At 44.0% G+C, this 144,179-nt stretch overlaps 1 non-coding gene across 1 annotated transcript; it reads right to left on the bottom strand.

Annotated features, from left to right (window-relative positions):
* Window positions 1-126,969: 126,969 nt before the first annotated feature.
* Window positions 126,970-127,088, bottom strand: LOC144793800 (5S ribosomal RNA). The gene has a single exon (XR_013603264.1). It is a non-coding gene; the product is annotated as a 5S ribosomal RNA (ribosomal RNA).
* Between the last annotated feature and the right edge of the window lie 17,091 nt (window positions 127,089-144,179).

The following is a 144,179-nucleotide window of genomic DNA, read 5'->3' as shown; positions in this document are numbered from 1 at the left end:
CGGAACCAGGGTATAGACTTTATATAGGAAAACAGCGGTTCCAGTAGAATAATATATTCAATTTGTATAATAACATTAGAGCATAATAGAAATAAAAACAAGGGTTAACTGGGATGTCAAAGAGAGGAAAGGACGCTCACAGAGAAAAAAGTTTTTGAAAATGCAGTTGAATTTATATAGATACATAAATCAAGGTATATACATTTACATAATTCTTTCAGTGCAAAAAGTGTCCCCAGTGTATATATAAAGAGAACCAAACGAACATTTGGGAGGTTATTGGTGACTGTATTTACAAGGTTTCTGTGCAATTCTTCTATTAAGGAAAGCGACAATTCTGAATATGTACAAGATAGATATACAGACACTCTACACAATCGTAAGTGCTGTTTGCAAGGTTCGTTTTCCTTTATATCGGAAACGCGGAACGCGGAAATCATTTCCCGAGCAGGCGGATTCATTCAGACTGCCATCGTGCCATCATAGCAAATACTTGAGGCATCATCCTCGACAAACGATCGCCCCATTTGGGCCACATCGAGCCTTGTGGATTAATTTCCCCTTGAGGCATCATCATGCTCCATCCTTACTGCGACTCACCCTTGACTACATTCAGTGACAAGTCAACTGTACCAGTGAACCCGGCCGGGTTCACTGTGAGTACATTTACTTCACTTCCATGCACAGGGTTCACACCGGACACCGCACCTGACCTTAATTGTTTAAACCAGATGTCCCTTTCCTATTGGTCCTGATGAGACCCTCCATTCACCACAGGGTCGAAACGCCATCGACGATAAAAAGGAAAATGAACCTTGCAAACAGCACTTGCGATTGTGTAAAGTGTCTGTATATCTATCTTGTACATATTCAGAATGGTCGCTTTCCTTAATAGAAGAATTGCACAGAAACCTTGTAAATACAGTCACCAATAACCACCCAAATGTTCGTTTGGTTCTCTTTATATATAAACTGGGGACACTTTTTGCACTGAAAGAATTATGTAAATGTATATACCTTGATTTATGTATCTACATAAATTCAACTGCATTTTCAAAAACTTTTTTCTCTGTGAGCGTCCTTTTTAACCCTGGGCGTAGTGGGGCTACGCGAAGCTACGCAAAGTGGGCGAGAAACTACGCCCACCTATGCACTTCACGTAGCCCCACTACGTGCCGCCTGCCCCCTCCCCTACATACCTAATTTTTGTAAATGCTCAAAGAAAAGTAAATAAAAGGCACTTACCTTGTCCGCTGCGTCCCGGGGCTCCCTCTTCTCGTTCGCGCCGCCGTCTTGGATACCAATGCGCATGCACGGCCGCCCGCGCATGCGCATTTCTCGCGAGCGAACAAGAAGAGGGAGCCCCGGGACGCAGCAGAAAAGGTAAGTGCCTTTTATTTACTTTTCTTTGAGCATTTACAAAAATTAGGTATGTAGGAGAGGGCGGGAGGGAGGCGGGTGACGGGCAACTTCGCGACGCCCACGGAGTGGGCGTAGTGTTGCCTGCAACGCCTACTTTGCAAAGGGCGAAGTAGGCAACACTCCGCCCACTCCGTGGGCGTAGCGAAGTCCTTCGCCCAGGGTTAGTCCTTTTCTCTCTTTGACATCCCAGTTAACCCTTGTTTTTATTGCTATTATGCTCTAATGTTATTATACAAATTGAATATATTATTCCACTGGAACCGCTTTTTCCTATATAAAATCCAAGATAAGTGTAGCATCCAGTTTTCATGGCCTAAATGTCCTTGTGCAAAATTCTTAGATCAACCGTATGATTGTTGCAGCCGATGTCCCTGCAGGTAGCAGCGGTGGGACCGTGTAAGGGGGGATTCCGAGTGACGATGCAGAGGGAAAATTAATTACTTATTTAATTTTCCCTCGGAATCCCTCCTTACACAGCCCCACCGCCCAACCTTTGTTACCTGCATGGACCGCAGCTGGATTGTTGACCAACAGAATGAAAACTTGTACTTTAAAATACTGTCTGATATGTTCAGGGTAGTAGCATGAACACATTCAAACAACATGGGTAATACCTTTTAACTTGTGGATTTAGTGTAAGATTGTTGTGTTATCAAGTGTTCTTCTTAAATATATTATAATTCAACAATATCAATTTAAAGAATATTATCATTGCATAAATGAGAAAGAAACTAGAGCTAAGCAATCATCGCTTTCCCATTAAGTTAAATAGGAATGCTTACTTTTATGTAGAAAAATGTCTTGCCAGTCAGCTTGTAATAACCACATGCACTAGATTGAGTCACATTACATATGTGATTTTTAAAAATCCTTATTGGTGTCCTATGTTGATCGTGATCCATCTGTCTGCTTTTGAGAATTAGTATCTTGGCGTTTTAATAGTAGAGGTAACAATTTCCATAAAGAATAAATTAATTCACATGTGTAATGAGACATGCAGGACCCTGCATGCAGTAGGATGGATGTTGATCTTGGATGAACATGGCCATATGCGGGCAAAGCCAAATATAGTTCTAGGGAGTAGAGCTGGCATGACTACTAGCAAGATGTGCTGTTTCCTGTAAATTGCCATTTAAACATTGTTTCTTTATAGTCCTTGTTGGGCTTGTTTTGTATTACAAACAGATGGTTCTGGAAAGAGCTGTCTCTGATCTTAAACAGTAATTGATTTTGAACTGCCTTAATTAAAAGGTAAACTATTTATAATGCTCCTCAAAAAATGTCATTTTGGCTGTGGAAAGCTTGGTATCCCTTGGGGCTTCCAGGAATTGACACACACTGGTTGTCACCTCTTGTAATAAGTTAAGGGTAATATTTAAGAAAGACTTTGCAGAGTAATTGGGGCATATTTACAAGCTCTTATCGCCACCACAACATCACCTTTAGTGACGTTGTGATGGCGATAGGAGCTTTGCCTTATTTACAAGGCAGCGTTAAGCCTCTTAACGTAGCTTAACGCTGCCTTGTAAAAAAGGCCCTCTTTCACATTATACTTAGCATGAAAGTGGCGTGCAATGGGTGTTGTGGTGGGCGTTCCACCTCAACCCCCATTGATTTTGACGTTGCCCCCTATTTACAAGAGCAGCGTAAATAGGAGGCAGTGCCAAATTTAAGACCAGGGAAAACCTGTTCTTAAACAGGCGAAATGAGGAGAAATGCTTTATTTCCCTTCATTTTTGCTGTTTCCATGCATGCAACCTTGGGCAGCACACATAGAAACAGCAACACACCAATGATTGTTTATGTGCAGGGACGTCCCTGTTTAAAAAATGAAATTTTGCAACATCTATGTGTGCTACATTAAGCAGCACATATAGAAGTTACAAAACGGCATTTAAAGATTGTTTGTGTGCAGGAAGGGGGACCTTCCTGCACATTAACAATTTTCCCCTCAACACAGGCACCCTTGCACTATGGTGCAAAAGTGTCTGTGTTGGTGCTAGGCAGCTAAATGTAGTGCCAGCACAGAGGGAAACGCAGAGCTGCACCATATTCTTGTAAATATGTTGCAGCCCTGCATTTCTAAAGTGACGAAGCATGCCATTAGTCTTCTTGGCTTAACGACATGCATCACCACTTTATTGTAAATATGCCCCATTGTTCTTCTACGGTGATGGTTTATTCCTTACTAGGAATGTTGCAGGCATCTATTCCCAGTGTCTATTCCCTCTACCATGTATGTATTTTAATTTCCCTTTCTGGCCACTTGTATCATAACATTATGAGTACACTGCTATAAAAGGAGGATTTAGGCTCTGGATTTCCATACTCTTTGTCTGTCCGATTTCTGCTTTGTCATTTAAAACAAATATTGCAATGTTATTAAGTGCTCAAAGGAACAAAATCTCTGGAGGAATCTGCACTAAAGAATGCCAAACTGTATAGGGAATCAAATTGATTTTTATCTATGCCCCTGGTAATTCTCTATTATCTAGGGGAATTCCAGGGTCAGTTAATTTAACATCCCAGAGTGAAAGGGACTCCCATGATTGTTAATTCCGCGTGTGCAGAATGTATTGTTTACTCTGGGAGTGTGGATTTAATAAGCTCCACCCTTAGGCACTCATAAAGAAGCACCTACTCAGTTATAGTGACCCAAAGAGCGTCAAGGAGGGGCTTTTTATGCAGCTGCAGCTCAAGTGGTCCTAAAACAAACTTTCTCTAAATACTGTAGAGCCAATGGTGGCTCCTCCAATAAGGCAGAGGAGCGTCACCCCACAAGAAAAATAAAATGATAATAACAATGTTCTTATCATTTTATTTTTCACTATTGTCTGGCCTGTAAAGGTGCGGGTGGGGCAGGCTGTGCCGGCCGCAGAGCTAGGAGAGGAGTGGAGAGCACACTCTAAAGTGTGCATGACGTTTAGCCGGTGGCCACTTTGGGACCTGCCAAACAGTCATGCACTCTTTGCATGTTCCTCACCAGGCTGCATTACACAGCCTGGTGGGAATCATGCCCAGGCGCCTAGTTCCCATCTGATTCAGAAAAGGGGGTGGTGATGGACAGAGCATCTGAGTTAAACAGAACACTCATACCCAGTCAAAAGATCAGGGCTTGATCCATCACCGTTTTTTAGCTCACTGCACCATCCCAGTTCAGAACCTGGCTACATGCAAATTAGTCTGTCCCTGGCCCAGTGCATCATGGGAACAGGGCAGACCAAACTACCAAGCCAATTCTTTACTGGAAAGGAAACAAGCTTCCGGGGACCGGTTTCTGGCATTGCAGCCGTCTTCGGCCCTGCTTGCTTGAATCCTGATGGTGCAGTGAGCAAGGGACTCATGTCTGAGCATACCCTGCCACTCCTATAGTGGCCAAAACGATTCAGAAAAGGGGGTGGTGATGGACAGAGCATCTGAGTTAAACAGAACACTCATACCCAGTCAAAAGATCAGGGCTTGACCCATCACCGTTTTTTAGCTCACTGCACCATCCCAGTTCAGAACCTGGCTACATGCAAATTAGTCTGTCCCTGGCCCAGTGCATCATGGGAACAGGGCAGACCAAACTACCAAGCCAATTCTTTACTGGAAAGGAAACAAGCTTCCGGGGACCGGTTTCTGGCATTGCAGCCGTCTTCGGCCCGGCTTGCTTGAATCCTGATGGTGCAGTGAGCAAGGGACTCATGTCTGAGCATACCCTGCCACTCCTATAGTGGCCAAAATGATTCAGAAAAGGGGGTGGTGATGGACAGAGCATCTGAGTTAAACAGAACACTCATACCCAGTCAAAAGATCAGGGCTTGATCCATCACCGTTTTTTAGCTCACTGCACCATCCCAGTTCAGAACCTGGCTACATGCAAATTAGTCTGTCCCTGGGCCAGTGCATCATGGGAACGGGGCAGACCAAACTACCAAGCCAATTCTTTACTGGAAAGGAAACAAGCTTCCGGGGACCGGTTTCTGGCATTGCAGCTGTCTTCGGCCCGGCTTGCTTGAATCCTGATGGTGCAGTGAGCAAGGGACTCCTGTCTGAGCATACCCTGCCACTCCTATAGTGGCCAAAACGATTGAGAAAAGGAGGTCGTGATGGACAGAGCATCTGAGTTAAACAGAACACTCATACCCAGTCAAAAGATCAGGGCTTGATCCATCACCGTTTTTTAGCTCACTGCACCATCCCAGTTCAGAACCTGGCTACATGCAAATTAGTCTGTCCCTGGCCCAGTGCATCATGGGAACAGGGCAGACCAATATACCAAGCCAATTCTTTACTGGAAAGGAAACAAGCTTCCGGGGACAGGTTTCTGGCATTGCAGCCGTCTTCGGCCCGGCTTGCTTGAATCCTGATGGTGCAGTGAGCAAGGGACTCATGTCTGAGCATACCCTGCCACTCCTATAGTGGCCAAAACGATTGAGAAAAGGGGGTGGTGATGGACAGAGCATCTGAGTTCAACAGAACACTCATACCCAGTCAAAAGATCATGGCTTGATCCATCACCGTTTTTAGCTCACTGCACCATCCCAGTTCAGAACCTGGCTACATGCAAATTAGTCTGTCCCTGGCCCAGTGCATCATGGGAACAGGGCAGACCAAACTACCAAGCCAATTCTTTACTGGAAAGGACACAAGCTTCCGGGGACCGGTTTCTGGCATTGCAGCCGTCTTCGGCCCGGCTTGCTTGAATCCTGATGGTGCAGTGAGCAAGGGACTCATGTCTGAGCATACCCTGCCACTCCTATAGTGGCCAAAACGATTCAGAAAAGGGGGTGGTGATGGACAGAGCATCTGAGTTAAACAGAACACTCATACCCAGTAAAAAGATCAGGGCTTTATCCATCACCGTTTTTTAGCTCACTGCACCATCCCAGTGCAGAACCTGGCTACATGCAAATTAGTCTGTCCCTGGCCCAGTGCATCATGGGAACAGAGCAGACCAAACTACCAAGCCAATTCTTTACTGGAAAGGAAACAAGCTTCCGGGGACTGGTTTCTGGCATTGCAGCCGTCTTCGGCCCGGCTTGCTTGAATCCTGATGGTGCAGTGAGCAAGGGACTCATGTCTGAGCATACCCTGCCACTCGTATAGTGGCCAAAACGATTCAGAAAAGGGGGTGGTGATGGACAGAGCATCTGAGTTAAACAGAACACTCATACCCAGTCAAAAGATCAGGGCTTGATCCATCACTGTTTTTTAGCTCACTGCACCATCCCAGTTCAGAACCTGGCTACATGCAAATTAGTCTGTCCCTGGCCCAGTGTATCATGGGAACAGGGCAGACCAAACTACCAAGCCAATTCTTTACTGGAAAGGAAACAAGCTTCCGGGGACCGGTTTCTGGCATTGCAGCCGTCTTCGGCCCGGCTTGCTTGAATCCTGATGGTGCAGTGAGCAAGGGCCTCATGTCTGAGCATACCCTGCCACTCCTATAGTGGCCAAAACGATTCAGAAAAGGGGGTGGTGATGGACAGAGCATCTGAGTTAAACAGAACACTCATACCCAGTCAAAAGATCAGGGCTTTATCCATCTTCGTTTTTTAGCTCACTGCACCATCCCAGTGCAGAACCTGGCTACATGTAAATTAGTCTGTCCCTGGCCCAGTGCATCATGGGAACAGGGCAGACCAAACTACCAAGCCAATTCTTTACTGGAAAGGAAACAAGCTTCCGGGGACCGGTTTCTGGCATTGCAGCCGTCTTCGGCCCGGCTTGCTTGAATCCTGATGGTGCAGTGAGCAAGGGACTCATGTCTGAGCATACCCTGCCATTCGTATAGTGGCCAAAACGATTCAGAAAAGGGGGTGATGATGGACAGAGCATCTGAGTAAAACAGAACACTCATACCCAGTCAAAAGATCAGGGCTTGATCCATCACCGTTTTTTAGCTCACTGCAACATCCCAGTTCAGAACCTGGCTACATGCAAATTAGTCTGTCCCTGGCCCAGTGCATCATGGGAACAGGGCAGACCAAACTACCAAGCCAATTCTTTACTGGAAAGGAAACAAGCTTCCGGGGACCGGTTTCTGGCATTGCAGCCGTCTTCGGCCCGGCTTGCTTGAATCCTGATGGTGCAGTGAGCAAGGGACTCATGTCTGAGCATACCCTGCCACTCCTATAGTGGCCAAAACGATTCAGAAAAGGGGGTGGTGATGGACAGAGCATCTGAGTTAAACAGAACACTCATACCCAGTCAAAAGATCAGGGCTTGATCCATCACCGTTTTTTAGCTCACTGCACCATCCCAGTTCAGAACCTGGCTACATGCAAATTAGTCTGTCCCTGGCCCAGTGCATCATGGGAACAGGGCAGACCAAACTACCAAGCCAATTCTTTACTGGAAAGGAAACAAGCTTCCGGGGACCGGTTTCTGGCATTGCAGCCGTCTTCGGCCCGGCTTGCTTGAATCCTGATGATGCAGAGAGCAAGGGACTCATGTCTGAGCATACCCTGCCACTCCTATAGTGGCCAAAACGATTCAGAAAAGGGGGTGGTGATGGACAGAGCATCTGAGTTAAACAGAACACTCATACCCAGTCAAAAGATCAGGGCTTGATCCATCACCGTTTTTTAGCTCACTGCACCATCCCAGTTCAGAACCTGGCTACATGCAAATTAGTCTGTCCCTGGCCCAGTGCATCATGGGAACAGGGCAGACCAAACTACCAAGCCAATACTTTACTGAAAAGGAAACAAGCTTCCGGGGACCGGTTTCTGACATTGGAGCCTTCTTCGGCCCGGCTTGCTTGAATCCTGATGGTGCAGTGAGCAAGGGACTCATGTCTGAGCATACCCTGCCACTCCTATAGTGGCCAAAACGATTCAGAAAAGGGGAGTGGCAGGGTATTCTCAGATGTGAGTCCCTTGCTCACTGCACCATTAGGATTCAAGCAAGCCGGGCCGAAGACGGCTGCAATGCCAGAAACCGGTCCCCGGAAGCTTGTTTCCTTTCCAGTAAAGAATTGGCTTGGTAGTTTGGTCTGCCCTGTTCCCATGATGCACTGGGCCAGGGACAGACTAATTTGCATGTAGCCAGGTTCTGAACTGGGATGGTGCAGTGAGCTAAAAAAGGGTGATGGATCAAGCCCTGGTCTTTTGACTGGGTATGAGTGTTCTGTTTAACTCAGATGCTCTGTCTATCACCACCCCCTTTTCTGAATCGTTTTGGCCACTATAGGAGTGGCAGGGTATGCTCAGATGTGAGTCCCTTGCTCACTGCACCATTAGGATTCAAGCAAGCCGGGCCGAAATCGGCTGTAATGCCAGAAACCGGTCCCCGGAAGCTTGTTTCCTTTCCAGTAAAGAATTGGCTTGGTAGTTTGGTCTGCCCTGTTCCCATGATACACTGGGCAAGGGACAAACTACTTTGCATGTAGCCAGGTTCTGAACTGGGATGGCGCAGTGAGCTAAAAAACGGTGATGGATCAAGCCCTGATCTTTTGACTGGGTATGAGTGTTCTGTTTAACTCAGATGCTCTGTTCATCACCACCCCCTTTTCTGAATGGTTCCCATCTGAGCGCCGAACCACAGCGCTCACAGCAATCACAACGCTGCTGTAAGGCAGCATTGTGATCGAATAGGGAAACCTGGGTCCTTCCTGTTCCTGTGTCATGGACGTGGGCGAAGAGGGTGGAGGAGAGCCGGCCGCCTGGAAGGTAAGGGCATATTTCTTTATTTCCCCCCTTTACTGTTTTTTAACACCCCCTCCCCGTCCCAACACTACTACCTGGATGCAGCAACTATTGTGTAGGACTGGTCTTAGACTAGTAAATAATCATGTTTGAGTATATTTATAGCTTCATTCGTTACCTCCTATTAACAGATTTAAGAACTCCACTTCTATAATTTTTGAAGTATTTGTTTTTGAATTCACTAATTGATGCGGCTGCATTTAGTTCCTCAAACGAACTGTAGATGGAATAGAAATAGACATATACTGTGATTTTCTCGTCATGACTTTATTATATGCTTTTGACACTAGGCTGGTGTATCTTAAAAAAGCAGTGTTTTTTTAATATTTTGAATACTTTTTAATGAATAAACACCTACTCAAAGTTCTTTATATTATAACTTAACACATGACATTGATTGCCATTCTATAATACATATCAAGATATTTCATAGGTAGTATGCTAAGAACTCAATCGCTCCACATCAATACTCCAATAATTTTTATTTAAGATTTATTTTGCATTTTTGCATCATACAGGACTGAACAGTAAATTGATTCAAATAAAGCCTGATACCTTGCTGGCTCCTCAATGACCACAACAAGTCGTACTAAACTGTTCCGCTTGAGTACATCAGAGTTTATGGTTGTATTCATTGTGCATTTGTATCTTGTGTTCTATTAAACTCATGGCCTGATGCTATCCCAGTGCCAGATAACGTTGCCCTGGTTCAGGACTCAGTGACCTCTATTTCCATGTATAACCTTCATCAGGATAATGGACTGGGATGCAGACTTGAGCAATTACCAGTGTCTCAGATTAATTAAACCGATCCACCCATTAACTTTTTGATTTCCTTATGTACCAACATGTCAGTTCACCTACACTGTAGCATGCATAACACTGCACCAAATGTAAGTATTTGGCAAAGAGATGCAACCAAATGTTACAACAGATTTCAAACACAACCATCCTGCACACAATCAAAATATCACCTTACCCAGACTATCCTGAGACCTTACCTATATGGATAGACTACATTATGGTGAAAATTCCAAAATCGAGAATGTCAGTCTAGCAAATCCAGACATGCAATAAACAATATTGTTAAATTAATAAAATGTTGGAAAAAAATGTTTTGATTTCTATTACGAAAATACCTGTTTCCAGTATTGAATTCATCACATAGCAGGGACAGGAATAAAAATAAACATCTTACAATACATGTTTTAAGAATTTAATATTTATATTTTAAAACATGGAGAAAGGTTTTGTGTTTTAAAACCCAGGTTGTGTCGTTTCTTTTCTGTGAGTCACAAAGGAAGGATCAAGGGATGGCAATGGACAAATCACAGGACGAAAGCTCGCAGGAAAAGGTTAGCGAGGACTAGGAAAATGATGGGGAAGGGAGTGAGATGAACAGGTACTTAGTCAACCCAAGGTAGAGGTGTGAAGAAGGGTAAACCCAAAGAAAAAGTTGGATGGGTAGTGGCAGGCATCATTATGAGAGGAAGAAATGAAGAAAAAGGAGGGAAATGGAGTAGGGTTCCAGCAACAAGAAATAATGAAGAACAGGGAGTCTTCTACCATAAAAGAAAACAAAGGTTTCTATGTGCTCACCACTGAAAAAGGCCGAGGATGTCTTTTTTTAAAATAAAGCCATTCATCAGTTTTGTGTTGACAACTTCCATTTTAAGAAAGTGGCTGGGCAGTGTTGAGCTATTCACCCCCATGAAATAAAATAATCCTTCCCTTCCTCTCACTTCCACACTAAAAAATAGTCCACATGGATTCCATGTATGCTCTGAATTTCCATTTTCCTCATACCATAAAATCCTGGCTAGAATACGAAATTACTGGATGAAGCCATCAGAAGATGCTGAACTCTTACAGACAATGTATATGACAACACACTAGGTACCGTTATAAATCTGTGCCCTGGAAGCTGATCTAGTGCAAGCACTATTGATAGTCTTAAGATGCTCTATGCATCCCCTGCAGAACAACCTCCTTAAGCTTCTAAACTCATCAGTAATGCAAGACAGGAAACATCAATAGGTTTTCTCTGTCTTTAGTGGCACGTTTGGTTGAGATTAAAAGACTCTTTCCACAAAGAGCTATCCTTCTTTCATCACTTCCATACAGTGAAGGAAAGCATCAATAGTATGTAAAGATTTTTTTCTGGAAAAAGCAGTATTTGTCTCCTTTTGTCAATAAGTGTATGTCTTTTTTTATCTTTGAACAATGGAAGAAGTCGGCGTAATCTATTCTTCATTTCTTCATAATTTTTCATTCTTTAATGGTAGTTAAAGTGGCCTGTATCCACTTTACACAGTAGGTTACATACAAGATAAAGCACAATCACTGTTGCACATATTGACAATAGCATAGAATAAAGACAAACATTGAGCCGCTGGGTAAACAAACATGCTTACCCAATCCTTATAGTGAGGTACACAATAGCATTTGTGGCAGTTCTGGGTAGACCTCTAGGGGCAGATTCACAAGTCGAAAATCTTATTGAAGATGTCAATGTCTAATTAAATCTTAGGGCCTTATTATGACTATGGTGGTCTGATGGACCCCATAGCCATGGTGGGTGTGCGGGCACCGCTTCACCGGCAGTCTGACCGCCCTATTACAAGTTGGGCGGTCGGACCGCTGCAACCGTCAGGGATTAGAACCACCAGAGATCAGAAATCCCTGGCGGTCTTGCGGTCGCAATATGCTTGGCTGTGCCACTCTGGTACTGGCACTGCCAAGTATATTACGAGTTTCCTCTCCGCCACGGTTTTCATGGCGGTGAGCCCGCCATATAAACTGTAATGGAGAGGAAACAAAGGGGACCCTACAGAGCACCCTGTTGCTTCGGGCCATGGGGTGCATGCAGGGTGGGCACCTCTTATGCCCCCATGTGTGCATGCACCCCAGTTCCAGCACGGCATGGACTGCAGAGTCCATGCGGTGCAGGAATTGCCTTTGGCGACCGCATTGTGGTGCCCATTTTCAAAGGCACCGCCAAAGAAACGCCTGGCAGACACGAGAAAACTCATAATCTGGCGGGCGTTGCTCACACAGTGGAGAAGTGTGGCTCAATGGTTAGAGCGGCAGACCCTGATGCAGAGGTCTCGCTCGGGACCAGGATTCGAATCCCGCCTCGGCGGGTCTTGGGCTCAATTTTCTCGGACCTGATAATTCTCGCCTCGGTGCCTATTCTAATCATGGGTCCCACTCTGCAACTCTGGGCAATAGCTTGCTTAATCTCCCCACGGCCCCAACAGCGCTGGGATGCCTGGCTTCACCTTGGGGGTGCCCAGGAGTGGACATTTCACAGGGAAAAGCCAGGACGGGTTCCACAGCGGTATGAGTACAGCGCCAGGACGCCCCTTTGCTGGGGCAGCAGTGCGCTTTACAAGTACAAATTCATTTCATTTAATTTCATTTCACATGGCTTTGGTGGTGTGGGACCAGGTGAACGATGTGGCTGCCTTGCTTCCACACCGTCAGTCATTATCAAGCCCTCCGTTTTCTGACTTTTTAGTGTATGCTTAAACCAATTATTTTTTTAAATATTGACCTAAATGTTCTAATCCATTATACAGCTGTTAACCATGTGGTGTTCAAACTCACAAGATTTGTGACTCTGAAAAGTTTTTTTGCCATTTTGAGGTTCAGTAAAGCCTTGTGGATTGGTAAAATATGTTTAACAACATTCCAAATCACAAATGCAAGCAGCATCAAAGGAGCATTCCTTTCTATTTGCAGTTCACAGTGAGATATAGCAGAGAATTTGGCCGCAATTGCAGTAGAACACCAGAGAAATCGTATTTTCTCTACCCAAGGTAATAAATTATAAAAGAGAAAGCAGTCCTGATTGTACAGCACCCATTTTGGAAATCATGGACTGATTAAAAAAAAGTTTCCTTTTTGAGAATGAAAACACAGATATTTTCATCTGCTGTCCTTGCAGCCAATCACAGAGATCAGCAAATAGCAACCAGCCTAATTAATTTTCACTGGGCAAGTAGTTCAGTGGTACCTTGCAAAAGAAGATATTGTGATGCGACCTATTAATACATACTTTACAATTCGTCCCCACCATGTCATGAATTTCTATCCTTCTCCTACACTTATTCCTACTTTTCTGTACTCCTCTATCTTTATTCCTATCCTCAAACTATAGCCAGCACAGGGGGACCTTGCCGAAAATGTACTTTTGCTTTCATACCTTGTATTATCAGGGGCGGGAAACCAATATAACAATTGTTTTGCTGTATGTATATAAAATCACAAAAAAAATACATACTTTACATCACAAAATTAAAAACTGGTGGCATAAAGTAGTGAATAACGTGCAACCACTTTTAGTGACTAGACTGTTTGTACACCTGGTCCCTACATGCCAGAAATCTATGCCAGCTGTAGATTTCCAGAAGTACCAAAAACACAAGCACAGATTGTGGTTGCGCTCAATAAGAAAAAAGCATAGAGTGTTTGTTTCAGTAACAATGCTTCCAGTCAGGTTCAATCGCTTTATGATAGATATTATTATAGCATCTATAATTGTGTGGAGAGGTGTGGCGCCGCGGCCAGGGCGACTGACGCTGGAATCTGGGGACCACGGTTCGATCCCCGGCTCCGGCGGCAGGTTAGCCCAGCACCATGTGACTCTGGGCAATAGCTCGCTTAATCTTCCCGACGGCCCCCCAGCGCCTAGAGACCCTTACGGGTGATTGTGCGCTATACAAATGTGGACTTTTACTTTATTAAGGTCTTCTTTTAACAGTAATATACCGACTAATTTTCAATTAAGTAATCACCTTTCATTTAAACAGTTCAATTTTGTCTAAGGTAATTCCCTTATGTTATGATGATTTGCTTCATGGCGCTGGAGCTGATTTTGAATGCTGAAGAACAATTCAAATGTTTAAATGCCCAGGTACTCCTTCCTACTTGGGAGAAAGGGAGTTTTCATTTTATTTCCCTCGAGAATATTTGCTCTTCACTAAAGTCAATGACACCAAGCGGAATTACACCAAACTTGGCATGAAACTAGAACTTTGGTCAGAGGTCTGCTTAACATTTTTAAGTGGAAGACCATCCAATAGTTTTGAGAAATTAGTTGTGTAAGACATGTATTATGGACTTTGAAGGGTTAAATTATAGCAATATCTTGACCATTACTTTGTGGAGCATAATTGAGGCAGGGAGACGAAACTCAGATCCCCAGGAACATGTGGTTTGATCCAAAATACATAGCTCACACTCCTACCATTCAAACTAGAAATGGCAAACTAAATGCAATGTTTATAGCCTCACAATTTTTGTAACGATTGAGAACTTCACACTATGGCCCTCATTACGAAGGCGGTCGGTCAGACTGCTGACTGCAATTGCAGTGGGAAGGAGATTGCCTGAGAAACAGTTGGTGGTCCGTCCACCCAGTTAGGATGAGACCGCCGAGGTGATGATCGCAAAAGCGCATTATTCCACTGTGGCTTGTGCTGCAGCCCTTTTCCACAGTGGAAAAAACACTTTGTGCACATCCATGAACTGTGTACCAGGCACCATTTGGTGCCTGGCACCGGGTCAAAGATTGTGCGAGGGGGCACCACATGTGCCCCTAGGGCCACTTTGTCGTGGCCATGGTGGGAAGGGTGCCCTGTTCAGGGCACCCAATGTCACTTTCTAGCTGCCTTTTCATGGCGGTCAGACCACTATAAACCGACAGTCAGAAAGGGACATTGTAATCTCCATGGCGGTGCCTGCACAGGCACTGCCCCCTTGGTAGGAATATGATTTTGACTATCACCCTGACGGCATCTTGGATCCTGTCAGAAGCGGCGGTCTTTCCCCCGACATCTGCGGTCCGACCTCCTGCATCATAATGCATACTCTATCCATAGTTGTGTAATTCATTATGTTAACTATAAGGCAATCTGTCATGTCACTAGTGAGATCATTAATGTCATTTATGAACACAAATCATATCAAATCAATATTTGTTCGGCTTAATATTTAAAGCCATAAAAGCACATTGTACTTAAATAAAAACATTCAATTCTTTACAATTAAAACCTTAAAGCATTGTCTCTACCTTATCTATTGCATGAAATCAAACCATTGGTCCCCCTTAAATTCCTAATTCATAAAACATTTCATAAATGGGGTGATACCCAGGCATACTTACCAAATATACCAAAATCATAAAGCATACAGTTTGTAACAGTTGAAAACCTTGAATAGTAGTGTCACCTCTTAGCTATTGCACATAGTCAGTCACTTGGTCCCCAGTGGATTTCCTGATTTGTAAGGCATGCCATACATAAGATGATACATATTATAGGGGATTGTAATTGTTGTAATACAATTAAAGTCAGCCTACTAGATCTCATATTATATATAATATAGAAACCTTGAGTCCTTATTAAAAACTTCAAAACAATTTAACATGTGACATTGTCATACCAAGTGATGAGTAATTATCACATAGGCATTTGGTCAAAGTTTTTGAACAATCATTCATATGCGGGAAGGTGGTGTAGAAACTAAGGTCGGGGACAATCGATATTTGCCCGGCGGTATCGCCTCTTTAACCCACGAATTATTAATCAATGAAGAGGCAGGCGCTGGAGACTGGAAGGCAGGAAACAAGGTTTATTCTCTCCGGAGGAGAACACGACAAATCAGACAGCAGGTATCGTCATGAGGTGCTCTAACTGCATCTCTGAGGCCTGGCCTCTTATACACATTTTCATGATCTTTATTGTAGGTAACACATTCTTGAAACGCTTTGAAGTATGAAAGGACATCCTCTGAATTTCCCCTTCAGGCCCGTTCCCACACACATTTACAGTTGAAGTCCCCACCCCGGTCACAACAGGTGATGGTTATCGCGCAGCTGGACATTCCGCCGATTCACGGAATGTGGGGGTTTGATCGGATCTCATAGGGTGGGGGCTTTGATCAGCTCGGGGGTCCTTTGATGAGGGAAGCCTTCTACTGTACGGGGAGGGGCAATAAACAGTATCGGCAGAACTAGGTGTCGGCCTGGGAACGAGGAAGACAAACGGGCACAGGAAAAAAGGGGGTTTTGCATCAAAGGATCTGGGATCATGAAAGGAATGAAGGGAGGTGTCGCGCTGGGAACAGGATGGGGTTCTGAGTCGGGGCTGCGCTGAAGAGGGGTTTATGACCCAAAGCATGTGCGAGCGAGGGGGTTGGTCAGCGTGCAGGCTTGGTGAGGGCGAAGGGCTATGCTGGGGGGTCAGTGGCATGCAAAAGGGATGGTCCTGATCAAGGCACCTAAAATGGCGGGCGCGCACGACAAAAAGTGTGGCATCAGGGGAAAAGGCAAGATGGCGCAGATAATGTTTACCAAACCGTACTAATTTTCCACAGTCCTCCCTTTAACATATTCAAGACATCTTTCTGGTCTATTTCCTATTCAGGTCTATTATGGTTTTTAGGAGGCGGGCCTATTGATAAACTTTGATAAACTTGTTAGCAGGAAAGTCATAGTAATGCAATACAAAAACGATTCTGTAGTGCGAGCAGTGAGTACATTTCGTAATGTGAACTGACAGGTTATTATATATACAGGCTCCGTATATATTTGGTTGGAGCATAGTCAATACAATGGTGGCTGGGAGAGAAATGAGACGTAGCAGAAACGATGATTGAGGGTGCCAATGTTCGAAGTTAATGAGTTCTCAGTATTCTTTGTCGTCTTTTGTTGGCACTGTGGAGCACCGGCGGTGGAGCTTATGGGTCCAGCTCTATTCTAGATTCCGCGTTGCAGGGCATGACCTTTTTCTTGCTCTCCCGGTCAAAAAGGTCCTTTTCGCCCCGTGTCCTTTGGAGTCGATAGTCAAAGAGTTCAGGTGGAAGAAGGGTGTGTAAGTAGTCCATAGGGTAGGTCGGAGAAAAAGGGGGATGGAGCAGGGCCAGATCGGGAACAGACCAGGGGGCGGAGAATTCCAGGTAGGCGGGCTCATGACTGAGTTCAGAGAGCGGGGACTTTTCGGCACACATTTGAACATTGAGCAGGGGCATCAGGTCAGCCCTTTCCTCTCATTTTGTCGGAAATAGTGCCTCGTCCTGCAGCTCTTTTCTGTCGCGGTCTCGCCTTGGCCAATGTCGCAGATGTTCCATAGTCTGTAGTCAGGCCACATGCTCCCACATCCGGTCCTTCTTTCCTCCGACAGTCGTACCCTTAAAATGAGTTTGAAAAGACAGTCTTTAGAGAATTGGTAGAGGAAGGTAATCACATAAGTCTATTTCTCTCCCAGCTCCAGGCACAAATTGAAAACGTCCGTTATATTAGGGTTCACAACTAACATATAAATGACCGATGATGGGCCTGTTGGATTTACTATGACTTTCCTTCACAACTATTTATTACAGTTACGACAGTTCATCTGATGGAGACCCACCTTCGTAATACGAGCCTGACAAAGCTATACCGTTCTCTAGGGCTTTATATTTATCAAGGGTGCTGTGAGCTATCAACATGGTACTAATAGGTATCTTGCTGAGGGACGAACATAGGCTAAACATTTTTCGTTCTATCAATGCATCTTGCCTTTCAACTAAACATTTTCGCTTTCAACAGTGTTCATTGCAATGATTTTCTTCGCTTCGGTCTAATCCTTTAACTTTGTAAAACATCATTCTGGTTCCTATGTAGCCTCATATGGCCTGATTACTAAATTAGGAAAGACAGGGGTCTTATAGGAAACAACTAGGGACATAGAAAACTGTGGTAAGGGCGTAAGTAGACCCATCTCTTATGACCGGGAGTGAGGGACAGTTTTATAACTCTCGTCTGGGGCAGCTGATACGAAACAGGGGGCGTTCCTGGAATATGAGGATGTTTCGATCATTTTTACTGTTTGGGTATTGCGACAATTCGGGACAGGGAAGGTCGCGTATTCTGAGGCATTTTATTTCATCATAGGAGCCGCTGACATGTAGTTCCCTTATTGCGGGTCATATTAGGGAACCTCAGTCGTCTTACCTGTCCTTTCCCTCATCGTCAACTCTCGGTTTCGTTAATTTAGCAGAAAGGAGAGGCAATGACACGGTCTCAGGGTGATTGTATTAAAGACAAGTTTTGTGCAAATACTGGCGGTATTTGAAGCCAATTGGGTGGTGTGCTAGGGGTGGCGGTTTGCCAATTTAGGTGCTAGTCGTTCGGAAGAGTGAGAGTGTGGAGGAGAGAGAGAGAGAGAGAGAGAGAGAGAGAGAGATGTGCAACAATAGGCTAGATAGTACACGTGCAACATAGGGAGCGGCCGTGTATTTAAGATAGATTATTCAGCGCATTACTCGATACAAGACATCGCAGGTCTGTATTAGTATTTTGAAAGCATGCGGTTCAGGACGGACGAGCATTAGGTCGGGTACGGGGGACATGCATTGAAAAAAGAAAAAGGGCACTATTGTGTCGTACTCCTTGCATCCTTGGTCCTTTGACCAGTTGAGTCGACGCTTCAGTCACGCACAAACATTCTTTCATAGTTTCAGACATACGTGGCATGTGTCCACTCGCGCAACCTGGATTAAGGGTGATCATTTCTTATCAAGTCATACTATTTAGTGGCTCGTTTGTTACATGAGCAGTTGGTGGGTGTGCTTAGGTGCCACCTTGCTGCGCTAGTCTGCTTCGCGTATCAGACATGGCAAGGCTTCAGATCTTCGCCACACCTCGGTTGTGATCTCTGATGTAACCTACAGAGGGAGGAAAAAGAGGGGAAGGGAGGGGGACAACATTCGCGCATATCAAATACATGGATTCAAGAGTCCTTTACTTACCTCATACCCGTCTTATCTCCTCGGGATAGAATCCCTGAGGTTGTGGTTTCTGGAGCCAGGGGGCAGTGTGTCCTTATAGGCTGCGAGTAGGAAAACGTTTAGAGAATCAGAAGTACTTAGCGCGAAGTTTCTAGTTGGTAGGTGTATTTAACTATCGGGGTCCTTAAATCTCTTTCAACGCTGTGATGTTTTAAGGTTTATCAGCTCTTCGGTCAACTCTGTTCCCTAGTACCTTTGAGTGTCGTATCTTTATAATATTTTATCATTTACATCGTTTCACTTTACCCATCCTTTATATTCCATTTTTCACACCATTTCGCTTTTACCCATCCCCGGAAATCGAGGTCTTTCTCCATGTGCGAGTCCCTGAGTCAGTCGCATATTTGACGGTAGGGTGTCGTGTCTCAGATTCGATCTTCCATCCGGGGCTGGGCAACCATCTTCTATTAACCTTAAAGAGAGAGCAGAGTAGGGTGCACAGAAAAGAATTCTCCCGCCGATCCCACATTTTTAAATAAAGCATGCAATACCCGTTCATAGTTTCGAAAACCTTTATTTTTGGCAAAGTCATTTCAGTACGTAGATTATGAGGGTGCAGTCGTATTTGGCCGGACACGGCAATGGCTAAAGTGCGTACAGTGGGGGTGTTATTTTGCAGCAATAAAAAACGTTAGAAAGGTTTATTCATTCATCCGTAGGAAACTAAAACGTTTATCAATTGGTTGGGGGATCGGGGGCATTTATTTCATAATTTAGAAGCATAGTCAGACTAGTTGCAATCAGATTTCCTATATGCATACCGTGTGCGTGCGTCATAAGCGAGGTTATACATCAGCCATATAAAAAATATAATACATCGTACATTTGTAATCAACATTTTTAACGGGATCCTTTTACATGTTCGTCGAGTGAGCTCTCCTTCTTTCTTGTCAAGTGTACAAAGGATCATATGTGTCTCAGAACATCAAGTTTTGTATTAGTAAAAAGGAACACCACGAGGTGTTCGTAAGTTCCTATTGATACCGGCGCCATTTTGGGCGGGGCCGGGTTAGTCCGGAAGTAGCATCAGGGAAAAATGTTTCCTACAACCGGCAGTTGGACCAGAGTCCTTTTCGGCAGTTCTAGAATTCCTGCTAACAGAAAGAGTGGCAATGTCATGCTTGTTTCGTTAGTGATCAAGGCAGTCGTCCCTTACCGGAAGCCTGCAGGGGCCGAGGGCTCCGTCGGGGACCTTTGTAGACTCTTCAAGGCTGTGGAGATGCTGTCGGAGGTGGGGGCTCGTGCTCCGGTGGGCGAGCGACCGAGTTACATCGCTGTTCAAAGTTACTCTAGCGGCCGAGACCCGCCTTCCAGCGGGCCCAGACGCCATTTTGAGGCCCTGCAGCAGTCCCCTCTCGTCGAGTCTGCAAGAGTGGAAGGGACCGTTCTGAGGACAAATAGGGAATGGAACTCTGTGTTGTGGAAGCGGGACGTTCGGCTGGGGTGCAGCTGTGATGCCCCCACCTGGGGGGCGAGGGAGACTCGTTTGCGCCGTCTCCTTCTCCCGGTGCACTCCAGGCCGCTCTCTTTCATGGGCATGCACGATGGTCTCTCCACACCCTGTGCTCCACAAGGCCCATGCCCAGTGCTGCGGAAGTATGGCCACCTGCGGCGCACATTCGGTGCTGCGCGAGTATCGGTGCAGTCATTGCATATTCGGTGCTCCGAAAATATGGGCACCGTTGCATGTTCGGTGCTGCGCAAGTACTGGGGCGTCACCATGGTATGTTCGGTGCTACGCAGGTATTGGCACCACCGCCTGGCTGGGGGAGTTCGGCGCTGGGCCGGGGGCTGGGAGACCTCCTATCCATGGAGGTGGGAGAGGCTCGTCCACGTCGCCTCTCCCTCCCAGCCCAACTTGGACTAATTTTCGTGGAGGTATGAACAGGACATCCCGCCGCCCAGAGTTGTCGCGGCCATTGTTCATGACAGAAGTGGCGCCTGGCGTGTTGCTGCGGCTATCACGGAGGGGAAAAGGAAAGAGGTGTCTCGTCCTTCTCTGGGCCGGGCTTCCTTAGGTTATCGGCTGCAGCCGGATCCAGTTGGCCCCGGTCCCTGGCCATTGGTGGCCGGACCGGGAGGACATGTGGCGGGACTACCTGAAACTCCCATGCGCCACCGTGGCCGGGCCGGGAAGGCATGTGGCGGGACTGCCTGCAGCTATCCAGGGCCGCTGCGGCCGGACTCCGCTGGCCCCTGCCTCTCCTCCGGCTCCACCCTATGTTATGATTTCCTGACCGATTGTTGGCAGCAGGGCCCGCCTTATATGGGTTGCTGCCGGTTGGGCGTAGCCGTAACCCTGCCCTACTTTGGAAGGTTCCAGAGTGTGGGGGGGGGGGCGAATGTTCCGTTGACTTCCATTTTCTAGGTTTTACCGTTCTTGTTTCAAACGTTTTCTGTTGTTAGGGTATTAATAGGTGTTTATTATTACGTATTGTTATTTATTTCTTGTTCGTTATGTTAAATAAAAGTTCAAGTTCATCAGTGGCCTACGGATTTTGTTTTCCCATTTCTTTCTTTCCAGGTTGTTTCATGCTAAAGTTTCTGTTAACAGAGGTTAAGTAACACAGAAACACATGCAGAGGGATGACGTAGATTCATGCCTCACGTACACACAAACTCAGACGGGAGACAGTACAAGTACGACATACAAAGACCCAAGACAAATATAAAACAGTTATTTGGCCATAATTATCTTTTTCCGTCTGTTAATTTAGAGCTAGACTGGGTTCCCGTCTCAACATGGTCCGATCTATGAAAACTCGAACATGTCGCTGAAATCGGTCTGGCGAAATCTGTGCCATCGGGCATAATCAAACGTGGTGGTTCTATCTGGCCTGGCCATGTCAGTCTGATTCTTCTTTGTCTGGCGCTTTTTCCCTTTCTTCCGGGCTGCTATTCCTGTCGGTCCTCTGTTCCTACTCTCGCTCAGTAAAGTCGGCCATTGTGCTTTCCAGTGTCCGACACATTTACAAAAAGCACATTGGTCTTGCCCTAAGTCTGGCCGTCCTGTGCGTAGTGTCGGGGGATAACTTTCGGGTCGTGGTGTCCAGGGGTTGTCCTGTTGATATATTCCTCTACCTGCTCTGTCCTCGTCTCTTTTCTTTCGTTGCATTGCCTCTTTGCGCCACATACCGAGACTGTCGAGCATAATAGGCGTTGTCTTATTATTACGAAGGGCTATTTCTAACGTTTCTATTTTATCAAGATCGAAGGATCCTACCAGTGGCCACTGTTTGTCTTGACTTTCTTTGGTATACCTGTGCCACAATTTGTTATAGGCTATGGTAACTAATCCATAGTTTATGAACATGTCTTTATTAGGGGTGCCTTCCAGCGGAGCTAGATGATCCACCTCTAATAAACGGTCCGGGCTGAACCAGCTATCAATCAGTGGGGAGAAGACAGACATGACGGCTCGCAACGAGGGACAAAAAGTCAGCACTGCCTATCTTATCACTGTGCGCAAAGACTAGACAGAATATTTCTATTCTACGTTGTTTGCAGGTAGTGAATACCTCATGAACCAATAACAAAGAATCAACCAATAAAAATAAAATAAAATAAAATCAGTGGGGAGAATAAGTAGGGGCGCAAAAGTCTGCGTCCTCTACCCTTTCACTATCCGTAAAGAGGAATCTGTTATTTCCTGTTTGCAGACAGCGAATCTCCAGAAAAAATCCGTGAACAGTAGTTCGGGGTCAAAGAACCCAGTTAATCAGTGTGGGAGAGGGAATCTCCCGAAAACCGTTAATAAATAATAGAATCAGTGGGGGAGAAAAATAGGCACGACGGCTGCGTTACCTATCCTTCACTGTTTGCACAAGGGAAAGAGCCTACTGTTTCTCCGTGTGCAGACAGTGAATCTCCAAATAAGTCAATAAAGAGTAATACTAGTATTTTCTGAACAACCAATACAATTATTTTGCAGTTTGTCGTGTTTACACGACCTTACCCGGACCGTATGGACAGTTTCTTGTCTTCCGAATCCAGCGCCCGATCGTCCTCTTTTTCTCGTATTTCTCGCAGCACTCCTAATGGTTCCCAGTCGGGACCGTGGATCACTCGAGAGAGGTCTGTTCGGAACTAGTGAAGTTCGGATGATCGGCTGCCAGACGAGGGTCTATTGGGCACGAGCTCTCCCGATCGTTGCAGTCGTTCACTCTGTCGTCAGGACCTCTCCCACTGGATCCACGAGTCGCTGATGGGCCCCACGCTTGGGACGCCAATTGTAGAAACTAAGGTCGGGGACAATCGATATTTGCCCGGCGGTATCGCCTCTTTAACCCACAAATTATTAATCAATGAAGAGGCAGGCGCTGGAGACTGGAAGGCAGGAAACAAGGTTTATTCTCTCCGGAGGAGAACACGACAAATCAGACAGCAGGTATCGTCATGAGGTGCTCTAACTGCATCTCTGAGGCCTGGCCTCTTATACACATTTTCATGATCTTTATTGTAGGTAACACATTCTTGAAACGCTTTGAAGTATGAAAGGACATCCTCTGAATTTCCCCTTCAGGCCCGTTCCCACACACATTTACAGTTGAAGTCCCCACCCCGGTCACAACAGGTGATGGTTATCGCGCAGCTGGACATTCCGCCGATTCACGGAATGTGGGGGTTTGATCGGATCTCATAGGGTGGGGGCTTTGATCAGCTCGGGGGTCCTTTGATGAGGGAAGCCTTCTACTGTACGGGGAGGGGCAATAAACAGTATCGGCAGAACTAGGTGTCGGCCTGGGAACGAGGAAGACAAACGGGCACAGGAAAAAAGGGGGTTTTGCATCAAAGGATCTGGGATCATGAAAGGAATGAAGGGAGGTGTCGCGCTGGGAACAGGATGGGGTTCTGAGTCGGGGCTGCGCCGAAGAGGGGTTTATGACCCAAAGCATGTGCGAGCGAGGGGGTTGGTCAGCGTGCAGGTTTGGTGAGGGCGAAGGGCTATGCTGGGGGGCCAGTGGCATGCAAAAGGGATGGTCCTGATCGAGGCACCTAAAATGGCGGGCGCGCACGACAAAAAGTGTGGCATCAGGGGAAAAGGCAAGATGGCGCAGATAATGTTTACCAAACAGTACTAATTTTCCACAGTGGCACTAAGATAAACCATAATAAGCCTGCAACTTGTTAAAACATATCGATGCTGGGTATTCAGGATTGATGATAATCAGTCGTGGCCCATCCTAATGGGCACAGGGGCCACGCCCCCTCACCTTTTGGCCACCATATAGAATTTCTGTCAGGCTGACCAAAGGTCAGCCTGACAGAAGCTCTTTCTTTTCAGGAAACCAACAAAGACCATCTTAAAAAGGTGGAAAATTGCCACCTGCTGTTACAAATGTATAAAGTGGAAATATCTTACTTATAAATAAAGGGTTTTAGATATTAGGCATAGATCGAGTAATCAAGAAATACGTCTCATTAAGCTGTATGTCCTATTTAAATTTATTGAACATTCATTAAGTTGTTGCATCAAAAATAGGTTATACATAATTTATAAAACATTATATTTATTCTTTTTTCATTCTTTTCAACTTTTTATACCCTTTCTCTCACCCCTCAGCACTCATAATCAATCACTCACACCTCAACCACAAGTCACACTCATTCCATAACCATGCTCATATAACTGACAAAAAATAGTCAAATATAGATCAACTTAGGTGTATAAGCAACAGGAATAGTAGCCAAATATCACATCTACCAATTCTGGATCTATACAGATGAGATGCCTTTCATCAACTCTTAAAGCAAAACCTAAAGCGTAATATACACTTTTGGCCACATGCATCAAACAGTTTTGCCCATTCTATGTCCATGGGAAAATGTGTTCATACATGTGGCCCTTTTTATCTCAAACAGTAATCTCTAAATACAATTGCAACATTATGTGAATTATTTGAAAGACTGATGAGATGGTTCTTTCCTGCTTGACCATTCCAAGAGTTGGCATAATCCTTTTGCACCATAAGCCTGTGAAGACGCGTGTCTCGGTAGGGGGAGATTTTAGGCCCAAACCTTCCTCAGGGCACACTTGTTTACTTTGATTTGCATTGGAGGGGTAGGGGGCTGAAAAATAAATACACAACACAATGTTGTCTTTGAATAATCAAGACATCTCACATTAGTAATAATAATAATGGAGAAGGGAGCAAAAAGACTGGTTGCAAGAAGTGCTCAGAAAGGCACTCATTCACCTCACGGTCTTCCAAAGTTTCAGTTCAAATAGGATTAGCTGAACAAAGCTGGTTGAATCTCCGCACTCCTATAGATTATTTCAGTGTATATAATAAGTCGAAACATCTAAATATTCAAAGTACGTAGTAGATTATAATAGACACGGCCCTGAACCAATGGGCCAGAGAAGCTTGTTGTCTTGGAGAACGCTGTCAGCGGTGGCTCTTTATTTTCAGCTCAAGCAGCCAGGAGCTAGACATGCGCTAAATGTGCAGACTCCTGGCTGCATGAGCTGAACTTTGCTGGGCTGAAGAAGTCACAGCTCCTGTGGGTGTGACATCTTTACCCTGTCACAACACCTTGAGGCTCTGCTTCTGATGATGAGGGGGAGCGTCAGTGATTGGCTTGGCCCTGGGTGCTTCAGTTCTAAGCCCTGAAGTGCCTTGGACCAAGTATCAATCACTGAAACCTCATCACAGAGTGTGGTGGGGTCAGCAGTGTCACTGACCCCATTCCACTCTGTGACAAGTGAGGGACTGCTGTCTAATCTACGGTTGGCCAATGAAAGAAGGCAGCGATCCCCACCTTCCTGGGATCTCCGAAGCAGAACTATGAAAGTAAATGTATATTTTTTAGTGTTTGTGAATGCATGAATGGGAGTGAGCGTGTATGTGTGCATATGTGGCCCCCACAGCCCCTCCCTGGTAAAAGTGCAGGTTGCCACTGATTAAAAGGAGCGTTGGAGTCCCCTCTCTGTTGTCAATTCACCATATGCTTTAAAACTTGTTTTATGGCCAATACTTGACAATCTCTCATTCTCAAAATACTGTAAGCACTTGTGTTTGAGCTCTGCCTTACTAATATCCAACAGGGATTTCATTTCATCAGAAACGTGGCCTACCTATCCCACGGCATAGGATCTTCATATTTCTTATCCATGGTATTTCTAGTGCCCGCTCAAGTAATAGACAATCTAACCTTACTCTCTTTTTTAAAACACCCTCTTGGTTAGCCCATATACCATCCCATAGACATATGAGTTTAACTCTCAATAGATCATCTATATGTAGCAACCTTAACTCAGAATGACAAAGCAGATATCCAACTTGCGAGCACCGACAGCAAATGCTTAAAAGAAGCATTCTCTTGCATGATTATTTTCTTCACATGTGCATGTCCCCCAAAGACCAGACCTGTACATTGTTAAGGATATACACTTAGCACAGGATATCACACAAAATTCCTTCAGCTGTTTTAAGCACAGTTTGGATGAAAAAGAAAAAAGCACATTAATTGCCTTTGCAAATCAGTCAACATCATGTATCCAACTATTGCTTCCAAGTAACTCCGGAGATAAAAGAAACATATAAATAGAAGAATGTTTGCGTTTGTTTTAGGGTTGGCATTGAATACTGAAACCTTTCTATAATGGAATAGATGCCCCACAAAACTCCTATAAAAGTAGCATATTTAGCCATCAACATCAGGACCACATTAGGTATGCAGGCCGTAAAGACGTTGTCATCATCATAGAGGAGTGCAGGAACTGGATCGTGGACAAGCTGGCATATGTCCTTTCCACCCTCCATTAACACCTTCTTCAGATTATTAGTATATAAGGTGAAAAGGATGGGTGCAAGGACACACCCCTACTCAGTCCCCTGTCTATAGTGAATTCCTCCCCCTCTAATCCAAATATGACTCTGGCAGTGGTCACCGTACAGATGTCTCTGATGACGTTAATTATATTTATGTCCACCCACATGTCCTTCATCAAAGGACACAATTTACTGTGAGAGATACAGTCAAATGCACTTGACACATCCATAAAACCTAAAAAGTTGGAACCTTTTTTAGCAACTATACATTTTGTGGTTAATAGGGACAGATTAAGATACTGTTCCACAGTGCTTATACCTCTACAAAATCTCTCTTGGATACCTGTCAGGGTGCCATGCTCTTCAGACCACACCTCCAGCCTAGCTAGGATAACTCTCCCCAATGCCTAGATCAATGCATCTACCCTAAGTAAGGCCTATGGAGCCAAAAGGCAGGGAGCACTTTATTATTAAGTAGGACACATGCTGTTGATATGTCCTAACAGCGTTACCGGCTGACCTCTCAGCCCGTAGAACTTCTGAATAGGATTACTAAAACGATTACTTCGAAGTATCAAATTAATCATGAGTGTAAACCCACTTGATGCTTAAGTCAAATGTAATGTCACTTTTAAGGTAGGGCAACTTTTGGAAAGTTGACACTCAGTTGCCCAGTTTGTCCAGTGGCCTTGCACAAGTGCTGGCTACCAGACGGCCTTCTGCCATAGGGAGTCATGTGAATGGCTCCCAGGCTCAGGAACAATAGAAGCCTGCTACAGGGAGTGGTATTACCTCCCTTTGCTGGAAGCCCAAAAGGAGAGCTTCAAAAGCGAAGCAAATGGTGGTGAAATTGCGCTCACATTCCTGAAGGGTTGCCCGTTTGCTCCGTTAGGTAGGCTGGCAGTAGGAATAGAAAGGGGAGACCAGTGCCCAAACCAATTCTCCTGTGGGCATATAACACACAGGCAGCCACTCCTCTAGGGTAGGCTACCAAGCTCCTAACATCCAAGATAAGGCAGAATAGCGCACCCTGGGACTGCTAGATGCCACATATAGCCGAAGTCATCATAGGGTCGAAGGGAACTTGGAAGCCCATTGGCTAGTGACCCCGTCATCCCCCCAGGGCACTTTCTGAGCATACATATGGCACCCGCCAGAACTGGAGAAAGGATCAAAGAAGGACTTGTAGTGTAGCTCCTATCATCCCAATAGGCTCTGCGCATTGGAATAATACCTACAGCAGTAAAGGCCTAGACCAGACGTTAACTAGGTCTACTACTGTCGATACTAGACTTAAAGTTTTGGGTTTGCCAGCTTAGCTCAGAGTTCACTAGAAACTTTCTCGAATGTTCAAGGAGGACTTAACTTCCCTGATTAGACAAGAAGGGATTTAGTTTCTGACAACCATAGAACATGACAACTTTGCTCTCCCCTAATCAAGAGTAAATCTCGAGAGTCGTGTGAACAAAAGGCAATATATTTTACTCAGTCAGTACGTGCATTCTTAGTCTCATCAGAATGTAGAGAAAAGGAAGAGACGGGCGTGTTCAATAAAAAGGTGTTATTTATTGATCAGTCTCTTTTCTCATACAAGAGAAATGGATCGATATTATTGCAATACTTATAGTTAAGTAAAGTGCATACATTAAAAGAAATAGTATAAAATAATACTGTAAAAACATTGATATGGTTTCTAAGCCATAAGATGTTTTAAAATGATTAAAATATATTACATACACATATACATTTGACTAAACGTACTCAACTGGTGTTTCTAAATACGCCTACCCCGTGTACCTGACCTAAGTCTAATACGTGGGCGGGAATAGAAAGTTACAGTTTAAGTTAAGTTTGTTTTTGCCAAGTGAATAACTAAGAATTCTCTGCGAGGGGTTATTCAGTTCTGTACCTGGAAGTTAGGATGAATGAGGGATGGTATCTCTCTCTCTGCTCTCGATATTCCAGGCTGCCTGCGAGGGCTACCCAGAAGCGCCGGGGCTGGATTCTCGGCAGGAGAAAGCAGCGCGTCTCGTTCTCAGCGCGTCAGGAAGGCGGGGCTGCTGCCAGCGGGGTCTGCTCTGCTCTTGGCTTCGGCAAGTATGGCTGCTCCGTCTCGTCACCACGCGTGTGTTTGCATAGGGCAAGATCGGTAATATTTATACCTTTAAGGTGCCGAGATTGACGTAAGGATGGACATAGATACGTCAATAAAGATGTCATACGACCAGGTCGTTAGCACATTCTTTTGCTGAAGTTCTCTGTGAAATCAAAACAATGGCCGCACGGTTTTTCCAGGTTGTCATAGGTTTGATTTGTTATGAGAACTCCGTATGCCTTATCAGGGGCTGAAGGAATATCGCTTGTCTAATTAGATCGCAAGCGTTATGACCTAATCAGATAACACGTTCCTGTGCCGTAGTGTGACTGCGTCAGATAACGGTATCTGCATCATGGGGGTTTTCTGCCTCATGGGCTGACTGCTAGTTAACTTGTTGGTTTGTTTAACCAGAATAGGGTCAGGAATAGGGGGATCGATTCAGAACCTATAGGAATACATGACAGACTGCCCTACTCACCCCTGGACTTAGCAACAGAGGCTACACCGTCTTCTAGATTGCACATGCTGCACCTTGAGCTAGCAAAGAGAGGACTGTGTGAAGAATGGAGAAAACAGCATATGGTTTGCAGGTCAAAACCCAATTGCCTTCACAAGAGTTACCATTTTAAGAATTGCAAATCAGTGCCAGTTTTTTAGAAAATTGTGAGTAAGATACTATTTGTGACTTTCAAAAAGGGTTAAACAAGTGAAAAAATAGGGGTGGTGTGATGCAGAGAGAACGACAGAAACAGTTAGTCAGGGAAAAGATAATATATAGAGAGACAAATAGAGCACAGCAGGTGATGTGCTCTCTGGTGAATGCGTGTACATGGCAAATTGGAAGCAGGACCTCATCTGCAGCTAGATCCTGCGACCAACCCGTGGTGCACACAGTTGAAGGCACAGTTAAATACTGAAGTATTGTTCTGGCTAAAACGTGTAAAAAACAACCAAAATGTGCCAATTGTGGCCTACAACAAGTGCAATGCACATCATCAATCATCTCAGGTAGCAGGAGGAAGGAGTAAAAGAGTGTATGTATATTTGAATGAAATTAGAATAAAATTGGGAAGAGTAGACAAAAGTGAGGGAGCAGCGGAATCAGTCACCAATGGGTCAAGAAAGATAGCACCTCCCATGAAGTGCCCTTTGCATGGCACTGCTATACACTTGATTAAAAAAAGCAGGGGAGGGGGGCTAGATTGTCTAGAATTCTTCTGGGGCATGAATGGTTGTAGTATTTAGTGGCTCCCCTGGAATTAGGGATACTTAAGCACTGTGGAGCTTGATCATAAGAATCCAAGAGTCAATAAGAGAGGTGATCCCAGCACCAGTGAGTGTAGGCATGGTATGATGAAACAAGAACTGTGACAATGAGTAGGGCACATTTAGCTCTGGGGATGAAAAGGCTGAGGAAGAGTTAGAGATACTTGAGTGAGAGATACATCAGAATACCTCAAGCAGTGGTGAGCTAAGTGATGGCTTTGTCAGGTGCGGGGAATGGCATTCTATGGTGCTCGATAGAGAGCTGTAAGAACTGAAGCAGTGGGAAAGAGGCAAAAAGAACACAGAGTGTTGGAATTCTCTGAAATGGCTGGAACTAGCATTTGGGCTTCTTTGACTCTGATTAGGATGTCAAGGAGTGCACGGAGACCTGAATGGCGAGAGAGCAAAGCATAATATGAACGCAGAGTGGGCTGCAAACCGACTTAGGTGGCTGGGATAAAGGAGCTGCAGGTCCTCCGAGGATTGGGGCATTAAACAAATACATGTATAGTTGGCCAACATATATATTTTACAGTGTATTTCAGTGTTAAGGAAAATGAGGATAGTGAAGCAGTAGATCACAAGGAAAAGAAAGACTTTTTATGAGAAACCTTTGGGCATATTCCTATTCAAGAAATACTGGAAATTGTATGGAAAATATGCACACCTCCCAAAAGGAAATTTTCCCTTTGAGTAACAGCACACAAAGTTATAAAAGACTGTGTAAGAAACGGGCAGAAGGGAGGATGTCTGGATCATCTAAATACCACTTTACAATTTCCCTGGACATGTTTCCCAAAAAGTCCAAAGGGTATACAAAGTGATACACTATCTATCACAGCTAGAGGGAGGGTAAGTGAATATTATGTTGTGTCATTAAGTTTTTATATACAATACAATTCGGTAGACAAAGTTGAGTTCAGCCTGGTTTATTCTAATATTGAATGGACCATCAGGCTGGTACATAGTTGTAATAAAGGAGTGAAGAGGGCCAAGTATTCCATCAAGTCAATTTCAGGTTGTTGATGGCAACCCATGGGAATTTCATCTGGTAGGGAAGAAGTTCCAGAGACAGGTTTTATTTCTAAAGTTTCAATATGGGTTATTATGAGACATGCTTTCAATTTGAGCCCAATGGTACATTTTGAATGAGCCTTTGCAGCAGACCCTCAGGTCTGGGCTGGTGCTGCATCACAAAATGATATTCCACCAATGGGATGAGAAGGAATTCCTGGTGGCAGTGAGAATCAGAAGCAAAGGCTCATGAACATAATATATGTCTTTGTGCCTCCAGATGAAACGATAGCTTAGAGGACAATAAATTTGATTAGGTGAGAAGGTGCCTAGGCTACCCAAGGAGAGTGAGACTATTGAGCTTGCTAGAGTTACCATGCACTCCACAAATCTACAGTTGAGGAAGCTACGGCACAACTGTGGCATCTGAAATGGGTCTGCCAATAAGTTGAGCCTAATAGACAAATGTCAAAGAGTTTGCCCTTTGTAAATGGGGCATCAAAGGCCCATCACATGGTGAGGATAACAAAGATTGTGATGGAGGTCCTGAAGCTAAGGGATATTTTTTAAGAGGCTTAACTGGGTTTCCTTATTGGTTCATAATTATACTGACTAGTGGCAAATGGGCATTTTCCGAAATGAGAAAGTCAAAGGGTTTTGGGGTTTTCTGTGAAGCCAGGTGGTGTGTTTTGCAAGTGGATGGGGGATTGCACAATTTGGATTCTGCTTTAGTTGTCATTTTTGTACACCTAGCGAGGAAAGACCAATGATCAAGCATTGATAGCATATAAAAAGGGATCCGTGTGTGTTTCAACTATATTGGTATGTTATGCTAATGGTTGTCTGATGTACCATCTCATTCACAGTACTTCAGGTCTTCTTTCGATCCAAAGTCAAAGAAGATGCCTGTCTCGATTGTTAAATTAGTTGGAGACAAGCTGTATTGAAGGCATGGGAAATATAACTGAAGAGCAGAGCAATGTAGAAATCATAGATTGGTGAAGCTTAAGAAGAGTGCAGGTACATATTTGTTAGGGGTCTCCTCGGCTTGGTCAAAAGCTAGCACCAGATACCTCTTCATCACAACAGACTGAAGTCAGTCAATAAAAAATTATAACACAAAAAAAACAACAGACTGAAGTCACATTTCCATTTCCATTAAATCATTTTCAGAATATATAGCTTCAGAAGGTGAGATGTGTAAGAGGATGTCAAAAGGATGGATGAAAAAGGAAAGAAGAGACAGAGGGTGGCACCTGGTATTGGATGTGTTAGTTGAGGAAACCTTTCCAGGGCAATCTCCTCCAGTTTTATATAACACATCATTATTTACACTTTTGTGTCTGGTGCATTTAAAGTATGAAAATTGGTGGCAAGAGGAGGAGAGGAGCTTCCGTTACACATGCAGGCTGGGACCAAAAAAGAAAGATGTTTGTTTGGCTAAGATGAAAAAGGGAAACACAAGGAGATGATGGACAGAGCGCTGAAACTTTTCGGACACTCACCCCCAGTCACAGATCTGGGTTGAATCCATCATCGTTCTTTAGCTCATTTTGCCACCACATTTCAGACCCAGCTATATGCAAATCAGTCTTGACCCTGTGCCTCATGGGAACAGTCCAGCCCGAACTGTCAAGCCAGGTCTTCTCTGAACCAGAAACAAGCATCCTGGGACCAGTTTGGGGGTAACAACCCTCATCAGCCAGGTTAGATTGAATCCAGTGTCAAAGTGAGCAAGGGACCCAAGTCTGGGCATACCTTAGCAAGGGGAACACAAGTAGATGATGGATGGAGCGCTGAAACTTTGATGAAAAAGGACCAGAAAGGGCAGTGTATTTAATGTGACTAACTACCTTTAGAACCAGAACATCATGTCTAGTAGGGGCATTTTGTTTTTTTATGTGGCGAGGATAAAAAGGGAGTGGCTGTAAATGAGCTCAAATGGAACACTGATGATGAGTGGCTATGTTTTGGGCATTTTATGGGAAGGGTTATTCTGTTTCCTGCTGGAATGGCAAGAATATGGGACACATTTATTTAGAATTAGGAGTGCTTCAGAGAGAGCAATGACATATTTCTTGATTTTTCTTAGGAAGACATTAAGAAAGCAGGGTGGAGGACATCAAACAGGTACGAGGTCAATTAACGCTTCTGTGACATGATGTAGACTACAAAAGTATTGCAAAAATACATATCACCAAAAGCAATATAGAGCACACATATATTGACTTTACATGCTTACTGTATAAAGTGCAAACACGTTTATTACCAAATAGTGGTCCAAAATACAGTCATTACATAGGTAAGCATATCGAATGTCAACTAATTAACTATAGCTCATATTACCTGTATAATATATATGACGTATACCAATATATTAACTAAAAATATATTAACTAATATATATTACACTATATACTATATACTTACAATTAATTTACTATATACATAACATTTAGAAAATATATACATGCATTTTATAACAAAAAACGTTATAAGTGAATATCTTTAAAATAACATTAAAAAAATATATACCAATATAGTTATTAAATTAACATATATACTACAATTATAATAATAAGGCTAACACATTACATAATGAAACATTATTAAAATAAATTATATTAATAAAAGCATTACTCAAACATTTAAAAAGTAAAAAGTATACTATAAAAATGACATTAAAACTAAAATAGCTTTAAAAACTGAAATAGGAAAGATATGTTAAAAAATAAAACAAATAAAAAACTCAAATCAATTCAAGAAATAATTAAATAACAAAATAATAATATGAATATATTAATAATATATTATCGAAATTGCCAATAAGTAAACACAAATTTAAGGCAAATAAATATGATGATTATTACAATTTCAAATCGAAGATAATGAAAAATTATCCCTCTATTCAAATAAATATGTAAGAAAAAACATGGAAAAATACATTAACATTACTATTACAACCTAAAGAGCTATTGAGAAAAGATGTTAAGCTTTGAAATGGTCAGATGTACAACTCCCACTCCTACATAAGCGACAGTATGGAAAGTGTTGGCCGTTAGAGGGGGCACTGTAACCTAAGCAACAGTATTGAAAGTGTTGGATTTTGAATGGGCAAGATTTCCTTTTCCCACTCCAACCTAAGCAACAATATGTAAAGTATTGGACTTCGAAGTGCCAATAGTAAATCTAACCTCTCCAAACTAAGCAACAGTTGGGGAATCTTTGTGATTTGAATGGGCTTGCTTTACTATTCCCTTGCCAACCTGAGCAACACTATAGAGAATGTAGGAATTTGTAGGGGTCAGATTTACTATTCAAAATCCAGCTTTGGCAACAGTAGGGAAAGTGTAGCACTTTGGAGTGGTCAGATGCACTAACCCCACTCCAACACAAAAAACACCATAGAGCATGTTGGACTGTGGGGTATGATTTACTAGTCTCAGTGCAACCTTAGGAGCAGTAGGGAAAGTGTTAGCATTTGGATGGTTCTGATTTTCTATTCCCATTCCAACCTGAGCACCCGTAGATAAAGTGTTGAGGCAAATACTAAACATATAATGTATTTGAACAAATATATTAAATTATAAAATATGTTAATAATGATATATTTAATATACATAAACATTAAGATTACATTAAAAATAAATAAAATAATATGAAATAAAAACATTCACAAATATATATTTAAAACCCTCCCTCCCTACTACCCAAAAATCTCAACAACTCACAAAAATATTGTAAGACATACCAATGAAAACTATGCAATAATTAGATGAATTGTAATACTATTATAATAACTATTCTATGAAAATACATAATACATTTAGGGCCTTGTTACGATTTTGGTGGTCTGTGATCTGCCGTACCCACGGTTTGACCACAATGAGCTCGGCTGTCCGACCGTCGTATTATGAGATGGGCAGATTGCTATTGCAAAGACTGCGGCTGCAACATTCACACCACCAGCACACCACATGCCGCTGGGGTCGCTGTTTAAAAGCAGCTGCCATAGGGCAATACAGAGGAGTTTCAACACCGACAGTATTAAGAGTTGGCTTTCCGATGGGCCGACCACAGCGGTGGGACCGCCAGTTTTAAATTGGTGTAACAAGGATTTAGGATTATGTTTTGAAAACCTTGGAATCCTATTTGTTTATTTTTTAATCTGCTTTGGGCAAAGTTGATGAATGGTAGCTGAATGATAGGCCAGTAGTTGGTGAGTTTATCAGGGTCTAGTGTAGGTTTCTTTAGGAGTTGAGTACACAGCTGCTCAAGTTAGAAAGGAAATGCATATTTGTGGACACTCTACCAAAGGATAAAGTGGGGGTTGATGGACAATGGGGGAAGATGGCCTTCTGAAAAGTAGACATGGTCTATCAGTTAGCTAGGAAGTTATAAGCAGGGTTTTGTAAGGCAGATATTGCAAACATTGGGAAAAAAGAAGGCAATATGGAATTGAAGATTTAGTAACATTGAAAGGGGGTACTGAGGCCTTTGGCTAACCAGAGCAAGTAACTAGTTAGACAATTTTTTTTGCAGCTGGAGAAAGCACACTTTCATAGTGAGAAATTGAGCAATATCCTAAATACAGAAACAAAAAAAGAATGATGAACTAACACTAATGGCACTGGGTTCCAACTGGTGCCAGACAAATCGCCCCACATTGACTGGTTTGTGGTAAAACAGTTCAAATTGAAGCGAAAGAGAAAGACAGGCTTCTTGTCTTCCTGTGGGTTCGATGGTTGAGTTAGAAATGAGAATTTTTCACCAAATAACTGTTGCAAAATTACATTTGTATGGGAGTTTCTGCAAATTACTTTACTTTGCACAGGCTGATTAATGCAGAGGTAAGGGAAACATTTCCCATCATCAGTGCAAATATATCCTGAGCTTTGTGTACACAGCCGTACATGAGTTGTGACTTTCTCCAAAGTGATCAGTTACACAGTTATGCCCTAGGCAGATCAGGAGTGAATCAGGTGACTGTACTTGTTGTGAAAGGTCATTTGTTAATTTTTTACAGGGGTCAGATGAGTCAGTCATGCCAACGGATAAGTACAACATGACAAATTCACAAAGGATTGCCTGCGTAAGAATCCCACGCCTTAAGATTATCAATCATCAGAAAAAGAATGACTAAATAAACTCTTACCAATTATATATTTATTCTAATATATATTTTTGTTGAACAGTAAACAAAATGAATTAATACAAAGAAAGTGAATTAATGCAAACACTTAATGTAATATCTGAACAAACTGACAAGACGTTTGGTACAGTAGGGGAGATTGTAACATTGCTGTCGGGTGCATAAATTGAACCAGTAGTCCTCACTTTGTGGGCAGGTTTCAAAGTGCAGTGCTTTATATTAGTGCTTTATTTCTTTTTTTGTGTTTTACTAAGAGAAAAATGGTACAAAGTTGCTAATTAAGAAAACAATAACAATAATGATAGAGCATTTCCTACCATAAAAAGCATTAAAGAGCAATAATCAGAAACCATTGATTATGTTAAGAACATACTATAGAACTGTTTAACTACACTTATTCAGCATATAATTATATATGCAGTAAATAACCAAAGGAAGATAGCATCAATTGACCTTACCACATACAGAGTCCATCAACCTAATGATTGAAGCATGTGTGTGCCTAAGCTGTTTTCTGTCTGGATATCATTAATAATCACCAGTTCCAAGCTAAATATGTCTAGAAACTCTGATCACCAGAAAGAGATATTCTGAGGATATGAGTCCAACTATGACCAAGCAACACAAAGTCTGGTGGTTACTAACATGAAGACTACCATTGGAGTAAGTGTAGACTGCACCATTCCAGAAACTCCCAAAACTATTGGTGTACAGGTACAGGAGATACAAAGAATGACCCTCAAACATTAGGGAAAAAACTCCCCTAGGCATTAGGTATTTTTGTTTTTCAATTACAAACTCCCTATCAAACTCCCTGTTCGATCTGACATCCTTGGTGTGGTATTTCCTGAAGCATTTTGCATTCACCTGTTGATCTTTGCTGAACTCCTTTTGATTGGTATTAGTACTCTGTACAGTTTACCACTGCTAACTAGTGCCACAGTGCTTGTGCTCTCTCCTTCAAACATGGTAAAAATGGGCTACACCTAATTGGAGCATTTATTTTACTTTTAAGTCCCTAGTAATTGGTACTACCTGAGCCTGTATATTAAATGCTACTAATGGGTCTGCAGCACTCATTGTGCCACCCACTAAAGGAGCAATTTAAAACATGCCTCAGGCCTGCTTCTACAGCCTGTATGTGCAGTTCCTAACTGCCATTTTGATCTGTCAAGATAAACTTTTTACCAGGCCTAAACCTTGCTTTTTAATACTCACAAGTCACCCCTAAGGTGGAACTTAAATGTTTATAGGGCAGTGTGTATTGTATTTAAAACAAGGAAATGTGTACTTAAATTTTACTTTTCCTAGCAATAAAAACCTCTTAAGTAGATTTTCACTGTTGTAACTCCTATCTCTCCCATTGACTAACACTAGGTTACCTTATTACATTTAATAAGAGATAACTTCAGATTGGGAGCAAAAATTGAAATCCTTTTTAATTGTGAAGTTGAATCTTAAATTACAATTCTAAAAATGCCTCTTTTTGAAAGTTGGCATTTTCTGGTCCCAACCAACTGTGCCTTTCTGCCAGTGTCCTGGGTCACATGACTGTGAATGGGTCTGCTGTTGGGGATTATGTATTGCTTCAGATTGTAAGGAAAATGGGGCTTAGGTGCTATGCACTCACCTGGTCCCAACTGCGGAGACCATACTGGAGCTGATGCTGGACCTCCTATCTCACCTGAAGACAATACAAGTCAATGATCCGAAACCTCTGAGCTCACACTACCTTCCTGGGGGAAGAGTGGTTGGGATTAAATAAGAAAAGAGAGACTTGCGGTACTAGATCTGCTCAGCGGCTGTGCGACACAGTCTAACAGGATTTGAGACTGTCAAACACAAGAACTACTGGGGTAAATCACAGGGAAGAAATGGAGGGAAAGTCTATACTCTTTGAAGACAGGGATACACAGTCCTCTTTACTAATGTAGGAGATTTAGTACGCACTAACCTGATATCAAATACTTAACCTTGTTCTTCAACTTGTCTGAAGTTCGAACAAGATCTCAAAGCCTTGACTGATGGAGATGTGGGGAATCCGTTGAAGTTGAGCATGAGGGAGCACGGAGGAAGACGTCAAGGGAGCGGGTGCCACGGGAACCACTGCTTTGGATGGACTTTAAGGATACTGGAGCGCTTCTTGGTTCTGGCAGGATTCTTCAGGTGTGTGAGAAGGGTGAAGCTCATTCTGCAGGGAGTGAGTCCATGCCTCGATTCGGATTTGGGTGGGGTTTATATACTCTCTTAAAGGCTCAATTGATGTAGCTAGATCACGTGCAGCACGTGCGGCAAATGGCTGTCTGGAAGGTTCTCAAACCTTGTGGTAAATAAGTGGTAGTACACTCTCTTTGACCGTACTGAATGGGCAGGTGCAACTTGTTGATAAGAACCACATAACAGGAAACAAATGTATTTTGTTCACTTGAACATGCATAGTGGAAAACCACACCAAAGCCCCAGTAACACCGAGAGCAAGGCTTGCCATTGGCTGGTTAGATTCTGAGGGAAGATTGCACGGCCTTAATGGAAAGTACGCCAAAGCCCTGGGAATGGCAAGAGTAGTTTATCTATAGGTTCACGGGATGTGAGGAACACTTGCAGGTGTTCAAGCGTACTGAAAATTACCGGTACTTGGAAAGCATCAGTCAGGAGGGTGCTGGGGGAGCATCAGTCATGATGGTGCATGGGGAACACTAGCCATAAGGAATGTTGGTGGTGCATCAGTCATGAGAGATCTGGGGGAACATCAGTTATGAGGGATGCTGGGGGAGCAGCTGTCATGAGGGAGCTGGGAGGACATCAGTTATGAGGGATGCTGGGGAGAATCAGTCATGAGGTAGCGGGGGAACATCAGTTATGAGGGATGCTAGGGGAGCATCAGTCATAAGGGAGCGGGGGAACATCAGTTATGAGGGATGCTGGGGGAGCATTTGCCATAAGGGGTGTTGGGGAGAACTTGAGTCATGAGGATGCTGGGAAGCATCAGTCAGGAATATCATAGCATGCACAGTGCACCATAGTGTTAAAGCAACATGAGGCCTGCTGTAGGAGAGTAGGGTTTGCTTCCTATGGTCACCCCCACTTTTTGCTGTGATTTTCTGGGTTTTTGACTTTAGTGTGGCTGCGGGCCTGCTAATCAGACCCACAGCCCAGCTGTTCTCTCTCTAAATTGATACCATGTACTTTAGGTACATACCTGATTGGGTATTGGGTCACCTTTGTGAGCCCCTGTATAGTGTACCATAGGTACCCAGGGCATAGGTGCATCCAAGGCCTACCAGGGGCTGCAGCATGTATTATGCCACCCCTGGCTGGCCATCCAAACTGACACCACAGGCTGATCACTCAGCCTGGGCAAGGTGGTGTCATCACCCCTTGCTTAGATATAGTATACCTATATCTACCCTTATATATTGACACATATGTACCTATAAGTCACTCCTATGGCAGGCCTTAACAATCCTGGAGGCAGAGTGCTTGGGTTTATGTGAGAGGGTGCCCTGGCATGAGCTGAGCCCCTCTGCAGCTTTCAGAACCATGTCCTTATAGCTGTTCTATGATATAGCTATACCATATACTCTTAAGTGCATTATAATCCTCGCGGTTAATGCTAACTTTGGTTTAGCTTTATCAAACCATGTCGTGTAAGGTGTCAAACACTTTGGAATACTACCCCCCCCCCCCCTGCCAGTTCTGGCGGCGGGGGTAGCATTCCACCCTTCTAGAGGGAAAAGACATGTGGTTACTGCTTTACCCGGTTAAAGTTAAACAGAGCCTCAGCATCACAAAATGGATGCTGCTGCCACAGACACAAGTTTGACCTCCTGCTGCTGAATGAAACTCCGGAAGGGGAGGCCTGGACAATAGGTTTCCTGCCTTGGGAGGTGCTAGCACCTCCCCAGACAAGCTTTCAGTGTATTGGGGCAGGGAGGGCTGCAAAATGAGACACTGCCTGGGGCACACAAGGTGCTCCATGCATAACCCGGTTCAAACCAGTTGCTGGGGCACTCCAGCCCCAGCTCTGGCGCGAAACTGGACAAAGAGAAAGGGGTGTAAACACCCCCTTCTCAGGGTCCACCCATAGGAGGGACCTAGCAGGTAATCCAGCCCCTTAGTTTGGTATAAAGTTAGGAGCTGTATCTAGAGACATCAGATTACCCTGGAAAGAAACTACGAAACAGAACTCTTGGACTGCGGCATTCTATGCTGACTAGAAGACTGAAGAAGATCTCCCTTGTGGTCAAGGAGTGACCACCCTGTTCAAACAGGCACCACCAGTAACTTGCTTTGTCGACGCTCCCGACGGAACCCGACGACTCAGCTACTCAGGACTGGGCTTCCAGACTTCTTGGACTCCGACCCCCATCCACAAAGCTGAGACCCATGGCGGACACGAGAGACGTAGGACCAGACTCACTGGACATCCTGCAAATTGCTAACTGCATCGACTCCTGAGGTAACTCGCAGTTGTGCATTGGGGCACGAGAAGCCCCCAACCCGAGCAACATCTGCACCAGAGCTCAGCCCTCCACACTCCACGAGTGCCACGTGGGGCCCGCTCCTGCATTTCAGCTCAATGCGTCTTCCCGGTTGCTAGCCCGTTAGCTAGTGAGCCCTCTGAAGACGATCCTTTGAATTTTCAATGCTTGTCTGATTGCTCTGGGCTTGCTCCAGCTTCCTTCCAAAAGAGAAGCACCTCAGACCTTGCTGATCTGACCTGAAGCAAATCTTCATTTCCTGCGTGGGTTGCGGTTACCAAGGCTTGTTGGGTCCAATCCAGATACCGACACCGCAGGCAGCTAGATCCTTTGTGGGACAGCTTGACTCCAGCTCCTAGTTGTCGTCGACGCCTCCTGGTCCTCGTGGCTGCAGAGTCAAGCTTCACCTCTTCACCTGTTTGCATCGCAACATCACCTGGTTCCATCCTGGTTCCTTCCTGGTCACTGGCTAGTGACCCAGACTCTTTCCCCTCTGCTTTCAGGTTCTTCAGCTCCTTGATCCACTCTTGGATCCACCCGGACACTCTTCCTTCGGCCGCCTGCAGCACTTCTTCTGCAGGTCTCTATTGAAAGCATCGACGAAACCCGACACGAAAAGGTACCTATGCACCCGGCTTCCCTGGGTGAGGTAACACAAGTACTCCGGTGCTCCCGTGGGTATTGACTATCCAAGTGTCCTATTTTAAAGGGGTTTCACCGTAGTCCACCCGGAAGTGCAATACTAGAAAAATTCCCTCATGACCTATCTAATTTTTGTTCACCAACATTGTTTATATCTTACAATTTAATTCAAACACAACAACAACAGGACTAGTTTATAACATTTCTTCAGTATATTTTTATTTCCTCATTATTTCTTTTTCATTTTCAATTACTTTCTTATAAAATATTTGTATCCATTATATCAGTGATACACATATTTGTTTGTACAAAATTCATATTAAAAAAAAGTGCAGTTACAATCTCATATCAAAAATCCCCTTGGCTATGAAAACATATCAATACTGACCCAATTACGCTCACTCAATATCATTCATTCCAATTCATAACCTTTCACACACACCATACATATGTAGTATCTTAACAAATCGTGATTTGTAAGGCAGAAAGTTCTCTGCCTAACTTTGAACCATAAGTTGTTAAATTTGGTTCCACGCAAGGTCGACGTGCGTTTCGGTGGGTTATCCACCACCTTCCTCAGGACCTATACAGATACAGACATACCACGTAAACCAAAGGCCAAGGGATCTGAAATCACAAAACATATATTGTTGTGCATACGTGCTGAGCATCATTTTAAGACTCATAATTCATGTACTTTCTCTTGAGTTGATTGACAACCATACAGAAATGGACAACACTACCGATGGAAGAAAACTAATAGCCAAGTTACTAGACCCACTAACGTCAGTCCCTAAAACATATATCACTTAGAATAAAAGCCATCACCCATAGAGCAGAGCAAGAAAAGAAAACATAAAGGGAGAGATCTCACAAAACCATTCCTAATACAAAACTCCTAAATTTCATAAATTTTATCATTTTAATGAGTACACCATATTATGGGTCTCTTAAAGAAGGAGAAAGGGAATCCTAAAAAACACAGCAAAAATAGCATGCTAGAGTTCTATTCCTATAATAGTAATAGTGTTGACTCACTTTTAACCTGTAATATATATAGCAGCTATCGTCCTTCAAGATTCAATTAATGGTGCAGATTTCTTCGTCAGTCCAGGTTGCTCAAATATTATAATTCCTAAGGTAGTGTATAAGGAGAAAGGCAAACTCTCAGAAAGCTGTGCTTATTTTATCCTCTTCGTTAAATCTGCACTCTCAGGAAACCTACCTTCTAGTTTTTTCTAATGCCATAAGGTGATGGTTCCTGTGAGATAAATCCTTTCTCAATGGTAGTTAAAAGTGGGAAACTTTCAATGATTCCTGTAGAGGGAGACCTACCAACCACAGAAAAAAAATGTTAAGCTTATGAGCATTTATATAAAATTGATTGTTTAGTTTCACATTCTTCATCCAAACTAACCTGTTTTTCAGATATAGAAAGTGCAATCAGATATATTCTTATCATTTCACGATGGATTCCATTTTCTATTGAAAGTGATTGTTCCTTGGATATCACTGCTGCAACCTACAAATTAGATATCCAAATGGTCAATGTATATACTGTCTATCCCGAATCTCAACATTGATAAAGAGACAGCTGTCAGCCAGTGAAAAAGATGTTTGTTATATCCACGATCATTTAGGCAAAGAAAAACCAGCCGGTCTACCAAATCCCAATACTGTCGTAGATATCAAGTCAACCCTTCGTCATCTATCAACAATCACCTAATATGCTTTATATATCGTTATTTATACAAAAAGCCAAATTTAGTCATCATCTTAGCAATGTCTCTGTTTTCTTAATATCCACCTACACATCCTGCAAGTGACCTCACATTAATAGATAATATAATCGATAGTTAGAAAATATAATAATACATGCCCCTCGCCAGCAAGGACATGCATATATATATGGTCATAATCTAATTCAATTCTAAGACACCTTGGGCGAGGCAAAACCAAACGGTTTACCTCATCTCGAAAATCACTTACATATGCCTGTAGAAAGATCCCGATGTCTAAGAAAAAAAGTCATCATTGCTTAAGAGAAGTCATAAATAATAGAGACTTCCCATTAAGTCCCCTAATCCTAAAACATCATTAACACGGACATAAGTATAATGGTTAACAAGTTAAATTCAACGCGAGTTCGAGCGAGGTAACACCGGCCGGTTTACCTCAACTCGAGATCGGCATGGAGGTCAGTATATTAAATATAAAACACTCTCGTTGTCTTAACGAAAAGGTCACCATTTCTCATAGGGAATCTTGATGTAAGGGATTTAACGTTACATCCAAAAGTACTTCGTAATACATATGAGGTCCCATTTTGTTCTCAAACCCCCCGTGGCTCACCTGCGGCAAGATCAGTCTCCTCATTCGGCGTGTACGCAACCCACTGCTTTCAATTGACGAAAGAGAGAATAGTGGGGTTGCGGCGTTTTTAAGCTGCAGTGAAACGCTGAAATCACTATTGCCCACAGCTGGGATCGAAAAGCTACGTCATATCGTGGCCGCCCAAGAGGTAAATAAAGGACTAACTAACCTCTCCACATAACGGGCGCCATCTTGGAGTTCCCACATATAAAACATCTCCGAAGGTAAACTTATATTATAAAGTTTATCATCGTATGCCAAGGTGCCGCATTTCACGGAAACCTTATTCCTAATCCAAACTAGATGATCCTTATATACAATCAATATTCTATATAAAACACAAGCCTCAAATTCTAGAATCGAGTTCATGATCAATATAAATTGCACTTGATTAATGTATGAAAAAATCAAAACAATTGACTTCATGTTTAAGACACACAATCTACTATAAGTCCTCTTGTATTTATATTTTACTCTGCACCCAATCTAGACCATGGTACACGCGATGGATTCAGCATCTATATCATATCATAGAAATAAATGAAGGACTACATATTAATAGTATATAGTAAACGCCATCTTTGAGTTGCTAAATATAGTATAACTTTCTTGCTAAACTATAGTGAAATCTATAGTGGATCTCACCAATGATAGTTCTATCCACTACAAATTCCCATTTCTAGAAATACAACCAATAAATTCAGCAACTATATCGTATCCTGACAGATGAAGATGGACTGAATATCAGTAACATTAAATGGACATCATTTTAGGATTCCTAAATGTAGTGTATATCAACGGTTATACTCAAATGATTACCTATTATGATAACCAATATACAAGATTACATTTCCTTCAACTTCCCATTTTTGAAGTAGGTGTTAACATGAGACCTATTTGGTCACATACCATGATATATCCTCATTGAGCCCTTGTCTTATGCAGTCCAGATGAAAAATCCAAAAGTTTCTTGTTTTTTACGAGTTGTTTCGTTCAGTTGGCCCATTTTTGTTTGTATTTTTTCCAAAATACACCACTTAAGTTCTAATTCATGATGTTGTTTCTCTAAAAAATGTTTAACCAATGGTGCCGAGATTTTTTTCGTTCTTATTGCGGATTTATGTTCACTGAAACGGTGTCGAAACTCACGACTCGTTTCCCCTATATATGCTAAACCACAGGGGCAGAGGAGTACATATATGATGTTACTACTCCTACAGTTGGTAAAAGACCTGAGTTTCACATTGATGTTATTATAACAAATTGAATCTGTGACAACAGCCGCGTCACATGAGTGGCATGAGCCACACTTATGGTTTCCCAATATAATTGGAAGACCAGTCACCGAAGTTTGAGTCTCAACCAGCCTGGGTTTATTCCTAGTGTGAACCAATAGATCCCTACGGTTCTGGTTTCTTCGCTAGGCTATTAATGGTTGGGGAAGTTGAGTTTCTTGCTCATCAGAGTTAAAAATTCTCCAATTTCTATTGTTTATATTCTTAATCTTAAAATTCAAGGCAGAGGGATTAATAACACAAGTAACTTTCCCATGTGGTTCTCGACTGGTTCCCTTCAGTAGTGCGTCTCTGTTATAATATTTCGCTCTTTTAAAAGCCTGACACACCAACCGATGGGGATACCCTCGTTTTACTAGTCTCTTTTTCAAAGCTTCACCATGAATGTGAAAGTCACTTATATTCGAGCAATTCCGTCAAATGCGAAGAAATTCCCCAAAGGGGATTGAGTCTTTCTGACAATTAGGGTGAAAACTCCCGTATTGTAGAATAGTATTCTTCGCTTTCGGTTTCCTATATAGACTGACCTGTAGGCTGCCACCCCCACACTCAATCAGAATATCTAGGAATTCCACCCGGAAGTGTCCTTAATCAGTAACTTTGTGACTTCTTCGTTCTCCATTGTAAGTCAATGGTAGCTTGCGTCTGTGTTCCCACACTGCACGCGTCTCCCGTGGGTCTCCTACTTCCAAACCTTTGGTCCTGTAGTGTAGCCCCAGCGATTCCTTAGGCCCTAGGCCTATTCACCTTTCCTGAAGTGACTCTTATACCACTTACTTATTATATGGTTTGTGAGGCCCCTAGGACAGAATTGTATTTGTGCAACTTATAGTATGCTTAATGAGTAACATGTAACGTATCTCGAACTCTGACCTCATAAAGATTGCAGAGGGTTTGTATTAGTAATAAATACATATATATTTGATATATACCTTGTGTGGTGTCCTTTTCATTTGGTATTCAAGGGATTATATATGGTAAAACAGCTGGCTTCACATGCTCTCTGAAGTTTTAGCCTAAGACTGCTTGTCCATGCTACCACTAGGATAGCTGGTCTATAAGGTTGACTTTACAACCATCACCATAAGGGTCGTTTAGACTGGTGCAAGGTGCCCACTAGAATAGTGGACAACATATGCCAGTCTAACTTCTCACACCTGCATGCTAGACCACTACATAAAGCAAAATCTGCCCTGCACTCTAGAGCACTATGCAGAGGATGCAAGAGGGGTAGTGATAAAGAGGGAGCAGGAGGGGTTATGACAATAGGTGTGGATAGGATGGGCCATCCTGACAGGATGATGTACACTTCAAAAGGCTTTTCCTCGAGCATACACAAAGGAACCTAACTTCAGGCCCACCCAGCCTTTTGTCACTCTAGACAGTTTTGTACCTGAACAAGGGAAAGATAAAGAACTGTCCAGAACCAGTTTTATGGGTAGAGCCGGAAATTCCCTCACACAGAGGTTGGCATCAAGTATAAAAATAAGACCTCCAGAATCACTCATCAAATCACTCCCAGACCAGTGAAATATTCAGGTGGACTGCCCTGCTGCCTTGTCGAAAGACTACTTTGTTGCCCCGCTGTCTGAGAAGGGAAGACTGGACCTGCTCCCTTGAGCCCTGGACCACCAGTGTGACACTAAGGGCTAGCTGGTTAGCCTCCTGTGTGAGCTACAGGGACACAACAAGCTTTCAGAGGCCTCACTTCAAATGCCCAGCTAACTAGCACAAACTGGACCTGCCTGGATCTGTCTGAGTCCTGCTGCTGTCCTCTACCTGTAGTGAGTACTAATCCCCAAGAGGTGACCATCAGGTCTTAGACCATTGGTTGGCATCAGAGTGTACTCCGCCTGAAGAAAAGGTGAACATTCTGGAGTTTGGGATCTTCACAAACCATGGGCCCATTTGCACCAAGACTCTGCCATCTGTGATGACCAGCAATGCAAGACCTCCCTGCGGCAACCACCAACGTGAAGATCTAGCAACGACCAGCTCTTTGTTCTACAGCGATGTCCATCTGTGGTGCTCGACCTGCTCTAAAATGCCGAGAGACTTCTCCTTGCAGCCTCCTCCAGCGACCAACAGAAGTCTTCGTGCCTGATTCGAGATAGCAATTTATTAGTGAGAGTAACTTGGTGCCTGTACCCGGCCTGTGCTCCATCACGGTTGGTCTGAAGTTGTGATTTTCTTAGTTGGTTTGGGATTTCTCTTTTGTTGTGTTTTCACATTATCACTGTTCGGGTGCTTATTAAATACTTTACATAGTGCCTCTAAATTAGGCCTTACTGCCTTTGTGCCAATCTACCAGAGGGGTAATTACAGGTTAATTTAATGACTTTTGTGGTTCAGTCTGACAAGAATTGTGGTTGTTGCCTGAGTGGAGCTTCCACCCCCTCAAATATTAACCCCAATTTCTTACACTCCCACTTTGTAAGTTTCTTTATATAAAACCAAAAAACTTTGTAGAAGTCTGCAGCATGACCATCACAACTGACAACGGCTGTTAACCATAATTTTTGTACTTTAACAAGAACCACAATGGTGGCGGTACAGAGATCACTGCTGGTGCTAGCGATGATCTCATAATTTTGAGGACAGTAGTCTGTCAGGGTGGTGGATGAAATGCACTCCATCATCCTGACAGATGGAGTACTGTCAGCCAAACATTAAATGTGGCCATGTGTGTTGAATTTATAATTCGATTTTCAGAAAAGCTGTCAGCCTGCCACGTATCATGGCTACTTATATATGTTTGTCTCATTTGGGTACAAGGGAAACAGTAAAACATATTGTTTATTGTTATCAATTCGAACTTAGTGGTTGCCTGCTTTATTGGCAGATGTATTCCCTGGTCGTTTTTGCCTTTGGTATCTTTTGTTTAGGAGCTTCATATTCCCTGAACAGTGAGTTGCCTCACCTCTTTATCACTGTGTTGCTTTTGCGCCCCCCAACCTTGTTGTTTCCGCATCAAGTTCCCCCAAAATGGCTTTTGTGTGTTTTTTTCTCTTTGTTTGCCAATCTGAGTTGGATTGATAAATACAAAGGAAAAAAACCAGCTGTTTTATTTTGTGGGCATGCGCATGACTCTTACGCGCACCTTCAAAATAATGCTATAGGCTTTTTTTCTTTTCTAGCCATGCTGCACATAAGCAGGAATACTGTAGAGCATGACTAAATGGTGTTGGTAAAACCAGTAGATCTCAAAGGAGCGATCTATTGGCTTTGCCAATGCTTGTTCAAGTATGTTATTTGTGTTGATTCAGGTTTTCTGAAATGTTAATTTTTGGTATCCTTTCTACCTAATGGACATCTAGCCGTGCAAGTATAGGGTGATTGCTTTACAGGTGGAAGTCCTTGTATTGACTTATACATTTCTAACAAAAGTTCACAAATAAGCGCACTTTTTTTGTTTATGTCTGGAGGTTCTCTTACATACTAATGCATTTATTGACATCTTATAAGCAAGCAACCTCTGCTTTAAATTATCTGTAAGAAAACTTTCCACAGCCCCACTGTTGCTAAAAATATTCTTGGGCAATCACCAGGGAATATTGATATTCCCTTTCATTACATATATTCTGAAAAACGTATATTTGAAAAGAAATTGTAATTTCTGGCCAAAATAAGTGTTACTGGGGAAAGCGCCTTTTTATACTTTTATTCTTGCATTTACCGATAAATGACAAGGGAGAGATTATGTAATAGGTGGAAGTATTATGGCCTTTCGAGGACTCCATATGAACCACCAACATCCTATCTGAAACCACCTATTCATCAATTCACTATTTGGCAGTATAAACAAAGTTCTATTTAATCATCACTATATTTTGCTGAATAACTTAAACATGCGAAAGGCTAAGAATAAAGACAAACATGGTCATTGCAGTAGGAATGTGGAAAGTGGAGAGCCTTATTATGATTTCGCGGAAAAGTAATGAATTATGACAATTTCAAAATGTATTAATGCAAAGCAGTTCTTAGTTTTCCAAATATGTAATACATCGATTTCATCATGTCAATGCTCTAGTGCTGCGATTATTGATTCATAAAATATCTGTATTTTTTTTTTCCTATTCTTAGTAGGCTTTTCAAATTGAATCTTTATAAGATCACAGTTTGATACATAATCTGGTTTAAATAGGAAGGGAACAGTTGGAGTACAACATCCAGGGGCTAATTTACAAGCCCCTCGTGACACCAGTGCGTCACTTTTTGTGATGCACCGGTGGCGCATTTTGCTGCCCCATATTTACAATGACACTTAAAGCCACCCTGCGAGGCTTTTCCTGTCCTTGTAAATACGGCCCCTTTACTCACAGCATTTTGCGTGAAAGGGGAGTTCCATGAGTGTTTTTGTGGGTGTTCACATGCAACACCCATGGAACCTGACACATTTCCAGATTCTCAAGAAATCGTAAACCTGGAAATGCGTCTGAATGCTACGCATCCCAGGGGAGGCCTAGGAAGGCACAACAAGAAGAAATGTATTCATTTCTCTTTTTTTTTCCTCTTTCTATCCGTGCTGCATTCTGTAGCACATAGAACGACGAAATCACCTGTGGTGCACATAAACAATCATTTAAAAAATACATTTTTGCAAGTTTATGTGTGCTAATGCAGCACACATAGAAGTTGAAAAAATGCCATTTCAGATTGTTTATGTGCAGGAAGGGACACTTTCCTGCACATAAACAATCATCCCAGTGGCGCAGGCATCCTTGCCCCATTGTGCAAGGGTGCCTGCATCGGCGCATGGCAGCTAATTGTGCGCCAGCGCAGGGGAGAGCAAAGGGATCCACCATATCCTTGTAGATATGACGCATCCCTGTGCTTTGAAAGTGCAGCAGCGTCGCGTAGCCAAAGGGCTTGCGGTGCCATGATGCAGCACTTTCTTCTACATGAGGCCCCAAGTTTGAGAACTATGGAAAACGTATTTCTGTATTATGTGCAGTATTCATCTGATTTGACTTTTTTTTATGCTTGATAAAGCTGATGATATGCATCACTTGTTGCACGACTCCACCAAAAAATAAGGGGAACTGTATATAATTTACAACTACATTTACCACTCAAAATTTTAAATAGGGTCGCTGAATAAAAATACAAAATGAATTGCAAAAACAGAAAAATGTAATAAAATGTCTATATTGCCAAGGTAACGCAACTCACAATTGCAATTCATTATCAAAGTTTGAAAATGTCTGAAAATGTAACTGAAATTTATAAAGATGTCAGCATTTCATACCACTTTATACAACTTTCAGAAAAACTTACATTGGTCAAAAATTAATGACACATTAAAATGAAGACACCATATGACACAAAATTGTTTCGAAATTGATAATGAAGTCTTAAGGCGTATATAGAGGACTGGTGTGAGCAGCCCCTACAACCCCTGTGCAGTTTAGATTGTGTTTAATTTAACAGATGTTACCTGCTCCGCTCTCCTTCTTTTATTTAATTACTATTTAACATACCTCAAGATATTGAAGGAAAGGGACCGGTACTTCCCTATCTGCAACTAAAAAAGCTCCACCTCTCAGTCTGTGCTCTGTCGCGGGTGATCTATCACTGTGGACACTGGCTTTCTAGCACCCCAATTGAGACTGCAAATGAAGAACCGCCAATCAATTTACTCTCGTGAATGCCTACAGTACCTTCTTCAGGCTAATGAGGAACATCACAATTAACCAAGGAAATATGGTGGCGGAGGTGTGATCCAAGCCATATCCCTGCACCTAAGCAGCTGTGGTCTAGAAAGTAAGGACTTCCGGTGCCTTGTCACCGGAGTTACCAACAGTCTTGGAATTCAGAGTTGCACAGGTTTACCATGGATTTCTGTGTTTGCCCTGCCAAACTGTGAAGGTCAGAGTAAGCCCTTTCATTCGACTGGTGAAAATTTGTAGGTGAACTCTTCTGAACGGTTCATTGGACTTTTCAAGGTAACTTGGCTCTCAGATAAGCGCCAGTCGAGGCATGCCAGTATAAGTGCATATACCCCCAACAGCCAATCGTAGAGGCTGTTGGGTTTGCATCACAATGAATCCTCAACCAACTGTTCCTGTGTTGTGGCTAGAACCACTCCAGGATGGCAGTGGAAGTGGAAGCAGAGGGCAGATGGTCGAAGAGGACCCTGACAGACAGACCTTTTTGATATCGCCTGCGGATCAGCCAATATTGCTGTGGCATGCTGCGGCGCCATGAAAGCACTGCTTGCTTTCTGTTTCCCAAAGACTGCCTCTTAATTCTGGTTGCAATTGTTACCTCTGTCAATTTAAAAGCCTTGTGCTATTAAATCTGGGTACATAGAACTGCTCTCCTATGAAGGCCTCATCTGCGTACTCAACCCACCTAATGACTGTTCAGTAGGTGAAGCCTGTGATCGACGCAAGGATCACACTGCTTGTGCCCACCAGTTAGATTTAGAATATTGCTGTGCTGCCCTCTCCTTGACCAATCTGGCCTCCATTATTGGTGGCAAGGAAGCACAATACAAACATATCAGATTTTTCATATTTATAACTGTTCCAGTGAAAGAACATAGAAAGCAGCAACATTTAGTACCACACTGAAATTTATAAAATGAATAAAGAAAAACTAACATGGTTCCGATATGAGACACAAAGAACCAGTAATGATACAAGAGAGAAGAAATTCCATGGAGAGATTGGTAGGTCTGGCGACAATTTGATGGGCGTGTGCAGAATAACAAAAGTCCAGATAGTAGAATATGTTTTTACTTAAGTTCCTTTATTTTTCAATCACTATCAAAAAAGCTTTAGATTCCAGCCAACGTGTTTCGTTCACCTTTGGAGAACTTCATCAGGGCTTCAATTGAATCTCACCGACCGGTGCAAGGCCTAGTGATGTATAGAGTTCACAAATCTATAGGGTATCTTGAGGTCTGCCCAATTGAGTCCCAGAAGAGATGTCTGCACCGAGTTGAAGTCCATATAGAAATTCAAATCGTAATGTTGTACTCCCCACTTGTGAAGCTACGGCAGTCTGTAAAGTTTCACGCTACGCAGTTCTCTGAAGGAGAACGAAACGCGTTGGCTGGAATCTAAAGCTTTTGTGATACTGATTGAAAAATAAAGGAACTTAGGTAAAAACATATTTCTACTATCTGGACTTTTGTTATTCCGCGCACGCCCATCAAATTGTAGCCTAAGGATCTGGAGCACAGAGGCATCAATAGACGGTTGATGCTAGGGCTTGCTGCGCGGGACCTGTACATGTACCAGAACTGGCATGAGGTGCAGAAATTTATAGTCAACCGTCTTTTCTCCTGTGGTTAAGATTGGTAGGTCTGGCTTGACACCTCAGCTGTCTGCGTGACCTATTGTTGCCAATTCTTCAAAGTACACATATGGAGGACTTCATCTCCACCTGGAGGAGTAGTTCTCTTTTAAATCATGCTATTGGATGTTTGGTGTATCATACCGCCGGTGCCTCCTATGGAGTAATTGTCTTGGAATGCAAGGATGACTATTTTATACCTCAAATGTGCACTGAATCATATCACATTGAATTAGTTATCTCACAGGTGCATTTTCATAAAGAAAGCCATCTTTTTTTTCACCTTAGCAGACATTTTATAGTGTTTAGATAAGAATCAGAAAGCAAGACAGACTGTTGTCTTTGCCTTTGCTTGTTTTCACTGTAGTTTACGGTGCCTATACCTGCCAGAAGAGAAACTTTTTCGAGAATGTTTCAAAGTCAGAACATACGGCGCTGACACCGCACATTGCTTTTTAAACATAATTGTTACATTTTAAAGCCCTTGTTTTATGAACGCATGAATGGGTTCGGTTGTTTTCGGTTTATAAGCAACTCTGACAAGATGGCTAGCAGAAGTTTGGAGTTAAAAATTACCCGGACTATTTACAGAGATAGCAGATGTAGACAGAAGTTGTTAAAGTCTGAACAAACAGGGCCATTCTTTATAGCATGCTTATATGTCTTAGTCACAGACTTTCTATTAAGGCTGGATTAGTGCACTTGCCGGGCTCGAAAACGTCATGTTCTACTTTTCCTGCCCTTAATGGTCGAGTTAAAGGCCCGCCTAACCTGGGACGTTCACGTGCACAGACTCCCCCACTGTTCGGTTGCAGAAGTCGTGCAAAACTTTAGTGAGTGAGAAGGAGAACAACGATTCTCAGTTTAGGAAAAGATTGGATAGCCTGTGGCTGAGAAGCCGAGTGGGACAGGTAGGCTGCACGGCGGGGCGCGCGATAATGAGGCGTGCGCAAACGTGAGGCACAGATGTGAAGCCAACTGTAGCCGGGCTCCAGAAGTCGCTCATGCCACCGCACCATGCCTCAAGGCGACGTCTACCGCCCCGAACATTTGGAGCAGTAAACTAGGGTGACATTAGGTTCACATTTAATCCATTGCTGGGGAGCTGTGAAACGCCGGTTGCTTATTTTGGAATTACAGTGCCTCGGGGCGAAATGCTTTAGCCATGTTTTAATGCGCACTCACGGCTTGCTGAGCAGATTAAGGGGAGAACGGGAATTAAAAGCAGTTAGAGAAGTGCTTTTCGGATGGAAGTATACGAGCGCTAGTTACACGTTTAAAGTGGTTCTGGCTTGAAGTTACCTTGTAAATAACTTCTAGGGTCCACACAGAGTATACAGAAAAGGGCACCATTTTGTTTTGCATCAGGAAGGAGGACCATTCACTTTGTGTTCTAATTGAGTGACGCTCTACATTGTTGTCACAGTAAAGCAGTAGACAGCAGTAGAATTACTATATTTCCATTTTTACTCATTTAGGGTTTACACGGATTTGTTGGGTGAAGGAGGGCAAGTCTGCCCGAGAAGAGTGTCAGTTCTTGCTCCTTAGGTTATACTTACCCTTTTTGGTTATTGTATACTTTCTAGATTTTAGCATGTGATATTATACATTTATCGCTTTTCAAACTTTTTTACATTACTCCTGGTGGCTTACCATTTTATTTTTTATTTTTATTTGGAAGGTTTTATATAGCGGGAACAAGACCCTTGCGGGTATCAGAGCACTTTACAAAGTAAATATAGGAGCTACATAGGCAAATTGTAACTAACGTAGAGTTCCATACAAATCCAGGGTTGTATAGGTACATAGGCAAATCGTAACAGGCATAGAGTTCCATACAAATACACAGTAGTATAGACACATATAAGCCTGGCTCAAGTGAATTTAGCCATGAGAAGAGATTTGACTTCTTTTTTAACCTGTTTACCGCTGCCGCGATTTTGCGGCAGTGCGGCACTTCCGCAAAACGGGCGGGGCCACGTCGGCCATAGGCCGACGGCAGCACTGGGGAGGTAGTGCTGCCGACAGCCAATGGCCAACGGCAGCACGGAAGGGGTTAAATGATGCCATAGAAGGATTTAGTCTGGTTTCAGAGGTCAATGCATTCCAGATCCTGGGCGCCATCCCTGAGAAGCTACGGTTGTATGTTTTCATCTTGTTGAATCTTTGTGGTTTCAGTAAAAGATTACCAGCACTTCTAGAGGATCTGTTACCACATGGAAGCACCAATTTCTGAGCTAGATAGCTGGGAGTGTTATGATGAATGGCTCTATGCGTCAGGCATTCAATTTTTAGATGAATTCTAGCTTTGAAGGGGAGCCAGTTAAGGGATCTGAGGTCTGGAGAGATGTGAGAGTTTTTTTGGGAGGCGGTAATGAGTCTGGCTGTTGCGTTAATTGAAGCTCTTAGAGAGGCTGTTGAGGATCTGGGAAGGCCCCAAAGAGAGACACTCCCGTAATCCACTCTTGGAATAACTAGTGCTTGAACTGCCAGTTTGAAGTCCTTTACGGGCAGGAAGGGTTTTAGTTTTCTCAAGGTGTTGATCTGAAAGTTTGCTCCTTTTGTTGCTGCGCTGATGTGTTTTTGCATATCTAGATTTCTATCCGAAGTTACTCCCAGCGATTTTGCTGAGTCGATAATAAGACGTTGGCAGTTGAGTGCTGTTAGTTGTTTCAGCCAGTTCTGAATTATGGTTACTTTGGAGGGAGAAGCGATTAGGAGGAATTCCGTTTTGAGGGTATTTAGTTTTAGGTGGCTTTCGGCCAACCAGGTCTGAGTTTTTTCTAGCGTTGAATTAAGAGATCTGATGTCTTCTAGGGAATGTATCTTTAAGTATAGTTGTGTATCATCTGCGTACATATGATACTGTACGTTAGAGGAGTTGAGGATTTTGGTGAGTGGTTCCATGAATAAATTGAAAAGTGTTGGGGAGGGGGATGATCCTTGTGGGACTCCTAAAGTGACAGGGATGGATTTGGATAGGGAGTGATCAACCTTGAATCTTTGCAAACGGTTTTGGAGGAACAAGGTGAACCAGTCTAGACGGACCCGGATAGTCCCATTCTGTGTTTCAGAAGGTCTAGCAGATTGTCATGCTTGACGGTATCAAAAGCAGAGGTAAGTCGAGCAGGATTAGCAAACAGGCTTCATTTTGGTCAAGGATTTGTAGTGCGTCATCTATTATGTGGGTCATGGCTGATTCAGTGCTGTGTCCTGCCCGGAAGCCGGATTGGTATTGGTTGAGAAGGTTAAAATAGTCTATGTGTTTGCCAAGCTGCGTGAGTACGCATTTTTCTAAGAGTTTGGCCAGGGTGGGAATGTTGGATATTGGGCGGTAATTGTTTAGATCCGCGGGGTCAATCGTTGGCTTCTTTAGTATAGGGGATACCTCACCAGATTGAAGGATTTCAGGGATGATTCCTTGAAGGAGAGAGGTATTTATTATCTTGGTCCGAAGAAGCAGTAGCACTGGGGTGAAGTCTTTTATGCGTTTGCGGGAAGAGGGTCTGTGAAATGATTGGCGGGATTCAATGTCATGAGCATGTTGAATATAGCCTCTTCGCTATAAGTATTGAAGGAGGACCAGGATGCATTGTTTATGAGGTCGAACTTTGGGGAACTCAGGGGTGAGATTCCTGGAAGGGATTCTGAAGAGTCACTGTGTGTGACACTATGTGTTATTAGATCATTGCGTAAGTCCTTCTTTATGTTTTCGGTCTTCTACCATTATGACGGACACATTTTAAAACACTTGCTCCTGCACAAATTGTGATTCGTATCATTAGACCTAGATGGGCAGAAGCCTGGGGCTACAAAAGGGAACACAAGGTCCTATTTTGTAACAAATGCATACATGCCCTATCAGCAACAGATCATGTTTATGTTTTATGTTATGTTTTATGGTTTTATAAAGCGCATAGCTGCCCAAGGGCTTCCCAGCACAGAGGAGCAGACGAAAAGGTGTGGATCAGAGAGTTATCAGGGGAACAGCCATGTTTTTAATTTTTTTCCGAAGCTTAGTTCATCCCGTAGCAGTCTCATTTCTTTGGGCATAGAGTTCCACAACCTTGGCACTAGGTGCGAAAACGATATTCCTCCCCATCTGGATCTCTTTATCCTTATAGTCTTGATGAGATGATCTGAGGAGGATCTCAGAGACCTTTCGGGTGCATATGGGGTGATCGGTGTTCTAAGAAGGGCCGGACCCTTGCAGTTCATGGCTTTGTGGGCTGTACATAAAGATTTGAATTTGATCCTTGCTTGGAGCGGCAGCCAGTGGAGTAGTCTCAGTGCTGCTTTTGCTGATTCTTGTCTGGGTATACCTCTGAGTATCGTGGCTGCCGCGTTTTGAACCACCTGTAGACTGTTCACCACATATTTGGGTGATCCCAGATAAAGGAAGTTCCCATAATCAAGTCATGAGATCCCCAAGGACTGTATAACGGTTCTTCGGGTCTGTTCAGGGATGAGGGTTAGAATTTTGCGAAGCATGCATAATATTCCGAAGCAGGTGGCAGCCAGTTTCCTGGCTTGTATTTTCATGGTGAGATTGTGGTCCAGCCACATTCCCAGGTTCTTTATGGAGTTTTTGTGGGTGGGAGGACAGCTGAGTTCTTTTGGCCAGCTAATAGTGGCTTGTGGCGCAGAATTGTTTCCCAGGAACATCAGTTCAGTTTTGTCGCCATTCAGTTTTAACCTACAGCTGGCCATCCATTTGGCTACTTTTTCCATACAAGGAACCAATTAGCTGTAGTTTCATTTAGGACCCTCTGTCACAGATACTACCAATTGTGTGTCGTCTGTGTAAGATAAATTGAAAGACCGAATTCCTGAACAATCTCAGCCAATGGTTGTATGTAAAGGTTGAATAATGTGGGACTAAGGGCGGAGCCCTGTGGGACTCCACATGCGATCTCTAGAGCGTCTGAGAGAAATCTGCCTTCCATTATCTGGAAGGATCTATCTTTTAGGAATGAAACTATCCAGCTTAAGACGCTATCTCGAATACCTACGTTCTTCAGCCTGTGATCAGAGTTTTATGACCCACCGTATCAAAGGCTGCACTAAGATCAAGCAGCAGGATTGCAGCGAGCCCACCCTGATCGAGAATTCCCTTGAGCTCCTCCATGACCATCAGCAAAGCTGACTCTGTGCTGTGGTCTGAACCCCATTTAGGTCTGCTTTAGCACCTCGTTCTCTTCTAGGTACTGGGACAGAGAGTGGTTAACATGTGTTTCTGCAATTGTTCCTAAGATAGGTAGAAGTGTTATGGGGCGGTAGTTCCCTGGGTCTGTTGGGTCTAAATGTGGTTTCTTTAGTAAGGGCTCGACTATGGCATCCTTTCATTTTTTTGGGACTCTCCCTTGAGTAAGAAATAGCTCTTACAATTCTGTGGAGATAGTCAGAGTAGTGTCCCTGCCCTGTAGTAAAAAATGTGGGGGGGTTTGGGTCTTGAGGGGAGCCTGATTTAAAGGTCCTGCAGGGTCATGCTGGTGATTTCCTTGATTATTACCGGGTAATGTGCATAGACTGGTCCTGCAACCTGTGCCAAGGTATCCATGGTACCTGAAGGGAAGTCTGGACTATCAGTGTAGGTATTCCCTTGCATAGAGTTGTAAATGTTTTCCACTTTGTTTTGGAAAAAAATGCAAGTTTATTGCATCTTTCATTTGATGATGACTGGGGGAAACTTCTTGCTCTACGGAAGTGAGAGCTCTGACCACCTTAAAAAGCACAATTTATTTTTTCCTTGAAGTACCTGGCTTGTGCTTATTTAATTTCATTATGGTAGAGTCTAATGGCCTTCTTATATTGATCCTTGATTGTCGGATCATATGTTTTCCTCCAGTTTCTTTCGATTTGTTTACATGCTTTTTTCAAAGAGGCCAGATGGTTGTTAAACCATGCAGTTTTTCTCTGGGTGCGGTGAGACCTTGTCATGTCTTTCTGGCTACAATTTTCTGCTGCTTGATTGAGCCATTCAGACCATAGCATGTCTGCATCCTCTAAATTCCCTGTCATGTCGGGATTTGTGCTTCTAGGGACTTGATCATGTTGTCCGGTATGAATCTAGGCCACTTCCTACCTGCCTTTGTGGTACTGTCTACTGTAGTTTGTGTATGTGTTTTGGCCAGCGTGAATGGGCTATAGAAGTGGTCTGACCAGGGAACTAGTATAGGTGTGTCTACCTCTAATTTGGGATCGTTGGAAAAGATTGTGTCTAGTGTGTGCCCTCTTTTATGTGTGGCAGATCAAACATGCTGTCTGAGTTGCATAGCTTCCATATCTTCATTGAGTCTGTTGGTGGATGTGGTATTATGTTTGTCTAGGTGTATATTAAGGTCAGCTAGTATGGTCACTGATCCTTTACTAGCAGTGATACTTGCTATGAGATCAGGGAAGCTCTCCAGGAATTTGCTGCAGGGTCCTGGTAGCCTGTAAATTAGCATTCCTGAGAAGGTATGCGTGGGAGATAATCAGATACTGAATTGAATAGCATCACAGTTACTTATGGACTTTGTTGAGACACTGCATCTGTACACTTCTTTATATATAATAGCCACTCCACGCCCGATTGTTCCCATCCTGTCCTGACTCCTAATGGCAAAGCCTGGCGGAAGGGCCATGAGTAGATCTGGTGTAGAACAGTCTTTGAGCCAGGTCTCGGTGACAAATAAAACATCTAAGTGTTCCTCCTCGATTAGGAGCCTAATCTCTGTCTTGTGACCAGGAAGGGATCTATTATTTATTAGACCCATTTTCCTATGTGCTTTCCCTTCTGACGTTAGTGAGTGCATATTTGTGTAGGAGGTATCCTTACTCACCTTGACCTTGCAATAAGTACAAACGGTCTTCTTGCCTATCAGGTTTTCAGCCGTGAGACTATGTGCACACTGAGGGATGACGGCAGGCCTTAAACGTGTCAGTTCTCTTGAATTGTAGCTCACGACTCTTGAGGGTTTTAGATAATAACAGGCAGGGTTCTTGGCCCCGGACCCCAGCCGGACGTGGGCGGGCGCAGACGGTCTTGCCTTTGGCGCGCCCGCGGCGCTCCCACTTCGCACGTCCTTGCCGCCATAAGGTGGCGTTTCCCACTGAATCACTGGAGAGCTAACCTTGCTCACTCTCTGGTAAGCAGAGGATCGAGTTCTCTCTATGGTTTTTGTGCTTGCCCCGCCCCGGACAGCCGTCCAGCTTGTAAAGAGCCAAGCAGTATGCCCCCGTGATCTGAGAAGTGATCAGAGACGTGAATACAATGATTTTTTTAAACCTCACAATTCAAATTCAATACAATTGAACAGAATTCATCAATTCAGTTAAAATAGATTAAAAAGTGCCCGTTCTTTTAAAATGTGGAATAACTTGCTTTACACTAGGACATGCTCCATGCAAATAAAAATAGTCCTGCTTGCATTGTGCGCATTCTCTTTATGGTATAGAGGTATGCGCTCCAGGCTAAGCTCTCAGCCAAGATTGGCTGCCAGCAATATGAGAACAAGCATTTGCAATGCAATAGGTCTCGCATTAGGAAAGTGTGAGCTATTGGTATTGTAAATGACACATTTTTTAGGGCTCGACCTCTGCCAATGCGCTTGCGCATTGCAGATGTCGAGACATATTGGGGCTTATCCAGAGCTTAACCAAACTGGTGATTTGATGCTGTGCCCGTGAAAAGCGCGTGCACAGCATCAAAGCCACCAGCTTCCCTCCCACAAGCTTCCCCCAGCGTGCGCTCTGGCATTTCTCCTCCCCTAATTATTCACTGCCCACGGCCGGCCGGCACATCAAAGGCTGCTGCTCCCCGTGCGTCTCGTCACCCTTACTCTCCCCTATTCTACCCTAAACTATTTCTGCTTCTGTACAAATGCATCCTCAAGCCTTTGCTTTCAGGACAAGCTCATTTTACCGAGCTTCACATATAATTTCGGCTCAAACTTCTTAATCGAGGGAGACCGCAGAAAACATTAATATTCTTTCACAGTCTCATCAATCCAGAACGCAAGTATTGTCAATACTATATGCCACAAAGCGAATATTGTTGCTTATTTATCTTATGCAACTAACAGCCCTTGACAAAGCCAATAATGCTAGCTTGTTGTAGGTAAACGTACTTTTTGTATTATAAATCTAGATGCAATCACAGAGGCAGCAAAATGCCATTCAGTCGGCACTCTATGATCTGCACAGGTTTTTAGCTGGGGTGTTTTAAGCCACACTCTTAACTGCATCGGCCACCTCCCTTTAAGAGACACCCCCAGGTCTGATGGGGTGGGGAGCCCTTGAACTATCACAGCTCCGCTGGTACATCTTACCATGAATGAATGTTATTCATTAGTAATGTGTTCATCAGACGAATGTCACACTAGTGCTCAAAGGTGAAGTGGAAAGGAGGAGGGGCGAGTGAAAAAGCACTGCTTGCACCAGCAGTGGCAAGTCAGATCATCTACTCTAGTCCAGGCGGTGATACCCTCTGCTGGTGAGCCGTGCACGGTCACAGCGTGCGCCGTGCATATTGGGCTGGTGTATGACGCCATGGCCCCAAGCGGCCTTTCACTCTCAACCTTGTGACTTTCCTTGTAGGGGAGGCTCGTTTTATTCGTGTATCCAACAGCTCAGGGACCCCTTTACAGCCCCCTGAAGGCACTGCATGATTAGAACTCAGACTATCAGCTTTCGGTCGAAGGTTCATTGAAAAGACAGGCAGAGGCTGCGGTTTATCCACAGCGCTCAGACTCGAGTCACCCCAGCTGCAAACGTGATATATCCATGCGGAGGTTCAAGTATCTTTAAAGGCCGCAAAAGAAATGAAACTGCAAGATTAAAGACGCTAGATGGAGAGGCACCTCAACTCATGACTTGTCCGAGCCTGTTACTCCCGATTAAAGATCTGATTCACATAGAAAGATGAAAATATATAACATAAGAAATAAGTCTAATATTCTTATTGAATTCCATTTGGGGACTTCTAAAATAATAATTATACACGAAATCGAAATACCCTCTCCCCCTCACTCCCCTCTCCCCTCCATCTCCCCTCTCCTCACTCTCCCCTCTCCTCACTCTCCAATCCCTCTCTCCCCTCACTCTCTTTCCCCTCTCTCCCCACTCCCTCTCTCCTCACTACCCTCTCTCTTCACTCCCCTCTCTCCTCACTCCCCTCTCTCCTCTCCATCTCCCCTCTCCTCACTCTCCCCTCTACTCACTCAACGCTCTCCTCACTCAACCCTCTTCTCACTCAACCCTCTCCTTACTCTCCTCTCTCCCCTCTCTTATTCTCTCTCCCCTCTCTTCTCCTATCTACTTTCTACCCTCTTACCTCTCTCCTCTCGTCCCGCTCCCCTCAGCACCACCACAGCATCACTCAGGGGCACCACAACATCACTATGCACCACTACAGCATCACTGAACGCCACAGCATTACTCATTGCCACCACAGCATCACTCAGCACCACCCCAGCATCACTCAGCACCACTCACCATCACCACATCATCACTCAGCATCACCCAAGCATCACTCAGCACCACCACAGCACCACTCATCATCATCACATCATCACTCAGCGCTACCCCAGCATCACTCAGCAACACCACATTATCACTCAGCACCACCACATTATCACTCAGCGCCACCACAGCATTACTCAGCGCAACCACAGCATCAGTCAGCGCAACCACAGCATCACTCAGCGCAACCACAGCATCACTCAGCGCAACCACGGCATCACTCAGCGCAACCACAGCATCACTCAGCACCACCACAGCATCACTCAGCACCACCTCAGCATCACTCAGCACCACCACAGCACCACTCAGCACCACCCCAGCATCACTCAGCACCACCCCAGCATCACTCAGCACCACCCCAGTATCACTCAGCACCACCACAGCACCACTCAGCACCACCCAGCATCACTCAGCACCACCCCAGTATCACTCAGCACCACCACAGCATAACCACAGCATCACTCAGCACCACCACAGCACCACTCAGCACCACCACAGCACCACCACAGCATCACTCAGCGCAACCACAGCATCACTCAGCGCAACCACAGCATCAATCAGCGCAACCACAGCATCACTCAGCGCAACCACAGCATCACTGGTTCAAATATGTTCTTTCAATGTTTCAAGCTGTTTTCAAGCTTTCACGCTTTATTACAAATCACAAAAAGATGTTAATATTTCACTTCTGTTCTTGGATTTTCATCACAATAAAAAACACTGAACATAATCTTCACAAAAGTTATTTACAAAAGTTTAAGCTATTGCCATTACAAATTAAATAAGTTATTTAAGTATTAATTATTAAAAAAAATTAAAAGCCATTGTTATTTGTAATATCAATACATCTAAGTCACGTAAATACAAAACATGTTGCATTACAAATGCTATAGGTGTCACATTTGCGAAAGTTATAACTATTGGCATTGTAAATGACAAAGCTATTAATTTAGCTATTTTAAAAAATAACACATAAATTAAAAAAAAATCATTTATAAGACCAATAGCTCAAACTTTCCTAATGCGAGCCCTATTGCATTTCCAATGCTTGTTTAATATGTGTTGGCTTTGAAAATATATAAATTAATAGCATTGTTATTCACAAAGCCAATAGCTTACACTTTCCTAATGCGAGTCCTATTAGCTATGGCAATGCTTGTCGGTAGCAAGCAAGGACAGTGCTGTTGTGGTGCTGAGTGATGATGTGGTTGGGCTGAGTGATGTGGTGGTGTCCCAGAGTGATGTGGTGGTGTCCCAGAGTGATGTGGTGGTGTCCCCGAGTGATGTGGTGGTGTTCCCAGAGTGATGTGGTGGTGTTCCCAGAGTGATGTGGTGGTGTCCCCGAGTGATGTGGTGGTGTCCCCAAGTGATGTGGTGGTGCCCCTGAGTGATGTGGTGGTGCCCCTGAGTGATGTGGTGGTGTCCCTGAGTGATGTGGTGGTGTTCCTGAGTGATGGAGGGTGGAGTTGGAGGGTGGAGTTGGAGGCTGGAGAGTGGAGTTGGAGGGTGGAGTTGGAGTTGGAGGGTGGAGTTGGAGTTGGAGGGTGGAGTTGCAGATTGAGGGTGGAGTTGGAGTTTGAGGGTGGAGTTGGAGTTGGAGGGTGGAGTTGGAGGGTGGAGTTGGAGTTGGAGGGTGGAGGTGGAGTTGGTGTTAGAGGGTGGAGTTGAGGGTGGAGTTGGAGTTGGAGGGTGGAGTTGGAGGGTGGAGTTGAAGGGTGGAGTTGGAGGGTGGAGTTCGAGTTGGAGGGTGGTGTTGGAGGGTGGAGTTGGAAGGTGGAGTTGGAGGGTGGAGTTGGAGGGTGGAGTTGGAAGGTGGAGTTGGAGGGAGGAGTTGGAGGGTGGAGTTGGAGTTGGAGGGTGGAGTTGGAGGGTGGAGTTGGAGTTGGAGGGTGGAGTTGGAGGGTGGAGTTGGAGTTGGAGGGTGGAGTTGGAGTTGGAGGGTGGAGGGTGGAGTTGGTGTTGGAGAGTGGAGTTGGAGTTGGAGGGTGGAGTTGGAGGGTGGAGTTGGAGTTGGAGGGTGGAGTTGGAGTTGGAGGGTGGAGTTGAAGTTTGACGGTGAAGTTGGAGGGTGGAGTTGGAGGGTGGAGTTGGAGGGTGGAGTTGGAGGGTGGAGTTGGAGTTGGAGGGTGGAGTTGGAGGGTGGAGTTGGAGGGTGGAGTTGGAGGGTGGAGTTGGAGGGTGGAGTTGAAGGGTGGAGTTGGAGGGTGGAGTTGGAGTTGGAGGGTGGAGTTGGAGGGTGGTGTTGACGGGTGGAGTTGGAAGGTGGAGTTGGAGGGTGGAGGGTGGAGTTGGAGGGTGGAGTTGTAAGGTGGAGTTGGAGGGTGGAGTTGGAGGGTGAAGTTGGAGGGTTGAGTTGGAGGGTGGAGTTGGCAGGTGGAGTTGGAGTTGGAGGGTGGAGTTGGAGGGTGGAGTTGGAGGGTGGAGTTGGAGGGTGGAGTTGAAGTTGGAGGGTGGAGGTTGAGGGTGGAGTTGGAGGGTGGAGTTGCAGTTTGGAGTTGTAGGGTGGATTTGCACGGTGGAGTTGCAGGGTGGAGTTGGAGGGTGGAGTTGGAGGGTGGAGTTGGAGGTTGATGTTGGAGGGTGGAGTTGGAGGGTGGAGTTGGAGGGTGGATTTGTAGGGTGGAGTTGGAGGGTGGAGTTGGAGTTGGAGGGTGGAGTTGGAGGGTGGAGTTGGAAGTTGTAGTTGGAGTTGGAGGGTGTAGTTGGAGTTGGAGGGTGGAGTTGGAGGGTGGAGTTGGAAGGTGGAGTTGGAGTTGGAGGGTGGATTTGAAGGGTGGAGTTGGAGGGTGGAGTTGGAGTTGGAATGTGGAGTTGGAGTTGGAGGGTGGAGTTGGAGTAAGAGGGTGGAGTTGAGGGTGGAGTTGGAGTTGGAGGGTGGAGTTGGAGTTGGAGTTGGAGGGTGGAGTTGGAGTTGGAGGGTGTTGTTGGAGTTGGAGGGTGGAGTTGGAGTTGGAGTTGGAGGGTGGAGTTGGAGTTGGAGGGTGAAGTTGGAGTTGGAGGGTGGAGTTGGAGTTGGAGTTGGAAGGTGGAGTTGGAGGGTAGAGTTGGAGGGTGGAGTTGGAGGGTGGAGTTGGAGTTGGAGGGTGGAGTTGGAGTTGGAGGGTGGAGTTGGAGGGTGGAGGTGGAGTTGGAGGGTGAAGTTGGAGTTGGAGGGTGGAGTATGCATTTAATCCCTCCCAGCCGACACCATTGCTGAGAGCACTCCCCGCAGACACCGCGATCACGCCGCTGCGCCGAGAAATGCCCGGTAAGTGTATATACTCCCCGCGGGATGCTAGCCTCACCCCTTAACTATCCCAATCTGACCCTGACCTCCCCCTTCTATCCCAAGGCTACCACACCATTGGCTTCATTATATTGAACCCTTTAAAAGCCGACTCCATAAAGAGATCCGGGCGTCCTTTACTCCTTAACTAGGTAAGCATATCCCCTTTCAACCTGCACTGGCCAACCGCCCCCCCCAGGCCCCCCTCTAACTCCCTCTTCCGCTCACATAGGTCCAAGACCTCGGATTTCCACTGGCCCCGTGATGCAGCATCTGCAACTCTCCATTTATCGGTAAGCGATACCCCCATGCAGTTTCCGACATCCCGGTTCCAGCACCTCCAGCACCTGTTGCATGAGGTCCACATCACTCCGGCTGTCTAAACGCGTTCACCCGCAACACACTGTCCCTTATTCACTTTCATGATCTTGTTGCACCTTTATACCGGAATTGTATGTTTTAAAATGGAATTATTAACATGAACCGTTTTTGACCAAAGTATGGCATTTTGCTTTTATCTTACGGTTAAATCACCATGACGAGTCTTCATACTACTCTGACTCCATCCTTAGGAAATGTATCCTTAAGGCACGGATTGTGCATGAAGTTCACGCCACTTCTTTTGGCACTCTAATGACATTGTTGAGCCGCAATATTAAATGTTTCTTTTTAACTGAGTGCATAGAATGTACTGTCAATTGTATCTTCAGTTATGATCTCCCGGCTCCTGTTCCTCGCTTATATTACCATGACGAATCTTCACATTAATCTGATGCCACCCTTAGGAAATGTGCCCTTAAATGTACCGATTATGCATGGAGTGCATTTGCGCACTAATTCTTTTCTTTTTTAGAAATGTTAAATTCTTGGTTCTACATTCTCTCACCACTCTTAACCCCCTTGGACCTTGTCCTCCTTTTTTCCCTCTCTATCCCCCGCTAGGCATCTGAGGCTACAAATATTTGGCATATCATTCATGTCCTGATGATGATCCGTGTATCAAGATAACGGATCGAAACGCCGTCGACTTCTCATAACACCTTATACAAGCTCTAAATCTTAGGTGTACCATAACTGTAAAGGTGTTCTCTTATGTTTTGCTGTACCTTGACACTGTGTAATCGCTGGCACTGTAAACCTCGTGCTTTTGCCTACAAGCCCTTATATTTCAGTCCTGTCAATGATTGTTTGTTGCACATGTGTTAAGTAGGGTGGAGGCTTGTGCCCCTCTTTGTGAATTGTTGTGTAACATCTCCTATATTTAACTTTAAGTAAATATCAGACCTCTGCCCGGCTGGGTATGTCCAAAACAATATAGCTACGATCGAGTCTATATTTATTTCACCTTGGAAAATTCCCCCAAAGGGACCACTGTTCTTTAAATTGCTAAGTGCCTAAACAGACTGCAGGTGCTGAAGAATGCAGTGGCACAGCTGGTCCTCATGCAACCCAGGAGGGCTGCCTCCAAAGTGCCTTAAACGTCCTACATTGGCTTTCTATTAGGAAGAGAGTGATGTTTAAGGCTCTCTGCACATGCCATTGCATTATCCAGGGCACTGGCCCTGTGTATCTGCGGAGTCTCCTTACCTCCTATACGCCTGCACGGCCTCTTAGATCTAGCGGGGCTGGCCTGCTGTCAGTCCTGAAGGTTAAGAAGGCCAGGATGGGTGGTAGGTCCTTCCGGCTTTTGGCGGCACAGAGTTGGAAAAAACTCCCTCTGAACCTCCGGCTAGAGTCATCAGAGATGAAGTTTAGGAAGGATCTTAAAACTTACCTGTTTGCTCTTTAAAAGTTGTGCTCTGACATTGTCCTAGGTTTTGTGGCTCTGCCTCTCCCACTTATCCTAGCGCGGGGACACGCCGACTTGGCGTAACCAGGCGCTTTATAAAATTCCTTATTATTATTATTATTATTAAGATCGAGCCGCGTCATTACAGCAACCACAATGCCCTACTTCTAGAGTTGGTCACTCAAAGCCCTGGGCACACCACAGATTTGGCTTCACCAGCTGATGGCAGATTGACTCTCACCAATTGTAGAAAGAGAGTCAGTTGGGCGGAGCTTAGTCAATCTCAAGAAAAGTTAGGCACCCTGTACCCATCAGTTATTCCAATTCTTATGGATTCTATTCAATCTGTCTCAGCTGATGGTACCCAAATTGAATTAACCAAGGTCACTTTAAACCACATCAGGTTAACGTCCACTCTGGTTGATTACTTTTTCCCAATCAAAAAGTTTAGAAACAACGGGATACCTCGCCATCCCTGGTACAACGAGAGCTGTAGAGAGGTCAAAAGAGCTCTGATTTCTGCCATAAAGGCTAGCAATAGATCTTTGATTAAAACCAATAGAGCGGCCTATCGTATTAGTATTGAGGAGGCAAAAAAAGAGTGAGAAAGTGACAAGTGGGAAACCCTTAGAAGTTCCCTGGGCACCCATGACATGAAGACATTCTGGAATGTGGTAAACACGGGTTGCTCTGAAGGAAATCCGGTGATAGAACCAAATTTAGGAGAAAATGTGTGGAAGGAGCATTTTGAGTCCCTCTATTCAAGGACAAAATCAGATGCCGACATAGTGGACAATGCATGTTATTCCCCACAGGCTGACATCTCCAATGCTTCTATGATTACCCCTAGAGTAGAGGGCAATATCCCAATGATAACACTCTCAGAGGTTGCCAACATAGTGGACAATGCGTGTTATTCCGCACAGGCTGATTTCTCAATTGCTTCTATGATTACCCCTAGAGTAGAGGGCAATATCCCAATGATAACACTCACAGAGGTTTCCGGTGCTTTAAGTCAAATAGCACCGGGAAAGGCACCAGGGTTAGACAAGATCCCCGGGGACCTGGTTCATATTGAACCGACCATTTGGACTCCATATTTTTGGGTTTTATTTAATGCTGTCATGCAAGGCATGGCAATTCCCGCTAGTTGGGCAGGGCCTGAAATAATACCAGTCTACAAAAAGGGATCCCTGATGTCACCCACAAACTATAAGCCCATAAGCCTTATCGACATTAGCCAACAAATTTTTGCACGCATGTTGTTATACCACTTACAGAGTTGGACGGAAGAGCATAAAGCTCTCAGTCGTTTCAAGCAGATTTTAGAAAAAAAATGTCCACACTGGACCAGATTTTCAGGCTACAATTATTACATTGGAAAACCGTGTGTATAGAGGGTGGCAGCCTCATCTAATTTTTGTAGACCTGAAATCTGCCTTTGATCTGATCCCTAGAGCTAAGTTGTGGGTAGTCCTGCTCGAGTTGGGGGTCCCGTTATATTTGTGCCAAATCATGAGGCGGTTACAGAAAGGAAATTACACGCCTCTACCCTGTAGGTAGAGGCGTATGCCAGGGTTGCGTACTTGCCCCAACCCTTTTTAGTCTTTTTTATATATGGGTTAGTTGACTTTTTAAATACAGAGAAGGACTTAGATGCACCTAAGTTGGCAGTACTTCCTGTCCAGGCCATGATGTTTGCCGATGATACTCTGCTATTATCAAAATCTCCAATGGGTATACAGAGGGTCCTAAACAAATTTGAGGCTTTCTGCAAGGAAAGGAGGCTTGTGATAAACCTGCAAAAAATTTAAATTTATGGCGTTTAGCTCAGCTAAAAGTACCCGACCAACCCCATGTTTAGATGGTAGACCCCTAGAGAGGGTATCTGTTTTTGATTATCTTGGCATTACAATCACAGAAAAAATGGACTGGAGGGCACAAATTATTAAAACCAGCCTGAAGTTAGTGTAAACAACAGGGGGCCTGACCAAGGTGTTCCGAAACTCTATCCATAAACCGGTGGGCCCAGCATTAGAGATATACAAGGTCCAAGCAAGAGGTGCTGCTCTATATGGAGCTGAAATGTGGGGCCACAAGGGCATTGATAGCCTAACACGAGTGGAAAACTCCTTTGTCAGACAACTGTTCGGTTACCCCCGTAGTACACCACTCATACCGCTACGACTAGATCTTGGGATTAGGCCAATCGAGGAAGAGTCTCCCTGAGACCCCTTTTATTCTGGAGACGCTTATGGCCTACTCCTGAACTGGTTTAGTATAGGGAAGAACTAAGGGAGGTAATGAGCATACCTGGGGCGGGGAGACTACCATGGCTCTCTTATGGTAGGAACACCTTTACATGCATGGGACAGGGTAACCGGTGGGAAAACCCAGAAGTGACATGTCCCACAGTCTCAAGGATGAGTTAAAGACCCGTTATTGGGAGTACAAACTGGCCCAACAACAGGGGAACCATCCAATAGGCACAAACTACAGCCGGTACTTAACTATGTTAAACCAGCAGCAGAAAGGAAACCTTATCCACAATTTAGGCATGGGGTCCTGCCTCTGCGTGCTTTTACGAATAAATGGGCGGGCTCACAAATATTGGACTGCCTGGCCTTTAATGGCACAGAAGAGTTTGAATATCACATGTTTTTTTTCTGCACTGGCTATAAGAAAGCAAGAAAACAATGGCTGGTTCAGCTATGCAGAAATTTGGAAACCAGGCAATTTTCAGCGGCTTTCAGGTTACTGAAATATGGTGCTAGTCTCCCCATAGCTTTTTCGGTGGCAGGCTTCCTATTTGCTATGTGGTGTACTCGTAGAGCTTTCCTAAAAATTCCCCCCAAAAGAAGGCGATTAAACTTGTGTACATCCCTTTTAAAAAAATGAAGGAATTTATTTGAATTATATGTGTATTTTAGTATTTTTTATTAATGTAAACTATTTCAGAGGGCAGGATTTTTAAGAAGTTGAAATGCTGTCTAAGGGCTCACAATAATGTTTTTAGCCTTCTCTATGATTGAATATATCTTTGAAATAAGGCATTATAAATTGTTTGTTATGTCTTGCACCAGCACTTTATTGAAAACTTTGATAATGCCAATTTTCTCCTCTTGATTGATGCAAGCACTTTATACAAGCAGATGTCTTTGCTGACTGGCTGTTTTGAGAGATAGAGCATAGAGCGGGAAAAACCCTGTTAATATAAAACCGTACTTATGCTTGGCATACGTTTCTAAATGCAGATTGTAGACCTAGGACTGACTGCATTAGAGATTTCACAAGTGTGTATTATGTACTTAGTGTTCATTGCCATAAGATGATTGTATATTCTTTTATCTTGTTTTATTACAAATGAATTGTCAGATGTTGCCCTAATGCTTTTATGATCAAACTGATCGAAATAAAGTTTTACAATTGAATTGAAAAAGACGTTTATTAAGCACAGAAGAATATAAGCTTCATCTACCAGTAATTCAAAAACAAGCACATAGAGAGGCAACAAAGCAAATATTTTTCAAAGTGCTTCAATACACAAAAGAATAAGAGTGTCCTTCAATGATATGAAAAAAGTGATCTCTTTAATACATCCTTGAAATGTTCTTGATGCAAGATGATCAGACACAACAGCCAACGCGTTTCGCCCAAATTGGGCTTCCTCAGGGAATATAACCGAGTCCACCGAGGTAGCAGTGATATCTAATATAACAGGTCAATATGGTATAAGTTTTTCATAAAGGTATCCCATCCGTCACAAGTAAGTATTCTCACGGAAAGGTTGAATAAGACGTTGCATGCTTCGCACAAGATGGTACAGAGTTACTTAAAAACTCCACATTTTACAAGTATCGATGTTCTTCAAAAGATGCCAGTGTGCACAATGATATGCGACACTTAGTATGAAAGATGCCTCCTCAAAAGGCCCCTGTAGGACACCAAGACTCTCGACCTGCTGACAGCCTGATTCAAAATCCACAGATTTTGAATCGGGCTGTCAGCGAATCCCAAAATGAGAGGCAATCCGCCAAACACAGAGTGCACGAAGTTTGGAAATATTCCATTGACTGCTTCAAAAGGTGCTAACAGTCCAGAAAATACTGTCTTAAATACATGTACAATACCACTCGTTTCAGACATGTTTAGGATACGACTTAACATTTCCGAGAAATGTATAGGGCAATTTGTAGTTAAGAGGGCATGTATCTCTGCAGAAGTCCTTGCGACTTGCAGATCATAGGTGTCTTTGGCCGAGGTCAGTGGCACAGTTTTCTGTAAAAGAATGGCTTTCATTCTGCTTAAAGTATCAATTCGTATAGAAGAGATGTTCAGTGAAGGCCATAACAGCGACTCCTGGTCTGTCTTGGTTTTTGGAAACAATACTTGCATACAGCAAGTGACCCTGGCTGATACAGCTACTAGATAGGATAGACCTGGCAACGTGCCACAGCAGCTGTGATTGTTCAACATGAGGTAACTTCCGTTGGAAAGTTGTCCAAAAATTGGATCAATCACGCAGCTGGTGAACCTTGCAGGAGGCAGGATACGTTGGTAGAGGAACCATCACAGGCCCGTGTAATTAATATCCTGACAAAGGAGAGAACTGCTTAGTGCGTTTTCACAATTTTTACCACTAGCAAACACTTCTCTTTCCCCACTCTAACATCTGTGTGTGTATGGTAATTCCCAGGATGTCTTGATGTATTCTTTACCCAACCTTTCATATGTGCCTGCTGGTATTTGTTCCATGTATAATCCATTCAGTGGCTGGCTTTTCAGCGACTGTAAATGGCAATCTTTCCAGTTTTTCAATGCTCAGCACCGTATAGTCTGCTCCCCTCTGTGCCAATTTGATCTGTTTATCAATGAGATTGAATTCTGAAAACAGTGACGTAGTATTGATTAAATGCCAAGGCACATAGCCTGAAAGAAGGTTTTGTAACGTCCAGCCTAATAGCATGATAGAACGTAATTGCGACTCACCATGTTGCAACATGACCAAGTCCTGTTCCATGATGTCTATGGCAGAGGATACTATGCTGTCCAAAGAATTATCCTGGACGACAGAGTTGTTAACCCATTGGCAACTACAGAGAGAGTTTTCTCTAAATTAATACGATCAATTTCTTGTATTCTTTCTGCAGTCTCTGCTTGCGTAATCTTCCATGCTTCATTATAAGCAGCATCGATACCGGCATATACAAAACGTTATGACGCGGTGTTTTTGGTCCTAGCAAGAATTCCCTAAGATCAGCGCCATCTTTAAGTAAAGTGTTGTTTTACATCCTTGAGTGTAGATCTATGTAACCATTCAGGGCACAGTTTTCCTACACTGTATGTTGTCACTTTTTTCCAATCTGTATCTGTTCTGTTGTGAAGAAAAATAATAGTATGTACGTCGACCTCCCCCTCTGAAGTGTCACTGCTATCAGGTGTAGGTGTAGGTATGGACAGATTGTTTAGGTCTTTTATCTTGGCTAACCCAAGACAAGATGTCTGTTGGACAGTGTCATTCAAAAACATAATTTGCTCTGGGATGATGCAGGCTCTTAATAAAGCTTCTATCCCCTACACTTGCCAATTTTTTGTGCCCCAGACAGTTTTTGTCGCAATGTTGTCTTTCCAAAAGTTGAAACCTAGTGAAGACATCTGAGCATAAAAGAATGCAGAATAAATTTGTTTGGTATTTGTCAACATACTTTTCTTATTATCATTTTTAAAGTAAAATGATTCCGGATTGGAAATATTAAAACCTGAAAAGTATGGAAATTTTCCCAAAAATGTTTTGAGCTACCCTTTGGTGGCATCGGACAATGTTCCCATTGGTTATACATCAATACATTTCTAGGGTTTGCAGATTTGTGCAAGAAATGATTATAACAATAAATTTGTTCATAGTCTGATGAACCTTCTAAATATTCATGATTTCTGAATACTGCAGACATTTCTAAGTCTGACATCATATTATTAACAGTCTCGAAGTCCCAATCATCAGAAAAGGTACTAGATGAAACAAAGTCATTCAAGAAAATCTTGAACTGGTGTGGAATCTTCAACAGCTCCGCAGGGCCTAAAATGTCATAGTCAGTTCTGTCCCAAGCTATACCCCTGGTATAGGACCGGCTGTGATGTTCACTGATAACAAGTCTCTTTGTTCACGATGGGATGATTTGTGTGGCTTGAGCAGTAAGTTGATGTTCTTACTTGCTGTGTCCTTTTTAGCATATCTTCCATTCATCAGCATTCCCAAAGTTATTACCAGAGTCAACCAAAGTAGACGAAAAAGCACACCCAACACAATCCAAAGTTCAATCCATGGTGAAACCAGATAAGTCTTTTCCAGGTGATGAAAAAGGTCTGTTGCTTGTTCTTTGAATGTTCTTTTTGCTGGCGTCGTTTCAGGTTCGCTTGGATCCTCAGAAAATGTATTAAAGTTAATGAAATAGCCACAGGCAGTGATGTCAATTGTAGAGATTGCATCAGTATTCGTTGAAATCACTGGAACCACTTGATCACTTGTTACTTCATTGTAGACAGGTGTTTCTTGACGAACTGTTATTTGGGTTTCAAGAGGCACAAGTTCCATTGCTTTGTTGCATAGTCCTTCTTTTCGCACTGCAGATTCTTCAAAGGTGATGAGTCTCTCAGTTTGAACCTCTTGGATAGTAGCCAGATCAAGGCGTCTGCTACATTGGCAGAGTCCACTTGGCCTACTGCTTATGATCGGCCACATGATGTGGTTTGACCAGGTCGATGGACACAAACCTGTCCTCCTTTTTACCAGCAAGGGGCGGCAGTAATACTGTTCTTGATCCGTGGATTGCTAGGACAGGTACTGATTGTCTATAAGAAGGCCCAAATTCCTTCTTGTCCGCGATCTTTTCTCTGACTAGATCCCCAATCTTAGGAATACAGACAGGCCTTGCTGGGACAGTCGGTTTCTCTTCAGTGGTGGTTGGCTTTAGGTACACGTTAATTTGTTTCGTTCCTATTTCATTTAGGTCCTGTAAAACAGCCAAACAGTCTTTGATATCAAAGGGTTTTTGGTCTGCCACTGTTCAGTTCAGTTCAATTACTTTATTCGGTTTTCATGTATTAGTAAAACCATAAAAGTACATTTAAAAAACTGTAAATTTATCATAAAAATATTTACCACTGAAATCTGACAATCGAGGTCCGACACTAACATTCTGGTCCCAAAAAGGACTTCATATGGAGTGATACCCCCTAGAGAACTTCTTGGCAGATTGTTAAGACTACGTTGGACACTTATTAGATGTTTGACCCACCCGTCACCCGAGCCTAATACCCTAGATGTTATAGATTGCTGTATGTCCTGTTTTTTTCTCTCCACAACCGAATTTCCCTCAGGATGGAATGGACTAGAGTACCGCAATGCAACGCCCAATTTGGCCATGGCCTCTTTGTAAGCTCGAGAGATAAACGCAGGATCCTGGTCAGAATGTAGCGTGCCGACTGCATATGTGCCGATAAAGACTCGCAAATCTTTTATAACAGTTTGAGCGTCAGCCGAACGCTGAGGCCACATCCAAATGAATCTGGAACACAAATCTACTGCGACCATGATATATTTATAGTTACCATCCCTCTGTAAGGGACTGCAGTGATCCAGGTAAACGCAAGCTAATGGTTTATCTGAAATTAACAGGGGCATCTGCGCAGGACGTTTCACAGTAGAGACTTTCATCTTTTGGCATATTTTACATTCCAAAACATAGTTTCTGGTTTGTTTCCTCATGCGCGGTCACCAGTATCTCTGTTTTAATAATGATTCTGTGGCGGAAACACCTGCATGTGCAGAGGCAAGCCCTTCATGTGCTACTAAGATTAGTCCTAATTTATGTTCCATCTTTGGAATTACTCTATCCCCCACTCCAGAAATTCAAACGAACTGAACATTATTTGCATCAGTAATTTCTGAGTATTTGAGTGGAAACCCTTTTGGTAATGTTTTACCACTGTCTTTGCTTGAAGCATTGACAGCTAGCATTATTTTGCCGTCTATTTTCGTTTTTGAATGAGTGATTGCAGCTACGGAAGCCGTTTGCACAGCTGCCTTCGCGGCTTCATCAGCCAATGAATTCCCTGCAACGTGAACGCCATCACATTGATGACTCAGCGTACGTGAGTGTTTTGTAGTCCTTGTCGTAACTGAACTACTTGTTCCCAAAGCAATGTATGCTTGATTGTGCCACCTTTTGCATCTTTGTAACCATTTTGAATCCAGTTTTGCAAGTATTCATTGTAAGTTTGAACACAATAATACCGATCGCACACTATGAGTGTGGGAAATTTGCGGTCCGTATTCTCAAGTGACATCTTGAATGCTTGTAGTTCAGCTAGCTGAGCTGTACAATCTCCTAGAGATTGTGTTTTAGTGACCATTGGTCGGAATTTGCCATCGCGTCAATGACCCTTAACGATTGCGCACGCCGCACTATAGGCTTGTTTACCCCCTGTAGCGGGTTGAGCTGATCCGTCAGTATAAATTATACATTCATACTGCTCTAGAGGCAGAATTTCAGTAAGCAGAGGACATTCTTGTTCGTATTGTAGAAATGCTTGTGTTTTCAAATATGGATCAAAAACGTATTCAACTACTGTTGCAGCAAGAGAATTAACCTATTGTATCCATCTTGGATGTAAAGTTTTTGCATTTGGAATGCTCGCTTTTGTCACTGCCTCTAAGGCAGGTAAAGGTGTAACTACCATAATGGGTTTACCCTGTGCGGGGGCTCTCTCTTTTGCTACTGCAGTTTGAACCGCTGTCAGAATTTTTTCTGTTGAAGTGAATTTCATTTCTGCTTGTGTGTACAAGTGTGATTTGTAAGCAATTGGTACTTTTTCACCTTCGTTAAAAGTTAAGTACATGAATCCGCGTTGTCCTAAAATGATTCGGATCACTAAGTTGCGTACGTTTATGCGTGTTTGCAAATGTTTAGTTGCTAACATGTCTGTTTGTAATGAACGCACAATTTCTGTGTGCTTTTGTGTCCAATTTACTGTTCTGAAATCAGAGTTGATTAATTCGGAGAGAGGTTTAACCCTTTCTGCGTAGTTTAGAATGTATGTTCTTCCGAAATTCAGGAAACCTATAATCGACCGTAAGTTTTTCAGCGTTTTTGGAGTTTGGAGCAGCGCACATTTCTCTTGAAAGTTTGCTGTCAGGCTTTTGCCTTCACTTGATAATTCGTATCCTAAGAACAGGACTTTTAAATGGGCAATTCTAGATTTTTGTAATTGAATTTGTAACCCTCAGAGGCGAATCCAAGTATAATGGTATTCATCCTATTCAAGTGCCTATCCAAGTCATCATCTGTTAGACAGATGTCATCGACATATGATAATGCTGCATCAACATATGTTTGTAGTAACTCTGTTACCCTTGCTGAGAATAACCCAGGACTATTCTTGAATCCCTGTGAGAGACGACAGAAGTGAGGCTGTGTCCCCATAATTGAGAAAGCGGTCAAATACCTACTTTCTGGTGCAATGTTTTGACAGAAGAAACCGTTAGAAATATCTAATGTGGTTTTATATTTTTTACGCACAAAGTTATTCATTAATGCTGCACTGTGTACATTTTGCACTGCAAATGTTTTGCAACAAGAATTTAGATGTCTGTAATCCAGTAATAGATGATATGTATTGTCTGGTTTGGAGACAGGAAACAAAGGATTGTTTATTGACCAGGTGCATGTTTCAATCACCCCCTGGTATTCAAGTTGATCTAAGATCTCCCTGACCTGTTTTTTAGCGTCTTGCTTAACTGGGTACTGCCTTTGTGCAGTTGGTTGAATTTTTAACTGGATTTTATGGTGAGGAGAATCCTCATCCCATCCTACATGATTTTTATATAATGCAGGAGCCTGGGCTACTGCTCATTTCCTGCCATAGGAATATTTTAAATGATTTGGAATGTGGTTGGAGAAGGCTGGCATGATGATGTCTTCCCCATGTGGGCACTCCTTGACAAATTTTGGTGGCCAATGCAAAAAAAAACAATTGAGGCACGGAATGTTGCACAATGGCAAAACATTCACCCCAGTCACAGATCTGGGTTTAATCCATCGTTAATTTGCTCACCACACACCCCAGTTCAGACATGGCCATATACAAATCAGTCTTGACCCTGTGCCTCATGGGAACAGTCCAGCCTGAACTGCCAAGCCATGTCATGCCTGGACCGGAATCAAGCATCCTAGGACCGGTTCCTGGCTATCAGCCGTCATCAGCCAGGATAGCTTGATTCCAGTGGCATGGAGAGCACGGGACTCACGTCTGAGCATACTCGTCCCACTCGGGGTGACAAATGCAAAAAATACAATTGATGGACGGAATGTTGCACAATGGCAAAACATTCACTCCCAGTCACAGATCTGGGTTTAATCCATCATTTATTTGCTCACCACACCACCCCAGTTCAGACATGGCCATATGCAAATCAGTCTTGACCCTGTGCCTCATGGGAACAGTCCAGCCTGAACTGCCAAGCCATGTCTTTCCTGGACCGGAATCATGCATCCTAGGACCGGTTTCTGGCTGTCAGCCGTCATCAGCCAGGATAGCTTGATTCCAGTGGCATGGAGAGCTCAGGACTTACGTCTGAGCATACCCGTCCCACTCGGGGTGACAAATGCAAAAAAAATAATTGATATACGGAATGTTGCACAATGGCAAAACATTCACCCCCAGTCACAGATCTGGGTTTAATCCATCTTTATTTTGCTCACCACACCACCCCAGTTCAGACATGGCCATATGCAAATCAGTCTCGACCCTGTGCCTCATGGGAACAGTCCAGCCTGAACTGCAAAGCCATGTCTTTCCTGGACCGGAATCAAGCATCCTAGGACCGGTTTCTGGCTATCAGCTGTCATCAGCCAGAATAGCTTGATTCCAGTGGCATGGAGAGCACAGGACTCAAACCCACAGGAAAACATGGCGGCCACCAGTTAGAGCGGCGCGCACATCCTGACAAACTCGCCCTTAATGCAGTGAAACGCTACCAGGTCAGTTCATGATCCAGAGGTGGTGAGGTGGTGTAGGCTCAGGCGGAGTTAACATTTGGCGGTGCTTTCCAGTGTTCCCCGGTTTTTCTGGCTAAGACTCGGCTGAGTCGGTGTTCTGTGATCCCGGACCGCGGCGCACCACTGCCGGTGCAGCTCATGTGTCTGGCACTAGTTCCGCCGCCTGTGCCTTTCCGGTGGTTGGAGGCAGCTGTGGAGCTGCGGTGGAGCCGTACGTAGGGCGGCGGTCCACGGTCTTCTCAGATGCGGACGCGGAGGAGCGTTCAAGGGGTGCGGTAAAGGGGCTGCACGGGGGCCGGTAATTTCAGGTTCTCGTGGGGCTGGGCTGGACAGCAGTAATGAAAGCGACACAGAGCCCGATACTGCTGTAAGCTCTGCTCAGGTCACATTAATTAAACCTAGTCCCTGTACTGATTTTGCCCCAAAGCTGAGAGAGATTAAGGGCAAGCTACATTCAATCAATACTACGGTGCTAGCTCAGAGGAGCGGGAAGGTTCCAAGGAAGGGGGAACCCCGACGAAAAAGAGAGGCCTCCAGCGGAACTCTGGGGAAGCGCAGAGGTAAGAATAGGAAGCAGGTGAAAAGCCTGTTGACAGATAAAGACTCCATTAGAGACTCTGAATCAGAGTACGAGCCAGGGGGAGAGCCCGAGACTGAGCCTGAACCTGAGTCTGGGCTGGATTCAGTGTTGATTCCAGGGGGGAGATACCTTGAGTGAGGTAGGGAAAGCAGTAAAACCTGTATCTCAGGCTGTTAACGTAAGAGTTGAAGGGTCAGAGCATAGCACCACTACAAATGAGCAGCTGCAGACTTTAAAAAAAGTTAAACCTAAAAATACAGGTAAAAAGGCTGCCCTAATAACCCCCTCTCTAAAGTCCTATTTCAAGGCCCTGCCTCAGGTCCTGAATATAGTTCAGGAATTGCAGGGTCTAGTGGCCGAACAAAATGTACATAACAAGAGTGTAAGCACTCCTACCATTGTCCCCACCGTACCCAACGCCCTGCGCAGCAGTGATATCCGGGCAGCGGGAGAATTATTGGGGCAGACAGACATGATGGCTGCAGGAGCACTTGAACAAACAACAATCACAGTGGCGTTAATGGACTCTGCTTCGGTTGATTTGGTGGGACCTGACTCCCCAATCAACACCAGCGCGCCGGAGTTTCTCTCTGGGGGTAGCAGTGAGGGTTCCCTCCAGGATATGCTAATCGCTATGAGGAGTGAAATTAAAAGTGGCTTTGCGGAATCGAAAAAGAGCTTTGCGGAGTCAAGACAAAACCAATCTGAGATCCGGGCAATGTGCGAAACTCTAGAGACGAAAGTAGATGGCCTCTTCGAGAGGACAGGGAGCCTGGAAGGCACAGTAGGAGAGCTCAAGGCTAAATTAGAGCATGCAGAAGTAAAAATCCAGTTATTGCGGAGAGAAGGGGAAGTAGTAAAAGACAGGGTTGAGTCCTTGGAAAACTTTTCTAGGAGGAACAATCTTAGGCTTTTAAAGATCCCAGAAGGGAAGGAGGGGAGTGAAATCAAACAATATGTTGTTTCCCTTCTCAGAGATGCCCTCAACTTAGATGAGTCAGCAGCCGAGTTAGAACTGGATATACAAAGGATACACAGAGACCCTTTCCGTTTGAATTCAGGGAGGACAAAACCCAGGAAAATCCTTGTGAACTTCCTAACCTACGCAACAAAGGAGAAGATTTTGAATCTTGCACTCAAAGCTAAGACATTGAAGGCCCCAGACTTCTCCTTCGAAGTTAGATCAGATCTGTCAAAAACCACATTAGAAAGGCAGTGGGAGCTCGGGCAGAGAATGGAGAAGTTCAGGGCCCTGGGGGCCACAGTGCAGATGAGGTTCCCCGCTTTTCTGAAGATAATGTTTAACAATAAAATGTATAACATTAAGACCCCTCTAGAAGCAGATGAACTACTAGTTTCTATCAGTGAGTTTGCACAAAAGGATTCCTAGCATCTCTCCTCTCCTATGCGATGATTTTTGACTCTTTACTGATGCTTGGTCACTTTTCCACCTCCCCATTGGTCATCTCCTTAGACTTATATACTAGTTCATAAGATAGCTTATACGACAGACAGTAGTTCTAATGGGTACGAGTGTAAGATCGTACTGGATATATGGAATAAGATGCTCAAACGAGCTCAATAAGAGCACTTAAAAAAAAAACACAGAGGGAACAGGGTCATCATCAAAAAAAGGGAAGCACTAATGGAAAAAAAAAGGGGGGGCTAAACAAAAAATACAAATAGGGGGAAGGAGAGGAATCAAAGGGTAAAAGTGTGGGATAGTAGTAGTAAGAAAAAGAAAACAATAAATATAAAACTAAAGGAATAGTATGATCCTACTTCGTAACTAAAGAGGATATTAAATATCAAAAGTATTCTACAAGAACAAACTTTCTGCATAACTGTATAACCAGATTTATGGCCTTTTCCACTTTTTTTCACTCTTTTCTTCCCGTCCATACTTTTGGCTTCTTCTGCACACCGCCTATACATACCACCTACTTAACGTTGATCCCTATTCAACAGCTGGCCAATATCGTCCTTCTAAGATGGATATGGGCAGGGTTGGGAGTATGTTGGAGATGTAAACTGGCAAGACATCTAGCCAGAGTAAGTTGGGGTGGGGGTTCCAGGGGGAGGGGGGAGAGGGGGGGGGGAGAAAGCATTAAAAAGTCCTCATAAGCAGTTTTTGGGTTTTTTGCACTATGCAGATTCCAAGCACTATTCTAGCCACCAATTTGAAAATTTAACCCAGATTAGACAGGAAACTGTAGGGAGAAGTACAGGGTCCCCAGGGGTAGGCAGGACGGGAGATGGGAGGATGGCCGATAAAGATAAATGAGGGAGATTACATTTTTATCCTGGAATGTTATTGGCCTGCGCGTGAAGGGAAGGAGACATAAAATTATGCAATATATTAGGGACTCCCCCGCACAGGTCATAATAATCCAGGAGACACACTTACTAAGGCAAGAGGTCATAGATATAATGAAGAAATTGAAATGGGTGGACAAATTTCTCAGCACGGACCACAATGCTAACATTCGCGGGATAGTTATTATTTTTAAAAAGGAAGCCAAAGCCCAGATTGCGGATTACAGGGTGGATCCGAGCAGAAGATGGTTGATAGCCAACGTCCAGCTTGATGGGAGGGGGTTCACTCTGGTTGGGTACTATGGCCCCAACCAGGATGATCCTTCCCACCTTGATACAATACAGAACCACTTGATTACGACTCAGAATCCCGTAATATGGACGGGGGATTTCAATCTGGTTTTAGACCCGAAATTGGATAAATCCCCCAGCTCTAGAGCAGTACCACAAAGCAAAGCGAGGGCTACTCTCTTGACCTGTATGTTGAATTTGGGACTGGTGGATTTTTGGCGGGAGAGAGCAGGCAATATCTTGGGGGTTTCGTTCCATAATTACAAATATAAGCATAAATCTCGCATTGATTATGCCTTATTCAGCTTCACCCTCAAAGACTCCATAAAGAGCTTGGTCTACCTTCCCCCTCATTTGTCGGACCACTCGGCTATTCTCTTTTCATTAACATTAGGCCAGAATGTCACTCATACCTCATGGTCATTCAATCGTACCATTCTACTGGAAGAAGAGGAGAGGGAATTTCTTATATCTGAGTCCGCTGCCTTTCTGGAGTGCAATTTAAACTCTGCCCCGCTGGTCTCTGTGTGGGAGACCTGGAAGGCCTATCTAAGGGGATGTATCACTAACCGCGCCTCCTACAGAAAAAAGAAATACAAAGAGGAGCTATCAAATATAGAGAGAGACCTGGCGCTCATAGATTCGGACAACCCCATGTCCCCGGCGAATTCGGAAAGAAGGTCTGTGCTAAAAAACAAATTAGATGCTATATTGCAGGAGAGAGTGAATAAAAGGTGGCAGGCTAGCAAGCTTTCCCACTTCGAATATGGTGAAACTGCGGGCAAGTTGCTTGCCTGGAAAATCAAAGCAGACCAAGCCAGAAACTATATTAAAGAAGTGAGGGTAGAGGGCGAAACCAACAACAGGAACTCAGACTTGGAAATAGGGGATGCATTTCGGGCCTTTTTTCAGAATATATATACGGAAGGAATCATAGTTAATGCTGAGGAGAGAGATACGTGGTTGGAGAAGGTGAGCCTTCCAAAATTAACTAAGCGGCAGAGTGAACATCTAGACAAGGAAATAACAGAGGCAGAAGTCACAAGAGCTATCAAACAACTGAAGTAGGGTAAGGCCACAGGGCTGGATGGCATACCCGGCGAACTGTATCGGGTGCTAGACTCGACTATCATCCCAGTCCTGACGGGCTTGTTTAACAACATATTAATCAATGGTGAGGCACCGCCTAGGTCTTGGGGTGAGGCAAATATTGCTGTAGTTCCAAAATCAGGAAAGGATCCAACTGAGTGTGGATCTTATTGTCCGATCTCGCTCCTAAATAATGATTATAAGATCTTTGCAGCAATTTTGGCGGCACGTTTAGGGAGCGAGATCGGTACGATCATCCACCAGGATCAAAAGGGCTTCATTCGGGGTCGCCAGTTGGCCGATTTGACCTACGATTTGGTTGGGGCAATAGATATCGCTTCAACTTTTGCCCTACCTCTTGCGGTCATGACACTTGACGCAACGAAGGCATTCGATAGGGTCGACTGGCCCTATCTAGATGCAGTAATGAAGAAATTTGAATTTGGTCCCAAATTCTGTCGAGTAATTAGCCTGCTATATAAGGATCCGATGGCTAGCCTCTTGATTAATGGCACCCGCACAGAACCTTTTCAAATTCGTAGGGGGACAAGACAGGGGTGTCCGCTTTCCCCCCTCCTGTTCAATCTTTATGTTGAACCCTTTGTTCAGACTCTCAGGGATGATAGCAACATTCCGCCCTTCTCCTTTTTTGGCTGGGAGAAAAAGGTCGGGTTATATGCGGATGATATTCTCATATATACAACCGATCCCGACCAGGCTTTTTCCAGGGTTATAAAAAGGGCAGAGGAATTTGGGAATTTCTCGGGTTATGAAGTCAATGCTGGGAAAACAGATCACATGGCTTTGAATATCGCAAACCTTCATCGCCCGGTCACACCTTCAATCCGCTATCTGGGAGTTAGAGTTACAAACGACATAGGTATTTTGGCCCAGACTAATTTAGATCGGATTTCCCGTGAATGTAAGGCATTGATGAAAGCATGGTCCTTTCTCCCCCTTACTATTTTTGGGAGAATGAGTTTAGTGAAAATGACCATCCTTCCTAAATATACATTTATCTTTAACACCATCCCGTTGGCATTTGATTCTAAGCAACTTTTTAAATGCCAACAAAATATTAAATCTTTCATCTGGGGTTTTAGATCTACCAGGTTGGCATGGAAAAAGTTAAGAAGAAGGAGGGAGAAGGGGGGTCTTGCACTGCCGTACCTGGAATACTATGCTTGGGCTTTTCACCTGTCCCACTCTAGGATGCTATTAAAGACCCCTGACGATAATTCAAATAGCTGCATGTTTAAGGCAATGCTATCTGGCTCTAATCTCCCGCTTGACGGATTTTTGTTTAAATTCGGGCACCAGAGATATTTCAAGAGAGTGAGGCTAAAGACCCTATATTTGCTTGCAAAAGAATGGACTCAAATTAAAGGCAGGGTTGGGCTGGCATATTTTTCTAATTTCGCTCCTATTTGGGATCTTCTGGGGCTCTCTCCGCACATTGTTGATAGCTTTACATCTGCGCTATTGGAGGCAGGGATATCAAGATGGAGAGAACTGGTGGCAGGAGGGATCTTAGTAGAATGGGATGCTTTCTCTGAGAGGGTCAGCTCACCTGTATCCTGGTTTATATATATTTAATTGTCAAGCTGGTTTCGAGAACAGATAAAGAAAAAGGTTAAACTCGGGGGATACAGTTCCTTAGAAAAAAACTTAGTAGAGAAAGTAAGGGGTGGTAAGGAAGTTGCTTTTTTGTATTGGAACATTATGGAGGAAGCGGATGGAGACTTCAGCCTCCCGGAAGAACTGTGGGGAGGGAATGGAGAAGTTCAGGCGGTAGAATTATGGACGAGATACCTGCCTGGCTGAGGCGCAATCATCTATTTACTTTGCACGCGCATACTTCTCTCCCCAAAGACTGTCTAAGTTCCAATCAGGGAAGTGCTGCAATAAATGTCTCCTCCTAGCAGCCTCAGATGTTCACATGTTCTGAGAATGTCCCAACATTAGTAGCTTCTGGCAGGAAGTTAAGGCTTCCCTAGAATCAATCCTTAAAACCTCGATTCCTTTTTCTTGGTCCTTAGTTATTTTTGGACTATGTGATAACATTGGGGGTTAGAGAGGTCTTTTTTGTTTTACGCTATTTTGATAGCAAGAAGACAAATTTGTAAAAACTGGGTCAATGTCAATCCGCCGACTCATGCAGAGTGGTTGACATAACTCTATGAAACATCTAAAGTAGACATGGCAAGGTCTTGTAGTCCCCGTAGTTTGGGCTTTTGGAATTTGCTACTTAAGTGGAGATAAAACTTTCAGAGAACCCGGGTTTTTTTTTTTTTTTCCTCGGGTCCGATGATTAGGCCTAGTACTCCAGGCCCAACGGGAGGCTCCCCCACGCCGCGAAGAAAGTGGGCTGATAGCCTGTCTTAGGCTTTGATGGAGTAAGATGGTCCAGAGGGTACCTCCCGCCAAGATATCTGGTCTGTTTGTGGAAAAGTAAATTTTGCCATGTTCTGTGTCCCTACGCCTCATCCATCATATGTTATGTGTGCATGACCAATATGCATATGTTATTCCCCATGTCCGATTAAAGGCGCAATTACAGTTGTGTCCACCTCTGATATGTCATTTTCCAGTCCTCGTGAATACTACGAATATCAGGCCTATGTAAAGTAATGTTGCCACGTTTCTCAGTGTGCACGTTATTCCATTATAAAGTCCCCGTTTCCAGGCCTCAAAAGGGCCCGGACCACAGATTCAGCTCCTGTCTCCTGAAAGCCTCGCTGAGGAGCGATACAGCCCCCACCTGTATCCTCGACCCTTCACTTACTTCCTGCCTCGCAGTGCCCGGTGCAGCTTGGCTCTGCCTCTGAGTCTGCCAAAAGTATGTTATGATTCCAGCTATCAGTTCAGTCCTCCTCTCTGCATTCCTAAGCTACTGAACTGCATCAATAGTTTCCGTCATTGTCTAGCCTTCTCGTCTCCACGTTAGAGAAATACTGTATTTAATGGTCATTTAGTATTCTTCATCACGCACTTCATGTAGAATAATGCATGGTCCAGTCTTAGAGTCAAGTTAGCTTTTCCCCTCATGACTTCTAGTTTATATCAACATGTTCCCTAAACATTAGATACCAGATAGGGTTTAGGTACATGTCGCTCCGACCCTCCAGACTCTAGTCTCTGCTCCTAGCACAGAGTTCATAGCCCCCAGTTTCTCCTAGTAACACGTCATTGCCAGTTTTCGCGCACCATTAGGTTAGAGGTCCCGGCTCCTTAGGTAGCCCCCTCCTATGTTTCCGCCCATTCATGACATATTCTGTTACGTTTGCATCACATGTCTAAGTATACTCTCAGTTACACCCACTTTTACAGTTATCTTTCGCGACTGCTACGCGTCACACCTTCTGCTCCACCCACTGCTACGCCTACTGCAATGTAATGCTATGTGTTCGCGCTATGTATATATGCCTGTGTTTTGTTATTGAATGTTAGCGCGCTCATCCCAGACCTGGCCCCAGCAGCTGCTGGGCCTCTTTTCTCCTGCTGGGCCTCTTTTCTCCTGCTGGGCCCCAGTTGTCCTGCTGGGCCCTGTCACCTCTGTTCTATGCAGGTTGTCCTGATCCTGTCCTTATGCTGTAATAAACCTGCAGAAACTCCTACTACCTCGAATCTTGACTCTTATTTTATTGAGCTATCTGTTATTCAGTCATTCATCCAAAAATAGATCCGGTATTATTTATTTATATACCACATAATGGCGCCCGAACAGGGACTTGCCCTTTCCCCACGCGTCGGTGAAGCCACGCCGACCCCCTGACCCTCTGCAGTCGTGACGGAACTCTTCTGCGCAGTGGCAGATATTTCTGCTCAAGTATCCCTCAGGCCCACGGAGGAGACGGAGGAGGCGGTCCAGCATCCGAACGAGACGGTGGAGGAACGCGGCGAGTCCCGACCAGAGCCCAAGCCGAGAGTCCAAGGTCCGAGGTATCCGGAGGCCCACCTGTAACTGAAGTCCGAAGTCCGAAGTTCGTCGTCCGTCGTCCAGTCCAGTCCGAGGCTTTCCGTTCCGTGCTGCCCGGTGAGTACCATTGCTGGGGTAGTATCTAGACAGGACCAATCTAAATTGACTCCTGGTCCGTGGGTTGGTGGTGCCCAGACTCACAAACGAAGTGTTCACCTAGGTGGATACGGGTCTTGATGTGTCCCTTTATGGGACCGGTATGTTCCGCACTGTTACAGCAGTGCATCCAGTAACTCTAGTCTGTTCCGTTCTCGAGAAAATCTGTTCTATTTCTGTTCTCAGTATTCCAGGTAATATTCTGTTCGAACTGTTATTTATAATGTTCTTTATGTATTTTAATGTTGTGGTATGAGTGCGATGTGATTTCGTGTTTTTATTGTGTATTGTATTGTGTCCAGATTACAGTTCAGTCATGCCTATATTTTCCAAGTTACGTCAGTTAAAAACTAGAAAGGGTCTGTTAGAGGAAGCGGTTCCTGTCCCGCCTAGGGACAGTCCAGGTCATTTTATGTATCAGAAACATGGCATAAGCGCCATAATGTATCTAGATTTATGGGTAGAGTATACCAAACAGTTAGAAGAAAAGTATAGATGGCCCGTATCGGGTACATGGGATGCTGAATGTATCATGCGAGTAGAAGAAGCATTATGGAAAAAGAAAGCCAGACAGTCACAGAAAGATGCCATCGAGTTATGGCGTAAAGAGGCGCATAGAAGAACGGAAAAGGAAGTCAGAAAGTCAGAGTTAAGTAGAGAATCCCAAGAACGAGCTCAAGAAAGAGAATTAATCGAGATAGGTGAACAAATCAAAGCCGAACAGTCAGACAGACAGAGGCATGCCCTTATTAAGGGTATGTATCCTCTTCTTGCCGAAGGAGTGCCAAAAGCGACCCCAGAGGCATCCAGTAATTTCCCGCCACCATTAATTCCGACCAAACTACGTCACAAACCGACCGCAGCTGATATTTTTATTTCGTCCTATCTGGACGACACAGTCCCCGAATATGCCAATCCTGTCCGCGCTCCGCCAGTCCCTGTAAACCAGGTAATTCATGTTCCTCCAGACACCGGAGTACCTGTTACGGTACCCCCGGTCCAGCCTACAGTTCCATTTCCCATTCTGCCAGGACGTAGAGCCTCAGTAGACGACTCCAGTTTAGGGGCCGCAGGAGGAGCTACTCCTCAAACCCCGCCGCCACACAAGTGTTTATCAGCACTCGAATTACATGCTCAAGCATCACAGCGTACTCATAAAAGTAATAAGTCTGTTACAGAAATCAGGCAAGCCCTTAACGAATGTGTCTATGATCCAGTTCCAGGCGAATATACTATGGTTTTATATTCCTTACGTGTAAGGAGAGTGACCGAGTATCTAGTCACCTTACCGAATATGAAAGAAGATCTAGACAGAATATATCGTTTCATCCGTACAGGGGATGATCCAGAAAGTATTGGCGAGATTATGTCTCAAAGGAAAGCCGAGATTCAGCTCATGATATTAAAGTTCCTGATCAATTGTCTAATAAGAGAACAAGATTACCCGTCTAAAGATCCCGCCGAAATGAGAATCCTGACAAGGTGGAGTGATAATATAGCCGAGGGTAAGCACAAGACCGTCAGTGCCATGGAGAGTATGTACAAGAAAATTCGTAAAGAAATAATAAGGTTACACGACCAGCGTAAAGCAGCACAAGTAAGCGAGAAAGAAAGTATCTCTGATCCTGAAGAGGAAGAGAACGAGAATCCCGCCAGAATAGCGTATGTAGGAAAATCCAGATTTCCAGATCGCCATTTACGTCTAGAACCCAAGTCTATTTTTCATCATCTAGCACCAGAACAAGGTTCTCTAGAACAAGTATTTCAAGCTACCGATCACATTCTGAAATCACGAGTCGGTTACAGTGAATTAAGTACCATGCATGAACAAGAACTAGCCCGATCAGCAGTCCGATGGATTACTGATTCTACCACTTTTCCAGACGAAATAGTGGCACAAATGTTTCTGAAACTGCCCCCAGCCGAGCAACGACTGGTGGGTATGTATATGATCCAGTACCTCATCACTCTGTATGAGGGTCAACACTCTGATCCAGGCCCGTTACATGATATCCTGAACGAGTTACTCCAGTATAGATGGAGAGGTCTAGGTACCGATTTAATTAGTGTCATTCTAGAACAGCGCCACAAATATAGAACGTTTCTGAACCCGCATTTTGTTCATGTCTCACCCCCAGAAAGTAAGCCATTCTACATAGACAGACAGAATCCGTTACGAGAAGTCCACCCAGTCCAAGGGGCGGGTGGCGTAATGCAACGAGTGTTTGTATACACTCCAATTTCAAAGATGGAACTTCTTGAAATGAAGAAATTAATTCCCTGTCATGACAAAGATCCAGCAGGGTTCCATAGAGAATTAAAAGACATGCTCCGTATGGGAGAATACACTTACCCAGATATCATTAAAATGTTAAAGGTCCTGTTACCCGCAGGGGTGTATGAAAAGTTAAAGGAAAAAGAATGGGAGGTGGGAGAGAAAAAGATCGATTGGGCAGCTCTAGAAGCTGAAGACAAGGCACGAGTACCAGGTACCGGTCTTGGAGATAAATGTAAAGAATTACCAGAATTACTGATTCAAGTTTTACCCAGATTATTGACAACTAGGAAAGAAGACTGGGATGCAATCTCAGCCTGTAAACAGAAACAAGATGAAGATATTAGTGATTTTTATTCTAGATTTGAAAAATGCTTCAGTATTAATAGTGGTCTCAAGACAAGTAGTGAGTCATACCCTCATCTTTTCGTCACCAAATTAGTCGAGAATTCAAGCCCACAAATTAAAAATCGAGTTTTGAAAGTCGAAAGCACCTGGCAAGCAAATACTCCGTCCCAGATGCTCCAGATGCTCCAGTACCACCAGAATAGAATCAGAGAAGAGCAAGAACACGAAAGAAAACGTATGAAAGATACGAAAATGAAAGTGCTAGTTGCACAATCTGTTCCTCAAGACAGTCAGAAGAGGGGTCCGAATCAAGCCAGTCATCCTGCAGCTCCCGTTAAAGGGAACTGCAATTATTGTAAACAGCCAGGTCATTTTATAAACGAGTGTGCAGTTCTGAAACATAATATAGCTACTGGTAAGACTAAAGAAAGACCACGTCCGCCTAGACAAGAACAAGTTTCACAGATTCCTCAGCCACAGAATGCACAACAGACAGTTTCAGTACCGCAGCCTATTGCTGCAACACAGCATGTTACATCGCAGATGTACCAGTATGCACAGTCTGAGTATCCAGAGTACCAGTCATATTCATGAAACAGCCTAGAGAGGGAGGTAGGCTTGCCTCTCATCGAGATACCTGTAGATCAAGAAGGTCCCTATGTTCATAGTCAAGTATTAGGGAAAGACAGAAAGTTTTTGATTGATACAGGGGCAAGTAGGACCACAATTAGTCATGCCGAAGTTCCAGGGGCTCCGCTCTCAGGCTCAAGAAATGTTTCCCTTGGATTTTCAGGAAAACCAATAGTTAACGAGATATCAAAGCCAGTCACTCTAGAAGTAGGTCCATTGTCCCGTACTACTGATCTGTTACTTACTAAGTCATGTCCAGAAAATCTGTTAGGTATTAAGACACTGAAAGAATTAGGTGCAGTTATTTGCTGTTCCCCAGAGGGAATACGTCTGTTCCTACGTGACTTTAAGGGTCACTATGTATTACGAGATTTTGATTCAAGATTGTCTAATGTTCCGCAGCATTTATGGGCGCAAGGTCCAACTGATGTAGGTTACATGCAAATCACACCCCATCGTGTGACTCTCAAGCCAGGTGTAGTGTTACCACGAATCAGACAGTACAGATTGCCACCTGAGGCTGTAGCAGCCTTATCCAAAATTATTGACGAGCTCATGGCTCAAGGAGTAGTTGTAGAAACTGACTCCAATGTATGCAATTCTCCGATCATTCCAGTCATGAAACGTACTGATCCGAATGCACCCCCAGTATATCGATTAGTGATTGATTTACGAGAGCTTAATAAATGTATTATTCCTCAGTACCCAGTTGTCCCAGATATTTCTTCCCTGTTAACAGCCATTGATTCCGAAGCCATGTTTTTCACTGTCATAGACCTCAAGAATGCATTTTTTAGTGTTCCAATTCATCCAGACAGTCAGTTTCTTTTCGGATTCTGTTTAAATGGAAGGAGCTATATGTTTACACGCGCTCCTCAAGGTTTCACAGAAAGTCCTAGTATTTATAGTCAAGCACTTAAGAGACAACTAGACAATATTCACATGCCAACTGACACTGCCCTGCTCCAGTATGTCGATGATCTACTGATCACAGCCCGTTCTGAACGTGCTTGCGAGCGAGCATCCCTTACAGTTCTGTATTTTCTAGCCGAGATGGGGCACAAGGTGTCACCTTCGAAGCTTCAATTCTGTGTCCAGCAAGTGGTATACTTAGGACACTTGCTGTCCAAGAGGGGTAGGCAGTTGACACCCGACCGTATCCAGTTAATAGCGAGTCTTCCCCAGCCCAGAACCCAGAAGGAGGTACGTGCCTTTATCGGCCTTACTTCTTATTGTAGACAATGGATTCCCCAGTATGCATTTCTAGCCAAGCCACTGATACAGTTAACGACACAGGAGGCAGCCGTATCGACTGTCCTCCCTTGGACATCTGAACATACACTTAGTTTCAACGAGTTAAAGAAAGCCCTATGTCAAGCTCCAGTTCTAGCCACACCGAACTACAGTAAGCCTTTTACACTTTTCGTTACTGAACGCGAAGGTACAGCATTGTCTGTTCTCACACAAGATCAAGCAGGACAATACAAGCCCTGTGCTTATTTTTCGAGCACATTAGATCCAGTCGCCCAGGCGTTACCTGCGTGCCTCAAGTCAGTTGCAGCCACAGCACTAGCTATCAGACAAAGTGATTCCATAGTTTTAGGACACTCCCTGACAGTACAAGTCCCACATTCAGTGGAAGTTCTTTTAAACCGAACACAAACACAGCACTTGACAATTGCACGTTTAACAGGTTATGAATTGACACTGTTCCAGCCACACATAGAAATCAGACGCTGCAACGTTCTGAATCCCGCTACACTGTTACCATCAGTTAATTCAAATCCAGACCCACACGATTGTGTGGAAGTAGTTAATATTACGACGAAGCCAAGACAAGACCTGACAGATATTCCGTTATCAGATCCGGACCTGACACTTTATGTGGATGGTTCATGTATGAGAACTAGTACAGGAGAACTAGTCGCCGCGTATGCAGTGACTACTGACACTGAAGTTATTGAAACACACCGTATTGACACCCTGTCCGCTCAAGCAGCAGAGCTAGTCGCTCTGACACAAGCCTGTATACATGCCAAGAACCTGAAAGTTAATGTTTACACAGATTCACGTTACGCATTCGGAGTTGTACACGACTTCGGAGTGCTCTGGCAGGAGAGAGGTTTCATGACTTCTCATGGAACCAAGATTCAGCATGGTCTCCTTATTCAAGCCCTGTTAGATGCCATACATTTACCGACATCCATTGCTATCATGAAATGCAAAGCACATACGAAAGTTACAGACATTATTTCCCAAGGTAATGATCTAGCAGACCGCACAGCCAAGCTTACAGCACAGACTCCAGACATTCCAGTTAACATGACACATACTTCAGATCCGATTATATGCATGACAGTTAAGGACCCTACACAAGATGTCATAGATATCCAGTTACATGCTACTCCCGATGAAATCAAGAAATGGTCTGAACAAGGAGGGGTCCAGACAGATCAAGGATGGTTAACGAAGGGTAGAGCCACATGGTGTCTCCCCGACTCTATGGTTCAAGTCATTATCAATACCGCACATAGTCCAGCACATTTAGGAGAAAAAGCTATGTTAGACAGTATCCAGAACATTTGGTTCAACAAGCATTTACGAGCTGCAGCCAAGCAGAAAGTCCGCACCTGTATGATATGTTGTCAGTTTAATCCAGGTAAAAGTGTCCCGGTGGAACAAGGTGGTTTCCAGCCCCCTGACCACCCTTTTGAGGTCCTCCAGATGGATTATATTCAGATGGAGCGATGTCGAGGTTTCAAGTATGTCCTTGTAGTTGTATGCGCTTTGTCCAGGTGGACAGAAGCATATCCAGTCCCAGATTACACAGCCGCGACCACTGCCAAGCAGTTGGTTCGTGAATTTTTCCCTAGATATGGACTCCCTAGAGTCGTATATTCTGATAACGGTCAGCCATTCTCATCCGAACTCATGAAGCACGTTTCCCTTTTGTTAGGGTACCAGTGGAAGTTCCATTGTGTACGCCATCCTGAAGCAGCCGGACTCGTAGAGAGACATAATCAAACCCTGAAAATCCGCATTGCAAAAGTCTGTAAAGACAAAGGTGTGGACTGGTTAATAGCTCTGCCAGTCGCTTTGTTTTATATGCGCATGGTCGCACATTCCAGATCAGGTCTGTCCCCGTATGAGGTCGTATTCGGCCGCCCCCCTAACATGTGGGGTACTCCTAGACCCCGAAGTATTACCGATGTTTCATGTAATATGCTGACAGATTACCTAGCTTCCTTGATGTCTGCCCTCAACTCATGTCGTTCACAGGTTGCCGCCGCATTTCCAGACAATACCGAGGTGGCACCGCACGAGATCGTTCCAGGCTCCCTTGTGATGATCAGAGATTTTGACAGATCAAGTCCGCTGGAACCACGTTGGAAGGAGCCACGTCAGGTCCTCTTGACCACCCGAACTGCCGTCAAGTTGGAAGGCAGAAAGGGGTGGGTCCACCTTTCTCATGTAAAACTTTTCAATGGATTGAAATCAGTCTCCAAAAACATTTCCAAGGATTTCCAGGATTCGGAAGATTGCCAGAACATTGTTTTAAAGGACTGTCCCGCACAAGACATTATTACAACCCCTCCCTTGTTAGAGAAAACTCCGCAGCAGGAGTATAAGTTAAAGCTCAGGTCTAGTAAAATAAGTCAGTCAGTTTGATTGTATAAGTCCTCCCCTAGGTGAAACGGTTAGACTGTTTCTGACATGTATAAAATAGACCCCCGTAGTGAGAGAGTCAGTCGAAGTTCACTCCAATGTATCGTTTTTCTGAGTTTCATATTGTTTCTCAGCATAATGATTTCCTGCACCAGCTACGCACTTTTCCTGTGTTTTCCAGTTCCTCATGCTAATATGTCTACTAATACTACAGTAGAGCACACGTTTAGTGATCTGCCTCCTCACGAATATTCATACCGCCTCGCTATGCGTAACAACACATTTATCCGTATGTTACATTATTCACACCAGACCAGCAATGCCACTAATTGTTGGGTGTGTGGTCGACTCCCCCCTTTTCAGACACCGAAGGGAGTTCTGCCACTTTTTCCTTATCCATTCTCACATAATGGTTCGTGTGGAGCATGGTCCACGTTAACGTCATCCTCAACAGATATGTTTTTTCTTAACGGTACATGTTTTTCAGACAAGCAAGGTTTCCCCCACAGAACAGGTTTAGATCTAGAAAACGAAGTATATAATTTAGGTAATTATTCGTCGAATTTCATGGTCCTGAATGTTCAGTCTGATACTACTCCAGACTTACCTGCTATTTCAGTACTACCAGTCAAAGGCGAATTATGTGTCCGTAGTTATGGTTCTGTACATGTAGGTCATAGTGAATGTACTACTGTTATCAAGTATAGTGACAGTGGGAAATCTGTTTTCAAAGCTTCACGTCATTCTTATTTTATTTGTGGTCAAACTGCATATGTCCGTCTGCCCCTCGATTGGGAGGGAACCTGTTACATTGCCTTCCTACTGCCACCTGTTTTTCTAGCCCCATCTGATTATCACAGAAACACACATTTAGTACACATTAGACATAGAAGGGAGTCCCCAATTGTCGATTATACTGAAACTACTCTAGAACAGTATACAGATTTCAATAAAGGTTTCTTCTTCTTTGTAGGACCTGTCCAGAATAGTAAACTGATCCGTAGGTTAACAAGAACCCTTGAAGCTGTAGTAAATGAGACTGCCTCTGCTCTAGGTAACCTAACCGAAGAACAATCTGCTATGAGATTTGTCGTTTTGCAAAATCGTCTCGTCCTTGACGTCATACTGGCCGATAGGGGCGGGGCCTGTAGAGTCATCGGATCTAGTTGCTGCATTTTCATTCCAAATAACGCGCCGTCTGTTTATTCAGCTATAACCAGACTCCATAAAATTGCCCATCTGTTACACCAAGATCCAGGCACCTGGACATGGTCCGGTTGGTTCTGGAATATAATTTCCGCATGGGGATGGAAAGTCCTGTCCTTTCTAGGTATTGCAGTAGCGATCATATTTAGCTGCTGCCTCTGTATACAATGTGGCCCTGCGATTTGCAGTATGTGTGCTACCTCTTGTATTCCTAGTCCCAAGCCCCGTTCCAAATCCCGTTCCAAGATAATTCGAGACGAGCAAATGGTACTGTATGAAATGATAGATGGTATCATGAAAATTGATGTTTCCTGATGGAAACGTAGTGACAAGGAGGGAATGTGGAAAAGTAAATTTTGCCATGTTCTGTGTCCCTACGCCTCATCCATCATATGTTATGTGTGCATGACCAATATGCATATGTTATTCCCCATGTCCGATTAAAGGCGCAATTACAGTTGTGTCCACCTCTGATATGTCATTTTCCAGTCCTCGTGAATACTACGAATATCAGGCCTATGTAAAGTAATGTTGCCACGTTTCTCAGTGTGCACGTTATTCCATTATAAAGTCCCCGTTTCCAGGCCTCAAAAGGGCCCGGACCACAGATTCAGCTCCTGTCTCCTGAAAGCCTCGCTGAGGAGCGATACAGCCCCCACCTGTATCCTCGACCCTTCACTTACTTCCTGCCTCGCAGTGCCCGGTGCAGCTTGGCTCTGCCTCTGAGTCTGCCAAAAGTATGTTATGATTCCAGCTATCAGTTCAGTCCTCCTCTCTGCATTCCTAAGCTACTGAACTGCATCAATAGTTTCCGTCATTGTCTAGCCTTCTCGTCTCCACGTTAGAGAAATACTGTATTTAATGGTCATTTAGTATTCTTCATCACGCACTTCATGTAGAATAATGCATGGTCCAGTCTTAGAGTCAAGTTAGCTTTTCCCCTCATGACTTCTAGTTTATATCAACATGTTCCCTAAACATTAGATACCAGATAGGGTTTAGGTACATGTCGCTCCGACCCTCCAGACTCTAGTCTCTGCTCCTAGCACAGAGTTCATAGCCCCCAGTTTCTCCTAGTAACACGTCATTGCCAGTTTTCGCGCACCATTAGGTTAGAGGTCCCGGCTCCTTAGGTAGCCCCCTCCTATGTTTCCGCCCATTCATGACATATTCTGTTACGTTTGCATCACATGTCTAAGTATACTCTCAGTTACACCCACTTTTACAGTTATCTTTCGCGACTGCTACGCGTCACACCTTCTGCTCCACCCACTGCTACGCCTACTGCAATGTAATGCTATGTGTTCGCGCTATGTATATATGCCTGTGTTTTGTTATTGAATGTTAGCGCGCTCATCCCAGACCTGGCCCCAGCAGCTGCTGGGCCTCTTTTCTCCTGCTGGGCCTCTTTTCTCCTGCTGGGCCCCAGCAGTCCTGCTGGGCCCTGTCACCTCTGTTCTATGCAGGTTGTCCTGATCCTGTCCTTATGCTGTAATAAACCTGCAGAAACTCCTACTACCTCGAATCTTGACTCTTATTTTATTGAGCTATCTGTTATTCAGTCATTCATCCAAAAATAGATCCGGTATTATTTATTTATATACCACATGTTCCTGGGAAGAATGGAGATATTTTCTAGACACCTACCTTTCAAGGACTTTTCTTGGTAGTTGGTTACTTCTTGGAAAGATAAAATGGCTAATGAGGACAAAAAAAAATGGAGAGCACGGGACTCACTTCTGAGCATACCCATCCCACTCGGGGTGACAAATGCAAAAAAAAACCAATTGATGGACGGAATGTTGCACAATGGCAAAACATTCACCCCCAGTCACAGATCTGGGTTCAATCCATCGTTATTTTGCTCACCTCACCACCCCAGTTCAGACATGGCCATATGCAAATCAGTCTTGACCCTGTGCCTCATGGGAATAGTCCAGCCTGAACTGCCAAGCCATGTCTTTCTTGGACCGGAATCAAGCATCCTAGGACTGGTTTCTGGCTATCAGCCATCATCAGCCAGGATAGCTTGATTCCAGTGGTATGGAGAGCATGGGACTCATGTCTGAGCATACCCGTCCCACTCGGGGTGACAAATGCAAAAAAAACAATTGATGGACGGAATGTTGCACAATGGCAAAACATTCACCCCCAGTCACAGATCTGGGTTTAACCCATCGTTATTTTGCTCACCACACCACCCCAGTTCAGACATGGCCATATGCAAATCAGTCTTGACCCTGTGCCTCATAGGAACAGTCCAGCCTGAACTGCTCTCCATGTCTTTCCTAGACCGGAATCAAGCATCCTAGGAACGGTTTCTGGCTATCAGCCGTCATCAGCCAGGATAGCTTGATTCCAGTGGCATGGAGAGCACGGGACTCACGTCTGAGCATACCTGTCCCACTTGGGGTGACAAATGCAAAAAAACAATTGATGGACGGAATGTTGCACAATGGCAAAACATTCACCCCCAGTGGCCAGTCTTGTTCAGCTAGAAGAATGTCATAACCCTTAGAAAGTCGCTCCCAAAAGAGTGCTCCCACTTTTCTAGGTATGTCCCCCTCCATCCGGAGTGTTATTTCATACAACTTATGTGTACAACTAACCCTGGTATCTGCAGTTTCAACTTGAATGAATTCATTCAAGTCCACGGTCTCCAGATGATCCTTCAAGTTCCTTCAAGCTATGATGACTTCTGCTGCTCTGTCCAACATTGTCTGAGCCCATTCCCCGTTTTTGAGTTGTGTCCTCAAGATCCTCTGCATGTCTGATTTTTAGACCTGCTACTTTCTTTTTGGTGAATTGAGGTTTCTTGTTTTTCTGAACGTGTTGATCGTCTTTGGACTTCACGCGTTCTTCCTTGTTTTCTGACCGTCCTCTTCTTTTGGATTTCTGTGATGAAGTCTGAAAGGTACGAGAGGAGCGTGTATCAGTATCTTGATATCTATCAGGTTTTCTCAAAGTATCCCTATTCCTTAGGTTATACCTCCTTTCGGAAGGCTCCTTTTGAGGAGACCTACCTTGGGATTGAGAACGCTTCTCTTTAGAAGTTTGTTTGCTATTTTCCCACTTCTTTTTAGTAGGAGTAGGAGTGTTTTTAGTAAAGACCTTTTCAGGACTTTCAGACAGTTGGGGTTTTACTGTATAACTCTACTAAACTCTGTATATTACTTAGTAATTCCTCGTCTGACATTGCTTCAATGTCAGGGTCAGGTCTATAGTTGGCTAAAGCTAGCCATGTTGCTCCTGGTCTACCTAGTGGACCGAGCCTGGTAATGTGATTTATATGTTTTAGGGCACCTTTAAACCAGAGCGCATGCTCCTGGTATGTGAGTGGTACTTCAATATCCTTGAAAGGAATGTATTCCTCCGGTGGTTCATCTTCTTTGTAGAAGTAAAACATCTGTGTTACTGGATTTGCTTCAGGGAAGACTATCCATGAATAGAATACCTCTGTCTGGTGATATTCATGTGCCTCTATCACAAAAACTACCCTACCACCTCTCGGTGTTAGGCCATTTTTTATAAGTTTTATAGTGATGGCTTTCCTTAAACTTATAGGAATGCATAAAGCATCCTCGTCAGTTTCATTAAAACCTGTTGTGTTAAAAGCTGCATCGGCTGGATCAGCCGCAGCTGCACCGTTCTTGGTGTTGTTGTCGTTATTCGACATTGTTTAATGAAAATTGCAGAGCAAGTTTCAAGGAAACAAAGATAAGGTGCTCAATATTTTGGAACACTGTATCCTTCAACGTTGAACAAACCAAAAAGCTAATACATAGTATTTTCGTCCTACTCAGCTATGGAGGATATTATCCCTTTACCCACTCCAGATGACTATTGGAGTATTACGGAAAAAGGGGTCTCTGAGAAAAACATGACTGAGTTACTTTAGTATCTAGCGTTAAATTAGTGCCTTACCAAACGCTGGGCGCCATGTAGTGTAGTTCCTATATTCCCAATAGGCTCTGTGCATTGGAATAATATATCCTATAGATTTGACGTAGGACTTAGGTCAGTAGATCTCTATCGAATATACTAAACTTAATTGTGAGTGCCAGCTAGCTCAGAGGTCACTAGAAACGTTCCCGAATTCGCAAGAAAGGATTAGTTTCTGACAACCGCATAAACATGACAACTTTGTTTCCCTATGAGTGGAATAACTATCTTCAGAGTCGTAGAAACAATAGATAAGTATTTCACCCCAGTCAATCGTGCATGCTTCGTTTCTACAGAGTTGCAGAGAAATAGTGAGACAGGCGTTTTCAATAAAAGGATTATTGAACAGTCTTCTTTCTCATACAAGAGAGGTGAACTGCTACAATCGTTAGACAGAATGCAAAGTATAATGTGCACAGCGAGAATAGTATTATAAAATAAAACTGTAATAGCATTGTATGGTTTCTAAGCCATTTAAAAAATACATACATAAATAACACAGGCTAAAATACTCAACTGGTGCTTCTAAAATACGCCTACCCCAATGTACCGAACCTAGGTCTAGTACGCGGGAAGAAGTAAGTATGGTCTTTAGCATAGGTTTAGTTTTTGCCAAGAATCTACCAGAGGTTTCTCTAGGTTCTAATCAGATCCATACCTTAGAATGAAGGAGGTCTGGTATCTATGTTTCGGGACTCGATTTCCCAACACCCCACAAGGGGAGTCAAGTCAAGTCAAGTCAAGTTTGCTTTATTTCGATTTTGGTTGTAAATCATAAAAGTATACACAAATATACATTTATATATATATACTATCGGGAAGTAATTAATAAGATAAAAACCGTCATTATTACATTATGTGTAAAAGAGGATTAAACAACAATATAAAGTTTAAAAACAAAAGTGATTAACAACCAATAGGAGAGATACATACGATTAGACTAGTGGTTTTAGTTTCTAACAATTAGGTTCAATACTGCCTTGTACGTCACTTAGGTCCATGGTCCTACGGTATCTAACAAGGTATTTGAGGAAACTAGCCAAAATAGAAACCATGTATTCCCCCTGTAACATTTGTAAAAAAAGCAAAGCAGGACGACACTGTCTAAAACCATTGTTCCTTAAAAATAGGACTAGCCATTTTTTCCTAAAATATCTGTAAAATTTGCAAAAGAGAATTGTATGCAAGGTGGATTGTGATGAGATGTTGTCACAAGGGCAGGGAGTAAGGTCTTTGGCCCAATTATTCCTAGTGGGGAAGGTAACCAACCTATGGAAGATGTTCATCCTGAACCTGACCCATACAAATCGTTCATAACTTGTGGTGCTGTAAGTGAGATACGGCTGGATAGTAGGCGCTGCTTGTATCATCAGGCTGTGTGTTACCGAGGGTTTAGAAACCTCTAGCACCAATCTCTGTTCCTCAAGATAAGCAAGACATTTCGTTTTGAGGACCTTCCTTGGGATCTCACGAATTGAGCAAGGGTCTTTAAAGTATTTATCCCATCCCAAATCATGAAAAAACCCAGCAACGTAACACAGCCACCTTGAGTTTTTAAAATTATCCATAGACAGGCATTCCATGATGATAGTCTGGGTCAAAGTCGCTTTTTCAGAAGTCCAGATCCTTCGCCATAGAAGCAAGGGTTCAACTTTGGCCAGATCAGTTACATACATGAGTCCCAGCTCTAGATGGCAGGCAAAGGTACCTGAGCTGCTCGGTACTGCAAGGAGGAATCTTAGAAAGGAATTTTCTATTCTCTGTATACTACCCGTGGGCACAAACCCCCACAGCCCAGCCCCATACAGAGCCACGAATAGACACTTTGCCTTGTAAATCATAATCATTTCGGGGGGAGCTCTCTTTCCCAATTTCTTGGCAAAATTTATCAAAGCAGAGGTGGTTCTTAGGAAAAGCAGTCTGCGCGTTTCTACCGCTTGCTTCCAAGACAGTTTATCATCTACAATTATGCCCAGGTAGGGATAGGTTTGGGTTACCACTATGTTTTCCCTTTTGAGATAAATTCCCCTCATTTTGTGCTTGTGGCCAGACCTTGCCCTCATAACAAAGGTTTTCGTGATGTTAATTTTCAGGTCCAAGCTCGCCATAAAGTTAGAGTATCTGTCCAAATTCTTTTGTAGTTCCACAGGAGTGTGTGCCAATATAACGGTATCATCAGCATAAAGGAGTGCTGGAATGGGGCGATTGTTTGCCATTGGGAGGTCCTGGGACCCCTTCAGCATTTCTGCTTCCAGTCCATTTGTATACAGTGTGAAGAGGAAGGGTGCCAGAACACAACCCTGCCTCACACCCGTCTGTACCGAGAACTCCTCCGTTAGTTCCCCCCCCAACCCATAGCGTACTTGTGCTGTGGCGTTTGAGTAGAGTTCTCTCAGAAATTGCACTTCGTTTGGGGGGCCCCCATATCCAGCAAGATTGACCAAAGCTTGGTATGAGAGACACAGTCAAATGCCGACGACAAGTCGACATAGACCATATACAGATCGCCTCCCGTAATAGAGACATACTTATCGATCAAAAGTGACAGGTTTAGTGCCTGCTCAATTGTTCCCAGTCCTTGGCAAAATCCATACTGGAGGTCCGATATAATACTTCCATCTTCAGCCCAGCCTTGCAAAAGTTCTAAAATGACTCGACCTGCCACTTTGCCAAAGGAGTCTAAAAGGGAGATTGGGCGATAGCAAGAAACCAAGCTCCTATCTCCCTTTTTAAAAATAGGAACCAGGACGGATTTCGAGCATGAATCCAGCAACCCAACATTGCAGGTTGCGTTTAAAACCCTGGTTAAGAGGGGGGTCCAAAGGTCCATTTGAGCCTTGAACAAATCAACAGGGACCCCATCAGGACCAGGAGCCTTCCCGGTTTTGCTGGCTTTTAGGGCCTGTTCAATTTAACTCAGTGTAAATTGTAAGTCAATAGGATATGGACTAGTTATTTTTCTACAAAGAGAATGATCCTTTTGTCCGAGATCTCCAAATTCACAGGTTTCCGTGCTAAGTGAGAAGATGTTCGAGAAGTGCTGCACCCAATCCTTCTCCTCTATGGCTACCTCCAGCTTTGGGTGATCATTATTGTCAGTTAAAAAAGGGGACCTAACAACATGCCAAAAACACTTGAGTTCTTGTGTTTGCAGCTCTCGTGTAGCTGGTCCCATAATTGGCTTTTTAATTCCTTTTTTCTTAGCTTCAGCTGTAAATTATATTTCTTCCTTAGCCCCGCTATCTCATGTGGAATCCTGGCTGATTTCTTCAGGGCTTTTTTCAGATTGGAATAGGCAACCGTGCACTTACTTTTGTGCTTTAGTTCAACCCACAGGGCCTCTTTTATTGCTTTAACAATTAGAGCAAAATGGGCAAAAACCTCCAAGTCTGTTGAGTCTAAAGTGAGACATTTTAGAATGGAAGAAAAGGCCCCTTCTACCACCATCTTTGTTACTTTGATAGGGTCTGCTTTCTCCCATTTTAGCATATATCCATTCAACTTATCTAGAACCATATTGTTTTGTGTTAGAATGGTACCAAGACCACTGTAATATTTACACATTACTGGTATAGAGATGCTAACTGGGGAATGATCCCTCAGTGGAATGTCATGTGTTGTAAAAAGAACGTCTAAGGTCCTTACCCCACTTGAGACTAAATAAAGTCTATTACTGATTGGCACCCCCTTCCATGAAAAGTTGGTGCAAGCACGGGGTCTGCTTTGTTCAGGTTATTAGCTATTAACAAATCTAGTTCAAAGATTATTTCGTTAAGGTGATTCCCTAGTATGTTATGCTTAAAGTGTGTAATAAGGTTTCCAGATTCATCAGAGACTCCACATGTGTACCCATGAAGACATGGTCCCAAATTAAAATCCCCTCCCCAGATGATTTCCTCCTTCTTAGTAGCCTTTTCCCTTTGATTTAGCAAAACAGAACGGATTTTTGACCCCACAATCAATGCCTCAGCATCGGGCAAAATATTATAGAAGTTCACGATGATAAAACTTTCCCTGTCAAATAATGATAGCCTAAGGATCTGAAAATTAATCTCCATCGCTATAGTCACTACCTCCCGTGTGTTAAGGAGGTTTGCGACATATAATGTTAGTCCCCCTTTTGCCCGTCCTGATGTAGACGGCTGGGCAGGCGAAAAATAAGTTCGGAAGCCCTCCATATGTATCACGTCAGGAGACCAAGTCTCCTGTAATGCTATTATATCGAATTTAGGGATGAAGGCCGTCCATTCATCATTGGTTACTTTGGAACGTTGCCCAGCCACGTTCCAGAATAGGGTAGTGATGCGGGATTTTACCTGCCCCATTTTATGCCTATGGCTCTCTAACATGGAGCTTTCCAAGGTTTTAGAATTTGGGTTTCGATCACTGATAATAAGTGGCAGAGAATTACTCAAATTCATGGGCTTTATTGGGGTATCCATCCTACCAAGGCTATCAGTCTGCAGGGATTTTATATCTGGATTAATGAGAAATTTTTCATTTCTCTTTGTTGCCATTTGGGTCCTGTCGACAACAAATTTTAATGGGTCCCCAGACTGAAGTCAATCGATTCCTTCCATGCCCGATAAAGCTGCGTAGTGGTCATATACAGGAATGGAATAGACTGGGGCCTGATGCCGAAAAGGGGGCCTTGGTTCCAAAGGCCGTTGCTGAAAGCAATGCCTTTGATGGGAAATTTGATTTGGAGGGAAAGCCCCAAAATGGTCATTCCAAAATGAGGATAAGGGCCTTAAGTTGAATACTTGATTTCGAGGAGGAGGACGGTGAAGATCATTCCGAAATTGAAACACAGGGTCATTATATTTGTCCCTAGGTTGAAGCAAAGGCCTAACATTGGTTTTTGGGGCCACTAGATCTCTGGGATAGAAATATGTCAGTTTGTGTATTGCAATCGAATTACTGTCGCTATAAGGGATCCTATTAGTAATATATTGGGCTGCTCTACAGTCCCTAAAATTTATTATTACAACATCGCCCCTTATATTCTTTTCCCTTCGACCCAGCCAGGGAGTGCGCCTGACAAGTAAAATTTCCCCATTTATATCAGGGGGCAGTAGACAGTTTTGTGTAAGCCAGAATATGACTTTATTCCTTAACTGTTGTTCGTCTTCTCTAATTCCTTCCTTTAACAATGGCACCCCAGTAAGAGCAACCACAAAAGGGGCGGCTTCCGGGGGCAGATCTACCGTATTTTTTCCAGATGGGAAAACCCTGCTAGTACGCCCTTGATCTTTATATTTGGGGGTGCTCAGGTTTGGGGTTTGTTGCTGAGGATTAGGATTGTCAACTACTACTACCACTTTTCCCTTATCTTTGGGTTTGCTATTTGTGCCTGTTGTTTTAGAAAGCATTGGCTTTGCTAACTTTCTATTGTCTTTGGCTGTAACTTTAGACTCATCGGTTTTTGGGGCAACACTCTTTTGGGCTGGGAAGACGGACAGGGGTCCTGATTGGGGCTTTAAAGTGCCTTTTGGAATCCCTTTAATCTCGCCAATAGCCTGCTCCAAATTGTCCAAATGATGGGCAATTCTTTTTAAACTCTCCACCAGTGGTAATATCATTGATCTGACTAACTGGTCGATACCACCCAACAAGTCTTTAGTGACTATGTCTTTATTTGAAGTGTGTGTAGAAGTGATTGATTCAAATGGGGATGGTACCTTAGGCGAAGGTTTTTTAACCCTCTCTAGGTTGTTGTCACTCATCTTTGCTTTGTGATGTCACCCGCTCCCCCTCTTCCTTCTTTTTCTAGGTGGTGGGCCATGACTCTGGGGAATTATAGGTGTTGTTTTTGTTTTATTAGCAGACTTCGGATGGGGTGATGAAGTGTCCACGAGCACTATGAAAAAACACACGACCCCCTGCACACCTCTAGTTTTGCTAATTCTCAAATTTATCCAAAATGGTTGCTGTTAAACCTTATCTTTAAACCAGGTGCTTGCCACTCTAACTGACTGGCTCCTGTCAGTGACAAAACTCTAACTACAAACAGATACTGTTCGTGAGTGGCGCACTATTCTCATGCCCCTTTGGGTGCACTTTTTTATAAAGAAACCTGCTGCTTTTCTTTAAATTTTTACGTTACAATGCTTATCAAACTTTCCACAGCCTCTTCTTAATAAATGCAAACTAAAATACAATACAGAGTCAACATTTTGATTTAATGACAATTTTTCTTGCTTGTCTTCTCTTTTTTCTCTTTTCTTTATGTTCTGCACATTACATCATGTACATAATTGCTTTTTGCAGCTTCACATTCAGTCAATCCCAATGCATTTCGGTATGAATATACCTTCGTCAGGGGATACTGTAAGTAAAATAAACACCATAAGATTTGTTTCTACTTTAGATCTGACCAACCTGCTAATTCCATGCCACATTATGTGTTCTTTTGTCAAAATGAAGCCCAAAACACTCCCTGTGCTCCCTGCATGCATCCTTGCTAATTTACAAACACAACCTGCTCCGTGTGGATAACCTTTAACCTTGGTGACACCAAAATCATAGCATGCTGAACACACCGACTCCTACTCATACCTGAACTGATTTGTTAAACGTATGCCGAACAGTAACACGTGGGCATCCTAGGAAAAAACCACAGCTATCAGTACCGATCATTATTCCTACAACTAAGTTCTGTACTAATTGCCCCCTATGCGCGATAAGCCTACCTGTGTCCCGCTGTGTTCAATGCTTCTGAATGTGTAAAGCACCCCGCTTCGTCTCGCGTACAGTCTCTTGTCTCGCGCTCGGTACTAAAAACCAAACCTGAGAATTACTATCTTATTCTTCACATAAACTAAGAATCACGTAGCCACCGACTGCCGGTGTTAAAACCACGCTTACCTAGACTCTGGAACCTCTCACGTAAGTCCCCAGCCTCTCCTGCTATCAGGAGCAGGCCCCTTCCTGTCTCCCCTCCTTTTCGGCGTGAAGAAAGGTGGGAAAAATAAGAAAAGTCCAGAAGGTGTGCCCACCTCTGCCAACTCCACCCCTCAGTTGAGGGAAGCAAGGTGTAGCACACTCTTCAGTGTCCATCATCTTGCAGATGGCAGGCACTCTCCAATCATTGTGAGGGGTTGTGCCCACTTTCCCACGTGGTGTGAGCACACCAAGGATATAGTCACCCTAAGGTCAGTAGCCCATCGGCTACTGACCTCGAGACCCCTAAAACGCCCCCTAAATACAGTATTTAGGGGGCAGTCCTGAACCAAGAAGGTAGATTCCCTTAACCTATGAAGAAGAAGGACGAAAGAAGACGCCCAGCAGAGGAGCATGCAGAGAAGAACTGACTTGGGCCCCAGCCCTATTTGCTTGCCTGCAGTTTCCAGAGATCCTGTGCCAAAAATCATCTTATCCTGAAGCCAGCGATCTCCAGAATCCCTGGGAGGACTTACTGCCTTCCACAAAAACTACATCTCCTGTGAACAGCCGCTCTGTTCAAAAGAAACACCAAGGAAAGACTCTGAGCCTGTTGAGGACAAAGAAACACGACGGCTGGAATCACCACTGCACCCGACGCCTACGGCCAAAGTCCGAGTGGGCCACCGGTCCCAGCGAGGTCCCCCAGCACTCTAGAGTCAGAGTCATCAATGGGTTTACCCCTCCAGGACTCCCCAACGTCACCTGCAGCCTCTGCACGGAGGCCTCCCAACCCCAAGTGGCCCGGTAAGGTGAAATAAAACCTTAAAAGGTACCCCTGCAACCAGCTGCCCTGTGCCCTGGAGAACAGAACCTGAGGTGCACCTACGTCCCGAAACCCTCCAACTTACCTGTCCAGCTGTTGGTTCCTCCCGGAAGACTTTGTGGACCGAGCCTGCAGCCAAAATCCAAAACCAGCATCTCCCATTGAAAACAACAGTGCACCCGGTGCCAAAACAGCACCCTGCACCCGGCCACCCCTGTGCCGCTGTGGGTGCACCTTGTGTGCTAAATCGGATCCCCCTTTGCCCTGAGCTAAAGTCCAGGAGCTTTGCTCCCGCAACCTTGTGGCCTGCTAGTGAGCAGCCACCAACCGGAGACCCCCTATCCTCCATTGGATAACATTGGGCAACAGCACTCTGCACCCGGCCACGCTAATGCAGCTGAGGGTGCTTTGAGAGTGCATCCTTGACCCCGGGGTAGCCCTTGTACTTACCCCAGAAAACCAACTCCCAAACCTAAGTACTTAGCGTTAAACTGATAACCTGGTTTTCTCCCATAGGACTGCATTGACTGCTTTCTAGTGAAAATTGTTCCAAGTGTGGAGTTGGTTTGTAGGAAACCTTAACAACCTGCAAATGTACAAAAATTTACTTACCTTTCCTCTAGGAAATGTCCCAGTGTGATATCTCGGCATATCACACTGAGTAGAGAAAGTAACTTAAAAGGTAATCTGAAAAGTATCTTGAAAAGTAATCTGAAAAGTAACTGAAAAGTAGCACAAACTGCTTTATGAACAAGTGACTTACCTGTAACCAATCCAATTGCATTTAAATGCATTCAAACTGTATTTAACTGCATTATTCTTGCAAAGTACTATTACACTTACCTGTACCAGGGCTGGCTTGGTTCTAGAAATAAAATACAACTAAATAATATTTTTATACAAACCAGATTGGTCTGAGTTCAGTTTTTGAGTGTGTAAAATCATTTCTTGCCTGAGTCTGTACAATAAATGCTTAACACTATCCTCTGATAAAGCCTTACTGCTTGCCCACACTACCACAAATAGAGAGTAAGGTATTATCCACTTTAGCCTCTGTCTACCTTTGGGGATCTACTGGACTCTGTGAACACTATGCCGTACTTTGGTATAGTATATAAAGAGGTACAAAAGGGGGTGGTGATGGACGGAGCATCTGAACCAATCCAACACTCACACCCAGTCAAAAGATCTGGGTTTAATCCATCACCGTTCTTTAGCCCACTCTGCCACCCCAGTTCAGACATGGCCATATGCAAATCAGTCTGACCCTGTGCCTCATGTGAACAGTCCAGCCCGAACTGCCAAGCCATGCCTTCCCTGGACCGGAAACAAGCTTCCGAGGACCGGTTTCTGGCATTACAGCCGTCTACAGCCCGGCTTGTTTGAATCCAGTAGCAAAGTGAGCAATGAGGCACAGGGTCAGACTGATTTGCATATGGCCATGTCTGAAATGGGGTGGCTGAGTGGGCTAAAGAATGGTGATGGATTAAACCCAGATCAGTTGACTGGGGGTGAGTGTTTGATTTGCTCAAACGCTCCATCCATCATCCCCTTTTGTATCACTTTGTTCGCCCTAAGTGTGGCAGGGTATGCTCAGACGTGAGTCCCTTGCTCACTTGGCCACTGGATTCAAGATAGCCTGGCTGATGAGGATTATGAATCCGAAACCGGTCCCAGGATGCTTGTTTCCGGTCCATGGAAGACATGGCTTGGCAGTTCGGGCTGGACTGTTCCCATGAGGCACAGGGTCAGACTGATTTGCATATAGCCATGTCTGAAATGGGGTGGCTGAGTGGGCTAAAGAATGGTGATGGATTAAACCCAGATCAGTTGACTGGGGGTGAGTGTTTGATTTGCTCAAACGCTCCGTCCATCATCCCCTTTTGTATCGCTTTGTTCGCCCTAAGTGTGGCAGGGTATGCTCAGACGTGAGTCCCTTGCTCACTTGGCCACTGGATTCAAGATAGCCTGGCTGATGAGGATTATGAATCCGAAACCGGTCCCAGGATGCTTGTTTCCGGTCCATGGAAGACATGGCTTGGCAGTTCGGGCTGGACTGTTCCCATGAGGCACAGGGTCAGACTGATTTGCATATAGCCATGTCTGAAATGGGGTGGCTGAGTGGGCTAAAGAATGGTGATGGATTAAACCCAGATCAGTTGACTGGGGGTGAGTGTTTGATTTGCTCAAACGCTCCATCCATCATCCCCTTTTGTATCGCTTTGTTCGCCCTAAGTGTGGCAGGGTATGCTCAGACGTGAGTTCCTTGCTCACTTGGCCACTGGATTCAAGATAGCCTGGCTGATGAGGATTATGAATCCGAAACCGGTCCCAGGATGCTTGTTTCCGGTCCATGGAAGACATGGCTTGGCAGTTCGGGCTGGACTGTTCCCATGAGGCACAGGGTCAGACTGATTTGCATATAGCCATGTCTGAAATGGGGTGGCTGAGTGGGCTAAAGAATGGTGATGGATTAAACCCAGATCAGTTGACTGGGCGTGAGTGTTTGATTTGCTCAAACGCTCCGTCCATCATCCCCTTTTGTATCGCATAGTATATAAAGAGCCAGCTTCCTACAGTCGCCCTAAGTGGTATGGGCATGTCCAGAAGTGAGTCCTGTGCACACTGTGTCACTGGAGCCAAGCTATTCCTGGGATTGGGATGTAGCTCTTGGTAAATACCAGCGCCTGAGATCTTGGTCTCACAGACAGCCTCACAGATTCGGAGAGTATCAAACAGAGCCTTTGAATATGTCATAGCGATCGCTAGTTACACTGAGATTTGTTATTTTGCTTGCTTTTTATATTTTCTGGGAATCTAAGTGTACTTTAAAAAAATATTTTTGTCACATAAATTAAAGTAGGCACATAAAAAGTGTCAACTGCACCCCCAAATAACATATCTTAATTCTCTGATTCTGAATCATACATTCTAATGTGTGCTGGTGACGCATACAACACTGGTAACTTTGCTTATTGATCATTGTAAGCATGAGTTGGGAGTGGAAACAGGATCTTGTGAATCAATAACCATTGGAAATGTTGGGCACCCACAACGTCATGACCTTGTGGATATGCCTAAACAATTACCCAACTTATCTGTTATGTAATTGCACCTGGAAAAAGTGGGCACAAGTGGTGCTTACATGACTCTGCCTCATTGTTATGAGAGTGTAGGCTAAATGACATCCATGTGGGAAAAGAGGAAAATTATTTGTACTGGGAAAGTTAAGCTAACTGAAGTGTTTTGGTCTATCCACAGTAAAGACAAGCCACAGCAGGGTCGGACTTGAACAAAAAATAGGCCCAGGCACCAAATTAAATGTGGCCCCTATTAGCGCACCAGGGGCCCTATTAAAGATAGGGCGAACTTTTCCTGTTTGGGTCATGATGCACCTTTAGGTAGGTCTACTGGGTGCAAACCAGAATAGAGCGCCCTATCATGTAGAATGTGCTGCCCTCAGAACAGCGGCTAACTTGTACTGTCCTTGGGGCAGTGCATTCGAAAGAAATATGGAGCAGCTGTTTAAAAGCTGTACTGTGTTTTTCCATGAAGGCAGCAACCCGCCTGCACTTTAACGAGGAATCTGAGATCCCCTTGCAGGTGAGTGCAGTGAGCGACTGCACCCACCTGCGAGGGGATGTCTTGGGGCCCATAGGACCCCATTTCCCCTATCCACAGGGCTGCCATCAAAGTGCACACTGACAGTGCACTGTCAGTGCACCTCCTAACAGTTTCTTTGCCTCTGCTCCCACTTCTGTAATACAGAGCAGAGGCAAAGAGATTCCAACACTTGTATGAGGCCACGCCCCCATGCACATGAGGGAACGCCTATTGAGAAAGCGCTGGCACTATATGTGCACTAGCACTTTTAGCATAACAGAAGGAGCCGCACAAGTGTCTGCTACCCCTTCTGTAATACCACTGTGACATGGGGATGCGCAAAGCGTGTGCACGCCCCGTTGATGCCCTGGGGCACATTCTGTAATACAGCCTCAGATAGCTATAAGAGTAGCCCACTTTTGCAATTCAGTCCAGTTTTGAACTTGTAAAGAAACAAGATGTGGATATTTTGCAAGGTATATGAGACAGTGTCCATTTATAGTTTCTGCAGGCAATGTTTGTGGTAATATCCGGAAAACCAACAATAAAAACAGACCCACCAGACAATAAAACAGGCCAACAAACTGCTAAAATAAAGTCCCACACACTGATCTGTCAAACCAACCCATCGGGCACTGCCTGCTTGGCCTATAGGTCATTCTGACCCTGAACCACAGTTCTACCATCATAGTCAACACCCATATAGAAAGCTACAAAATCGTAGTTTAGACTGCCATATACTCCACTTTGAGGAACATTTTCTCAGGGCTAATTCTAACGAGATAGTGACTTACTTGAGAAAAGTACCAACCTGAAAACTAGACAGATTATTGCTTGATTTTTATTTCACTGTGTCTTTTTGCCTAACTATATTGATGCTGTCTAAGGCAATCAGGTTTGTGGTTCTAGACGCAGTGCAACACTTTCTGAAGAAGGTTTATCATGCAGTAATTGAAGACATTTTGGAACACTGACACCTTCATCTAAGTTTATTATACCCACAAAAATGTGAGGCTCAGTTATGAGGAACATAGTTTTATTGAATTGTTCTTTTTTGTGTATATATAAAACTTGTAATTAAAATGCCAAGGAATCACCCTCCATCTGATGAGTAAAAGCCTCAGAATAGTGTGTAGAGATCGATGGGCATAATTAAGTCCTCCAGGCGCTTAAAAAAGTGTCAGGATGAACAGTTCTGACGCAAGAAGGCTCTGCCGGGGGAAGGAAAATGTGTTTCAGCTTTGCACTGCTGGCATTAGAACTTCAGAGTACCAACTACACCAGGTCATAAAAGTTACTGACGCTTAGGGAAGTGCTTTATATGAGATGTCAGGGCAATACAGAACTTGGCTTGTGCTAGGAAACAAGCGAACTGACATTAATTTTGGAATAAATTACATGGGCCAAAATATCACCAAAAAAGGTAGGTAAAATTGTTCACGTGGGCGGTCTGCAACTAGAAGGGCCTCGCAAGAATCAGCAGAACTATCGTTTTTTTTAGGAATTAAGGAACGAGCAGAGCTTCTTAACCAGTGTTTAAAGTCACTTCACTTTAGGGACTATTGTTGAAAGTAGGGGTCTCCTTCGCAAGGGTGGGTGGCTGGAGGTAAAAGGCGCTTTAAAAAGATGTCTTATGATAGAAACAACACAGGCCTGTCACTTTCTCTCCCATTGGCTCCCGAAGTTATGATAAACGATAGCAGAAGGGAAAGATAACCTCGCTGGGGAGCCGGATCACCAAGGCCAAATACCCCAACTCCCAGCTGACCGCCCGAACACTGCGGCCTCTGTTCGTGTTTGTTTTCTCTGCTCGCGCCTGGTTTCGTCAATCAGTGTGATGGACGATAAGTCCTGACTGGGGCGGCCCGCCTCCTGCTCCCTTCACGGTAGGTAGCGTGTTGTGGTTGGCGCCGACCAGTCGCAGCATCACCCGCGCCAGAAGCACCAGGGGAGAAACGAGCTACGGAAGCCGCAAGCCGTCCAGCAGTCAGGCCCTTGGAGGGGAGCAGGCCCCGGTCTTATCAGCGTGGGGCGTCTCTGCTGAGGAAAAAAAATGGCCGCACAATTTGTAGGTTGTGGTGGAGTCATTGTCAAGATACCTGTCACATGCGCCAATTACAATCATCTTCTTTTTTTAAATTCTTTAAGATCATAAAAAGAAAAGGAGCCATACCGAATGACCTGTGAAATGTTTCTAAGATTCAGCCATTTGCGGCACTGATGTATGATTGCATTAAATGCATACCATTCACAATTATCTCTGCAGATGTGCCAGTTGATATAGTTGAGCTACCATTTAATTCGATGCTGCATGTATCCATGCGAGGTTACCGCAGTCGTGGCCAGAGAGATGACGCCTTATTGAGGCTAATGGTCATGTGATATTAGGATTTTTGTGGTTTCTGTTGACAGGGCTTTGCCTTTATTCCCTTTATTAGGTCGAGCCTGAGCAGCTCTGAGAGGCATGCTGTATTCGAGTATGGACTTGAAGCTCCGCCCACTCTTCGCCCATATTTTTTATTGGATTGTGTCATTGTCCTTTGTAAATGCTGGCTTCTGATTTGTTAATAGGCTTGTTAGTCCCTCCTTGTATCTTCATTTGTAACCTCCCTAGAAGACTGGCCCTTTTACTTCTGTTGTTACACGGTATGTCTTATTTAGTCTGTAAGCACTATTTTCTCTAATGAATTTCAAATACTGCAGGCACGATATGCTTTTCTGCAATATACAGGCGCCATGCCCGCTTTCACTTTCCAAGCAGCCTGGGACAATGGCGGCCGCTTCTTTGAAGTGAAATAGGTCTCGCATTTACAAGAGTTGGAGCTATTGGCATTGTAAATGACAATGCCTTTTATTTATGTGTCAATTATCAAAACAGATAAATAAAAGGCATTGTCTTTTACAATGTCACTAGCTTAAACTCTCGCAAATGAGAGACCTATTTCATTGCAAATGCTTATTTCTTTGGTTCCTGCGTTTATTATCTCTGGTCCTCCCGTTGTCCTCTCACTCCCTGTGACCTCTAGTAAACATCCGCCTCCAACCATGCAAATAGTATTTAAGGTGTCCAGACTTCATTAAGCACTTTACATGCAACCTCCGTAATATAGCAGTATTGTTATGTATGGGTCTCATAAATAGCCTCTAACGTTTATTTCAGTTTCTGAAAGTAATAACATCTTGCTATGACATCACAACAGTTGATAACAAAATTGGTTACCCACTTTTGTGAGGTCATTAAGGCCTTGGAGGCCAGGCTGACAGGCCTCCGTTAGAGCCTGTCAGCACAGCTCTGCTTGTCTGCTTTGACTAAAAGCTGACAGCACAGCTGCAGAATTGGGAAGAAAGGAAGGCAGGGATGGGGGTGTTTTTTTTTCAAGGATGACAGGTAAGTTTTATTTTTTAAAACCTTTGGGATACGGACACATAACAGAGGCTATGTTACGTATGGCTCTCTATTACTACTCTGCCACTACATAGCGCTTTATAGCAGTGGCAGATGATTTTGGGGGGTCATACATAGCATCAAATAATAGATGGGTAAAAAGTGGATTACGGGGATGTTTTTCATCTTGGGGTTCTAAGTGACATCATAAGACAACTCGAACTTTGCTCTCGTTGTGTATATGATGTCACTCAGAACTCCTCTGTGAAAAATATCCCCATAATTCACCGCTACCCATCTGTAATTCTATATGATATGAAAGGCTCTCACTGAGTGTTACTAGCGTACATTTCGGATTCTAAATCTGGTTACTCATACCCATGACTTGCAACAGTGAGAAATAAATGCTGTTTCTCACTGTCGCTACACCATAAATGAATTCCTGGCTGTTCTGACATCGCTCTCCAAGAACATTAGTGCAGCGCTGTCTTTCTGCTCTATACAGAGCACAGAGCACAATTCTGAGAGGTGAGGAGAGGGATAGGCACAGTGGGTGGTAGTGGTGGGGGGGCAGGAGGCCAGGTTTAATTAAAAAAAATATCTAGGACAGGAAGGAGAGGCAACATTATTTGTGGAAGAAATTTTTTAAGATCATACATGACATAAAATTATAGATGGGTAAAAAGTGATTAACACGGATGTTTTTCTCCGAGGGCTGTAACAATTTGCTCTTGTTGTCTATTTGATGTCACTACATCCCCCCCCCCCCCCGGCAAAAGCATTCCAACTCTTCCATATTACCCGTCTGTAATTCTACAGGTTGGCAGTGGTAACGTTCCGAGCAATCATAACAGACACATGTAATTAAAGAATAGAGTGGTGGGTAGAATAAATAGCCGAGTAAATGACACAAGCTTGCAAGGTAGCACAGTGAGAAATGTGTCCACTAAGAACATCTGAGGGCACAATGGTTACCTGTTTGAGTCCAAGTGAATCGACTCAGCCTTTCATCCTTCTGTGATTGTCAAAAAGAACCCCATTTAGTTGGTTAGGAACTAACACTTATTTTCAGAAGGTAGAGTGCGCTATATACGTTTAGTACTTTTAGTTTATGATGAAGGGGCTAAAAAGGGGCAATGGCGGAGGAAAAAGTTAAACTGGCCTAGTAGAAGGGAAAGGAGTGGCTAGAAGAGAAGCAGAGCAGATAAGAAAAACTGGAGCAAATGAAAATAGAAGGGATAAAAGTTTATTCAAGGGAAGACAAGAGAGAATAAAACAACAGCCGTTAGGGAAGCAGAGAATGGAAGAGGTAATACAAAATTATACACCAGAACCAGTGTGAAAGCGAGATGTGGAAAGGAGGGAATGTAGGGTAGTGCAGTATCAGGTACAGTGGGAATTAGGGAGAGAGCATAGAAATGTGGGGTATAGAAAGAGAGTCTTGAAGGGAGGGATGTCAAGGAAACAATAACAATCGAGATGTAAATAAATTAAGAAGAGAAAAGTCTCAAATCCTCTCATAACACCTCCATAATGTTCTAGTATATCTGTACCACCAATCAAAGGGCCAGCTTTATGCTAATCAGTGAAACCTGGTTTGGTCTGGTAGTCTAAATCCTGTGCACATGTAACACCAAGCAAACAAAGGCAGATTTCTACGTCTTTGGGAGGTCAGTCATCAGACACAGCTAGCACGTTGCCCTTATCTGGACATACCCATGTGACATAAGCACAGTCAACAGAGAACAAAAATGTGATGTAAAAGATTCATCTATACTACTGGGCCTACTTTGAGCATCATGGCCATCACTGTTTTGCTTATCTTGTCATCATGGAAAGGGCCAACTTTATGTCCATGAAATTCAACCATAAAAAAGGCAGTCTGTGCAGAACTGGTAAACCATGTCACCTCTCTATGAGATAATTAACAACCGTAGATGTGCGTGATCTCCTCTTGGCTGAAGAATTCCAGCTAGAGCCAACAGTTCAAAACTATTGGAAATCTCCCTTAAATAATTTACACAATTAGTTGGCCACTCTGTGTCAGTCAGTCAAACAAGCTTTATTCGACGATTGTCATAAAAGCAATACATTAAAACAATTCATGGAATAAAAATGAGATAAAATTCATACAAAAAATACTACAAGAACTAAATTTCGACAAGATAGGAAAATATCATCAAGACTGGGGGCATCAAGAGTCATAAAGTTAATCATAGCATTACTCTGTGTCATTAAGAACGGGTACTAAACTCTGGAAATCAGTCCAGCTCTGCCACAAAGGAGCAGTCTAGCCCAATCTGGACCCTTTTCATCACATGTGTTGCTCCCTGTTAAGAGCCCATATGTTGATAAGCTGGATCCATACAAAGACTATTAAAATGCAAAACCTAGGGCTTCAAAGTACCCTCTCACAGATGTGGCCTAATGAAGCTACAATCATTATAAGGTTGCTTATCCTTTCACATATAGTTGAAGGGATTCAGCAGTTCAGGCCAAAGTGGTCCCTTTAGGGAAGAGTTGGGCTGATTTGCTCAAGGTTGGTCTATTTTCGAGATAACACAATTAACATGAAACAGTAGAAATGCTGCCTTTTGGTATTCACAGTAAGGTAGAAATTTTAGATGAAGCAATTCAGTCACATTATATATTCTTTATTAATGGCCTGTTTGATCTTAAAACATAACCAATGTTGTGATTTGGGATGTCATTAATGAACAGTTTTGGGAAGAGTTAAAGTTTTGCTGCTACCTTTATTTGGAAATTGGGGATTTATGTAGTCTTGTACTGAGCAATTCAATGCCACTTCAACTAAAATCCTTTATGAGCTTTCAATGTTTTTTCAACAGTACAGTGGAATACTTTCCCTGTGAGGGAACCACTGATTCCCTCTTCAATGACTACATTTTTAGGTACTCTAAGGTGTTCCAGGTAATTCTGGGACTATGCCAGTGACATGTGCTACTACTCTGTGGGTGCCCTTGTGAATTTATAACCAATCTTCTACATCTGTGAATGTCCAGTGATTCTGTTGTTCTCTTAAAGAGTCAGTGTGTCCCAGAGAATATTGTGTTGTTCTCTTGCGTTGCAGGTCTCTCATAGAGTCTCTTATCTACTCCAGAATCCCTAAATCTCATTCCAGTTTGTGTGTAACAGGGAATAATTACCATTGTGCATGATTAACCCTACGTTACAGTTAGACAACAGTTTAGTTATAAAACTAATGAATTGGCTGAGCAAATTAGGATTCACATGATAAGGTTTTTAATTTTCATACTTTTCAGTATTTTGTCCCAGGCTGGCCATTTTAAGTTTCTACGTCACCGATACAGTATATTGGAAAGAAGGTGTTTACTTGTGTCATAAAATTATATGTTCCATTCTAAAACACTAGCACTTTAGGTTTATGACCTCCTGGAGTCAGACTTCCTGGATCATAGAATCTAATTCCTCACAGCCAAGCTCTGCCAGTCCATAAACAATTAGGCCTTGCCCAGCCTGATCTATGGCCTCCTGTAATGTTAACAACATAAAGCCAAAAAGCTAAAGTTGAACTCTTTATCTAATTTCTAGTCATGATAATCACTTGTTCCATGTTAGCTTACGGCTTTCTAGCATAGTTGTAGTCTATTAACCACTGGGGCATAACATTCATTTCCCATATGCCATTGCATAATTTATTCTGCCCATATACTGGAATATGTATGCTCATTAGTGCAGTTTGATTTTAATAGATGGGAGTAGTAAAGAAGGGATCCAGGAATTTAGAACACACTGGAATGCTTTGCCTTTTTTGGCCCAATCCCTAAAGCTGCTTGATCCACCCACAATCACAGATATATGGACTGTTTTATGGTTATTTCAGGAGTGTGTAACAGCACAGCCATTCTTTCATTTTTTATGCAATGCCCAAGCTGGAATCCCAGTCCAAATAAGATCAAATAATATTCATAACACTCCTAATCAATGAGTTTTTGCAACCATGAAAGCTTGATTTCGCTTGGAAAGTGAGACAAATTCATCACAACTTATGGCAACAAGACATGATGCCACTTTAAGTTCCAGTCTCAACCACAGTCTTCTCCAGTTCAAGGAGTGTCTCTCCCTCATATTCAGTGAGCTACTAATTGCAGATTTTGGGATACCTTGGGGGGAGGGGGGAGGGGGGAGGGGGAGACAAAGTGACTGGTTTTTAAAGGTACTGTTATATGTAAAAGCTTGACTGTTAATTAGAATAACATGGTCAGTATGAAGTAAAGCTGAAAATACAGATTTGTTGGTACTTTCCTTCAGAGATTATCCTCTTTTTGGTCTCCCAATCGCATACATTATGAAATTCAACTACTATATTTTTCACAGGCAAGGTTACATTCATTTTCACCCAACAATTTAAGGGGCTCAATTTATATGAACCACATAAATATAAAACCAACAAACTTGGGGGCTGGTTTATATGTTGGCGGTGAGGATACTCCATCGCCCTTGTGATGGAGTATCCTTTCTGCCAACATAATGGTCTGCCCACCCGATTTAGTGGCGGGAAGATCATAGATTTGGCTACAGCTGTTCTCCACAACTGCTGTATCCACACCTCTCAGACGTCCCGAAGGAATATGGGCCATCAGAGAAATGGCTATATGTCCACCCACCCAAATGGGATGGGCGGACATGTAGCAATTTTTTACTGCCCGTCACCACCATGCATACCCTGTGGTGAGGGACAGTAAAATGTTAATAATACCCCTCTCACCATGGGAGATGACTCCCATGGCTAGGGGAGCACTACATTTTATATTTGAAAAAAGAAATCCAATTTCGGGATTTTCTTTTTGAAAATAAAAAAATTAACCTGTTTGGTGAAGGGCTGCCTTATGCTAAGATGCAGCCCTGCACCAAAAAGCGAAATGCATTCGTAAGAACTGCAGTGATGTGCATTACAAATGGCTGGCCGCTTGGCGGTCATTTATAAATGTGAGGGCCATCCTTCTACCAGGGGGACGGAGTAGTTTACCCTATCTCCCTGGCAGAACGGCGACCTGTCCGCAAACTTATCAATGAGGCTCTTTGTCCGCCTTGCTGTATTTAACTTTCTCTAAAAAATACTGCACTCATGATTACTTGCAAACACCTTACAGACACTTCTCAGGACATCTGCTGATGAATATTTTGTAACAGATACAGTAGTAACTGATTAACACCTCTTTGACCAGGTAGTTAATGTTGCTATATTTTAAACAATAAGTAACAATGACCTATATCTATACAAGTAACTTTTGCCTCATCAAAAGCCTTTCTCAGCCATGAATATCAATTGAAATTACTGTCACAAAACAGTTGCAGTAAAGTTTAACCAGAATTCTCTTTCGAATCGCCCCCAAGCCGGGTTCTCTTCCAAATACTAAACTCAGATCATTTTCTTCTCTCTGATTGAGGACCTTTGCCAGATTGCATATGGCAGCTGGTGATAGAAGCATCTGCACTCTCTTCCCCTTTGGATTTGATAATGGAAAATTGACCCCATAGAGCTGTACTGTTTGAATCAAGAATGAAGTTGGGTATGGATGTTGAAAAATTTCAGACCACAATTTGTCCTTGATCTTGTGGATGGGCATGCCGCTAGGTGCCCCACCCACCCACAGCATTACACTCGTCTCTATAACAACCTCCTTCTTCTCTAAGTTCACCAATTTTTCTTCTCATGATTAATTCTTTATCCAGCCTAGACTCAATACATACAACCTTCTGCCAATGATATGGTGGATAACACTTTTAAAATTAAGCTCTCCATCTTTGGATCTCAATTTGACCTTGATCTCGTGATGTCCATACCACTAGCTGCCCCACCCACCCACATCTTTAAATATCTTGCTAGAATAACCTCCTTCTTCTCCAAATTTACACAATTATGCATCTCATGATTGATTCTTCATCCAGACCAGACTCAATACATATCACTTTCTGTCAATGTTATGATGGGTAACACTTTCAAAATTAAGCTCACCATCTTTGTGGCAAGCTTTTCCCAAGCCTTGAAAAAGACCCAAGACTGTGCATCAGTGAGGGTCAAGACACATGTTGGCTGCTAAATGCACTTCTTTTGCCGCTGATGTACAAGAACTGAAATATTGACAGGAAAATTCAACAAACATATGATACAAGAATTTGTTTGGACATGTGTATACCCTGTGTCCTCTAACACGCTAAATGAATTACATTATATGATGTTGGGTAGTTGCATTTCATGTGTTATGTCAATTTAGAAATAGTGATGGCATAGGATGCACTGTGCTGCAGATGAAATGAGCAGTAAACAAACAGTCTGGTAGGGACTGTTTGGAGAGTTGTAAGACACTCTAAAAATAAAACAAATGAAGAAGTTAGGAAATTAAAGGAGACTTATAAAAGGGAAAAAATGGAAAACCTAAAGGACTGGCCACCAGTCCATCCACTGAAGTGGTCTAATTTTAAAGGTTATAATTTTCTCTTGTGATTAGCCGAAATGCTGACTCACCGGGTACAGTCAGTGGCAGGAATAGCTAACCCACTGCCCCATGCATTATGCTGTCTCTGGGAGAAAAATGTACACTTGAACAGACAGAAGAGGTCTGACCCAAAGAACCCCAATGTAAACGTCTACAAAGTGTTTTATATGTCTTTTTTTAAAACAAGGGCCTGCAGGCAGCTAAACCTACCCTACAATCCTTGGTTATTACATTAATTTACAGGCATCACCACAGTGTAATAGCAATGCATCCATAAAGTCTATTGGATTTAACATATGATTTTTCTCAATAAATAAGCCAGGCCTACTGCCTTTGTAATTTTGTCATAATACACACATTAGGCCTGTGGTATCTGACATAACATTTCCTAATAATCAAACAACCTAATCCCTTCATCAATCGCTTGACAGTATAAGTAATTCAGGTCAACAGTATTGAGGACAAGCTTTAGTGCAAACCAACCATCATATGTACAAAATTACAGCTGGCAAAACCTTATACAACCCGTCCTAAAAAGGGTCTTTAAGACTGTGTAATAACAGTTCTAAAGGCATAAGGTATTTAACATGAGGTTTTTCCAGTAATATAAGTCGGGTCTACTGTATTTTACTTCATTACCTTTCATAATAAACAGATCAGTCCTATCTCAAACAGGCCTATAACCTTTATCATTGACTTGTCACCATCATATCAACAAGTGAAGCCTACAATATTAGGCATAACATTTCTCACAAGGCAGCCATCAGGCAAATAGTCATACAAATTGCAAAATGTATAAAATCCTCACACCTGACAACCTTTTTCTACCAAGGTCTAAGAAGAATTAGCACAGTGCAAATCTTCTACCTAATAATTCTTCTGAGGGGGAACCAGCAACAGAACCCTTGCTTACTAAATTAACCCGTAAGATTCCTTTTAATAGAATTCCATTCTAAAGCCTTCTACATAGTAAAAATACCAGTCCACCATTACACACCTATTGGCTGTAAAAGAAAGTATTTCACGGTAAGTAGGTGAGGCCTACTAACTGTGCCATAACCTTTCATAATAAACGTATCAGACCTATGGCATCTGACATAACGTTTGGCAATGAATCAATCCGACCTATAACCTTCATGATTGGCTTGTCTGCCATAACCAACTGTGGTCTCTTATACTCCACATAAATTGGCAAATATCAGGCACAGCTATAAAACTACAAATATACAGAATACAGTTGGCAAAACAATATGCCATCCCTTTAAAATGGCCTAACAAGGATTATCACACTGCAAATCTTCAAATCTGAGTGTTTGTCAGGGGATATCCTACATAAAACAACTGCCTACTACCGCAATCTGTGCGATTCCACAGCACATTGGTTTACACCTTTCAACAGCGTAATGAAAATCTACTTTTAGAGGCCTATTGATGTTAATAAACACTCTTCACAATAAATTGTTCAGGATTACTGCCCTTGTAATGCATTTTCATCATAGACATATCAGAACTATGACATCTGATATACTTTATCGCAAAGAACCATTAAGGACTATATCATCAGCTTTTTGCCGTAGCCACCGTGGTCCTACTGATATCTGAATAAGCTTTCCCACAAGGCAACCCATTGGAATAGCCATAAAATCACAAATATACACAAAATTGGAGTAGGCAAAAGAATATTCAACCGCTTCTAGAGAATTAACAAGGATTGTTAAAGTGCAAATCTTCTACCTACAGAGTTTGTCAGAGCACAAAACCAACACTGAAACCCTTACCTGCTACAGTATTCGATGAGAATCCATTAAATGCAGTGTCTGTCTACAGTGTAAAAACAATCCTCCCTTAAAAATCTACTTGCTTTAACATATGATTTTTACAATAAATATGTCAGGCCTACTACATTCTTGTATATTTTCATAATGAAATTATTAGACCTAAGTCAATGTCACCTCTAATTTTTTTCCTCTGTGGGTGGTGGTGCAAGGTCCCTGTGTGCTGCAACCAAGGCTATGTGTGTCAACCAACTGGGCGTGCAAGCGAGTTGCCTTAGCGGAGAAGCCGCCGCTAAGCTCAGGACAACAGCAAGAAAAGGCTGTTTCTTTACCTTTATCTCATCACGGGGAAATCACAGGGAAATTAAAGAAGCATACACCATAGCAAGTATTTAGTAAAAGTAAGTAGTTAAAAACATAAACTGAGAAACAGTCACATAACAGGATCAACTGCGCGAACTATGGATGAAATGTAAACTGCAATAAATAAATGTTGTGTACAATTCATTAATTCCTGCTTTGTGCCCCCAAATGCTGGTGCAGATAGTTTAAAAAAAAAAGTTTTATATAACGTAAACTCCGAGTGTTTTACATAGGCACCAGTTGCATTACACAAAGAAACATACATTTTTAGGTCGAGTCTGGGCAGCGCATGCGCTGCAGTGAGGCATGCAGTATTGGAGATTGGAGTATGCGCTTGAAGCCCCGCCCACTCTCTGCCCATATTTGTCATCGGCTTGTGTCATTGTCCTTCGTAAATGCTGGCTTCTGATTCAAAAATAGGCTTGTTACTCCCTCCTTAGTACCGCCTTGTCTTCATTTATAACCTTTTACTTTGCTAATTATACGGTACCTTTTATTTAGTCAGTAAGTATTATTTTCTTTAGTTTTTCTTTCAGCAAGCACAACATACGCTGCTTCAGCTGCGCTTATGTGCAGTCATGGGATTGTTTTTTATAGCTTCCACAGCGAGTGCGTTCAACAAGGCTGTTTACTATTATGTGCGCTCCTGGTTTGTCTTGTTACATACATAGTTTGGTGTCTGTGGTTGTCCGAGCGTGTCGCGTTGTGTTAGCACATAAGTAAAATCGCCCGTGTATTCACACACTGCGTAGATAATTGGTTTAAAAATGTGAGTTGAAATATGAGCAATGCCATGTGCCAGAAGCTGGGCAACTGGAAACGAGCATTTTGATATTTAGTGTATTAAGTGCATGTAAATGAGAAACTATCTGTGCACAGTACATACAGAGTTTACCTATGTGTATGTGAATGAAAAACTGTTTTGTCGCAATACACACAACGCTCATTTGGAGACAGCTTCTTGTCAACGTGGTACTGTTTGGGCACAGTACACATGGCACTCACTAGGAAAGATGAGTATGCTAATGGAAATCTATCTGGGCACAGCACACGTAGTGCCTTGTGTGTGAATGCAAAGCTATCTGGGCTCAACACATACAGTGCCTTATGTTTGAATACAAAACTATCTGGGCACAGCACACACAGTGCTTGTGTGTGACTGTAAAACATTCTGCTCACGGTACACTCACTAGGAAAGCTGTATGTGTCAACTTAACATTTTCTTATCACAGATCATACAGAGCTCTCTAGAGAAGACGTGTGAATGTGAAACTGTCTAGACACAGCACATACGGAGCGCTCTAGGAAAGACGTGCATGGCTTAATGTAAACCTATCTGAGTGCAGTGCATAGAACGCTGTGTAAGTTAATGCCCCGGTTACTTACCGGTAATCTTCATTACTCCGAGTCCATGTCTTCCTGGCCACAGTAATTACCCATGAACCTCCAGCTCCACACAGAACTCCAAGTCTAAAAAAAGCGCTCTAGTCTCCCTCTCCCTCCACCAAGATGGCCCCCAGTGGCTTCAGCCAATCCTATAAAGGGACACAGAACACACAGCATGACCTGAAAAACCAAGCCGCAGACATAAAGCCACCACCAGGGCCGGGAGGGAAGGGAAACTATACCTTGCCGAGGAAGACATGGACTCGGAGTAATGAAGATTACCGGTAAGTAACCGGGGCATTACCTCCTCGTCCTGTCTTCCTCGCCACAGTAATTACCCATGAGCCGATACCAAAGCAATCAGCTTCATGCAAGAAAAACACTCCACAGAAAACATGCAGAGAAACATAGTTCAATCACAAGAGGCACAAAAATCCCACAGAAACATACACCTCAAGGAATCCCCGCCGACAGTACAGAAGAGGCAAAGGAAATAGAGCCCCCACCCCCAACCCGAAGGCGATAACGGGACATGAAAGTATGCGGGGACGACCAAGTGGCAGCCCGGCCAACATTCCCCATGGACACCCCCATAAAAGCGGCCCACGACACAGAAACAGATCTGGTGGACCGACCATGAACAGGAAGAGGGGGAAGTCCAGAAACAGAACCATAAGCCAACAGCATGGCCTCCACAATCCAACGACTGACAGTGGACAGGGAGGGCTTCAGGCCCTGACGAGACAAACCAAAATCGACAAATAAATTGTCAACCATTCAAAAGGAAAAAGTGCGTGAGAAATAAAGCAACAATGCACGACGCACATCCAACAGGCGGAGAAGGCAATCCTCAGCCGAGGAAGGATCAGGACAAAGAATCGTAAGAACCACTTCAGCAGAACGGCGAAATAAGAATCCACCTAAGAAATAAACGTAGGAAGAGGGTGCCATACCACACGTTCAGACAAAATGACCAAAAACTGAGCAGACGTCAGGAAGGCACCCAGCTCACCAATACGCCTGGCAGACGCAATAGCAACAAGAAACACCACTACGAGTGTCAAGAACTTCAGGTCCACCGACTCCAAAGACTCGAAAGGAGCCGACTGCAAGGAACGTAAAACCAGAGGAAGGTCCCAAGGAGGAGAACACAAGAAAGGACGGGGACGGACGGGGACGTTGCAAAGAAAGCGACTGAAAAAGTCGAGCCACCAAAGGAGAAATATGAACCAAAGGCAGGACATGAAATGCCCGAATGGCGGCCCATTGAGCCCTGAGAGCGGAAATGGCCAAGCCGAAAAGGAAACCATAATATAAAAAACCAGAAGTCGAGCAGGGTCCAAAGAATCCAACGACAGCCCCTGACACACACCAAGAGTCGAAGTAATCCCAATGCATAGCGGAGGACTCAAGAGTAGAAGGCCACCGAGATTGCTGAATGACGCCAGCAACCCCAAAAGAACAACCCGCACGCATCAGCGATCCCCTCTCAAGAGCCAGGCCCGCAGACCCAGGGACCGGAAAACAGGCAGAGGCAGAAGAGGACCCAACAGAGGAGAAGGCACGAACGGTAACGTCCAGCCAGGAGATACAGCCAATTCCAGCAACAGGGGATACCAAGGACGACAGCACCACCCCGGAGCAACCAGAAGGACAAACGACCCCTCCCTCTTGATCTTCAGCAAGACCTTCGGAATCAGGGGAATATGAGGAAAGGCATACAACAGGCCTCCCGGCCAAAGGAACGACAGGTAAGGCACAAACGTGCAAAAGCAGCGGACTTTGGCAGTGCACTGGGAAGCAAAGAGGTCCACAATCGGAGACCCAAACATCCACCGTAACTTCCCGAACAACAAGGGCGACAGGGACAAAGACCCCATGGATGGAAACACACGGCCAGACAATTCGCCACAGTGTGCACCTGACCAGGCAGGTAAAACGCAGATAGGGACGCCAGGGCCCCCTCCGCCCAACAGCACCCCCCAAGATGGTTGACATAGGACAACCCCACCTGAATGTCAGACCGGATCTGTATATGGTGACCCTGAAGAAGATCCGAGAAGGCCAACAGACCCAAAAGGATGGCCATTAGCTACTTGCAGTTGGAAGAACAAGACAACACAGACCGAGGCCAAACCCCTTGAGTCGTCGAATCCCCCAGAGTAGCACCGGAGAACCCGGGAGGAAACAACAAGAAACGGGCGGCCCCTGGACAGATAACCCTCGTCCAACCACCAATCCAGGACCACTCAAACATTCGCGGACATAGGTATCAAACAACCATATCCAGGGAACAGGGGTCCCAAATCAACAAAATGTGGGACACCACCGGACACATGTGAAGGTGAGCCCAAGGCACGGACAACAAGGATGCAGACAACAGCCCCTGAACCCTCAACCACAGGCTCACAGGACGAGAAGGCCCCGACAACAGGGACCGCACAGCAGACATCAGCGACAGATTCCGAGCAGGGGGCAGGAACACCATCCCCAACGGAGGCTGGAACAGAGCCCCAATGAAAGTCAATGCCCGCGCAGGAACCAGGAAGGACTACAGAACACACATCAGGAACCAGTGAGGCTCCAGGACAGGTCACACCCTCTGGACGTGCAACTCCGCCCTTGAAAGAGAAGAAGCAGAAAAAACAACGTCCAGAGAAGGAAAAAAAACACCAATGCCCTCCCCATGCAAACGTCTAATAAGAGGAGCCAGAACCGTAGCAAAAAATCCGGCGAAAGAGCAGAGGCCAAAAGGTAACACCTGAAACTGAAAGTGACGACCCAGGATGCAGAAACGGACAAATCACAGAGAAACCGGGTGAACAGGCACAAGCAGAAAAGCAACTCCCAAGTCCATGGAGGCTAGAAAATCCCCTGGGGACACCAGAGGAAGGACCACCAGGAGGGAAACCATAGTGAAATGCTGATGAGGAATGAGATCATACACCCAAAACAAATCCATCACAGGCCAGAGAACCCCAGTGCGGAATGTCACCAGGAAGATGATGGAATAAATCCCCAACCCCAACAGATCAACTGGTACGGGAAACACGGCTTTCTTCAGAACAAGGGTCTCGAGACCCCCGAAAAAGAGCCATCCACCTCAGAGCGTCCCAGGGACATGGAGCGGACCCAAAACAGTCCGGGGGAGACAGGATAAAAACCAAGACGCACACCACCGGACACCACCTGTAGCACCCACTGAACCGACACAGCCTCTCGCCCAGAGACCATGAAGCAAGGGAGGCGACCCCCAATCGGACCCACTCCAGGAGTGAGACAGTCAGGATTCGGGAGTGGAGGAGGTATAAGCACCGGAGAACAGAAGCCAATGACCATCCGCCATCTGCCTAACCCTCACCTCCAAGGGAGAGTCAAACAGCGTCACACCAGAGAAACAGGCCCTTCCTAAGGAGACTCTTATGCGCAGCAACAGCCTTCCATGACCGGAGCCACAACCGCTCCTCGCAGTGATAGAAGACCCAGCAGTAGAAGCAGCTGCCCCCCAATGAACCAAAAGAAACATCAGACAGCAGCCGAACCAGTTGTTCCACCAGCGCCAGAGCAGAAGAGACAACTACCCTCTGGACCCACAACACCGCCAAAGATCCAAAACCTCAAGTAAAGACCTGAAGGCACAAGAAGAAAAGGCCGCAGCCTGGATGGAGAAACAGCTGCCGCAAAAGTGCGCAACATCGCACCATCCACCCAACGAGCAATAGGCACATCAGGAGAAGACCCAGGAAGGAAACCTGCATAGGATATCGTATATGCAGGAAACGAGGAAAAGAACCCATGACAACATCCCCCCATTCGGCTTCCAACACCATCAACACCTAAGAACGAATGGGCAATGAATCAGGCTCAGGATGCTGACAATGCGTCTGGCCTACAGCACCTGGTATTCCCAGGCGGTCTCCCATCCAGGTACTAACCAGGCCCGACCCTGCTTAACTTCTGAGATCAGAAGAGATCAGGTGCCGTCAGGGTGGTATGGCCGCAGGCTTAACAATCATCCTCCACAGGAAGTACAGATTCAGGGAAAAACCAAGATCTAGCGTATGTGACAGAGGACCCCCTGAAAGACGTCATCCCGCACAAAATGACCCTTGACATTAACCTCCACCGCAGCGTCAGAGTCAACAGTCGGAACGTCATCAACTCGCGCCCGTTTGTCAGGAGGAACAGGAACCCTGTCATGTAATGCAGTAGCAACCACAGAATTAATCATCTTCTGCAGCAAATCCATAGAGGGAACAGACATCCCAGAACCCGAAGCCTCCAAGGAGTCATGTGTAGATAAACTCGAAGAACCACACTCCAAGATAGCCAAAGGCCAAGTGAAAACACCAGCAATGCACTGAAAACCTGATCCCAATATAAACCATCAGGTTGCTAACCAACCAAAGCCAACTCCCACTGCCCGCCCATAATGCACCACAAAACTGAGGAATCAAGCGTGCGTCTCCCAAAGAGACCCCCACTCCCCACAACAACGAATGCATCACGAGAGAAACAGGCGAGCCTCTCGCAGCCGAAAACAACCACGGCAAACGGTAAGCGTGTAAAGTGAAATGGGAGAAAAATACCCGACCGTGCAACGTCCATGAAGCAGGACGCGCGGTCGGGAAGGAGCCACACAAAACAAACTCCCCGCTCAGCGGGAAGAGCAGGCGTGGCACACGAAGTGAGAACACCGACGTACTCGCGCAAACAAAAAGCACCAGGAAGTCCTCATAGCAGGACAAGGCGCCCGTCAAAGAAGGGGGAAAACAAACTTAATGCAAACAATACAACTGTACAGAAACCAACATGTTTAGACTAACTTCCCTCCTCCAAATACTCATGGACAGAAGGGGCTGCTGAAACAAGACCCCAGCCCCACTCACCTGACCAGCAGGGAGACAGCACTCGGAGTAGTGCAGAAAAAAAGAACAGGTCGTGCTGTGTGTTCTGTGTCCCTTTATAGGATTGGCTGAAGCCACTGGGGGCCATCTTGGTGGAGGGAGAGGGAGACTAGAGCGCTTTTTTTAGACTTGGAGGTCTGTGTGGACCCGGAGGCTCATGGGTAATTACTGTAGCGAGGAAGGCAGGACGAGGAGGTAATGTAAACCTATCCGGACTCGGTACATACAGCGCTCACTGGGAAAGGTGTATGTGTCAATGTAAAACTATTTGGGTGCAGTGATCACATGGCTCACTCGGGATGACGTGTGCGCGCCGTGCATACAATGTTGTGTATGTCAATACATAACGGAGTAGTACATGCAGTGCTCGCTAGCGAGCAAGCATGCAAATGACAAATATTTGTGCAAAGTACAACACAAACTAGAACAAGTATTTGCAATGCAATAGGTCTCGCATTTTTTAAACTTTGACCTATTGCTACTGTAAACGACAATGCCTTTTATTTAAGTGTTGTTTTTTAAACACATAAATAAAAGGCTTGTCATTTACAATGCCAATAGCTGAAAATCTCGCAATTGCGAGACCTATTACTTTGCAAATGCTTTTTTTTTATATGGGGGGGAGTTAAGTGATTTGCCTAGGGGGCACACTTCGGCAACATTTTTCCTTGGTGGCTAACACTGTCTTTGGTGATTATAAAGGGATTTCAGATGCTTTTTTGGGGGTGGGAGGGCTCAAAAAACTACATTGATGCAAGCCTGGACTCGAACTTGGCTCCCCTGTTCCAAAGACAAAAGCACTGCCATTACTCCACATCGTCTTTCCTCATATAAGCAGCCCCCTGACATTAACAAAGCAAGAAGAAGCTGCGAGCTCTGCAATGCCCAGCATATTTAACGTGCCCATAACAGCTGCTCTTCCGCTGTCTGTCTTTTCAAACGTGTTACCACTGCTCCTAGCACTTCACCAAGACAGTGACAGTTTCACCACCGTTCCCCATGATATCTTAAAGTATGTGGTTTGAGGAAAGGGCTCTTGGTGAGCTGCACACTTTGCAAGTGTGTGTGCGCACTGGTAGAAGGCCCTGTGCGCGTGCGCGCATGTTAGAGGGAACTATGGACCTAAGGCATCTGAAATATTCTTTTCTAATAAACCAGTCAGGCCAAAGACTTTGTCACTGCCTTGTCAGAGCAACCTACCAGGCCTACTGTATTCTGCATAAGTTTTCTCACAAAGCATACATTCAAAAAAATTACAAATATGTACAAAGTTACAATTGGATAAACAATATACAACCCTACCTAAAATAGCCTACAAGGATTCTCAAAGTACGAATGTTCTACCTAGAAGGTTAATCAGAGAGGGTAACCAAAACCCTCACCTAATATGGTAATCTGTGTCATTTGCTGTAACAAAGAACAGGGGCTCCATGTGTGACCATTTCGATTTGCGACTTGCAAATTGTGATTTTTTGTGGCTCGTAATAAGCAAGTCGCGAAATGAAATGTACAACAGTGTCTTAGACACTGTTCGCAATTCCCAAATGGGTCGCAAGGACATGCCTCCTTAATATTCATGAGGCAGGTCACAATTTGCGACCCATTGGGAATGGCCGGCAATCACAAGGATGGTGGCCTGCTGGGGTCAGCAGACCACAATGTCTGTGACTGCTTTTTCAATTAAGCATTTTTTTTCTAAAATAAAATGTTAATTTAAAAAAGAAAATTTAAACGATTCTGTTTCATTTTTTAAGAGAAGGCAGTGGTCCATGTAACCACTGGCTGCTTTTAAAAAAGTTTTCGCTGCCAATTTCAAAGGGGAATGGGCCCCCTGTGGACCCCTTGCCGTTTGCGACTGGCTTACCACCTATTGAAAGTAGGCGGTAAACTGTGATTGTTTTGCAACCGCATTCCGGTTGCAAAACAATCGTACATCTCCCTGCGACTTGCTATTAGGAAGGGACGTCCTTGGCCTGCCCCTTCCTAATAGTGACTCGCAAACTCTAATTTACAAGTTGGTAACAGGTTTCCGACTCGCAAAATATGGTTGACACCTGCTACAGGCCGTCTTAGGAGTCACAAACGGCCCGATTCGCTTTTTGCGACTGCTAAAGACTGTCGTACATGTAGCCCCACATCTATAAGTCTTAACATAGTGTGAAGCCAATTCAGTCTATTGGCTTTAACATACAGCTTATATGGCATATGTGCCTTTGTCAAAGTTTTTTAAAGCCCCCTCTCTTTGGTGCTTATTGAAGCCCTTTTTCTGTTGAGCACATAAGGTCTGGTGTTAGCTGCTACATCAAGCCAGACCTAACTACGAGCTTGCGCTTGCGAGAAGCACTCTGCTCCATGAAAATGAGATGGTGCCGATTTCTACACATAGGTGTCAAATTACTAATTGAACCTGTGTGCAGGGAAAATGTGTTGGAACCTCATGTGATGTGAATTCTGTTTGAGCCTGGCCATCTGTGAATAACACTGCAGTGGGAGAGCACCTGCTGTGTAAGTGGTCAGTTAGTGGTCATTGGTTTTCATGAAACAAGTTCACTGTCCTGCAACAGTTAGTTAAATTCTCTGAACAGGTTTAAAGGCTTAATTGAGGGAAAGTTTAAGGATTTTTTCTCTACCTCAGACTAATTATGGGGTAGAAATTGTGTACTCTATACCTTTGAGAATGCTTTGAATGGGACATATTTGTCCCTTGTCTGTTTTTTTCCATGCCCAAATTAGTCAATCAACAGGTTAGGACTCATCCACTAGAATATAGGCAGGGTAAGTGAGCAGTATCTAGCCTGTCCTAAGAATCAAAGATGTACACAGCTTTGTACTTGCCAAAGCACCAGCTCCAATCAAAAAGATAAACTTGGACGGAAGGGTGGGGGGCTAACTATTCTATTTAAAGACCATATTACTTGCTCCCCCATCGCAATAGTTCAGGCGGAGAGCATGAATTACTGCCATTCGAATTATCTATTGGGAATCACACACTATTAGGAGGAGCTGTGATCTATAATACCCAGGCTATCAGGCAGACTTCAGCACCAAACTGCTCACAGAATTATTGCCCACATGTATAAAATACAAAAATTATTTGGTTATTGGAGACTTTAATGTCCATTATGAAAAAACTGACAACACAGCAACAAGTCACCTAGAAAATGACATGTCCATCCTTCAACTAAAACAATGGATTAAGGGACCTGCACACACTAGATCTTCTGTTCTCTAATATAGAAGACATTATAGTTAAAGAGATTAATGCAGTCACATGGACTGATTATTCATTAATTAGCTTCACTCTCTCCACACATGAGAAATTAGCAAGAGCCACCAAATTCATGCACGAAACATACAGAGCATGGAAATTGGTATCACCTGACTCATTTCACCACCATTTTTCTCCCAACAACCTAGCAAGTCTGGAGAAACTATCCCCCACCAGAGGCGCACTGATCCTTGAAACAGAAATTACCAAAACGCTAGGCCAACTCGCACCAAAAACTAAATCCAAACCCAGGAAAACAGCATCTGAAAAGTGGTATACGGTAGAATTTAAGACGCTGAAAAAAGATTGTAAATACTGGAACACAAGTGGTGGATGTCCAGACTGGACTCTGATAAATCTGCGTATAAAACACAACTCAGGGGCTATACCCGTGAAATCAAGAAGACAAAAAAGGCATATTTTACACAACGGATTAATGAGAACACAAATTCGTCAAAAGAGCTCTATAAAATAGTACGTGAGCTATGCAAGCCAACCTGCATGTCTCAAACTCAGCCGCCCTCAGTAGCCAGCTGTGAAAAAATTAGTAATTTCTTCACGGACAAAATAGATATGATCTACTCGTCATTTAACAACATCCCCCCAGTAAATACCATCAACTGGGAAAACACTGACCCTCACCCAGACAGCCCTGCGCATTTAGATAACTTTGCCACTTTTACAGAAAACGAGATTTCCATAGCAATGGGGGAAGTCAGATCTGGATCCCTTCTTGACCCATGACCACACATTATTTTCTCACAACTTACACCTATTCTGTGCCCTTACATCACACAGCTGTTTAACCAATCACTGGAGACAGAGGCCTTTCAAAAGGTCTGGAAACAAGCCTTAGTAACTCTGTTACTGAAAAAGGTAGGATCTGATGTTAACAATCCAGCCAACTACAGGCCAATTTCACAGCTTCCCTACCTCTCCAAGGTTCTGGAGAAACTTGTCAATAGACAGATAATCAATTATCTAGAATCAAACGAGCTTCTGGAACCCACTCAAACAGGTCTCAGGGCTACCAACAGCACAGAGGCAACCCTCCTGGCTGTCTTAGACAATGTAATATCATTGTTGGATCAGGGAAAGGCTGTAGCCCTGATCCTGTTAGACCTGCCGGCAGCTTTCGACACGGTCTCCCACCAACTTCTACTGGAAACATTGTATGAAAAAGGGATACATGCTAAGGCTCTGAAATGGCTGAGCTCATTTCTATGTAACAGAACTCAAACTGTACAGATGGGTACCTTTTCTACCAGCCCAAAAAACCTTAATTGTGGAGTTCCGCAGGGAGCATCCCTAAGCCCCACATTATTTAATGCCTATGTTTCATCCTTGGCAAAGATTGGCATAAAATGGGGCTTTGGAATTTGCTCCTATACGGACGACACCCAACTGACAATAGCCATCGGAAATGAGAACGATGACACCAGAACCAAACTCAATAATTGTCTTACTGAGATGGCAAACTGAATGTCAGAGCATTGCCTAAAGCTCAATGCAGAGAAATCAGAAATACTGCTTCTCGGCAGAGCCAATCACATCTGGGATTCATCCTGGTGGCCCCACTTATTGGGCATGATGCCAGCACCAAAACAGTACGTCAAAAACATGGGCATCACCATTGACAACACCTTGTCAATGAAAGATCACGTGCGAATCCTGTGTGGTAGAAGCTTCGCCACCCTGAAGCTCCTAAAAAGACTGTTTCCGTGGATCCCTCTGGACAGGAGGAGAACCATCACGCAGGCACTGCTTGTCAGCAGGTTGGATTATGGAAATGCACTTTTTATCGGCATGCCAGATTATCTTTTTAAACGTCTGCAGGTCATACAGAATGCAGCAGCTAGACTGGTGTGCAATGAGAGTAGATACAGTTCCGCGACAAAATGTTTAAAACAGCTCTATTGGCTGCCTATGCGCCAAAGAGCGTGTTTTAAACTGCTAGGACACGCCCATTGGGCACTTCACCACACAGGCCCCAAGATTCTCCAGAACAGAATCAAATTCTATATCCCACCCAGATGCCTACGGTCACGCTCTTTAGCATTAGCTGAAACCAAAAGAATCAGTAGGAGCAGGACAGGTGGACGCTCCTTTTCGCACCTTTTCGCACTGCATTGGAATGAGCTTCAGCTGGAGTTACGACTAACCGATGACCTCATGACGTTCAGGAAGAAACTCAAAACATATATATTTCCCTAAGTCCGCTGTCTGCCGCTGCCCCTATTAATCACAACCTGTCTCACCACTTCTCTGCTACACCTAGCGCCGTGATATCCTAATAGGATGAATGTCGCACTTTATAAATAAATGTCATTTTCTCTGTACACATGCATCATGCTTTGAAAACAAACACATATTTCTTTTGTGAATATTTCCCAAAAAAGTGCATGTGTTCCAACATGTGCTTGCAAAGATTGTCAAAATAGATATGAACCTAGCACAAGGTGACCTTCAAGGAGCCCTACATGTCTGGATCTTTAGACTGGCAGATGAACCTGCATTGTTTATGACAGGTTTGCATACAGGGAATTTGCAGGGTTTGTCTTGCTGGCTGCTTGAACCTCATAGTTCAAATGTAATGTGGCTGTGTAATCACCACCTCAGAACCCCCTGATATTTCTCAGATGAGCATAGGCTTTACCTTGGTGAATCCTGCAAAATATAACTCTTACTCCAGCCTATTGTTTGTCTCGGAAAAAAGTGCTTATCTGTTTAACCACATTTTGTGCATGCAAGGCCTCCCTCTGAATATATAGTTCTAGGCTTCCAAGCACTTCTCAGTTTTCAAAATTAGAGGTTTACACAAATCTACATCTCATTAGATGCCAGGCTTACCCTGCCCTGGACTGTTCTTAGATGTTGTGAGGGAGGAAATGGGGTGTATTATATGGTGTGATTGGGTGACCTCACCGTGCAAAACACTTACCAACCCCTTTAGGACCAGTGAGTTTTGCTTGTTAATGTTCTAGCTCAACCCAGGGTTGCTGTGGCTCTGGAGACCAAGGCTTACACAAAGGAACAAGAGTAAAGGATATAAACAGCACCAAACAATTGAAGTAGAAATAGGGGAGAGGAGTTGCCCTAACGGCTAGAGCTGTCGCCCTCGAATCTGGGGAAATGGGTTCGAGTCTTAGCAATGACAGCTGAACATCCTGTGATTCTGGGCAAATCACTTAATCTTCCCATGCCTAACAAAAATGAATGTGTCCTCATGTAATGCAACTGGTGCTATGTAAAGTGCTCTGATACCTGATTCGGGTCACGTTTGCTTCATATAAAACTCCGTGAAAAAAATATATATATGAGACACTCAAGAAATCCGACACCAATTTATAGAAAAATAGATTGTATTTTTATGAATTTTTAGACACCATAAGGAAAAAGATTCAGCAGAGTGTTCTGGAGATATAGATTTTACAAGGTACAGTAAATACGAAATTTTTACTCATCCATGAAGAAGCATTGGCAAATTCAACAAATTTGACACATAGAAACTTTTTTGAGCAAAAACATTTTGCTAGTTGTCTTGCGGTTGGTTAAAGTCACTTTGGGTGAACAAATCCACCATCGAGCCAGTTGGCGGGACCAGTTAGGCCCTCAGAAACAGTTACCTCAGCAGGTGAAGCAGCCTTCAGTCAGTTCCAGGCACTTGTATCCTTTGCTGTAAGTTCCTATGGACGTGGTTCTGATGCAACGGATACAGGATGCTGAAGATGTTAAAGGGTATTGTTGAAGTTGAAGGGTTTTGTAAAGCGCTCAATCACCACGTGGTTTCTTGGCGCTGCAAACGGATAGCACCAAGGGGAGCAAGAGGGTTACTGCGGCGGGAATGCAAGAGAAAAGAGGTGAGTTTTTAGAGATTTGAGAAAGTCCATGTAGATGGGAATGGACCTAATGGCAAGGGGAAGGGCTTTCCAAAAAGGGGGGGTAAGAGTGGAAAACCTCGTGCCTCCAAGTTTTTTCCTCCGAAAGCGAAGAACGCAGAGGAGAAACTGAGTGGAGGAACGTAGATCTCTATTGGGAACATAAGCTCTGATCTTAGAGTTGATGAAGTCTGGGGCCGTGCCAGCCAGAGCCATAAAGATCAGGCAGCCCATCTTGAATAAAGAACGCTCCAAGATGGGCAGCCAGTGGAGAGTTTTTAGCAGGGGGGTAACGCGGTGGGACTTAGGGAGTCTATAGATAAGACGGGCCGCCTGATTTTGGATTAGTTGCAGGCGCCAGAGTTCGTAAGCAGGGATGCCTACATACAAGCCATTGCCATAATCAAGGCGAGATAAGATCATGGCAAGAAGAATGAGTTTAAGGGCTGTGACGGAAAAAAAACGAGAAATTTTCCGTATGGTTCTGAGAGACAGAAAACAGGATGAGACCACGGAACTGATCTGGGAACGCATAGTGAGGTCCTGGCTGACTTTGATACCCAGAGTTTTCACAGAGGCAGAAGCTAAGGGAGGGGGACCAAGGGAAGGAGGCCAATGGGGTCTTCCTGTAGCTACTCCTCAGTTCCCGGAAGGGGTTAGGCAGTCCTGGCCATGGGGCCGACATTCCTCAAAGTCCTCTTGGTCCTGGCAGAAGTCCAGTCGCCATTGAGCTACCAGTCACCTGGTATCGCGGTCACAGCTAAATCCTTTCCTGGGCAATAACTCGTCTTCTAGGTGGCCAACCTCAGTTCCAACTAGTGTCCCAGGTCCTGTGGTCTGAGGTGCAAATTTGAGCATTGAGTTCTGGACTCTAGTGCTGTACGGGGGTGGCCAACAGTGGTCAGAATATTCTGGGCTACCAACTTGCCCCAGCAGGCTCCTTCAGCTCTCGTGGACCTGTGCTGCACACAGGAGTTTGACTAACTGGCCCGTCGAGTCTCTTGCTTCGACTGGGCTCTGGAGATGACTCCTTCATGAGTTGGGAAAAGAAGTGGGGTTGGAAGCGCACACCAATTAAAGATACTCAAAAGGTAATCAAATATTGATAACAAATAAACAATCTTAACACAATTGGTGCAGCAGTGTAACCCTCGCTGTCTAACAGGGGTCAATAGACAAAAGTGGAAAAATGCTACCAAGACGGTCGCAACACTGCGCACTATCCACAAATGGTCACACAGTGACCCTCTAGGTCATTGAATACAATTTAACAACCCTATATCAAAAATGAATCACACAAATAGCAAATATACTTGTAAATGTAAATCTTTACAGGTAATTGTTGTAATCCCCAAAACATTTTTTTACATTGATATCATTTTTTAGTTGCATTCACATAGAAATCAAAAGCATGAATTCCTTATACATGTATATTAAGAACATTTACAAAGAGACAGATAATCAATTGTTTACGAAAACATTTTTTAAATGTGGGCCCGATGCATTTTGGGACCTGAGAGTCCCTTCTTCAGGGGACAATCTACAAAGAAAACAATGAACATATATCACTTAACATAATTGCGTGAATACGCAGCGAGAGGAAAAAACAGCAGAAAGTTGCACGTAAGTACATAAAAGTCCGTGGTTAAATGATGGTATTGTGATCAGAAATTACCAATGCTATAAAACAGCCATGTGTAGAACATATAGAAGGAACCAATGTACTCCACATATCCAAAAGCGTAATGATAATACAAATAATGATAGTAAAGGGACACGTGAAAAAAAGTGGATAGAACCCTTCACCTAAAGTCTGTGGGTTGGAGAAAACAACAAGTGTGGAAGTAAACCTTATAATAACTGCAAAGAGACCCCTGTACTATAAAAATACCTGTCTGTCCTATGGGGATACCATTCAATAAAGGAAACCAGTGAAATGTAGTGGCTAAACACTACTGCACACCTTCAATGTTATCTAATGGCTACACACCTGAATACCCTCGGATGAGGTAGACAGTGGAGTCTTCAAAATCTATAACGGATACCGGCAATTTTCAGGTGATGCTGTGGGGGGCATGACATATATGGATCACCATAAAACTAAAGCTGTATTGCAAGATTAATAACCAATGGTTACTACTAGGGTCAAAATAAAACACTCACCAAGTGAGAAAAACACGAACAGTCACCACTTTGATTCAAAGTCTTTTGTTGGAAACAGACTCCCTAAAATAAGGGGAATAATAGTAATTATTAGGCCTTCAGTAATTGAAGGCTTTAATGTCGGGCTATGGTTTTAAAGGAGGGTTTACTAGTGTGGTAAATAAATAATTAATTACCGGTACTATTTTTCTATGCATTAACTAAAACAGATAGCTCAATAAATAAGAGGCAGGATCCGAGGAATCTGAGTCAAACAGGCTTTAATTAGATGGCTCGAGCCAATGGACCATCGGGTTCCATCACCTGCAAAGGTTCAGGAAGGGACAGACACAAGGGAAGGGAAGTAAAGCCATAATGTCATATTAACTTTATACCGTATATATAGTAAAACAGTACAATTGCATTGAATACAGTAGGCGTAACAAGTGACAAACGAAAGATAAGAACACATGGGCGTGAAAAGAAGGCGTGCACAGGGCGTGCACGAAGACATGTGATGTAAACGTCACAGAAGTGTCATAAATGGGTGGATACATGGAGGGGGCTACCTGGGCAGCTGGAACCTTTAACCTACTGGTGCGCGCAAACGGGCCATGACGTGTAACTAGGGAGAGCTGGGGGCTCTGACTTCTGCACTAGAAGAGGAGACTAAAGTCTGGGATGTCAGGACGACATGTACCTATAGCATATCTGATATCTCGTGTTTGGAGAACATGTTGATAGAATCTAAAAGTCATCAGGGCAAAGGCTACTTGACACTAAGGCTGGTGCATGCATATATTTCTTTATGTATTGCGTGTGCTAGGAATCTTCTATGGATATTAATTCAGTAATTCTCTTGCATGGAGACAGAAAGACTAGACTATAACGGAAGATGTTTATGTGGTTCGTTAGCTTAGGAATGTGAAGCCGGGGAGCTGAACTGATAACTAGAGGCATAACATATTCTTGGCAGACAGGCAGGCAGGCCAGGCCGGGCACCGCACTGCTTGGCAGAAAGTAAGTGAAGGGTCAGGGATGCGGGAGGGGCTGCATCGCTCCTCAGAGTGGTTTCAGGAGACTGGAGCTTGAATCTGGTGTCCGGGCCCCATGAGGCCTAGAAACAGGTGCAACTCGATGAATTAACGTGCACAATGTAAAACGTTGGCAACATAGGCCTAATACTTGTTGCTTTCACGAGGACTGGATAACTGGCATATTAACGTTGGACACAACTATAATTTGCGTCTTTATTCGGTCAAGGGGGTAAATATGCATATCGATCATGCACATATAACATATAATGGGGAACACGTAGGGACACATGACAGGGCAAAATTCAATTTTCCTCATTCCCTCCTTGTGCCCTACGTTTCCTTCAGGAAACATCAATATTCATGATACCATCTATCTGTTCATAGAGCATCATTTGCTCGTCTCTTATCTTCTTGGAATGGGACTTAGGACTTGGAATACAAGAGGTAGCGCACAAGCCGCAAATCGCAGGGCCACATTGTAAACATAGGCAACAACTGAATATGATCATTACTACTATACCCAGGAATGACAATACTTTCCACCCCCAGGCAGATATTATACTCCAGAGCCAACCGGACCATGTCCAGGTGCCTGGATTCTGGTGTAACTGATGGGCAATTTTATGAAGTCTGGTTATAGCTGAATAAACAGACGGTGCGTTATTAGGAATGAAAATGCAACAACTAGATCCGATGACTCTACAAGCTCCGCCCCTATCGGCCAGTATGACGTCAAGAACAAGGCGGTTTTGAAGGACAACAAATCTCATAGCAGATTGTTCTTCTGTTAAGTTACCTAGAGCGGAAGTAGTCTCATTCACTACTGCTTCAAGGGTTCTGGTTAACCTACGTATTAGCTTACTATTCTGGATAGGTCCTATGAAGAAGAAGAAACCTTTATTGAAATCTGTATACTGTTCTAAGGCAGTTTCAGTCTGATCGACAATTGGGGACTCGATCTCCCTTCTATGTCTGACGTGTACTAGATGTGTATTTCTGTGATAATCGGATGGGGCCAGGAAAACTGGTGGCAGTAGGAAGGCAATGTAACATGTTCCATCCCAATCTAGGGGCAGACGTACATATGCGGTCTGACCACATACAAAATACGAATGACGTGAGGCTTTGAAAGTAGACTTCCCACTGTCACTATACTCGACCACAGTAGTACAATCACTGTGTCCTAGATGTACTGAACCATTCCTTCTAACACATAATTCGCCTTTCACTGGTAGAACTGTAATAGCAGGCAAATCTGGAGTAGTCTCGGACTGAACATTCAAAACCATGAAATTAGAGGAATAATTACCTAGATCATATACTTCATTTTCTAGATCTAATCCTGTTCTATGGGAGAGACATTCCTTGTCTGGGAAACATGTTCAATTCAAAAGGGACTTATCGTCTGAGGATGATGTTAACGTAAACCATGCTCCACACGAACCATTGTGCGAAAACGGATAGGGAAAGAGTGGCAGAACTCCCTTCGGTGTCTGGAAAGGGGGGAGTCGACCACACACCCAACAATTAGTGGCATTGCTGGTCTGGTGTGAATAGTGTAGCATACGGATAAAAGTATTGTTGCGCATGGCAAGTCGGTAGGATAACTCGTGTGGAGGTAGTTCACTGAAAGTGTGCTCTACTGTGTCATTAGAGGAAAGATGTACATGTGAATCAATAGGAGGAAAAAATACATGTAAAACATAACTTATGCATGTAATCGTAAGACTCAGAAATAACATAAACAATAAAGTAATTACACATCTGCTGCGCAGATTTTTACAATAACGTATTTTCTTGGAGTTTCGACTAACTCTCTCACTATGGGGGTCTATCTCATACATGTCAGGAACCTGTCTAACTGCTTCACCCGAGAGGGACTTAAACAATTAAACTGTCTGACTTGCTAGACCGTAGCTTTAATTTATACTCCTGCTGCGGAGTTTTCTCTAACAGGGGAAGTTTAGAGTCAGTATCGGGGCAGTCCTTGAAAAAAGTCTTTGGACGGAGTCCATGAAAACGTTTGACGTGACTGGAGTGAAGCCAGCCCTTGCGGCCCTCCACTTTGACGGCGGTCCTTGTGGTCATCAGAACGAACTTCGGCTCCTTCCAGCGGGGCTCCAGCGGGCTTGAACGATCAAAGTTCCTAATCAGAACGAGGTCGCCTGGAATGACCTCGTGCGGTTTCACTTGGGTGTTGTCTGGAAAGGCAACCGCGACCTGTGAACGACAAGAGAGTAGTGCAGACATCAAGGAAGCCAGGTAATCTGTCAGCATAGTACTGTCAACATCAGTAATTTTACGTGGCATAGGTGTACCCCACATGTTCGGGGGACGACCGAAAACAACCTCGAAAGGGGACAGACCTGAACGGGAGTGAGCGACCATTCTCATGTAAAAAAGGGCGACTGGCAGTGCTACCATCCAATCTACGCCTTTCTCGGCACAAACCTTTGCAATGCGGATTTTCAGAGTCTGATTATGTCTCTCGACGAGGCCAGCTGCCTCGGGGTGTCGTACACAGTGGAACTTCCACTGGTACCCTAACAGAAGAGATACTTGTTTCATGAGTTCGGATGAGAATGGCTGGCCGTTGTCTGAATACACGACCCTGGGCAAACCATAGCGGGGGAAATACTCACGAACCAACTGCCTGGCAGTGGTCGCGGCAGTGTAATCTGGAACTGGATATGCTTCTGTTTATCTGGACAAAGCGCATACAACTACGAGGACATACTTGAAACCTCGACATCGGTCCATCTGAATATAATCTATCTGGAGGACTTCAAAAGGGTGGTCAGGAGGATGGAATCCACCTTGTTCCACCGGGACACCTTTACCTGGATTGAACTGACAACATATCATGCAAGTACGCACTTTCTGCTTGGCTGCTGCTCGTAAATGCTTATTAAACCAGAGGTTCTGGATGCTGTCCAACATGGCTTTTTCTCCTAAATGTGCTGGGCTATGTGCGGTATTAATAATGACTTGAACCATAGAGTTGGGGAGAAACCATGTGGTTTTTCCCTTCGTCAACCATCCCTGATCTATCTGGACCCCTCCTTGTTCAGACCATTTCTTGATTTCATCGGGAGTAGCATGTGTCTGTATGTCTAGTACGTCTTGTGTAGGGTCCTTAACTGTCATACAAGTAGTCTGATCGAGAACGCCTGTCTTTGTCGTGTTAACTGGAATGTCTGGAGTCTGAGCTGTAAGCTTGGCTGTTCGATCTGCTAGATCGTTACCTTGGGAAATGGTGTCAGTGGCTTTCGTATGTGCTTTGCACTTCATAATGGCAATGGCTGTCGGCAAATGTATTGCTTCTAACAGAGCTTGAATGAGGGGGCCATGCTGAATCTTGGCTCCATGAGAGGTCATGAAACCTCTTTCTTGCCAGAGTACTCCAAAGTCGTGTACGACTCCGAATGCATATCGTGAATCTGTATATATGTTTACTTTCAGGTTCTTGGCTCGTATGCAGGCTTGGGTCAGAGCGATGAGCTCTGCTGCTTGAGCAGACAGGGTGTCAATACGATGTGTTTCTATAACTTCAGTTTCAGTAGTCACTGCATAAGCGGCTACTAACTCTCCTGTACTTGTTCTCATACATGAACCATCCACGTAAAGTGTCAGGTCTGGATCAGGTAATGTAATATCCGTCAAGTCTTGTCTTGGCTTGGTCATAATGTTAATAACTTCCACACAGTCATGTGTGGCAGGGTTTGATGTAATCGAGGGTAACAGTGTAGCAGGATTTAAAATTTTGCAGCGTCTGATTTCTATGTGTGGCTGAAACAGTGTCAGTTCATATCCTGTTAAACGTGCAATTGTCAGGTGTTGAGTCTGTGTTCGGTTTAAAAGAACTTCCACGGAGTGTGGAACTTGTACTGTCAGGGAGTGTCCTAACACTATGGAATCACTTTGTCTGATAGCTAGAGCTGTGGCTGCAACTGACTTGAGGCACGCAGGCAAAGCCTGGGCTACTGGATCTAATGTGCTAGAAAAATAAGCACAAGGCTTGTGTTGTCCTGCTTGATCTTGCGTCAGAACAGATAATGCTGTACCGTCACGTTCAGTAACAAAAAGTGTAAAAGGCTTACTATAGTTTGGTGTCGCTAAAACAGGTGCATTACATAAAGCTTTCTTTAACTCATTGAAAACAAGTGTATGTTCCTGGGTCCAAGGGAGGACAGTCGATGTGGCTGCCTCCTGTGTCGTTAACTGTATCAGTGGTTTGGCTAGACATGCGTACTGAGGAATCCATTGTCTGCAGTAAGAAGTGAGGCCGATAAAAGCTCGCACCTCCTTCTGTGTCTTGGGCTGTGGAAGATGTGCTATTAACTGGATACGGTCAGGTGTCAACTGTCTACCCCACTTGGACAGTAAGTGTCCTAGGTATACCACTTGCTGGACACAGAATTGCAGTTTCGAAGGGGACACCTTGTGCCCCATGTCTGCCAGGAAATACAAGACTGTCAGTGACGCACGCTCGCAGTCACGTTCTGTACGGGCTGTGATCAATAGATCATCGACATACTGGAGCAGAGCAGTGTCAGTTGGCATGTGAATACTGTCTAGTTGTCTTTTAAGTGCTTGACTGTAAATACTAGGACTTTCTGTGAAACCTTGAGGAGCTCGTGTGAATTTATAGCTTCTTCCATTTAAACAGAATCCGAAAAGAAACTGGCTGTCTGGATGAATGGGGACACTAAAGAATGCGTTCTTGAGATCAATAACAGTAAAGAACGTAGCTTCGGAATCAATGGCAGTCAATAGGGAAGAGATATCTGGAACCACTGGGTACTGAGGTATGATACATTTATTAAGTTCTCGAAGGTCAATCACTAATCGATAAACTGGAGGTGCATTTGGATCAGTACGTTTAAGAATCGGAATGATAGGAGAATTACATACATTGGAGTCAGTTTCTACAACTACTCCTTGAGCAATGAGCTCGTCAATAATTTTTGATAAGGCTGCTACAGCCTCAGGTGGCAATTTATACTGTCGGATTCGTGGTAATACAACACCTTGTTTCAGAGTGACACGATAGGGTGTAATGTGCATACAACCTACATCAGTTGGACCTTGCGCCCATAAATGCTGTGGTACATTCAATAATCTTGGATCAAAATCACGTAACACATAATGACCTTTAAAATCACGTAAAAACAATCTCACTCCTTCCGGAGAACAGCATATGACTGCTCCTAATTCTTTCAATGTTTTAATACCAAGTAAATTTTCTGGACATGATTTAGTAAGTAACAAGTCTGTAGTTCGGGACAATGGACCAACTTCTAGGGAAACTGGTTTCGATATTTCATTAACAATAGGCTTTCCTGAAAATCCCAGGGAAACATTTCTTGAGCCTGAGAGTGGAGCCCCTGGAACCTCGTCATGACTGATGGTAGTCCTACTTGCCCCTGTATCAATCAGAAACTTTCTGTCTTTCCCTAATACTTGACTGTGTACATAGGGACCCTCTTGATCTACAGGAACCTCGATGAGAGGCAAGCCAACCTCCCTCTCTAGGCTATTTCATGAATACTGCTGATATTCTGGATAATCTGACTGTGCATACTGGTACATCTGTTGTGTAACGTGTTGTGTGGCAGCTATAGGCTGCGGTACTGTAACTGTCTGTTGTGCGTTCTGCGGTGGCTGGGAATTCTGCGGAACGTGTTCTTGTCTAGGAGGACGCGGTCTCTCTTTCGTCTTACCTGTAGCTATGTTGTGTTTCAGAACTGCACATTCATTTATATAATGACCTGGCTGTTTACAGTAATTGCATGTCCCTTTAACGGGAGCTGCAGAATGACTAGTTTGATTCGTACCCCTCTTCTGACTATCTGGTGGAACAG

This window comes from Lissotriton helveticus, chromosome 11, assembly GCF_964261635.1.
Source record: "Lissotriton helveticus chromosome 11, aLisHel1.1, whole genome shotgun sequence".
Taxonomy (NCBI): Eukaryota; Metazoa; Chordata; class Amphibia; order Caudata; family Salamandridae; genus Lissotriton; species Lissotriton helveticus.
Note: the sequence above shows the minus strand (reverse complement) of the source record. Positions and strands in the feature narration are given on the sequence as shown.